Source organism: Sylvia atricapilla, chromosome 17 (genome assembly GCF_009819655.1).
Source record: "Sylvia atricapilla isolate bSylAtr1 chromosome 17, bSylAtr1.pri, whole genome shotgun sequence".
Taxonomy (NCBI): domain Eukaryota; kingdom Metazoa; phylum Chordata; class Aves; order Passeriformes; family Sylviidae; genus Sylvia; species Sylvia atricapilla.
Genome location: NC_089156.1, coordinates 3,405,468 through 3,525,276, shown reverse-complemented (window position 1 = coordinate 3,525,276; position 119,809 = coordinate 3,405,468). Strand labels below are relative to the sequence as shown.

The window sequence follows — 119,809 nt, the reverse complement described above, 5'->3', positions numbered from 1 at the left end:
GAGAGGCAGCAGGGCTGGTGCAGCAGGGAAATATAAGTAATGAGATGCAGAGCTGGTACTGCAGCTGGCAGTGACTGGCAGGAGTGCAGAACCAGTGGGAGCAGTGGTGCTGAGGCAGCATCCCAGCCATCTCCCCCTTGCATGTCCTGAGAAACCTGGACAAAGCTGGGCTACCAGAGCCACCACAGCCACTTGCCACACTGCCCAAGCTCACTGATGTTTTGCTCCTTCCCAGCACCTGCTCTCTCCCATTTGGAGGGCAAATACTTTAAAGGGGGAACTAACTAACAATTTCAAGTCACCTGGCACAGGTTTTATATTCCATAACTGCCCAACCTCGGCGCACTACTAATGCTAATTAAAAACAAGAAAGATGAAAAAAAAAAAGAAACAAGAGCTCAGTGTTGCACTCACTAAAGGATAATATCTCTTGGTTTGCTACCAGTGCATTACTATAATTTTAAACGTGTTATTTTTAAGACAGTACAAGTTGAGCACTCTGAGGGACACTGTTAAAATGCTTCATTGTGTCTTTAAAAAATGTTTATTATTTTATTCACTTTTTCTCTGCCAAAATAATATTGGAGAGGGGAGAACAGGAGCAATGTGAGTTAGCATCTGTGAAGATCAGAGGAAAAAAATTGTGCCTTCAGGAAGATTTGGATGGAGGATGTGGTTGGACTTGCATCACTGGCAATGACATAGTAACCTACCATGTAACTTATTCCGAGGTTGTTTCCAAAACATACACATGATATTTTGTATTTCCACCTTAGGACCCCTAAGTGCTTTGTAAGTATCAATTCATTTATCTCTGTAATGCACAGGACAGTGGGTCCTGAAAAATCTGCTGATTAGTGACAGTAGGAAGCTTTCCTCACAGAGAAGTAAATATATAAAACATTCCAGACCTTATGATTGGAAAGATGATCTGGTGAATATAAAATAATGCAGCATTGTATTCCTGGGGCTGCAGACAGACAGCTGTAGTGTCTCTGTGGCTGCTGCTGAGAGGTTGCCAAACACCACCGAGATTAACAAAACTGCTCAGTTTTCTTGCTGCTATTCAGTGTCTCATGTGTGGTAGAGTGACACTATCAAAATCATGTCCACTTCCTGCTGAGGAGGATGATTGGCAAAGCTCTGCCCAGCACCAGTGGCAGACACTGGAGTTATTCATGGTGAGAGGGAGGTTCCAAAAAGTGGAGGTTAGGGGAGGGTCAGGCAGAGCAGCCGCCTCTTTTCCTCCCTCATCCTATAAAGCTTAAGGAGAGATTGTCTTGGAGACCTGTCTCTAGCTAGGAGGTTTTGGCAGTCAAGAACTATGAAAAGTTTCACTTTTCATTTAGTTTTCACAGTTAATAAACAAATTTGAACTGGAACTCAAGTAATTTTTGTAACACTTGCATTACAATGCTGAAGATGCAAACCTGGCAGGTATTAATTGTGGCTCCATAGGCAGCCTGGGGGCATTGCCTGGCTCTGGCAGTGGCTTCTGGTGGTTCTCACGCCTGCTTTAGGAATGATGCTGACCCTCTGGAAAGGCTGATGGCAAAACCCTCCTAGCCCATGCGTGAGGCAGCCAGGGGTGTCTACCTGAAAGGGAACCCACTTCTCCAGCAACCACCTGCCTGCCAAGAGCTGACTTGGGGCAAGTCAGGCACACAGGCAGAGAGGAGCAATTTAGGGAACTTGAATTATTTAGATTCCACTCAGGGTGGGGGGGAGAAAGAGTCAGCAATGGGAAGAGATGAATGACTGCAAATGCACCAAGGATTTCTTTACTTCATATAAGAAACTTCGGGGAGCAAGATTCATGGGGTAGAAAACTGTTTACGTGGTGCAGAACAGGATGGGTGGGAATACAGAAGAGGAACAGGGTGGCATGCAAGAGACATAGGTGTTAATAAAAAGCTGGAGAAAGGGGATAGGAAGAATAAATCGAGACCACTGGGATACCTTGGAAAAGGAATGAGGGAGGAAAGAAGAGGAGACCACCCCAGTTACCACAAGGCAGCAAGAGGGATTGGAGCCTCACAGGAAAAAAAGGGAAAGAAGTCTGCAGGGGATGAAAAATAAAGGCATCAAGAGAACTTGCAGCGTAGTAAATTCAGTGTAGAGATTCAGCATAAAACAGCAAAACCAGAGAGGTCTCTGAAGGACAGTAGGAGACTGCAGGCTTCCACCCGCTGTCCTGGAAATGATGGCTAAGGGAAAAATCAGAGAGCTCTGCCTGCTATTCTCCCTCTCCACAAACTCTGAAAACTACTACGTGGCGTCTAGTCTCCATGATCCTATCTAAATCAGTCCAGCAAATGAGGGAGGAAGCCCTGGCTGCTGAGCTCTAACACAGGAGCTGTTCTATGCATGGAGTGTGCCCAGCACCAGCCCAGCCCAGGTGCCACCTCTCTGCAGCAGCCTGCAAAGGATTCCCCTTCCCCAAAGAGGAGCTGGAAACATTTTCATTTCCCTTTTTTTTTTTTTTTTTTTCTTTTTTAATACTCCAAAGATTGCATATAAAGTGACAGAAGGCAACAACAGATTTGAAAAATGAGACCTCTCTCCTCAAAAGTGTCCTGAGCTCCACCTTCCCTTTGGCCTCTTAGTTGCCATTTGTCCCTTCCATCAGTCACTGCTTTTTGCTCCATCCTTTCTCCTACCTAACCCCTGTCCAGTCTTCACTTCCTATGGAAAAGGGACCTTTCTTAGAGCATCCACTGTTAAGAGGCTCCTCCCCAGCTGAGAAGCAGAGCATTGCCTCCCGTTCTTCCCCTCCCTGCCTGGAAGCTCAGAGCTTCCCTTGGAGGGGTACAGAGGGACTCATTTCCCCGCCATTAGAAAAGAGAAATGAGGATGGATACAACCAAAAATCCACCAGATGTGCTGTACTCTTTTAAAGAAGATTGATTAGATTGTTTCTTGTGCTCACTGAAGGTAAGGCAATAAGTTTAGTTGACACAGAAAGAGATAAATAGATATCAGGAGAAACTAGCAACTATAAGAATGGCTAAAGATGGGAGAGTGGAGCCAGGAAGGCCAGTGAATTCCCATTCATGAAAATTTTTAAGAATAAATTAAACAAATGTCAGTTGATGATTACATCCTGCTTTGTTCTTGCACATTACATGCATAGATGGAGCCTAGAGAAGAGAGGTAACAGAGAAATTTAAAGGCTTTTGTCCATGGGTTCATATCAGGGCAAGAAACATTGCAGCATTGCAGGCCAGGCTGACCAAATACCACCAAGACTGAGAAGACATCTTGGAAAGAGCTGGATGAAGGGGGGTAACAGAAGAACTTCTGGGTCAGCTTTGAGAGCTGCCAGACACCTTATACAAAAGGGATTTCTGTATTAACATTTTTTAAAAGTATTATAGTTCTGAATTTAAAATAAAATCCTGTGTCCCAGTGGAATAGGCTCAGGGTGAGCCCCAAACACACCACCACAGCCAACACAGCGTTTCCAAAGTCTCCCTGCAGTGACCCTACTGGTGCCTGGCTGCCCAGTGTGCTGGGCCTCCAGCACCAGCTCCTCAGGCAGTGATGCTGCACTATCCGTGGACCTGCACATCCTCTGCAGGTCTGATGCATGTATGAATTATTAATCTGGGGATGAAGTCAGCACCATGTCAGGGACCTCTAAAATCTGCCTTAAAGAAGGTAGAGTCCAAAAGAATAGAAGGACAAGGGGAGAACAGGACTCAGGGGAAGGACTGGATTTCCTGCTGAGATGCTTGCAGGAGGCAGAAATCTGGGTCCTGGCACTGTCCCAGAGCAGCACCAGAAGGAAGCACTCAGAGAAGCAAACAGAGAACTTTTGGCTCAACACATGAACAGGAGCTGAGAAAGCAGAAGCTGTTTCTTCACCCCCTCTCCTTCAGGACATAATCGATTTCCTACCTCTGCTGTAGCACTCACACTGGCTTTCAACTCTCCCATTTCTTCAAGACTTATTTTCTAATCTAAGATGATGGGACCTCTGCTCCACAAATCCCAACAGCACTTCTCAGAGGACAACATTATAGCATTCAGGTACAATGATGGTGTAAAGTAACTGGAGCTAAGTAACTGTTAAACTCAACAGCACAACATTGAGAAGGTTTGCAGACTATTTGGAGGAAAGAACAGAAAAGAGTATCTTTAAAATCCAGGGTGCATGCTGGAGCTCCTCAGATGAGAAAGGTTCAGACCAAGACAAGCATACAGGACAGAAATACACACTGTAAATCTTCCTAAGCAGCTCAGCCTGTCCTGGTTCCTCAAGGTTTTGCCAAGGTATTTTGTTTGTACTTGTCACATGACTTACATCAGGCATCACATCCTAATCAAGACGGACACCAGTGTCTTCCCAGGCAAAGCTCCCATCCTCAGATTGCAGGAGAAGCTTAGCTGCTCTGTACACGTCACTGCTGCCTGAGCCTCCTCCCTGCTGAAGGGGAAAGGAGGCAAGAGGCTGCCAGGGTCCAGGTGCACTTGTGGTCAGCCATCTCTGGTCATTCTGCTGTTTCTGGAGAACAGGCTACAAGGCTGCAAGGCACAACCTCACCCAGGGTGTGTTATACTCAGAACTGTTTTTCTACAGCAATGCACCCAGCACAGACGCTCTGGAGCAGGAGTGTTGTCCACCAGAGAGGGAAGGCTTCCCTCACCCCAGGGTACATCTTCACTCAGGCTTACAGGATATCCTTCCAGGATAGGGAATGTGAAATGAGATGGCTGTTACTAAGTACTCTAGTTTCAGCAACCTTCACCAGCTTTTAAATGTGTTTGGATCTAGAAAAGGCTCAAAATCTGTTCTTTGGTCCCAAGGCAGAGCAATTCCCCTGCCCACACACCCTGTGAGCTGACCTCTAACTGAAGAGACGCTCTCATTCTGCACTGCTCAAAATCTAGTGGGAAATACTTTGCTCATGCTGCTACTTGTCCATTCTTGCCGATCTTTTTCTCACTTTTCACAGCCTTTAAGCATTTATCTTTTCACGCCTTTGCCTGCTGTGGATTTCCCTCAAGGCTGATTTTGCTACCTTAGGGTCCTGATGCCATTTTCTTTTATTTGATTTTTGGGATTGTTTGGGGTGGGTTTTTTGGTTTTTGCGGGTTTATTGTTGGTTTTTGGGTTGGGTTTTTAGTTCCAGGCAGAAATTTCCCCACCTACCTCATGCTCATGCAATTCCAAGAGCTGAAGTAAACTGAGTCATTGACCCTTTTCCCACCAGGAGTAAGTAGTGATTCACAAACTCTACTCCTCACAGCTCCCGACTGGCTGGTGGCCAAGGCACTGCAACAGCGAAGGACCAGCTCCCTATAAAGTAGCTGGCCAAGGCATTATTTAGCCCAAGGCTAAGACAGACAACATGGAGATACTCCTTTAAAAGCAGGGACACAGAGGAGTAGCAGGAAATCTCTCTCACTGTGGAGGTGTGAAATGTAGATTGAAACCAACCCTTTACAGAAAGTATGAATGAAACAGTAACCTCTACAATTCAAAGTTTCTGTCGGATACATAAACCAAAATGGAGAATAGTAACATTAAACATTAAAGTAATATTAGAACAGTAACATTAAAAAACGCCTAAGGCTCAGACAGAAATGTGGTTTTTAGTTCCATGTCTCTGCCATTTTCCCAATTATTCAATGAGCAATCCTACATTCCTTTTTGCAGGAATGATCAGTGCCTTTTTAGAGACATCAGAAGAAAGGACTCTCATGAGTTACACGTGAAATAGAGGGATCATACTCTGGTTTAAGACATCCTGACTCGCTGGACTTGTAATCTGATTATACGGGTGTTTTTGGAATCCCTGTGCTGTATGTCCTGCCCTGCTCCAGCCTTTTTTCCTTCTGGAGGTAACCAGGTTTACTGCTTCACACACCCCCTTGGGGTTTGCAAACTGTCCACTTGTGATGGATGGAAATAGTGAGGCATCTTCCAAAACTGCTCACTGATTTTAAATGTTTGAGTCAAGAAGCTGGAAATGAGTAAACATTCCTCCTCCAAAGAAGGCCTGGGAAAGCTCTCAGCACAGAGCATTTTCTGCATAACAAGCCCGTGGTGTCCCATGATGCACACACAAGGTCTGGGTTTGTTAGTGGCACAGGTGACCAGGTCGAAAGTGTAAGGCTCAGCAATTTATACCTTCTCTATGCTTTTAGCTGCAATGCCTGGCCTCTGTTTACTGGCACTCTGCTGAACACCCAGGAAACCAGTAGGAGTGTTTTGCTCTCTGAAATATTACAATAATATGTTCCTGTAACAGAAAGTGTATTTAAATCACATTTTTAAAGGTGAATTGAAAAGGGCTTCTCTGGTGTTTGAAGAAACCTGGGAATAGAACAATCAGCTGCTAGTGAGCAGCTCTGGAGTCAAACAAGTTTTTGAAGTAGGAAAGCTGCTCTTACACACTCCTGCTGTCAGGCGAAGCATGCTCAAGTGTGTTGGTCATTCTGGAGCCCTGAAAGCAATGCAGTGTCTGGTAAGTTCACTCCCAGATGCCGGGAGAACACGGGATTGTGGGAGACAGTGTAAGATGGGGAGGGATTTACACAGAAAAAGCAAATAAATGGAAGTTTATTCAGCCTTACTGTCCTTTTGGTTTGTTTTCAGTGAGGCTGCAGTAGGAAAAGTTTTAAGATTTTATGCTTGTGTTGCTTTAAGGACAGGAATGCTGGAAACAGAGGTATTTGATACCTTTGCTGCTAATTACAGTGCAAGCTCCCAGTGTCCTGACAATGCCCTTGTCCCTGACCTGGAGGGGCCTCACTGTCTCAGGGTCAGCTGTAATTTAGTTTCAGGTCAGACCTGGGACTCTCCTGCCAAACTAACTGCACTTTGTTTTGAAGCAGAGACCATTTACTAGTAAGTCTGAGACCATCAAACTCATTTCACTAACAAGAAACAGGAACAAAGTGCAGAGCCCCTGAGAGGAAGGTCAGTGTTCGACACAGGGAGAGTTCAGCTGCACCATGAAGGAAGGGGCTGTTCTGCCCACTGAACCTCACAACCACAGGAGCTCGGGTCTTCTGCTCTCTTCAATTAAGCAAGTTTATTGCACACAAGCCTAGGGACCAACTAAGCCCGGCCAGGCCTGAGCAGGCAAGAGCTCTGCTACACAGTTGCTCCATTTCACAGGAGGTTCCACAGGAGTGAGCTCTTCAGTAAAGTCGAAAGTTGTTTGTGCTGCTCCTACCTCTTTCTCACAAATTGGCCAGGTGATTTGGGCCAAGAAAATTCTCTTTTACTACTTGAAAACTAAGGGGTTTTCTCCCTATCTCAAAAAAACCACCAACCAAACAAAACAATCAGAAAACAACAAACAAGCAAAACCCAACAACAAGGTTTCCAGACCTTCATAGGGAACATGTTGCAGAAAATAACTCAAAGCTGTAAAGGCAAATACTTTTTATCTTCCCCTGATAATTAGCCCTCTCTAACTCAAGGGAAAGTAGCATTTTTTCAACAGAAAAACAGATTTTGATTCTGATCTTCTTCCTCTTCATCATATTGATGGGCAGAGATTCTACTGTCATGATACCACATGCCATTGCCTGAAATTAACTTGTCATTTAATGAACAGTTCTTTACAATTTATATGTTAGTCGGAGCACTCCAGATATTTTGCATCTTGTCAGAGTCCCTGTTGTTTTGCATTTATGCAAACATAGGACTGGGTTTGCCAAGGGAAAATCCACCCACAGCAGTTTTGGTGGGTTTTGTTAAACTCTGCACATCACTGTAACAAGAGGCCAACTTAAAGAAAAAAAAAAAAATCTGATGAAAAATTGATGCCGATTTACAAAATAGTAAGAGGCTTTAGACATCAAAGGAAGGATCCATGTCCAAATCTATAAACACACGAGTGAGACAGACAAGTATAGACCCAAACATACTTTTTGGGAACAGTAAAATATATTCGCCTCTAGTTGATGGCCAGAGCTGGGACTGTTGGGAAGATGTGAGAGATCACAGCTATAGTAAGGAAAAGAAACTCTAAGGGATGTTCAAATCTTTCTTCCATAAAAGTTGACTAGAAGACTGCAACACACTCTGAGGGGTGTTAACACTTGTTCCCTGCCATGCTGGACAGCTGCAAAGCAGTGTGGCAGGAAGAATTACCAGCATCACAAACTACAGATGAGTTCAAAATGCACCATTCCTGTTGTCAGACATCACAGCTCCCTAACTGCCTCTACACCCAAACCATTCTTCTAAGCATTGGTGTCTCTAGAAATATGAAACCAGCTTCCAAGAGCTCGTCTCAATTGCCAGAGCTCTTTGTGGGACAGGTCCCAGCTACCCAAGATCTGGGTGTCTCCTTCATGACTCCCTGAGAAAACCACATGTCTCAGGAGCAATGGAATCGCCATACAGCAGAACAAGGCTCTGGAGCAGAGCAGATAGCTTCCTTGGCAGTTAGCCCACAGTGTTGGAGCTCACTCCCAGGAGAGATTAGAGGGAGTAAAAACCTCATTGCGATCACAGCAAAGCGCTCAACCTGCTTCTACTAGAGATTTCTCACAAGAGCAAAAAAAATCCAGAAGTATCTCTACAAATAGGAGGCTGCAGGAACAGAGAAAAGATAACCCAGTTAATGTCATGCACACAGCTTTGCTACCAGCTCAGGCAACACTGATCAGTAAAGGACAGGAAGAAGCTCCAAAGAGAGCCTGTTTTACACCTAGAAGATTACCTGACTAACATCGGGACAAAGAATTGCTTCCCTACTTAAAAGTCACCCAAGCTCCAGATTTGCAGCTGCAAAGCTTTCGAGCGAGGTTTTTAAATTTGGAAGTTGAATAGCATGAAATGTATTCTATCCCCCAGATGACCTTATCCACGCTCATTTTCAGGGCACAATAAAGGACAGAAATTACCCTCAGGTTCCCAGGTAGTGCAATTTATACTCTGAGGAAGATGAAAGTGCAAACTACTTGGACTCACTTAGACTTTGTGTGCTTTTGGACTCCCCTACTACTTCAGGTGTCACTACATCTGCATGACCCCTACAGTGACAGGAAAAGGAGAGGGGTTTCACTCATTTGCAGGAAGGTTGAGCTCTGCCCATAGACAAGGTAATTTTCTGTCTACACACAGAGGACTCTGCACGCAGGAACTGTTTCCCAAGGACACAGCACGAGATCCTTTCCAGACAGCTCCCAGGGCTGGAGCTCCTGCAGGGCACCACGGGCGCTCATCCCCAGCCTAGGAGGCTCCTGGGAACAGGGACACAGGGAGCATGGACTGCCCAGTTAACCATGTGGAGGTCATCTCCCATCCTCTGCTTCACTGTCACCGCAGTAGCACTCTGCAAGGTGGAACATGAAGCTCTGGGCTGGGCTGTGCGGGTGGCAGCCCAGCCTGGGAACTCAGGAGCAGCAAGGAAGGAGAGGATGCTGGAGTGGAAGTGATTTGAATTAGAACAAACTGGCTGCTGAATAGAAGCTTTTATTCCAGCATGGAGAAGGCTTTGTTAGTCAAGCACATGTGATGCACAAAAGCCTCCACTTGAATTCATTGAGTTTTAATTGGTTCTCAGGTGGGGGAGGAGATGGGTGTAAGGAATTAGGGATTCCTTAAAGAGGCAATATCATTAAATCTTAACGCCTCTTCCCTCTCACCCCCAGCTTCGGCTTAGGAGTCTGGCCTCATTCAATTGTCTCATGTTAGAGAATCAGAAAAACTCAGGGAGAGAAAGGGTGGGAGGGAGAGTCACTAATAAAGCCTAAAGGGAGATCAATGAATGAGGAGGGTGAGGGGGAGGAGGAAGACTGAAAAAAGAAAGAGCCTGGTTGGAAGAGGAGGGAGGTCACACGCAGGCAGTGAAGACAGGAGAACCTCAAAGGAAAGAGAATGATGCCATTCGAGTCGGTGCTTGCTTTTCTCCCTGCATTCCTTCTTTTATTGAACACTTAAAACTTCCCTTGGAGATCCTCTGTCTTGGCTCTGTAAGCCTGTGCTCCAAAATAACAGAGTCAATCACCAGAAAGAAGCAAGCAAATCCTGGGACGGGTATGGGGTGCATGGTGCATGTGCAAAGGGAATGACAGCAGTGAGAGAAACCTGCTCGGAAGGACCTCGCAAGAGCTGCTGTTTGTTTTGCCAGACTCTTTCCAAGCAGGAATTTTGTTACTAAGAGCCTGCCACAGACATAGCTGACTCAAGGTCCTTGTGAGTGAAAAAGAAAGGGAGTAATCAGGAGCTAAGGAGATTGCACAGCCAATGTTGCAGGAAGTTCAGCACACTGCCTAGTGCACAGAAGGGACCCCTGGGTACCTGAGAGCCAGACCCGGGCAGACAAAGGCTATGCTGTGATGTGGAACACACATCTCACAAACGTGTAATGATTTCCATCAGTCCAATACATCATAGGAGAATGAATTCATGTTGATTTAACTACTACACTTAGAATTTAGATAGGTAAGTGAATGACAAACCAAATGCACTGCCAGCAAACACCAACTCAAATGCATTTTCTTCTACAGTTCCTGACAGAAGAACACTGTTTCTATATTTAAGCCAGACAGTTTATCCTGTACAAAGCCACACATGAGATATTTTTTGCAGGAAGCACTGCCTACTGTTTTATTATAATTCTTCATTACAAAATTAGACTGCATGATCTCTGCTTGTAGACACCACGGCACTAAAACAGTGGGACTGCAACCAATTACTGTACAAACTCAAATAAGAGATCTCTGACTTCTGTTTGAGGATGGTGTGAGATGCTGAAAACAGCATTCCCATGGTGGCCTCTCTCTGAGAGACTGTCTGATCCAAGTCACTGACTGTGTTGTGAAATCTGAAGAAAACACAAGATCCTCCACTGACATAGCTGAGGTGCAGGGTAACTCTCATACACTTACAGGTTATTCATGTATTTCAGAGCACAGGGGAAAAAAGAGAGATTGGTGAATTCCCCCATTGAAAGCGTCATAGGATTCAATATTCTAAGCCTCCTACCTGAAAGAGAAGCCTAAGTATCATTTAGAAGTGACACAGAAAACAAAGTCTCATTTGGTCCTTAACTCCAGCTAAAAGCAGCCGTGGTCTCCACCTGGCAAAGGCATTTGTGAGCAGTGGGCCACGACAGTGCCTGGCACCAGCTACAGAGAAAGCATTTAACCACACAGGGAGAAGAGCTAACACCACTTGCCTTGATTTTTAATACTCCAAAGTCTACATGCAGACTCTGCCAAGCTGCCTACTGTCACCACTTGACCAGTGACAACCCACAAGAGCCCTGCCCTTCAGCAGCAGCAGGACTCTCCAACAGGGAAGTCTCCTCTGGACAGCTCACATAGGAGAATACAAACAAACAAAAAAAAATCTATTAGAGAGACACTATTTTTCCTTTTCAATAAATGCTTCCTGTGTGCTTCAGCTTGTCTCTTCTCAGAGTGCACCTTCATTATGGGTAACAGATTTATTTCAGTTTTTATCTTAAGGGTTTTAAATACTCCATATAATTCCAGGCATAATTTCAGATTACATCTGACTCACTTGAAGCAACCAGCTGCTCTCAATCAACAACAATAACACGGGTGAGTCCATCTTATTGTGCATAGTTCTGGACATTATCCCTGCCCTGTTGGAAAGCCACATCACTCTACACAGGACTAAGCAATTGTACTGTTTCCTACAACCCTGCATTCCACACTAGAGATAGAACAATTCCTGTTACTATCTTCCCACAGCAAAATGTAGGAAAAGGCTGTTGTAGTAAGGATGGGCTAAGTCATGCCTCCAAGACTGTTCCTTATGTTTATCCTAGACTTGTTTCCCTGGATGCATTTGCCCTCCTCCCAGCAGTTTGCTAGTAACAGCCTTTCCTCTCATTGTTTTCTTCTCTTTCAGATATGTTTAGTTTATACATTAGTGCTGGAGTATTAGTTTTCATGATTTCACCTGGTTTCTCCAGAATTCCCTATTTTGTAGCCTTCAACAGAATCAGACTACTTATGCCTTTTGAAAGAAAAATAACAGGGGGAAAAAAAATCTCCCCGTATTCTCAAATATCTCATTGCTCTCCTATAGCTTTCAGTAGATGCCTTTGGTAGTTGGGATCCTCTTGCAACATATTTCCTAGCAAGTACCATTTCCACAACTTCTTGGTATGCGACAGCAGGCACTTCTGAACTGCTTCACTACACAAGCCACAGATTTGTCTGTCACAAACAGTGTCAGTTATCACAGCATCAAATTTGCTGTGTGCAGCAGGTCTCCAAGACTGCCATGAATTGAAAATTGTTTTGCTACCTCTTCTTGATGCCTGACGGGACAGGTATCTCAGCAATCAGCAGTGGCTTTGGGGCAAAGTGTGACTGACACATCTGTATCAGCTATCCAGTTAATTTTATTCCTGGCCTGTTTCGTTACATTAAGCCTCATGATGCTCACCATATTTCCTCCTTTCCAAGCAGGAGAGATAGCAAAACCATCCTTTCAGCTCCAGAAGCAGTTTAGCTACGGCTGCTCCACTGATCAGATTGGCTTCACCTCACAGGTCCTCCTGCAACCAGGAGATTGCCTCTTTCTTTTTCAGTACTAAAATCTCAGAATGAAGCCAATCCTAACCAAAACTTAGCCTCAACAAGGTATCACTGACAATTTCAACAGGAATATCCTGTGCCAAGCTACTGCTCAGGCACAAACTTTTTTTTTCTGTTATCCTCTGGGAAGGGGCCGATTTGTGTGGCTGCTGACACGGTTTCAAGAATATGAAGGCCACCTACACCACAGGTATTTACAAAGGTGGTCAGAATGTTCAAACAGAAACAAGCCCTGCCATCCTTAGAAATCACTTGTTTCTGCTCCAATGGACAAGCCCTTGGAAGGACGTTGGGAGCACCCATTCTTTGCTCTGTCAACAGCCACATCAGCAACATGTGCTGAGCCCAGGGATTTCCTGCAGATTGCAGCTTCTCATGCTGCTTCATTTCAAGCTCCAGCCCCCAGGCAGGCTCCACACACAGGCTCCTGCTCCCGCCCATGCCAGGGCTGTAGTACCTGACCAACCACCAGAGCACTCACAGCTTCTCTGGGCTCACAGGCCACATCCAAGTTTGTGCAGGAGGAGGCCAGAGCTGCACTGGAGCCAGGCACTCTGTGTTACAGACAGAATGAGGCTAGGATGACTAATGAGAGAAGCCAGCACTGCAGAAGCTTTCCAGCCCAGTGCCCTCACAGGTTTCTGTGTGAGATGATAGCATTTGCACATTTATCAGTGTAACAGTGCACACTTAGTCTTCTTTAAATTTGAGCAAACCTTCACCTCCATTGCTCTGCTGATCAGTGGACCTTGCTTGGAAAGAGCTTTACAAATGCACATCACTACCGATAACAATATCAAGTTCCCACTGGGAACTTCAGGGAAGAGCTCTGCACTTCGGTACATTCACTCATTGTATTTAAACATGTTATTTCCTGAATAATACCAGTGCTCTGTCTCCTGTGTTTTGACAGGTAAGTAGATGAGAGGCACTGTGACTTTAAGAAGGTCATTTCCACTGTCCTGCCGCTGTAATTAGCCTGCTAAAGAAAGGGCAGAGGCTGGAAATTGGATTGAGCAAACCAGGCTTTAGCCGCAGGATGAAGGCAGAGCTCCGGGATTGTTATGTTAATCACCTGAGCTCAGCAGGCCCTGCCCTTCAAACAAGCACAAACCCGGTGCAAACCCAGGACCCCTCTGCAAAGCAGAGCCTGGCTCAGGCTGCATTCAGCTGCCCCAGGATATCTCCCTCCACCTCCTGAGATGCAGGGGTTACCCCTGTGGACAGGCCTGGAGAGGACCCCGTGCCTGGCCACAGCCTCGGCCCGAGGTCATGGAGCTCCTCTGAGCCAGAGCACCGGGACACAACTGCCAGCGGTGGCAACACTGAGCGGGGGTCACAGGTGATGCTGTGAGCTGATGGGCCAGGGCTGCTTTACACCATCAGAGGATCCAACCCCAGCCATGCTGAGTCAAAAGCATGTCTGAAAGCACAGGTTGCTTACTGCTATTTCACCGATGAAAAATACCATTGAGAACAATAGGCCAGATTCGTATTCAGCGTAATAACGGCTGTAGGCAGCAGGACTGCAGGAGGGTGCAGCCCCTCTGCAACAACAGCACAAGGCCTCCATGTCCCTGGGCCACTGGCTAGTGCTCCAGTCCAGTGTCTTCAGCACCAGGACTACCCCAAGTTAATCCCTGGAGCAAGTCGTGGGGGTACAGTCCCCAGCCTAACCCTGAACTCTCCCCAGGAATGCAGCCACGCTGTGTGCCAGAGCTGTCACCTGCACCAGACAGTGGTGTCACCTCAACAAGAGGTGCTGCACAAGCCAGCAGCAGTGACGAGCTTGGCCCAAGGTGCCCTGTGTGCTGTAAGGACATGCTTGTGGCACAGCCAGTGAGAGTTGGCCACGAATTGCTCCCAGCCGGCTGCCTGCTGCCTCCTGTTTTGTCCTCTCCACCTCTCCCCACCACGGGAAACAAGGCTGGGGTTTACCTCACTGCGCTTTGCTAGCTTGTATCCCTGGGAAACGTACCATTTTGTCTCCTCCCTGCTCAAAAACTTTGGGCTAACAGCCCTCACCACCACCACCACCCACCTTCTTTTTAAGGCAGCAACCCAGGCTGGCCATTGTCCCTTCCTTTTGCCCCTATTTTCTTAGGGCAAGCTTGTGCTTCTCCCCGCATGGGGACAGCTGGGGCTCCGCGTTGCCTCCCTTGTTCTTTGGCACATTTTCTCACTGCACCCCTGCGCTGCTGGGGAGGGGGGAGGAGGATGGGAGGGCAGTGTCTGGCTCCGCACCCAGCGCGCCGGATGGCATGGTTTTGGAGAGGCCTGGCTTAGTGAAGTTATTCAAGCCAACGGCAGCCTGGCAACCGGGCGGCCACAATGGGAGTGCAGGAGGAGGAATGTTTCCACATGCCTGATCAATGGGAGCAAGGGAGACAGCAAAGCAAACAGAAGCTGGGAAAGAGACACAAAGAGAAAGCAGCCTTTTCTCTGCTCAGTTCCTTTCATTTGTCACAGCTCTTTGTGCGGCTGATGACAACGGAGGCCCTTCGGAGGCTAGTTTTAGGGAGTTTGGTTTTTCTAATTAAATAAAATGCCGTGTCCTTCTTATTCACTTGTCACCTTCCCGCTCGCCAAAAAGCCCCCAGGAGCAGCCCCATCAGCACTTCAGCCTCCCGCTCCGTGTACCTCCCAGGAGCCCCAAGCATCACTTTCTCCCTGGGAAGGCAGAAAGGCACAACCACCCCCTCACCCACTCCAGAGCAGCTCGGTGCCGGACGCGCTGCCCTGCCCAAGCGCCGCCAGGCCCTGCTCTGGGGCAGCGGCACAGGCCACCCGCGGCCCCCTGCCTGCTCATTACGGGAATAAAGAGTCCAGCAAAGGACAACTTCTCTGGAGGTGACGCGCTCCCGCAGCAGCTGCTGACGAGACTAATGGGAAACTTTCTATGGGAACGTTCAAAACAGGGTGAGGGGACAGTTGCCTTGGAAACTGGGGCCATTTCTGCTGCGGAGCTACAGTTTCTCTCGAAATGTCCCAGACAGGATTTACCTGGGAGCTGACGGTGGGACAGAAACTCCTACAATCTGCAAAGCAGATGCCTAGAGAGGGCATGGAGGCAAAGGAGGGGTGTCAGAACAGAGGCACCAGCGTGCTGGTGCTGGGTTGTGTGGTGACAAACAATCCAGCCCTGTTGTGTAACCAGTGGTGGGAGCCCAAAGTTGTTTCCTCTAATTACTATGCAAGAGTTCACAGCAACAGGCCTCCTCTTGTGCAGGAGTTTGCAGGAAAGGTCCTCCTGGTTCAAAGGCATCACCAAGCAAAGTAATAGGAGAGAGAGTTTGGGGGCAAGCATTCCTGCATTGAGGGCAGAGGAGAGGTTATTCAGTCTCTTTTTTAAAAATAAGTCTAACTGAATGTATGTAGCCCTGAAGAACAGAGAAACCTCATGGTTGCTGAGGAACAGGAGGCAGGACATCTGCCTCCTCCACGCCTCCACCAAAACACATGCTTCCCCCTCCTGTAAACAACTCCATCCCCAAGGAGACAGGGCTGCAGCAGCTCAGCTCCAGTCCCCTGAGCCTCAAGAGTGCAGGAAAAAGACCAGGGATCCTGCATGTGTCTTAGGAGGAGGGAACTTCTTTAATGATCATGGCAACATTTGGGATCTCACCAAGCTTTTGCTCAGTCAGTGTCAAAGTGCAACCAAACCATGAAAAAGAACTTCAACAGTATAAGTCAGTGAATGGCAGCATGAGCTCAAGGAAATAGAATGAATCTCGGTCCTAATCATGGAAGTAGCCTTGATTCAACAGCACAGGAAAATACCTGCCCACTTTCAACATCTGAAGATAAAAATAGCTAAGTACAGACTTCTCAGTCCTCATGGACAGGTGTTCCAGACTGTCCAGGAGAAGAACAAGTTCTTCTGTCAACACTTCTTTCTATTCCCAGGATTTACACTGAGCTCAGGACCTCTTGGGCCCTTAGTAGTCTTGTGTCTCAGTCAATCAGTGGGATCAATATTGGACCAGACATTTTGGCAGTCAGGATCTGAAGCCATTAAGGATAGGATGTGTAGCCTTATCCACTTCCAGCATCACTCCACCTGAATCGCACTTCACACTCTGCTTCTCTACCTAGCCCTCTCCTTTGGGGGTTCAGGCACATCTGTGTAGGCAGGTTAAAGAGCATCCCACAAACCATTTTTTCACAAAAGCTGAATTCAGCAGTGTTAGTCATTCTGGAGGCATTGAGGGGGTGTTATGCCTCAGTTTCACTGTTTTCCCCACCTTCTCACAGCATCACATGTGGTGCTTTGATGGCTAATAATGTTCATGATGTGTTCATTTAACAATGCAATTGCCTCTAAATAATAATAATTGCAATTACTAAAAAAGAGGATTCTACCCTGCCCCTTAACACCAAGTTGTCGGCTGCCATATAATCAGCAAACTTGCATTTGGGAAGCATCTCAATTTCCATATCGACTATGTCACTGTTGTCCCAGTCCTGCCTGGCTCTTCCACTGCCCCCAGACATGTGCTAAGTGCCAATCTGCAGCTGAATAAATAGGATTCTCCCCTCCCCAACTTCAGAGAGAAAACTAACTCCACAGACATTACCTACCCCTTCAAACTTATTCTGGCGTTCCTTGAGCATTTTTGTAAAGAAGGAGAAATCCACCTTCGCTCCTGCTCAAAGGACTGCTTTCCTTAAGGCCTCTGTAGATTTGCAGTGGCAAGTATTTGACCTGCTTCAAAAATATTCACGAGACTCACATGTATTCAGTAAGGGCAGACAAGCAAAATCCTCAGCTCATGTTCTCCTGAGGTCTCAGGGTGCTGATGGCAATAGACATCCTAATTACAATATATAACATATTGAGAATGAGACCTTGTCAGCTTTAGTGATGATTTCTTTGAGTCAAAGAATCTGGAAGTGATTGTGATTATTTCTCAGTAGATCAGAAAAAAGTCTAACCACATGCAAATATTTTCAAGTAATTGCCCTTTTCCCTGGTCGCAGTGAGAGGCTTTCAAGACAGGCCACAGGTAACAGTTGAACTGTACAAGAAAACTTAAGACAAATCCAGAACAGGGGTTGTGGAGAACAGCAAAATGGCCTGCTCCTATGCAGAAAAAAAAAATATCCTCAGATGCAGACTGCCAAAACAGTCCATTATGGCATTCATTAAGCTCTGAAACAGAGATAGCTCTTCTTTACACACAGTGCGTGGTATAATGTTGCATGGACAAAACAAGCAGGAAAAGCAGCATTCATTCCCCACAGAATTCCAAGCAGTTGCCGCAGACTTCCAGAAATATTGCAAAGCAGTGCAAAACACAATGCAAGTGGCCCTTGTGAGGAAGAAAAGAGAAGTCTACTCCCTCTTAAAACGATCACTGCAAGGCAGAGCAGTTCTCACAGGGCTGGTGCTGCTCTTTCACTCCTGCACCTGCTGTGAAGACACCATCCCAGTAAGTAGCAGCACTCTACAGCTCCCTGCTCTGCCTCTCTCAACAAGATCCTTCTGTGCTGCCTATGGATTCATCTCAAGATAACATTCTTTGGTAGAAGGACAACCTGCTGATGGACACATGCAATTAGTAGCCTGCTGACAGGAGCCCTTTCAGCCTGTCTGTGGCCCCTTTTACTCAGGTAAAGCTGGCACAGTGATCCAGCCACTCATCCTTTGTTACAGCTCTATAAAGCGGAGGAAATAATTCAAAAAGTCTTAAAGGGAACCTCAGGGTGGAAAGAGAAAACCTGACAGGCATTCCATAACTGAGGGAGAGGCACCATTTTATCACTGTTGAAACAGCTTCCACTACTGAATCAATAAGTGTTTGAGCTTTTTATGATCCTCCTTAGCACAGGTAATACCACAACAAGGCAAAGAGCTCCCTCCTGCAACCATACAAACAAGTAAACCTCACAGGGGAGAAGGGGTGGGATGGACAGAGAGCATTTCTCTCACCAAATACTGTGTTCATCCCAACTGAAAGGGGAATACTTCCTCTAACAGCCTTTCTCTCAGTTTTGTGACAATGTGACCCTGATGCAGACAGGGCACAGGTGGTGGAGAGAGCACACACAAGACACCTGGGATGGTGGTACTGCCCACCAACCTGCTGGCCTCCTGCAAGTTATGGAGTACACACCATGCCCAGCGACCAGATCTCCCAGCAGCCTAATTACACAACCTTGCCACACGTGTCAACCCCCAGGAAAGGAAATTCCTTCGGGCATATCACATCAGATCCTCTTGAGATCCTTCCCACTTATTTAAGTCTCAGTTCCACTGGCACATATGTGCCACAGCCTTGCATAGTTGTTTTCTGAACAAAACTGGAAGCAAAATTATTCCAACTCATTTTGGTATGGAGTAAGAAAAACAATTTTGCATGGCTATGGGACAAACTGCAAATGTTTTCTATAACACCCTCTTCCACCCACAGCCCCACATCCTGATGAAAATCAGAGAAACCCATGCCTTGGGTACAGCCTGTTCTTGGCCACAGCACATGTGGGTGCCAGAGACAAAGCACAGGCCAGATCCAGCCCTGTTTACTTCACCACTTGAGACCCTGACCTTGATCATTCACTTGGCACAGGTTGTACATGGTGTTCAGAGGCTGCTCTCTGCAGTGTTCAGGCTTTTCTCTTTGCTCACAAATATGTTACACAAAACACAGCCCAAAGTTACCACAGGTTTTCATAGCTGTGAAAACCAGATATCCTCTCTATGAAAATCCACCAGTTTCTCTTTAGCTTACAACAGCCACTCAGACATTTCTACAAACCCAAGGAAAGTGGCTTTTAACCTGTTCTCATTTGCAGGATTTTCACTAGAGATCTGGACCTATACACAGTGACTTCCAGCCTGCTGCAAATACACCACATTTCTGTTGTCAAGCACGTAGCAAAAATCCTTACAAGCTGGAGAAGCAGATATAAAGCTGGGTGAACCAGGACAACAAGAAAATATTACAAGTCATCATCTTTACCTAGGGACGGAATGTTCCTTAGTTCCAGTAAAAAAAGCTGAGTTGCAGAGAGCTTGGGCACACTGATGTGTGTAGCCCATCCCTCATTTTGCAGTGATCAGCCAGGCTGTGCATTTCAAGGGAGAAATCTCTTCTGGCTTGCTCTCTGTCTTAGAATAGGGGACCAATGAGCAATCCATATGTGAGTGCTATCCATAAACTCCACTGAAATTAAAAAGCCATTCATACAAAGCCATCAGTAACCTCCTATAACCTCCCAAGGTCTATGACCAGGCACAGAAGTGCCCTCCTAATGGCTCTGCAAATTCCCTTTCACAGAGGCTCTGACAGCTGATCTCTGTTGCAGCACTTAGCACCTGATGAGCAGCAACCCGGAAGGGGATGCTTTCAGGTGGCCACAGTGATGTGCATCTCAATACTGGGGCCCTGCCAGCGGCAAAGTCCTGCACAGATCTGGGGGGAAGTGGATTTCATCACTCCGAAACTGTGTCAGCGCAGGTCAGTCCTCTTCTGCACTGTCACTCTCCAGTTGTTTACAGACAGTTGGCTTGAACTCCAGGAGCAGAAAAGCCACTGTCTCGTTTCCTCTGTCATCTGTGTTCTTAGCTCTAAAAGCCATATGAACCCACAGAGATAAATCCATCCACCTCTGCAATTCCAGAAGTGTTTGCATCCTTCTATCATACTAAAACTGCCACACTAATGGTGCCTAGCAGCAATTCCCCATCCTGCCTCTTGGCCAATGCGAAAATAGTTCTGTCATGCTAGAAGAGTTTGTCAGCTTGTCTCACACCCAGTTCTGGGGATACTGGTGTATGCAAATGCACCTCTCAACAGCCTATCATAAAAACAACCACCGGGCTGAGTACCGAAACTGGCCACGGGACATCTGCCCACAGCTCTAAGGAGCTAATTTGAACCAGGCCAAGCTGTATGGACTCAATAATTAAAAAAGAATGTACATGAAGTCAGTATATTAAGGGGTGAGAATGCATTTCAGGTCTAGAGAATTAAACCATTGTAATCAGAGAAGAAAAAAATATGAAGTAGAATCCTTGCACAGACCTTGACTATTCCCTCAGCAGGACGAACCTGATGACTAGTTGTTGTTTACAACGATAAGGTCAGAGGAAAGGCCATTTCCTCTCAACAATTGTCAGAAAGGATTAAAACCTGCATTCAGGCTCGCTTTGAACTAGCAGGTACTCCATTCCCCGATGGTATCAGGATCCATTCAGCGAGGTCTGCGGCAGCCTCCGGGGCATGTTTCCATAATGCCCCCATTGTGGAAGTATGCACAGCACCGCTTCCTGCAGTCACTCCATCTTTATGAAGCTTCACCCTTGTGGTCTGATACCCAGGGCAGGAAGCAATCCTGCAATCACTGTTTAATTAGTCATTTCCCAAGTCTGCCTCAGTTGAGAGTTGCTGCTCCTTGTCAGCTTCTAGAGAGGGAGGCTGGGAGTCAGAAACATCACTACCAGATTGTGTAAGAAAGGTTGCTCGCAGAGTTTGAGGCACATTATACTGCACTTCGACAGGCCACATTCTCCATTTCCAGTTTTTTTTTTTTCCTAAGTAGAAGGATTTGAGCAGATGAAGGGGCCATTGCACCTTCTGCAAGTCAAGACAAAAGCTGATTTATAACAAAAGTGGCTTTACTTTTGTTGATTTGTTGTTATGGGCTGGACTTTGGTTGGCTTGGGTTTTGTTTTGTTGTGGTTTATTTTTTCCTTGAGAAATAGCATCTTTGATACAAAGCACATACTTCAAGAGAGGTCTGTTCCAGGAATTCCAGTTGCATACTTTCCTTTGTGGAAGTCAGTATTGAGCCTGAGAGGTTGGATACATGAAAAGCAGCCTCGGCTTTTCTAAGTGAGATCACTGGAAGAGGTACCTCTTACCACACAGTCACCAATTTGAAAAGAATGAGAGTTACATGGTATTAAAATATTTGTCTAGATAATGAGTGTTTGTGTGTGGCTGAATGTTAAAGGAAAAAAATATGTTTGTTGAAGCCCAACTGTTTTGAAAAACTTTATTATTTCTCTATTTAACAAGTTTAACAAGGTATTGAAATAATGTCAAAAAGGCCTATTTTCACCTTCTTTTATGTACTCCACATAGTTGAGAAAAGCTTTCCAAAATAAAAAAGTATGTAAAATTATATTAACAGTTAGATGAAGCTATATAAAATAACTTTTTTTTTTCAGTTTAAAGACACTGAAATCAGAGGAACTGCTCTGATCAAAAGAAGACAATGTTTTCAAAGATAATTTTGTAAGAAAGCTTGATGTAAAATATGATACATCTGGAATGGTTTTGAAATCTCAAAATTTCCCAGTAAAATGAGAACTTCTCTCTTTCTCTAGTCCCAGTTTCCTTTGCTGCAATGAAATAACTGGAAAAGTTGTGTATGCAAAAAAATTTCCTTGTGACAGTGACCCTGCTTTTGATAAATGTGTTGTGAAGCAGGAAAAAGAAAATCAGGAGAAAAACCCCAGATCAGTGAGCCCACTGAGAAATTTACATAAATTTCAAGAAACTGGAATTCTCAGAAGACACTGGAAACTGACTCCAGTGGGGAGCAGAACTGGTGAGGGAATTATGAATTATTGTTGTTATCATATGAAAAGTTCCCAGTCTCTCTGCAGATCTAGCATGTAACTTTTTATAACCTTGTTCAAATCACATCCTGTAATATGCTGGGTCAGTCTCTGTACAGGGCTAATGGACACAGCTTCCAGCAGCTTGGAGTGCAGGCAGAAAAAAATATCTATTTGCTACAAAAAATGGTGCAAGTATGTCCTCTGAAGGGTTTTCCCCCCCTTCTTTTTCCCACTAAGGCTATACTAACCTTGGCAACAAAATCAAGAAGATATGGGGATGAGACAATTTCACATGAGCATCCTCTCTCCTCAGCCACTCAAGGAGACAAGTGGCACCTTCTCCATGCTCCTTTCCTCTGATTCCATGACAGTTTCCCTTTCTGCAGTGATGTTTCTGGGACTTCTGTGCTCCTCTGTAATGTGATGTCCCTCTTAAGCTGAGGTTTCTTGCAAAGTGCCAAAGCACAATAAGAAAAATTATTGTTAAGACTGACACGGATGAGAGAAGGGTGCACAGGAGAGCTGTGAGGGAGCTCAGGAACACGTGTGAGGTTATGGGCTCCATCCCTCACCTGGGGGAACAAAGGCTCAGCATCCAGCATTGCGTAGCACCAGCAGCCATCGATAAATTGCTCTTCTAAGAAAAGAACAGATGTGACAAAGATTGTTCCAGGGTCTGTAGCAGACCACAGCCAAAGCAGAAGAGTGTAAATGCGTTGGGCTGGGATGGCAAGGGAAGTCACAACTGGGTTCAATCTAGGAGGAATTATTCTTAACACTCAATTCATCAATTTATGGGCAAGCAATTCCAGAGGCAACACTGACTTGATTAAACAGAGCCATAATGACAGTGAGTGTAGGGAAGCATCCAGCCAAGTATGCAAACTAGCCTTCTCAGCCTAGAATAAAAGCTTTCCAACCAATAATTTCATGCTTTTATCTATACGATCATTAATACAGATACCAAACAATGCCAGCTCAACGTGGTGTCAAAGGCTCTGACAACCTCTAATTGATAATAAATAATTCAATTTCTGTCCCAGTCCAAAACTGCTGAATCTTGGGACATGTTCCAAATAAATGATTAAAAAGAACTTTGAATGTAATTATATCTAACACAATTGGGGATATTGCCCAGATGAAATTTACAGCAACTATTCAGAGCTACAAAATTTCAATGACACTGACAACTCCTCATGGCCACTAGAAAATGAAATGTTCTTTACCCAGGCAATGGCACAGAGTGCATTTTTTATCAACAGCTTTATGCCAACAACTCACCAGGCCAACAGTGCTTCCCCCACAGCAGTGCAGTCTTTCCCAAAAACAGCAGAGAAAATTTGGGAACAGCGTTTTGACACGGCCAAATCTTCATTGTTCTGTACAAGCAGAACTAGATCTTCTTTCTGATACAGCTGAGTCTTCCCCTCTCCCCAAACTGCTTATGTTACAATTAGCAAGTTTCTTAAGAAATTAACACTTCATTCCTGGAAGGAAACTAGGGCAAGGTGTTTCAGCAAGGAAAGTGACTGTCAGCACAGTCCTGAAGGGATGAATGCAGCATCTCAGAGCCACATCGATTGTTCTCAGCAATTCCAAACTCCAAAGCCAGAAGGATCTCAGAACACTTACTGAAAAGACAGGACACATAGTTACAGAAACATCCTTATATAATATTTGACTCTTATTTTTCTCTCTTATGTATAAAGCCTTGCTGAAATTTTACTTTCTGGATCTGTAAACAAGGGATGGTATTCACTTTGAATTATTTGGATGCAAATCTTTTTGAATGCAAAATTTTAATTTTCTTAGAAAGGTGTATGTAACTCACATGAAGAAGTAGTGGCTCCTAAGAATTTTGTAGGTTCATCATAGATTATAAGTTATGTAAAGTAAATTATATAAAAGTGCATATATACACATATATATATATACACACACATGTAAGATACAAAAAGGAGGGTGACTAACAGAATATTTAAATATCAGAAAAAACAAGGATACTTTCCTTAAGCAATCTCAGTTGCACACACAAACCAGACAAAGATCTCACCCGTCTTCAGAGCCTTGGTGAGGTGGTTGTTATTTTCTAAGATAATGGAACAGTGGAACCCAAGGACAAAATACTGTAATGTCAGAAATCACTCTGGAAGTTGCTGAGAAAACTGGATTGAGCTCTGTGACCCTGTAAGATTTTCACTGCCAGGTCACAGGTACAGAATGTTTGTTCACAAAGTAATTTTTAATACTTTGTGGTTAAGCCATATATCTATAGGAAATGTGTTCCTAGCACTTTGTTATGCAAAGTTCATTAAAAGGGAGTTTGCAGCAGTTCAGAAATTCCACGTGGTCAAGTCCTTTTTGAAAGACCAGAAGCCAGTGGCAATAACAGAGGATTCAAATTAATATTCTAATTTCTCATTGCACACCTGCAGGTTGGAAAGGGCATGGGATGTTACAACAGCGGTGTGCTTCCCCTCTAGAAAACCAGGCAACACATCCTTGCTGGCAACTTTTCTGCTGAACAGAAGGGACAGCACGGGAAGACTTGATCTAATAGCTCTAATGTTAAAAGAATTTCTCTACTAAAAAGCCCATAAAAACAAAACAAGAAGGAAAAGCGTTTCAGAGCTCCAAGAGAGGCCAGAAATGGGATAAGGGAGAAGTAGAAATACAGATGATGTATTAAAAAGATGTCATCACCTCTTTAATGTGTTTTGTCTTGTCAGCTGTTAACATCCATAGCTGCTCCTTTTGCAGTGGTACAGGAGATGGGGAAAGGCTGAGCTTGGAGCAGCAGCTGTACTCTGAGGGCTGGGTAACTGGATCCAGCCTTCTCAAGCAGACACAGGGCGAGTGCTGCTGAGGTGAACTCAGTTTAATAGGTTGCTACTTACAGGCTTAGACCGATTTACAGGTGTTTGCCCTGAAATATGACCATCCATGTCACCACTGCTAATCCTCTCCCCTTCTGAAACACTCCCACTTCAACAGGTAGCTGTTTTTGGAGGAGAAAACCCACATACATACCAAAAAGCACCAGTGCTCTCTAAATCTCCTCTCACAGGCAGGGCAGCCTGACTATCACACATGAGACAAGTTGTCTTTGGTGTACACCACAACACCAAACCCTCGATTGCCTCTGTCACGGTGGGTGTCAGCCCTTGCAAGTGACAGTAATAACAGGGATGTCACAGGGAGAGCACACACAGACCTCACATCCTCCTCCTGGCAGCCTGCTGCAAAACCTCCTGTTGGCAATACAAAGCCTGGGAAGCATAGCTGGCTGCTCCCACTGTGTCCAGGGGAACAGTGTTTTCTTCTTTCTCTGCTGAACACTTCTCTTTTGCCTGCTCTCTCAGGCTTCTGACCTCTTTTCTGCAACTGAGTTTCCATCCAGCCTGCAGCCCAGTTTTGGATCCTGACACACTCCTGGAGACAAACTCTGAGAGATTCAATGGCCAGGGCACTGTGATTCTCTGGACTTGGTGAATCAGTTCCTACTCCCTGCACACACTGCTCCAGCACTGTGGTAATGATTTGCAGACATACATGAGGACAGAGTTCACAGTCTAAGTATACCAAACAAAAATTTATCTTGGGATTGAATGTAAATTTACATAAGTAGATAACCTTTTTTTCCTTAAGTAATATATCATATAGGTACTGACTGTGTTGCATACATCTGTCTCTTAGCTAAGCTTAGAGACTGCTGGGTACAGTTTCTAGGAATCTACCACTCACAGCAAAATGCAGCTTCTAGGAGCTCAAGGCCATGCCAAGTCTCACATACTGAGCACAAGATCTGGTATCCTTGCTGCTGTTCTCTGCTCCATACCCACAGAACCTGCAATTTAGCTATTTCGAAGCATAGCAACTCTCCCTCTCTGTCACTTTGGAATTTTTATGTGGTAGATATTTTGGTTTTGCTGTAGGAGAGGTGCCCCACAGGCACCACAAACAAAACTGCTGCCAGAAGGAATAGCCTGGTGTTGGGGGCCCCCTTGCCCATCACGTGGCCCAACACAGCTGCCAACTGGGAGATACACAAACCTGTCTCAGAGCCCAAAAAATGCCAATCAGAATCTCAGTCAACTCAGGGTATTCCACAGCTTAAAGAATCAGATGCACAGGCACAGGAGCCCAACTTTTTGACCTGAAAAAAGCATCCAGAAAGACACTAGAAATTTTGGCAGACTTTCTAAGCAGAAGCCAAGCAGGAAGCCAAAATTTGCCAAAGTTAGATAGAGGGATAAAACTGGATGAAAGTCCACAGTGAACATGAGTTTCATATCTAAACTAGGAGGGAAAATTAATCTCTGTGCTGCTGTAAAACAGTCACACTGGAGCTCCCAGCACCACAGGAACCATTCTGTCTGGGATTCCCCACTTCTTTTCAGTACTACAGAACAAACACCTCCAGCGAAAGCTCAGGGTGACTGTAAGTGATGAGGGTGCAGGGATCCCATTCCTTGCAACAGGGACCCCTCACATGCTTCACCTCCATCTCTCCCATTCTTGGCCCTAAAAGTACCATAATATTTTGAGGTATCTGAGTGGGTGCCAAGAGACTGACATTGCCCTTCTGTTTCTGTGGATGCCACCAGTCTCCAAAAATTTTCCTTGGGATAGACAATTGCATATGTGCATTTCTACCCTTTCAGTTTTCCCAATGGCTTCCTCTTTCCATTCCAATACAGCTTTTTCCAATACATCCTGCTTCTGTTGTTCCTCTGCTATGTAAGCAGTTCTCTGTCTATTCTTGGGTTTTTTTGTTGTTGTTGTTTTTTTGGTTTTTTTTTTTTTTTTTCTTTCTCTAGCTTTGCACAGCAGCTACTTGCTGGTTACTCAGAATCCCAATAATTTAGGTCAGAAAGCCCAGTGAATCTGATGTGGTTTGTTTCACATAAAAAGAGTGAAATTGAAAACCACCTTATTCTTCTCAACTGAAATGCTGCATCCCTATTAATTCAGGTGTATAAATAACACTCTCTAATGCTGCATCAAGGGCTCTGCTGTGTGATTAAACCTGCCTCCCTGACCTGTAATTAGAAACTTTGGTTTTGAAAGGCAGTTTGCAGAGAGAAAAGGAGAAAGAAAGAAAGGAACCAGCTCTCAGACCCAACAATTTTGTTCTTAATAAATTATTCAGAGTTTTTGAAAGTTGAGCTGGATTTCCATCTGCTAGCATTAGAGACCCAAAGGGAAGAAGAACTGGCAGATTCTCACAGCAGAACACAACAGTACAGAGCATGGGGCTGGAAACCAAAACCCAGCTGAGAAGTTCACTGTGTCCTCTGCCTGTCCCTGCCCAGTTCAGCTGCTGCCTGTGCATGCCTGGACTTCCAGCAGGTCTCAGAGTAATGCAGAGTGACCTTCCACCAGAGTCCCACTGAGCTACTCATGTGTTTGGGACATAACACTAGAAGAAACCCCCCAAATTTCATTGCTGTTTTACAAATGTCAGTGGAATCAGGCAACAAACATGCAAAATAGTGACGGTCATGAGTACAGAAACAACACAGACACCAGATTGCATGGCTGTACATCAGTAATACATGGCCTATTCAAGACAAGTAATTTAAAGATGAATTATAAATGATTGAACTGATTTTTCGCTCCAGGGGCAGTCAGACAGTACAGACCATTGTACTATTAGAGATGCTAATCACTGTTAGTTGCAACCCCAAGGTACACCTGCTGTTACAAGGTGAACTTCTCACTTGGAAGTGGGAAGATGGTAAATATCTTTTTCTCCTGTAGTCATAGTAAAAAAAATTACTATTTCTTCCGTCAAATGTTGACTCATTTTAACGTTTAAGAAAACCAACAAACCAAAAACAAACCGGAAAAAACCACCAAGCACAACCTACAGATAAAACATTCAAATTTTTGCAAAGGATGTCAGTAAGCCCCTTATTATCCACAAATCTGGGCTACAACAAGCTTTTGAGCACTGGATACCACAGGTGATGAACCAGCCCTGGGAGGAGAGGTCTCTGGCCTTGGGTATTTGGCAGCTGTTTCCAGAGCTCTGCTTGACTTCAGATCAGAGAGATTTTGTGATGAATTCCTCCTCTGGTTACACCTATAATCTTTGTGTTGAGGGTGTGACTGACATCAGTTTCAGTCTTTTATGTTTTCAGGCTCAAGTTTGCAAGGCCTCACACCAGGGGAATCAGGAGTCTGATAATTTTCTGCATAACTGTTTTTCTCTAGGAACTTTACCAGGTTGATCCAAAGCTTCAGGGCAGCCTTATGAATTGAGACATCAGGTTTAAGGAGACTTGAGTGAGAGCAGGTCAAAATACCCTTTGGTCAAAATACCAGACCTCACTGAATTCTCCAATACTTTACATCTTCTACTGTGCTCTTTTACACGCACAACTTTAACAAAAAGAACAGGCTAAATCTACCAAAATAATAAATTGTCACTGGTGGAAATGTCTTCATTCCAGTCTGCTTAAATTTGTAAATGTATAAGGTACAGAGCCATTGGGGACCACAGAGTTGGTATGAGGGTGTGGATCCGTGAAACAAAAGAGTCCTTCAAATTCAATAACAACAAGTCTAAGTAATCTTTTGTGTTTGCAGTGTGGTCGAGTCCAAGTTTATCACAGAGCTGCCAGAACATAAATCTGATACAAACTACTTTGGATTAGATAGCACAGCAGAAAGAGCTTTACTAGAGTACTGTGACAAGTTTTATGAACTTTTTAAAGAAACAGGACTTGGAAATACTAGCACTGTTGTTAAGTTATTGTCTTGAGGGCTAGAATACTCAGCACTAAGGAAAGAAGAAAAAAACTAACAAATTCAGAAAAAAAAGAGCAGTACTTGAAACTCGTATTAAGACAATTTGTTTTTCACCTGGAATTTTATGTCAGTTGTACTTAAAGCTGAGTCCTGTGAATCCAGCATGCTCTGCTTTCCTTGGATGCAACGAGGGTCTCCTCCCCCTGTTTTTACAAATCCTCAGTGAGTACCCCCATCACTGTCACTTCTCTACGCTTGCCTTTGAGGGTCTCTCTCATCTCTTAACATTGGTATGCAAGTACACAAGCCAAAAGAGGTAAAAAGAACTAGGAATACATCAGCTTCCAGGGACTACCTGTGTCTGCATGGTACCTTGAGGCACAGGGAGCCCCTGAGATGTACCACCTCTGCACCAGCACAGAGGGGAGCAGCCAGGCGGCACTTCCAGCTCTCTGCAGGGACCACGTTCAGGGTGAGTGACGTGTGTGGCTCTCCTGGGAGCTCTGTCCAGCCCTGGACTCCACTCTGGCCTGCTTGAGTTACTAACCAGTTTCTCTGGTTTTCAGAAAGTCACCCACGGCCAGAAATAACCCACATGGCTTGAAACCTCCTTTCCCATCCGCTGCCACGGCCCCCTCACTCTGCCATCGCAGAGTAGCTCAGGTGAGGTGGCTGCCTGCCCTCTACCTCTCATTTCGTGTGGGCAGTTCACTATCCACAGCCATTCCTTTGAAGATTTTGCTCTCCCATGCAGGGATTTGTTCCATAAGCCTCACAGTCCCCCTGCACAAATGCCTCATATGCCACCTTCCCAAGCTTCTCAGCTCCCCTGGCAATGTCTGGGGCACGTGTATGCCCTCAAGCAGGCTGTGTATGTGTTGCTGTGATCGCAGCATTTTCCTCTTCAGGAATCCCTTATTCTCTCTCACAATAGCATTTTAATGCCCCATCTACCTCCATTCCCTGAGTAAATGGGTTTTCTAAATGTCACTGCCAGGGCTCCTGTGCATGCTTGCACTACTGCTCTAGCAGGGCACCCTTAACTCCCCCCCATCAGAGTTTCTTTTTCCTTCTAACTTCGGATCTCGATTCTCCTCCAATTCTGCAGAGGTTGAGTACAAGCCCTGTATTTATCTGGTGAGAGATCTTTCTGTGTGCTCACATAACTTTTCTAGAGCAATAGACAGAGACGAGATAAAGGTATTGGTATGCGAGAGTTATCACCCAATAGCTTCACACCTTCAAGTGCAGTGGTATCTGAATCACTGCTGCTTCACAATTCCCTCTTTTTGATTTCCTAGTATTTCCACAAATTAGTGGTGCTCTCTCTCACAGTAGTAATAGAAAGTCGCTGAAATTTTTGTAGTTGATCAGATGAAGCATTTAGAAGTCATCCTATACCATGAAGTCAGAGAGAAATAATGACCAGATGAGCACAGAGCCTCACAAGTTTAGCCTCAGACAATGAAAATCAAAGGGAAACTTTCATCATTCAAACATTGAGCTGAATCACGGTGGAGTAACATTCAGTTGGTCTTGGGAAAAAGAGGGTTTATGTGAGGTTTTCTTGGCGACATCCCAAGTGATTTCCAAATCTCAGAATAAAAGGAAAAATGGATCTGATGGTTTGTTTCATTCCCAGCCTCCAGCCTGGAATATACCACACTGAAAATAACTCCCAAAAAAACCCAACCCAACCCAACCCAACCCAAACCAACCAACCAAACCAAACCAAACCAAACCAAACCAAACCAAAACAAACCAAAACAAAACAACAAAAACAAAGGAGGACTGTTCAGCATCTATTAAACTCCAGTGACTCTGAAGAACACTTCCTTGCTCCTCAGTACAAACGTTTTTCTAGCTTTCAGAATGCAGAGATGGTTCTAAAAATCAAGCTGGGTTTCTGAGCATCAACAGAGGTGCCATTTCTACACTGCAGCTTTGAAAATATGATTAAATCCTCAAGCACAATGCTGGTGCTCCATGGGACATATCTGACCCACACGCTGCCTTTTCAACCCTCTGCTTTCTCTAAATCATGTACATTGTGAGTGAATAGGAAGAAAACGTGTAAACAAGAACAGAAAAGGTCATTGAAAGTTCATTAATTCTGATCACTTAATAAGCTGTAAATTGAAGTGCATGAATTCCATTCTCTTGAACACCAGGATAAATTTGAAGAATCTCTATTGACTTAATTTACACTGATATGCATTAGAATAGTTTCTGGCACATTCAGAATCAAAATAATTATTACAGTAACATTCAGGACCAGAAAGCACCCAGTTCCCATTTAGTAGCTAAATGAGGGACAGACTTAGAAAAGTAAAGAATTCACCAGTAAAATAAAACAACTTAATTATTTTTAAAGGTGGTGCAGAGGCACAACCATGTGAGTTGTGAAATTTAGGGCTGCAGGACTGGCCCTAAGAAGCAGAGTGACACTTTTGCACCTAACTAATGAGAGCACTGTGTTGTGCAAAAGAGCTGCTACTGTCCTCTGTGCTCTCCTCTCACAGAAGACAAAGGTGAACTGTATACAAGGAGACAGAACTGTTTGAATAACTTTGTCAAGCCAATAATCAGAGTGGTACTGATACATTTCAGAGCTTTTTTGCTTGCAGGTCCCCTCAGAGGTCATGAGGACTCCAGGAGGATATCTTCCTATGCTAAGACAAACATTGTTTTGGAACTCCTTACTCCGTGGTTAGGATGCTGTCCAAGAAATCTTACACTAGCTTTCTTGGAAAATAAAGCACTTGGCCACTTCTAGGGACTAAAAGGCATCCTCAGTACCTTCCTGAATACCATAAGTACCCAAAATAATGACAGATAAAAGCATCATAGTGGGAGAAACAAGCTGAGAAAAGTTTAAAAAAATTGTTTAAAATAAATCTCTGGGGCTGCTCGGTTGCAATACCACGAAGTTTCCTCTGTCTTTTGCTGCTGGTGGTTTGTGTGCGAGAAAGTCCCAAGAAGGCAGATCTACAGCGATGCCCTTGAAACGCGCGTCTGGGACTGCCTGGGAATGATCCAGCGACGTGTCCAGCGAGCTCCTCCTGCCGGCTGCTCTCCCGGCATCGGGGCTCGCGCCCGTCGACCCCAGTTTCGCTTTGGCTTTCCAGGCAGACGAAGGGAGGCAAAGCCAATGCCACATCTTCCTTATTGTCGTAGCAATAATGTCTCCCATGTCACTGCCCACCCCCTCCAGGAGTCTCAGCACACGGAGTGCTGCGGTCCACGCCAGCAGCTGGGCAGAGCAGCAGCTGCAGAGGAGCTTGAGGAGCCTGAGGAGCAAAGGTGAGCAGGGCTGGCAGTGAGGACAGCAGGGACCTCGGGTAAAGGGGCACACAGACACAGTGACCGAGCAAGAGGAGAGAGCAGGTCTGGTGACAGTGACCATATATAGCCAGGAGATCAGTGAGCACACAGGGATGTGCCAGGAAGTCAAGTCAGGATCAGCCACAGCCAGCTCCACAGTCAGGCACAAACACCTTTACAGCCCACCCCAAAAGAGGACTGAGGACAAGGGCAGCTCTGTGCCATGGCTCCCAACGGAACTGGGGAGGCCTCAGCTGCCTTCTCCCAGCTCTTTGGCAGACAGCTCTTCTCATAGCACTCTGATCCCAGATTACATTCCACTGTATCATGACAGGCCTCAAACACAGGCAGCCAAACCTGTAGGACAGGGGTAGGAGGTTGCAGAATCAGCTGGTGCGCTCTGGACCCTGTCAACACACTGCCTTGCACAGCCAGGGGAGAACATAAAAACTATTCCAAATGCTGACAAAGGAACCTAGGTACAAATGAGCCATAGAGGTTAGCAGTGTGCAAGGCTGACAATCTGTACTTCAGCTGTTTCAGGATCTGGTAAAGAATTTCCTTTGCAGGTCACTGTATGTGCGCTCATGTTTTGCCAGTCTGTTGGGAAACCTTTCTTGGCCAAAATAAAGAAAACTGCCACTGAGATATAAAGACAAAGCCTTCCCACGTTTTTATTTTATAACTTAAAGCAGAAAAAATGCAAATGTAAACTAACCCTGGCTTCCCATAAAAAAAGCCACCCATACCATACATTGCTCTGTGACATTTCAGTTGCTCAGCTCTTTGGTTTAACTGTATCCCAAAAGAAGAACACTGACAAGACAAATGGTGCCCCATTTCCTACCTCCTCACAGGTGATATCTGCCATGGCACTGCACTGGGAAGTCCTGTCTGCATCGGTCCGAGCTCCCAGCCCTGCCTGCGTGGAGAGGTGAAACTTCCTGAGGCCACAAAACCCAGGTGGCAGATAACAACAGTCTTCAAAAAGGGAACTTGCTGAATCAATAAGGAAAGACTAACCCTCTGGAAAAGGGTGTCTGTGATTATCTTATTGAGTTACACCAGGAAAAATCAAAGACAGAGAGGGGAAGGGAAAATAAATGAGGTGAGCATCCTAAAAGTGTTCCCAGCTGCACTGACACTGAGACACTGCTCAGATAAAACCAGTCTGCCCTGCAGAGTTTATGTGGATACAGTAGAGAGCAATGGCCTACTGAAAAAGAACGTATTTTATCAATATTGATTTTAAAACCTTCCAAATTATGTAAAATATTTTTGAAAAAAGCCACATTTATGAAGAGGAACCCATAATTTTGGTGAGGTGGCCAGGGATATATGGTGTCTCCTTTCATATAGAGCACTGGAAGTATGCAGGACTGTTACTAAATGTGGCATCTCTGCCAAGTAATTGTATTCTTGTACTTTATATTTCCAGTGTGAAAACTCTAATGAAACATTTTAAACCAAAGCCGTTTCCTTGGAGCTGCCTTTGACCTTCTTTTTCTTCTCTCTCAGCCAAATCTCCCTGCCAGGATGAATTCAGACCTAATGTCTGCTCCTCCCACCAGGCTTTTGGATATGTGACAATATCCTAGTCACTAGGAGCTGTGCCTGCTGGTGTCCATTGTCTTGTGTCCAGTTTGGGAGAGGGCTTTTAAGGAAAAGCCCAGAATTAAATTTATGAAGAGTCCGATGATTTACAGGAATGACCAACCCTGTAGCTACTTTGTGCACACATCTACCAAAAACTTTTGAGTCCTCACTAGCTAACTCACAAGGCTCCAGCATAGGAATGGTTCAGAAAAACCTCTTGAAAGTTTAAAAACCAAAACAAATAAACAAAAACAAACTTGAAATGAGGGTCCAATCTAAAAATACTACAAGCCTGTGCATCAGCTGGAGGTGTGGTAGTGAGACTGCCTAGCAAGCTGCTGTGCAGAGCCTGTTACATTCCCAACAGGCACCAAAAGGGGTTACACACAGCCCAGACAGAGCTGCTGGCTGTGCTCTGTGGAATGCATCTGTCCCAGCAGTTTGGTGATGGGCACAGCAGAGATGTGCAGCCTGAGCACAGCCAAGGCACTGCACCAGGACTGAGGCCCCAGGGCAGTGACAGGACATAGGGAGGGGGCCAGAAAGGTGCTGCTCAGAAGGGAAATGCCGGGTGCATGACCCAGGCAAAAAAGGAGTGGCTCTGTGGGACAGGGGACACAGATCAGCAGCCAGGTGTAGCAAAGTGTAGCTGATGCAAGGCCCTGGATAATTCACCAATGCTGCTGATGGTATGGTCAGACATTGCCAGAAGGAAATCACATTAGGTGCCTTATTCACAATCAGTCCAAATCTGTAAACATTATATGTATCATCTCTGTCTCACTTTGTGGGCTGTCATCTATACTGCCTGCCCTATATAGTTTTGATACATGAACAAATCCATACTTTGGGGGAAAGTAAAACTGCTTTCTCTATTAAATCTCCTGTAATCACACCACGAACTAAAATACCTTTGTAGATATCTATCCAATTCCCACAATGAATTAGTATGTTGCTTGACAAACATTTTCATTTAAAGACCAAGTACCTGCTAGGAATTCATAACTAGGCTTGAGCCCTTTGTCTACAAACTCTTAACTTTTCTTCTTCAGCCCCCTGTCCCCCCTTCCATCAGTGTTCTGCAATTTGCCAGCCTCCTTTATGTCTCAGTTATGTCTGCACAATGTGAGGCAGGCAGAGCCATGTGCCCACAAACAGAAAAGCTCCTCCAGCTCACAATAACTCAGCAGGCTCCTGCGATTTTCAGAGTCTGCACTACTGTGTGCCCATATCTGCTGTCAAATTACTGCCTGGACACAGGCTCCATAACCAACCTCAGCCTTACCCCAAACGTGAAACCATCTCTGAGTCCTCAGGAACATTCACCTTGTCCTGCAGCTCTTCCTGTACAAAGTGGTGTAAACCTCTCTCCTAGGAAATAAAGAACAAGCTTACTCCTCCAAAGATGTGTTATGATTTTATGGCCCCCTTCTGCAACCTACTGAGAGTGGATGTGTTCCATATCATGAATTTAAAACACATCAACACAGATTTGAAGGGTGTACAGTTCTCCTGAGGTTTCTAAAGGAAAATAAAGATGAAAGCCATAAAAAACAACCCTTCACAGGCAGCAGAGGTTGAGAAGTAAAATTTAAACATAAGTTCATATTTCCCTTTAGTGTAAGTTCTGGCAGTCCCAAGACTGTTCTAACTTCTATCTGCTTGTCATGGCTGTAACATCACAGCAGTGAGGGAAAACCCTGAGTACATTTACTCCAACCTTAGCTGCCTTCCCTTAAAACCTTTACCTTGCCCTATTCTGAGGTTGTGAAAAGACAACGATAATAACAGGAAGCTGCTCCTGGAGCTCCTACAAAGGAGACAGTTATTTTCACGTCCTGCCTCATTGCAAATACCTGCACATAGGAGAGATGACATGCACAGATCACACACAAACCTGTAATCGAGGCAAGTCAGGACGTTATTGACTGTAATTGCTGTTGTCTGTCTCGACCTTCTCCTCGAGGTGTCTCCACCTCCCATTACAATGTCACAGCTAAAGGAGTTCCCCGGTGGTCTGCAAAGAAGCAAAACAGCAAATGGCAAGAGAGAACTGACATTGTTTATACAACATCAAAATTATTTCTAAATCAACAATTCAGAGAAAGTAACGTTGCATAAAAGTAGACTAAAAGAGATTTCACTGACAGAGAGTGCTAACAGCGGTATTTTGTACATATAAAGCATTCTGTACCCCAAATCCTCAAGATGTTACAGAAAAAGAGAAAACACTACTTTTTCTTCAGTGTTTTTCAGAAAGAAAAAGTGAGGCATAGGCACTCATAGGGCTTTGCAGAGTAACTGAGAATTCACCACCAGAATGAAGACTAGAATCCAGGCTTTTTAAACCATTAGTCAGTTATGAGCATTATTTTAAAGCAGACCTCAGATTTAGTCATTTTAGTGTAGACTGGGTAGAAAGGAGCACTAAAGCAGAAATATACATGTGTTCTACATCTTAAACCAAGATTTTCCTCCTCCTTATGGCAATAAGGATACCCTGCAGGCCAAGTTTTTCTATGCAGCCATAAAACCTTTATCCTCTTGAGTGTGCTGGTAGCCAGGATAACCCCCAATCCACATTCTACACCCAGTGCATGCTGCGGGATAGAAAGATGACAAAGGCTGCGACAGAACTTTACCAGGGAAGTCTTTTTGGGCTCCATTTCCTTCAGCTCATAAGAAGAACAGCCTGGACCCACATGCTGGGCTCTGCTAAGGCTGCTCCAAGCTGCAGCTCTTCATTGGCAAAAGAAATGACCCATTCATTTCTCTCTGACCTCTGTTGATACTTCAGACTGCTGACCTCATCTGCCAGTGGCTCCCCCCACTATGAGCCAGCATCCTGAAACAGGGGCTCCCAGACAAACCCCTCCACCTTCCCAGGCAAGCTGAACTAAGACACCTCCAAGACTCCTGAATCAAGGCTCCCAGGAGAGTATTTGTGCATGGGCTGGGAATGTTCAGCCCTCAATGCATTTATTTCCTGTTCAGAAAAGCAGAGGCCATATATGAAAAGGGGGAGGAGATACAGATGAGAAGGTGTAAATTTTGTCAAGTGAAGTTAAAACACGTAAATGCACACTCTCCTGCTTGTATGGGTATGCACTTGACAACACAGATTTCTTCCCTGCAACTACTGACAGCTACACCTTCTGTTAGTGTGTGGTGGCTCGAGCAGGCTCTGAAGTCCCTGTAGACAACTCAGTGACTTGTCACTGGGAGTTCTCGCTTCTGCAGTAGATTTCCAGACTCAGCTTTTGGACCAGAGAGGAAAGGTGACAATGCTACTTCAGCAGAGGAATCCCTGTGCTTGTATTGCATCCCAGGAAAAAGACACATCTCTTCAGACTCGCCCATTTACCTTGGCATTCACAGCCTTATTACCAGGAGTATCACAATACAGATTGACTTTTGTGCTTAACAGCCCCATTCCAGAGAGATTACTCCATTCCACAGCTAAAGATACAAAGGCATTCGGTGGCTGAACTGGGAATTCAGGGCTGGTTTCAAGTTCAAATTCAGAGTCCCGCTCACTGGACTAATCTCTGGACAGCATTTTTCCACTTGGCAGAGAAGTGTGAGTTTTCAGGTCTGAAAGAATACCGAGGTCCTCAGATGGAGTCACAGATATATGCATCACAGACTAATATGTTTGTCAATAAAAGTAGCATAAAAACCAAGCAAGATAGGTCAGCTCTTCTGCTGGCCTCCAAAGAACACCCAGTTACTAGAGTGAGCATAACCATCTTTAATAAGTAAGCTGTTTTGGAAGCTGAACTGTTTGTTCCGAGTGCCACACAGACAGCTCTTGCTACTGGCAGAAGAGGCCTGTGAATCAGAGCCCGAAGTCTGATGCAAGAGAAATTTGGGCGTCTCAAGCTGATTTCCCCAGCAGAGAACAACCCTATTAGTTTGAGAAAGTCCCCTGCCTGCTTTCTCTCTGAGTAATTAAGAGTGAAATCCTCCTCTCAGTGACCCCAATGCTCTCAGCCTAGGCTGATTTACACATGAAAGGAACCCTCTGAGGGGCTTTCTCTCTTTCACATTCACAACTAGGCAGGACCTATAAATAAAACCTTTCTGAAAACAGGAGCTTTCAAAAAGGTCTGTGTATGTGCACAAACGTGTATGAGAGAAAGGGAAAGGCTGTGTGCACTCGAGGATGTGTGTTTGCATGCGTATGTGAGGCGTGGGTGAGAAGAGTATGCATTCACACACCAGCCCTCATGCAAACCCGCGCACTCAGAGAAGCATCTGCAGGGACGCAGGAGCGTGCACAGGTGCTGGGGGCACTTACAGGAGCCAGAGGGCACGTCCAGGCTGGTTTCCAGCCAGCACAATTCCAGGGGTTCACCGCAGTCAGCTGAGTCATTCTAGAGTTACACATGGAAAACCAGAGCAGATTCAGACCCAATTGTGCACGTGAGGCCAAGCTGGTGATGCACTTTCCCTGCAGAAAGCAGCAAAGTACTTGCAGGACAAACACCAGTGATTTACACTGCTTCGGCTTTAACGTGGGAGGTGACACAGAATCAGGCCTCAGGGCCTGAACTTCTGTTCCTACGGTTTGGACAGAAGATGAGATTTTTAAACGGTCACATCTCCTCGGCTGTCCGGGAGAGAGTGAGGAGTGTTGCATTTTCCAGGGCTGCCATTGTTCAAAAGTAAATTTAAGTTTTCTGGAACATTAAACCCTTCAAAGTTTGAAAAATAAACAGCGAGACAGATGACCTGAAAATGAAGGTCAGGAAATTCAAAGGACTATACCTTCACAGTAGTTATAAACCCAAAAATGCCTAGAGACGCATCTGAACTGTCCCTCCCCCACTGTCCTGTCCATCCATGTGGCTACAAAGTCAGGCCAGGATATCTCCCCTTCCATGAGGCCTATGGAGGACCCTACATAACTTCCAGGAAACTTGGCAGTTCGTGTGACCCTGCCCTAATACAAAACAGGTGACAGGGAGCTCGGAGCCAAGCCAGGACAGATCACAGCGTCTCACAAAGCAGGTTCTGCTCTGTGGGTCTCTGTCTCGGGAAGAGGTGGCCTCTTAAGATCTGGCTATAACGTGATAATTTCAGAACTGCAGATTATTCTAATCCACTACTCCCGACCAGCTGAATCATTTGCTTTACTGAATCTGTGTCTGTGCCATGTGCTAGTGCCAGCAATCGGGACGTAGCTGTGTTAAAACCACTGCAGCTGCTCCACTGCTTGGGGGAGACTCCAGGGTGTGAGAGGGGCAGGAGGTGCTGCGCCCTGCACCCTTCTGACTTCATCACTGATCGCAGCTCCTGGGTCTCTCCCCCCCCCCCCCCCCCCCCCCAATTCTTATACGAACATTTAGAAGAAGTAGGCAGAAAAAAAGGCACAAAACAGGAGACATAAAGAGTGCAAAGCCTCACAGGAGCGCACAAAGCACAAAATGTCTCTTCTGCTCGTTCAAAAGACTCTTCCCAGCTCCTTGCACTAGGCAGGAGTGTGTGAGCAGGGATTCAAAGCTCCCCTCCCACTGAGCTCGCAGCTAAAGCCCTCCCCCAGTTCCCAGGGTCTTCAAATGAAGATTTGCATAGTAGTTCCAGATCATTCCCGAGAGAAGGGACAATGGCGCTCTCACCGCCCTCTTCCCCCATCCCTCCCTCCCAAAGCTGATAAAGCCCTGGTGAAAAGGGGAACAAAGGATTTACAGATGTCAGAATATTGATTTCTGCCGCTCCAGGACTACAGGGAGAAGATGAAGAAAACTTTTGCCCCCAGAAACTCTGTGAAGTTTGAGACACAGACGCTATCTCTGCAGCACGAACTCCGCGTTTGTTAAGACAGTATCTGATGGAGGCAATATTGCTATTCGAGAGAGATGAGCAGGGCCCTGAAAACGCGAAAAAATGCACGGGGATGAGATTACAGCCCGCAGTCCCAGAGAAGGCGTTTGTTGTTCCCAGAGCTGTGAACGGAGAGGCAGTTCCCGTGAAAGCAGTTTGCCACCAGGCGGGCCGCGCCGGCATTGCCCCGAGCTCATCGGGCCTCACGCTGCTGTCCTGCCCTCGCTCTGCCTCCCGCCGCTGCAGCTGCCAGCAGGAACACAAAGGAAGGTGAAAGAGAGTCTTTGCCAAGTGCCTTTGATTCAGGATCAGAGCGGAATGCAGCTTCTCAAAACTCACTAAATGTAGGGCCGTTACCTGAAAGCCAAAGGTTCCTGCTCCCGCAGGCATTTCTGTGCACGGTCCGTGTAACCCCGAGCTTGCTTTTGCACTGCAAACATTCCTTTTCACTGCAGTGCATCAGCTCTCCTGAGCTCCGGGTCTGCCAGCTCGCTGCGATCGTTCAGATCGTGCTGAACAGAACAGCCAAATGGTCCAAAGTGTCACCTGTCCCTGCTGCACGCCCAGCAGGAGCCTGGCACTGGGCAGCCAAGTGAGGTTACAGGAGTTGTGGCCTGTCCCATCAGCCTGAAACAGTCACTTTCTCTCAGTGACTGCCTGCTACCACTTTACAGACATACATATATATTTATATTTCCTTTCCCCTCCCTTTTCAGAGCTAACTGCAGCATTTCTGCACTCAGAAAGTTCCCGGGATGCTGGATCCTTTGTTAAAATGTACCTGTGAAAGTTCCTCAAAATGCTGGATTTAGGTCTGGATTTTTAGAGGTGAAAAGGTATTTTCTGAATCAAGCTCTAGGCCCTCAGATAGGTCAGCTGGGGGAAAACCCACCTGAAACCCTTTCTGCAAGGCACAGCAGTGAGTACAAGAGGAGGTGCCCATGGCATGGGTTAGTAATTCAGACAGAGCTGCAGAGCCAGAGCTGGCTGTTCCCTCATTTCCCACACACTTGTCAGGAGGGCTGCAATCGTCACAGGGATAATAACCATCACATATTGTAGAGTTAAACACATTTCATACAACTACATCAAAACATTATTCACAATACTCTTAAAAATACCTAGGTTTCTTTCGATAGCTGCCTGTCTTCCTTCAGCTAAAAATAAATTATTCTTATGGAATCTTTTGTGTCTCCCCCAGCAGTCACTGCTGGTTTACATCTGAAGATGTGAATCAGACTCCTGATACACCTCATACAGAGATTGATCACAGCTGTTGGGAGGATGAAGACTAAGACAGACCCATTTAAAACCAGTGTAACTCAGTGTAATGAACCTGCTGCCACACTCAGGTTCAGGACAGACTCAAACCCCATTTTCAGTTGCTCTCCACAAGCCCTTGGAGCCACATGGGTGACACAAGGTGCACTTGGGGCAGCTGTGCTGAGAGCTGCCACTGCTGCCTTCTCCAAGGAGCATTTTCCAGACTCTCAGAGGAGTAAAGGTGTCAGGGAGAGCTCAGGAGAAGCAAACCTTTGCTGCTCTCACCTTCTGCTGAACACTTGCATGTTGTGTATTGAGGCTGAAGCAGCAGCAGCACAGTTCACAAATCTGTTTTATTTCTGAGAGATTTTTTCCTCATCCTAGACAGATGTTTGCTTGTTTTACTGCTTCTTTGTTTTCTCTCATTCATAAACATTAATGTCTGTGGCTTACTTAAATTCCTTTTTGCTACAAATAAGAGTAGTTTTGTTTATGTAGCTCCCGCTACAAATTTGCTTCAGGATATAGAACTTAATCTTTGCTTCATCACTGAAATATTGTACCAAACAATTCTCAGATCTTCTGTTTTCTCCCCCAAAAAAACCACATGCAAATTCCTTTTAAATTAAAACTCTGATATGTTAGACATCTCTAAAAGCCTGAATCCAAAGGATGAAGGTGTGGAATGGCAAATCTACCTCCAAAGTGGATTTGGCAAAGCAAGTGTGTGCACATGGCGAGCTCCAGTGGTTTGAGGGCTGTTTTGTACAAAATGTATCATGTCCATGATGACAGAACACTTCTGCAGGTACACACAGCAGCACCTGGGAATAACTTCTTTCAGTATGGAAGCAAAGCTGTCCTTAAAATTATTTATTAAATAAAATAATGCAAAAGCAAAGTACTGGAAGAGGTAATTGTCATTTAAAAAAAAAAAAAAAAAGAAAAAAAAAAAAAGAAAAAAAAAAAAGAGAAGAACAAAGAAACCAAAGCACTTTTAACAGTTCACAGTGCCCAGATAAACTAAATAACTGAGCAATATTTTTATGTCAAGGTGTGTTTCACAACAGCCTTCCAAGTTTCTGGCATCTTACCATTCCTTTATGCTACACAGTAAACTGGACACAAGCCCTGCTCCAAGTGAAAATGGGGAAAGGAATCCTGCTCCCCAGCAGCAAGGACCTCTCCTCACAGCCATGCCACATTCCATGCCTTGGTTTTGGCAACAGAGAAGTGACCAATTCCATGGGACCAAGGTGTGCAAATGACCAACAAACCTCCTCCTTCCAACAACCACCTTGTTTGGAGTAAAACACAATTCCTTCATGTCATTCCTCTCAGACCAGCCCCTACCACTGTCCTTCCCAAAAGCTCAGTTTCTTTGCTTTTTTACTGTTACAGTTTCTACATGCACCACGGGAATCTTCTCATTTTGCCGTGGGGTTTTAAGTGCTGAAAAATGTACTGTCCACCTACACAGCTTCTGCCAAAAGTCAAACAGCCCACCACCAGGCTCCAATAAAGAACTAAAAGAGAACCTTGATATTTGTAATTTTTGTTTTCTGGAGATCTTTTGTTCATTCGAGTGATGTTATTATTTCAGTAGAATCATCCCAGGAATTAATGTAATTAAAAACGTTAGTGGTAACAGAACTGCACCATTTGAAGGGCCCTTTGATGGCCTCATGCCTGGGACGTCCCCAGCGCTCTCCCTGACCCCACAGCCCCAGAACTTTTCACTGTCTTAACTACTTATCACTCTCTACCTGACAGGAGCTTGTAGGCAGGTGAGGATCGGCCTCTTCTCGCAGGCAATAGCAACAGAACAAGAGGAAACGGCCTCCAGCTGCACCAGGGGGGGTTAAGGTTGGACATCAGGAGTAACTTCTCCACAGAAAGTGTGATCAGACATTGGAATGGGAGGATCAGACACTGGACTTTCACCCGCTCAGGGAGGTGGTGGAATCACCGTCCCTGGAGCCGTTTAAGGAAAGACTAGGCACGGCACTGAGTGCCATGGTCTGGTTGACACGGTAATGCTCACAGGATGGACACGATGCTCCCCGAGGTCACCTCCAACCCGAGCGAGTCTGTACGTCCGTCACCCTCAGGCTGTTCCTCCGCCCCCAGCGGACCCCCCGCCCCCGGCCGGCCGCTCCGCCCTCAGCACAAGATGGCGCCGGGCCGCCCCTCAGGCCGCTGCTGACGTCACTGCCCGCCCTCCCGCGAGGGCGCATGCGCGCGGGGCGGCCCCGCTCAAGGTCAGCGCGGCCGGTTCCGCCCGCCGTGTTCCGGTTCCGCTCCCGGTTCCGGCCCCCCCTGCGGACAGGAGGACATGGCGGCGCTCGGACGGGTGTCCCGCCTGCTGCTCGGCGCCGCCGCCCCGCGCTCCCCGCAGGCGCGCGGCATAGCGGCGGCCGCGGCACACGAGGAGGGCGGAGGTAACGGGGCTCTGCGGGGCGAGGGCGGAGCCGGGGCCGGCGCTGCCCTTGAGGGCCGGTGCCCTTCGCTGTGGGAACGGGGCATGGCAGGCGCTCGGTGTGAGCCCCCGCCGGGGCACGGGGGCTGGAACCGTGAGCCCGGATCCCTGTTGCATACGGGAGGGGAGCCGCCCTCGAGCGTGGGGTTCGTTAGTGCCGTTAGTTAATGCCGGCCCAGGAGGGCTGAGGAAAGCGGGGCCTGTTCTGATCGCTGTCCCGCTGCCCCCGCGCAGCCCGCACCTGGAAGATGTTGACGTTCGTGGTGGCGCTGCCCGGCGTGGCCGTGTGCATGCTGAACTGCTACCTGAAGGCGCAGCACGAGCACGAGCGGCCCGAGTTCGTGCCCTACCCGCACCTCCGCATCAGGACCAAGGTACTTCACCGGCCCTCCTTTCCTCCTCCGGGGCTGCAGAGCCTCCCCCCCGGATGGCCACGGCGTCTTTTCCTTTCTCCATTGCTACGTGAGATGGCTGTGATATCAGCTCTGTTTCTGAGGCACTAAGTGTTTGTCACAGCTCTGATGAAGTAACCATGATATTCACAGGCCTTCCCACCCCAAAGTGATCATCCTAATGTCTTCCTGAAAAATGTTTCAGTCCTAGAGCTGCTGTACCTAAACTAATACAGATCTAAGAGGTAGCAGTGGAGATCCCAAATACTCAAAATTGGGGTTCTCATAGTACAGCACAGTGGGTGTTTAAGTAAGAGCAAAGATTGTGCTGTCTAGAGACTGCAGCTCTCAGCTAAGGGAGAGTTTTCCTGCATCCTGGGAGCCAGCTTGCTTAATTCTGTCCAGCTGTGTGATCATAGAATCATTCAGGTTGGGGAAGTCTTCTGAGATGGAGTCCTACCTTTGACTCATCTCCACCCTGTCACAGCCAGATCATGGCACTAATACATCCAGTCTATACCTAAACACCTCCAGGGATGGTGACCCCAGCAGCCTGGGCAGTTTATCCCAATGTTTAGCAACCATTTTTGGTAAGAAATTCCTCCTGATGTCCAGCCTGAACCTTCCCTGGCACAGCCTGAGGCTGTTTCCTCTTGTCCTGTCACTGATTGCCTGGGAGAACTGATGTTTGAGTCTTTACTGTCCTTGGTTTCAGGTGTTGTAGGGATAGTTTGGGAGCTGCCGCTGGCTTATTTTCTTTTTTCTTTCAACAGCGTTTCCCGTGGGGTGATGGGAATAAAACTCTGTTCCACAACCCCCACGTTAACGCTCTCCCAACTGGTTATGAAGATTAAAACCAAGATCCTGACAGCAGCCAGAACTTTGGCTCTCCCCATCCTGAACCAGAGTGTTGAGTGGGAACCATCGTTTCTGGGGTCATAGTTTCAGAAACTCTGTGTTTCTTCTGCAGTGAAGCTGAGTGGTGTTGTGGCCCTGTGTGTACACGTGATGGGGTCCTTTAAATAAACAACTCTGAACCTGAATTTGGGGTTTGACTTGTTTACCTCAATCCTTAGGAATTCTTTAGTTCAGTGTTTGCATAAAGCATTAAGGTTTCCCACAGGGCAGAGTGCAGGAGCAAAGGGGTTTGCCTGCCTGAGTGGGAACACGTGTTCCTGTGACTGATAACACAAACAACAGGAATGCATTTGGCATAGGACACAAATCTATTTCATATTCTTCATGTCTGGTTTAACTGATGACTCTAAACTCACAGCCAGAAGAACAGATAGAACAGATACATAATTAAAATTCAGTATATTCTGAAGCACATTCTCCATTATCAGCTTTTCCAATATTTATTCATATTAGTAGTCATGAAGGTGATTTTATCTTGGTCCCTTCTGGCAGAGGGAGTGGCAGCAAAGATGTTGAGCAAAGCTCTGCCTTCACACTGTTCACTTCCAGCTCTCAGGTGTCAAATTTTCAGGTACATCAGCACATATCTTGCTCACTGCTCTGCTTTCCATAAAGCTGCAGTCTGTACAAAGTCTCTCACACAGGTGTTGCAGAAGAAAACACAATTTTAGCTCTGCTGCTTATGTCTGTATAATGTGTACTGTGTCATGCAGAAGCTGCTTGAAGTAGAACAGCCTAAGCCAGTACAAGCTTCAAGTTTTTGCTCACTACAAATCAACCATTTTCCAGTTCTTACTGTAATTTCTATATTTTTTGCACAATGTGAAACTGAGCTTTATCTCAGCTAAGATAATGTGGTTTTTCCCAAAAGGTAGAACACAGCAGCTGCTTTGGCATCTTGATGGATGGCAAGAGAATCTCAAAGTGAGATTCACTTCCATGTGATTTTTGTCTGCTTATCAGTAAGATTGTGTTGAAATTACAAGGCACTGATGGGCACAGTTGTTTTAAAGCTGACACGGTCACATTAGATTCAGCCCTACATGAAGATGTTAGAAAAGCAAACTGGTTTTGTGTGTTACTCCTTAAAAAAGAAAAGCTACAACAACCAACTGTCTCCAAAATGCTATTTCTAGGTCCTTCCCTTTGACCTGTTTTTATTTATACCTGAGTGACACTTTGCCAAGAGCCTGGTTTTTCAGTGCTCTATTTAACCCCTGTGCTGACACTGGAGGAGCTCTCTGCACCTGAGAACAAGAGTGTGGCCCACCTGGGTATGTGACTGGCACAGGAACAACAGCCTCAGGCTGCAGCAGATCCTTTGCCCAAGGCCACAGGACTCAGTGGACAGGCACACCACTGTGCACCTTGAGAACTGCACCTTCTTAGTTTGTTTGTTTGTTTTTAAAGTAAAACTTTTGAATAATTAGTAGTAATTACAAGCAGAGAGTGAAGGTGCCTTTTTTCCTCACTATAATTCTAGAACTATTAAGTTATCTTTTGTCCCCAGGCCATAATCTACTCTTTCACCTGTGTTGGTGTAAGGAAAGGGGCAAGTTTTGCCCCATCCCTGTGTGAGGATCAAACCACAGAAATGTGTAATTGCTAAAGGAGAGAGAATTCAAGTTCAAGGATGTGTTGGTACCTCAGAAAAGGCTGGAAGTAAACTCTGCATTAGAAGTCTTCAGCTGCTGAGCAGGCCACTTCCCTCCTGAGGATCACAGACTCTACTGCACAATTACCTACTTGAACAAAATATAACCTGGTTATATTTATTTTAGCCAAGCTGTTGCAGGTCCACTAGTGCTTTTAAACCACCTCTGTAGCTGACACAAAACAGTGCTTAAAGCCCTTCAGCATTCAGCATGACATGAAATTTAACTTCTTCACCAAAATTCAGCAGCATAGAGATGATAGAAAGTACATCAACCCCTTCATATTCTTTTTAAACACTTCCAAGTGTTATATAAATAAGAAAAAGAAATTAGTCAGAAAGAAACCATCTCAGCCCACTCCAACCAGCATTCCCCCATTACAGAGTACATTCAGTGGGAAGTTAGTTCACATGGATTTTTAAGCTGTTACATGTTGAACCACCACCAACTTTCACTGAAAAAGAGTCAGCAGTTGCCACATGACCCAGTCTTTCTTTTTTTTTTTTGGCTGGTTTTTTTTCACAAGCAGAGAACATTTGTCCCTTCCTAGAAAGCAGGTAACAAAGGTCTTATCCAGGTGGCATCTGTGGTACACCTGCTGATGGTGCTTAGTCCAAAGGTTGCTATTAGTGACTCCACCCATGCAGCCATCATCAAGAGGAGTTTTCAGTTTTTCCTTTACTTGGGCCCATGAACTCCAGGCCCTCAATGGGTATGTCCTTTTCCTTGATTGCTTTCTGAAAAGAAGAAAAAGGAAACCAAAGAATTAAACTCTGCACTTCTTTATAGGGCTACACTATATTATCTTTGGTGCAAAACACAGAACCATGGAATCAGGTTGTAAAACACCTCTGAGATCATCGAGGCCAACCTATGACCCAACAGCACCATGGCAACCAGACCATGGCCATGGCCAGGCCCTCCTTAAACACGGACAACACCTCCCTGGGCAGCCCATTCCAACGTCTGATCACCCTTTTTGTGAAAAAATTCCTCCTGATGTCCAACCTAAACCTCCCTGGTGCAGCTTAAGCCTATAACCTCTTGTCCTGTCACTTGTTGCCTGAATAGAAATCATCTAAAAAAACCCAACAAAAGGTGATCTAGAAAAAGTAGGCTTAAAGGCTGGTTTGAATAAAGCTTCGACGTTGGAGCTGCTGAAGGACGTACAGAAAACTCACTGACCTGCAGCCCATCTGACACAAACGTCCTGCACCCTTTACAGAGCAGCCTTAAGAAGTCGCGTACAATAAAAATAGGAGACGCCTGTAAAATATTCTATGTAATGACCGACAGACGCAGGGCGAGACAAACGCAGAGCTGCGTGTCGGGGTCCCTGCCGAGGCGGCTGCTGGGTACCGGGAGGGCCAGCGCGGGGGAAGGCCGCTCGGGGCCGCACGCACCTGCACGCAGAGCTGGTAGCGCTTAAAGAGCTGCCCGCAGGGGTCACCGGCGCTGTCGCCCTTGAGGAACTTCTCGGCGAACCAGCGGTTGAAGCACTGGTCGTACTCGCGCTTCAGCTCCGTGCACGCCTCGCCCACGCTGTTCATCGCGGCGGCCGCGCCGGAACGGAACGGAACTGGGGGCGCCGCTCAATGACGCACATCCGGCGCGCGGGTGGCGTCACGCGCGAGGGGCTGTGACGTCAGGCGGCGGGGGCGCCATGCGCGCGCTGTCACTCGTACGGTGGCTCCGCGCCGGGCGGGTCCCGGAGAGCCGGTACAGCGGGAACAGCGGGAACAGCCGGTACAGCGGGAACAGCCGGTACAGCGGGTACAGCGGGAACAGCCGGTACAGCGGGTACAGCGGGAACAGCGAGTACAGCGAGTACAGCGAGTACAGCGAGCACCGGCCGCAGGGCCCGCCGCAGGTACCGCCCCGCAGCCGCTCCGCCCCACGCGAGGCGGGACAGCGGGAACACGCTAAAAAATAAAACACCAGTTAATTTCCCGAGAAAGTCACAGCAATCAGCGCGTCTCTACCAGCCTGGCTTGGATTCGGTGATCTTAAAGGTCGTTTTCAGCCTTAATGATTTTAGGATTCTTTGTAAACTCCAGGTTTGATGTGTAACAGGTTTTTAATTAAAAGAAAGTGGAGCTGTTAAACTTGTTAATTTTTGACTTATTTTGTCCGTATTGATGCTTTTGTACAGCAGAAATTGTCGGTGGACGTGCTGGACCACTTGGAGCACCTGGCCCTGGTGGATTTCCGGGATTCGGAGGGCGTGGAGCGGCTGCAGAAAGCGATCCAGTTCGCTGAGCAGCTTCAGGAAGTGAACACCGATGGCGTGGAACCGATGGATTCAGTGCTGGAGGACAGGTCGTAAATCACAGCAGCCTCCTTTTAGCTGTTAGTGCATCAAACTTGTTGGCTTCTGTGACCTTTTTCCCTGGGAATCACGATGCGTGTGGCCCCTTGGCTCAAAATGTCTTCCTGTGGTTTTGTGTGAGAGAAAGTTGTCATTGGCACGTGTAATTTTTATGTGTGAGCAAAGCAAAGGTGAGCCTCAGTTCTTTAATCTGTCTTAATTGTCACGCTGCTCCCCAAATGCCTGCCAGTGGCATTCTTGGGTGCTTCAAAATATTTCCAGTACTTCTCTCAGTGTTTATTTAAGAGACTAAAACAAGATTTAGAGATAAGCCACCCTTCCTACTTCATATTCACAGAATAGCTTAAAGACCCTCAGTAATCTTTGTCCTTCAGGTGTCTGTATCTCAGAGAAGATGATGTGACAGAAGGCAACTGCACCAAAGAGCTGCTGGAAAATGCCAGAGAGAAAGTAGAGGAGTATTTTGTAGCTCCACCAGGTATTGACTTGCTTACAAAAATCTCTTAATCTCTCCTGAATTAACCTGAAGAAAATAACCTGCCATGGCTGCATTTACTTTCAGAAATACTAGTCAATAATAGAGAGTACTAAAAGAGATTACTGTAGCCAAACAGTGTGCAAATTATGGGTCCAGAAGCAGTACAGGGGCTGCCCTGACTCTGAAGTTAGTGCACATGTTGAGAAATTCCTTACAGGAAGTCAGGCAGGACTTACTTTCCTGACTTTCTCAGGATATTTAGGCAGCCTGTACATGGAGTAAACTGGAGAAACACTTCCCTGCCAGGGTGTCCTGCCCAATAGGTAACTTACAGCTGGTCTCACACAACTTGGTTTTTGTTTTCTCTCAGGTAACATCCCTTTACCAAAGCTGGAAGAACGAGAGACTTTTCTGCAGGGCTCTTAGTGACAGCCTAGAGCACAAATACCCTTCCAGTATTTTATCTGGGAAAACAAAGTTTTGTGCAGTCACAGCTGAAACACCCTGGCACGTACTTTGGTCAAAAGAAGAGCACTTGCAAGACAGAAGAAATAAGGTGTAAAAGTTTAGTAATGCTGCTGAAATATTCAATGTCTCTGAAGCTGGACAGCAGCAGGGCAGATGACCTTGGTGCTTTGATTTGGCAAAGTGAATTTGCTGTCTGGAGGTGAGAGCAAACTCTTGTCCCACTCTTAACTGTGCAATTACTTCATTATTTGTTTAAGCATCCATAATATACTCACTTAGATGCATAAAGCATGTAATTACTATGACACTTGAATTCTTTCAAGTGTATTGAAATAAAAAGCCTATATTTAACACCACTAATCCAATCCTCTGCAAAGCTGGAACACTGTATTATTGTTTTAGTCTCAGAGTTGTCAAGATTCAGACCCTGCAAATGCTGAAGTTTTACAAATATAAAAGCTCAGCCCATAAGTAATTTATGATGTGTATATAAATCATAACAAGGAAAGACTTCAAAGTGTCAATCAATCAATGTGATTAATACCACGGTCATATTATTGAGTAGTTCCCACTTTGAGAAGTCCCCTCTTGATCTATCCATTTTGACCATCAGAGAGAATGGGGACAGTACACAGAAAAAGGAAGAGGAATTTGAGAGGGGACTGCATGGCTGCAAGAGCTTTTAATCCAAAATAGCATCAAGTAACTATTTAAAGGCAACAACTAAACCAACAATTTGAACAAGATGATCCCACACTGCCAATGCAGCACAGGCTAAACTTAAAACTGCCAGTTCAGTGTTGCTCCCACACACTCCAGTGAGAGAACAGACTGCCTGATGCTTGTGCCCTGCAGCCCAGACTGCATTTAAAGTGAAAAACACACATCTCCCTAATGAAGGGGTTTGATGCAACTTCACCACAAATAAGGGAATTACAGCCTTGGCTCAGAGACCTGCAACCACCAAAAAGAAAAGCTCCCAGAGGGCAGGTGAGCTGCCTGTGGGGCAGGGCATGTCGGTGCCTCAGTGGGTCTAACTCTGGTGCTGCTGAGCCCCACTGGGCCCTGGCTGCACTTGGACAGAGGGAGAGAGACTCCTCGTGTGCTGGTTCAGCTGCATTCACTGCAGGACTCAGGAAATGGATCCAGATACCCTGGAGACCGTGGAGATAATCTCAGTTAGACCTGCTGACATTTTTCCACCACCATAAACCTATAGATGTAAAATTAGATTGGAATTGCATGTAAATCCCAGGTTTGCAGGGAAAATTTCAATGTGGAGATTTCTTCACTTTTCTGGAAAGAAAAAGAAAACGGGAGTTGTTTTATTGCTAATAATGATTATTTTATGTTTTGGTATTAACTAGGAGCCCCAGGAAAGATCTCTATTAATACAGTGATACGTTGTGCAACACAGAGTAGAAAACCACCTCATGAAAAGTGCTTACAGCCTAAGCTCCATCTGGGAGAGGAATCTCATGAGATGCCTTATCCCTTACCCAGTTTTCTTCAGCACCTCCTCTACCCCAGCTATTATCTCCTGTGTTTATTTGTTCTGCCTTTCCCCGCAGCTCTGTCTTGAGGGAAAAGGTATTTTTATATTCTGGATTAACAAGTAGGACTCTAATGTATCTCAGGCTTTCATGTTTCTCGTTAATGACGTGTATCTCACCCACACTGACATTTCCTGCAGTCGTCATCACAATTGTTCCTTCAGCAAACCATTTCTTAATAGATGCAGAGAAATTTGCCTGCAGCTACCAAACACAGCCTCCTCCTCAGAGATCCATGGGTGTTTTTGAAGTTCAGTGGAAACATGAAGATCGTTAAATGGTTCCCTTCTGTCAGCACAAAACTGTCCAGTACTCAAAGAACTACTGCAAATGCTGCAGATACTGAACACAGTTCTTGAAATTAATTACTTACTGTGGCCCAAAGACCACTCAAAACTTCTTCATGTTTCTAGCACACAAGCAAAGCTGTGACCTGTATCACTGTTTGGAATGCTAAAACCTGGAGTTATTCCTGAGATATTCTAGAGAGACAAAAGTATTACATTATGCAGTTTCAGTATTTCTGGGGGCAGTATATTCTTCTGAGGTTGCCTTAGAGTTTGCAAAAGCAAAGAGTTGCTTGCAGTTACACTGCTTTTGCTCTGACTGACACTGAACAGGTAACTACACTGTATGAATAAGCAAAATATTTACATTTCAGGTGAGGTGAATGACTCTTGAGCTGTGTTTTTCTTTTTTTTTTTTCTTTTTTTTTTTTTTTTTTTATCAATTTCAACAAGGAAATGAGAGTTCTATGAACCAGTATTAAAAAACCTCTTTTAAGTCATCCTGTGCTGTTTGCTGTAGACATGGTTCAGAGTCCTGTTATTAACAGATCACCAACTGTGGAAGACTCAACAGCAGCTTTCTATCTGCTGACAAGAGTGTAAGCAGAAAGTGCCCCAGGGAGAGTGAAACTAAGAAAACAGAGCACTGAGGATCTACCAAAACATCTTGCTTCCTTTAAACAAAAAAAACCAAAACCCTAAACAAACCCAACCCAACTTAACCAACCAAAATAACCCCCAAACCAAACACAAATAAAAAAAGGCAAGAGTTACAGAAAAAGTGAGGTTTGCAAAAGATGGCATAAAATTTTGGTAGATTTGATTCACTAAAGGAACAAAGTTTGCAGCTGATTTGATCATACCCAGTAAATATGGGTGAGAGATTTCTATCAGAGGTCACTTGATGTGACTTGAAAAGACACATCTGAGAACAGACAGGTTCTCAGGACAAGGGATTAAGTGCCATTCACAAGCTATGGAACTCCTTCCTTTGACATGGGTGAGCTTCACTCTCAGTGAAGGGCATATTACTGCAACAGCTGCCCCAGATAAAATCCCAGTATTCTTCAGTAATATCACATACTATGGAAAGGGCTATTCCCAACAAGAGTTTGTTCCAAAGAGAAACAAAGGCTTTTGCAGAGATTATTGCTTAAACTCAGCATCTATGTGATCCAGGCTGGGACAAGTAATTAAATGGCTTTTGGGGCCCTTTTTATCAACTATGGAAAGGTGTTTTACAGAACTGGTGGATACATTACAATGCCTTGGACACTGAACATACTTTAAGGAACAGTTTTTTACCCAGGATCACCTGATAATGCCGCACAGAATCACAGAATTACATTAGAAAAGACCTCTGAGATCATCGAGTCCAATCGGTGACTGAACACCACCATGTCAACCAGACCAGGGAACTCAGTGTCAGTCCAGTCTTTCCTTAAACACCTCCGGGGACAGTGACATCACCCCTCCCTGGGCAGCCCCTTCCAATCTCTAATCACGCTTTCTGTGAAGAAATTCCTCCTCGTGTCCAACCTACACCTCCCTGCAGAGGAGCAGCAGGCCAGTAACACGGGAGTCGGGACTGGGAGCTCTCCTTGCACAGCCAAATCTCCGTGGTCATCCCCAAACCTGGCCCTGCGCTCCCGTTACCGCCCCGCAGCCCGCCGGTCGCCATGGGAACGGACGCGGCGCGGGGCATCCCGGGCCGCAACACAACGCTGCAGTAAAACCCGGCCGGACGCCAGGCCGCAGCCAATGGGCGTTCGGGGGCCGGCAGCGCTGGCCAATGGGGGCCCGGGAGGCGGGGCGAGTGGCCAGAGGGATGTGTCCGGCGCGCAGGGGGCGGGGCAGAGGCGCTGCGAGGCGCGCACGGACCGGAACGCAGCGCTGTCCGCTCTGCACCGCGCCGGTCCCGCAGCGCCCGAACGGTGAGGGACGGGCGGCTCCAGGGGAGACTCGGCCATCCCGATACCCGGGGACCCCGCGCGTCCCGCCGGCTTCCCCGTGCCTGGGCTCTTGGCCGGCCGCCGCCTCCGGTTTTCCCTCGTCCCCGGCAGCTGCAGCCGGGCGGGGCTCCGAGCCCTCGGCCGGCCTCTCTCGGCCTCCCCGGGAGAGGAACGGGCGGTGGGGCCGGGCCGTGGAGCGGCCGCGCTCTCTGGCGGAGCTCCCGGGCGGTGGGGCCGGAGCGGGGCTGGGGAGCGCCGGGCGGTGTCGGTGCGGCCGGCGGCAGAGCGGAGAGCGGGCGCTGAACGGGAGCGGCCGTGGAGCCGCCGCCGCTCGGGCCGTGCCCGGGGCCGGGCCCGGGGCGGGGGCACCGCGCGGCGCCCGGGAGCCGGGAACGGCGAGAGCGGGTGGTTCCGCCAGGTGCTCCTGCAACTTGGAGTTTGCTTCGTGTTTTTCTCCAAGCAGGCAATCATGAGTGATCGAAAGGCAGTGATCAAAAATGCGGACATGTCAGAAGAGATGCAGCAAGACTCGGTGGAATGTGCAACTCAAGCTTTGGAGAAATACAACATTGAGAAGGACATCGCTGCGCACATAAAGAAGGTAAATGTTGGCTTGTAATGTGCTCATGAAAAATCAATTGGGGAGAACGCTGCTAGGCACGTAGCTCTAGAGAAACGAGTTCCAGAGGCACTAGATTATCAAGTTAGCCTTTCTCTCTTTCTGTTCCTTTCCCCACACTTTATGTGGACCTTTCTGGGTCGTTCTGATTTTCTCTTGTAGTTCCTCACACCTTTTCTGCCACTGTGGCTTTGTCCAGCTGAGCAGAGTGGCACCTGGCTGTCCCTGTGACTGATGAGCTGGTACAAGACACGGGCTCTGTGCAGCCTATTTAAAGAGTGGTGGTTTGCCATGTAATAGGTGGGTTTGGTTTTTTTCCCTTTCCCACCACATGTAAGACAAGCTGTTCATGCTAATGCTGCACGAACAGATGGTTCATAGCTTACAGTTCGTCACATTTTCTTTCTTGACTCCTACTGGGAGTCTGACTGAGCTGCAAGGAGCTGAAGGGTTTGGTTGAGCAGAACAGAAATTTCCATGTCCTCACAAAAATCTCTTCAGCTGACAGCTGTTAGGTGCTGCAGTATAAATCCACTCACTGCATGGGTTTGCTCATGTACACGGGAGTTTATTTGTAGCAGGCTCCTGACAGCAGCGTGTCACAACACCCTCTCATGACCAGCTGTCAGGGATGTGGCAGAGAATTTTCCATCGCGTGTCCTTTCAGCATCCTTATTGGAAAAACAATACGAAGTCAAAATAGCAGGTTTTTTTGAGATTCAGAACAAGCAAATTCTTACAAGTTACAGTTTGAGATCATGGCATGACTTCAGGGGAGAAGTTACCTCCTCAAACATATGTTTTAAGCTTATTCCTGCCCAGCTTGGAAGCTTTTTTTTTTTTTTTTTATGACTAAGCAGTAGATGAGTTATAAAGTGACAGATGATCCTTGTGCTTAAGAGCATATGCTGCTCCTTAATTGCTTTCTTCCAAAAGTGATACTTGTTAACAAGTGACAAATCATTGCCAAAAAAAACCCTCCCCAACTGTTAGACAATATTAGTATAATTACCATGAAAATGCTGACTTTCTAATTCTCTGTTCTGTAGGAATTTGACAAGAAATACAATCCCACGTGGCACTGCATTGTGGGAAGGAATTTTGGCAGCTATGTGACTCATGAGACCAAGCACTTCATCTACTTCTACCTCGGCCAAGTCGCTATTCTTCTTTTCAAGTCTGGCTAGAGCCTTGGACTGTTACTGAAACTTGCATCCAGTTACAGGACTGCACAGTTTCCCACCTTCAGCCTTCCTGGGGAAACACATCTTGATCTTCAGGTCTTTTGTTGTATTGTTAATGGTCAGGGATTTTGCTGTAGCGCCTGGTATTTTCATTGTGGCTATATAGAAAAGCAGAAATGTCTTCCTTGTATTTATTTTCTTTCAAAAAATGGCTTCTTTGCTAATAAAACCGTTGGAACAAGTTTATCCCTTTGCCCTCTTGCATTACCCTCTTTATTGCCATGTGAATGAAGGATGAACAACCCCAGCTCTATTCCCACACCCCAAAACCATCCTTTCTTATGAAACCTTCTTACAAGACTGATTTAAGTGGAAAAAAGTTGTTGCAGAGCCCTTTTATTTCATAAGCCTTCCATCTGCCTTTGAAAGAAGCAAAGGAGTCATGGGAAAAATCCTTAAACTCCACATGACAAAGATAGTAACAGCTTCATTAAAGTCCATAGTTACTTCAAAAATCCAAGTTACTTCTCACAAGTTAATATCCTCCTTAAGGCTTAGTGAAAAGAAAGGCATCTCATTTGGAGACTGATCAGTCTGTTTCTGTATCCACACCCACTGTCAACTTGTTCCACTTGTTAGCATTCCTCAGTTTTGGCCATATCCTTTACATTGCACTTGAAGGGAAATGCAAGTGTAAGAAACACCCCTGGAGTCACTCCTCAGGTTTCTTGGTGTGGAGAGTAACTTGTGTTTCTTCTGAGTCTGGCTGCTGAGCAAGTATCTGCTGCGCAAGTTCTTAGAACTCCTCTTGATATCGTTAAAATTCCACAGCTTTCATATCCCTCATGAAAATTGTATTTTTGGTGTTTTGCTACAGAGATTCACAGTTTGAAACCTGAGTGAATGGCAACAATGCCAAAGTTTAAATTCTCATAATCCACTTTGAAGAAGCCTGCATCTTCTATCATTGCCTTCAGCTCCTCCTGAAAAATAAGTGCCATAATTATTAATTACCTGAAGGCCTGTAAGCCAGCTGGCCACAAGATGATGCTGGAATTGTGTTTGTGTGTTATTGAATGTGGAGAAATCCTGCCTTACCTGAGGGGGGAACTGTCGGATGCTCTCCACAAGATACTGGTAAGACCTCCAGTCTCCAGCAATAACCTCACCCAGAACAGGGATAACCTGGAAACTGTAGAGATCATAGAGCCTGCACAGAGAGACAGTAAATACAGATTAACAAACAAATTTAAACCCTCTCCAACACGAGCTGTTCTCCGTGCCACTCTGCTGTGCAGTCTGACTATAAAACTGTACCAAGATATGGTCTCAAAGTGTCTCCACCTCCTCCTCTGAATACCAACAAGAGAGCTTTGTGACATGGCACAAATGAACACGTCACCATGTGCCTACCTGGAGAGAAGAGGGTTGCTGACATGACTAAATTCAAGGCAGAGAAATCTTCCTCCTGGTTTCAGCACACGATAGGCCTCTTGAAGTGCCTGAGACAAAGCAGATGTGTTTGCTTCTGTAGAACAACACCTGCCTATTATCATGCCATTGTGATATCATCATGCAACTCTGATGAACTGAGGGGAATGAAGAGTATTCTGACTGGCCATCTGCAATATTTACTGTAGAGAAGCATCCCAAGACAAGTAAAAAAAAAAACAAAACCAAATGTGCCTCAAACCCAAAGCACAAATACTCCTGCTGTTACATAAATAGATTTTTACAAGGCTTTGTATCAAAACTGTGATCTCGGGTTTGCAATTTTCTTTTCTTGTCCTACTCGCAGGTGATGAAAGTTTGTTGGCAGAGCTCTTGTAATTACAGACCAAACACAAAAGGGAGAAGGTGACTCAGCTACAAGAAACTGAAAATCAAAAACGAGCATGATAATTTTTTTTTTTTTTAATCAAAAGAAAAGACTTTACTGTGAGGCACACCCAAAGGTTCAAAGAAGGAAGGATACTGGGTATTGGCTGAGCAGTGTGTAAGAACAGGAAGGAAAGAGAAAGAAGAAAATCTTTGGCTGCTTTGAAAAATTCCATCCTACATCAAAGTAGAATACCTAACAAGAATCTAGACAAAATCCTGTTTAAAACTGTATGTTCTTTCATACAAGAGCAGAGTTCTATTCCAAAACCTCTGAAGGCTGTACATCTGCTTGACTTCAACTGTCCTGTTCCTATGGGATAAAATACAAACACTACACAGGAGCTCTGCAATAGAGTTGGCAGTTTGGGTGTGTTTTGTATCAGGTCTCCAGGGAGCTCTGCTACCAGACTGCTGTATGCATGAAGGCAAAGATCCTGTGCTTTGGAAGGGTGCAGACAAAGCACCAGGAAAACCCATGCACATTAAGTTCAAAGGCATGTGGTTCAAGGTGGTTTGGATCCAAAAGCTTCACCTTCCGCAGGAGATCTGCCAAGGTGGTAACACACTCCTCCAAAACAGACAACTCGTGCATCCAGACAGGTGCCACCCCCTCAACAGTCCTTCTCAAAGGACAGAGATAGTGTAGAACAAAGAGTACTACTTATCCTAATTTAGATCATACCTGTTCTTTATAGGGAGCCCTGCCTCCAGCCAGTGTAAAGACACTGCACAGAAGTGGGTGAACAGGCTGGTTCCACAGCAGTGGGGGCAGCAGCTCGGGCAGTTCTGTTGGCTCAGGCAGGGAAACACAAGAGGACAGGAAGCACTGGACCCACTGTTGGGGGGATATAGATCAGGTGCTGCAGGAAGATTGGAGATATGCAGCCAGACTGCACTGTGCACGTGTGTATCCAGCCATGCCATGGGTCAGGAGAAGGTGGGGAATGACTGTAGCAGCCAGGCCTTTGCCTCAGGAGGAGACAGTGTGGCTCGACAAGCTGGAAGGATTGGGTGCAACTGGTATAAATCTATCTTTTTATGACAAAGGTGGGGCACTTAACTGCATTTTCCATTCAAACAAGTTGCATACTTATTTTAAATGTTTCAGGAGTAGACTAGGATCTTTCTTTATCCAAAGGAGTTCTTACTTTGCTTCCTTTATAGAACAAAAAATCATAAGGACCCCACGTCAGGTTACACTATAGTAACTTACCAAATCAATACGAGTTACATTTCGGATTCCAAAGGCAATAGTGTAAACATCAAACTTATCATCATCAAAGGGCAACTCTTCAGCATTCCCAAGTACCCAGGACAAGCCTGTAGTGAAAGACAAGCCACAGAACTGAACCCAGACTGCTCCAGAAAGGCAAGAACTTACCCATTCTAGAAGGAATTTATTATTTTTAAATGATTTGAAAACAAATGTTTCCATTTTGCAGTTTTGTTGGAGGAAAGACACCTTGGTCTATATTCACGAATCTTTCAAGAGTAGTTGATTTTCCACATCAACCAAAACACTGCTCTGCACATACACACGGTGTATATGTTCCACAAAAAACTTATCCAAAACTTGCATCATAGTGGAAAGCACTGTTGGCTGCCATTTGTTTGTGGCAAAGTTATAAAAAGAGAATCCCTGCTCAAAGTGTAGCTATAGACAGTTACAAACATCTTGCCGTGCAACAATGGCCAGCACAACACATTTTGCTAGAAAGCTTGCACAGGCTGAGGAGCATGAAAAGCCACACTGCCTCCACCAGGACTATCAGTATGTGGTGCACTTGCAGCTGTGCTGCTTCCAGGTCCCCAAAGGATCATGACCATGTCTATCTGTGGAGCATGGATGTCCAGGTTATGGGCAAGCAGACCAAATGCACAGTGACTGTGCAACTCACATTCCTTTTCCCCATGCACAGCTCACACTCTTGGTGAATGTACACAAGGAAACATCAAAAACACCTCTGCCCCTCTGCCACGGTACAATGCATTATTTACCTTCAGAGTAGCCAAGATGCTGTGCTTTCTGCTTCCCAACTTTTAACATTTCTCTGTTGATGTCACAGACCACCACCTGGGAATCCCCTAGTGAGTTAAATTGGTCTTTCTGGTAACTGTCAAAAATTTCCTGCCATGACAAATTCTGATGGTGCTTGAGCTTCCTCTGGAGCTGGCGTTGCCGTACAGAGCGAACATAATTAAGGAATCGAAAGGCAATGTCACCTGCAGTTGTTTTAAAGGAAAGACACACATTTTGGAATGTTTTCTGACTCCAGGAAGTGGAAACATAAGGCTTTGAACATCCAATTGACTTAGTATTTTTCTTAGTCATAAATATTTACAGAAACATCCCCTCAGACACACTGTATGGACACAGAGTGTGTGTGTGTACATGTATATACACAAAAAGGGAACTTATTAAAATCAAAGAATCCATGAAATTCTACAAATTCACACAGTTTTCCATAATATATCATGGCAGGGCTGTAACACTTTCAGACCCTTAAAGCAAGATATTACAAAACACGAATTAGTTCTCAGCCTTTCTCTTACAAAGTCAAGCAGATGATTCACTAGTTTAAAAGACAAGGAGCTAAGAGTGAGAAAAAAAACCCATCAGGCAACGTAATTCTGAGCAGACTCAAATAGCTGAAAAACAGTGTGCCATTGTCATGTGGGACTGACCAAAATTATTTACCTGTTCCCCCAGCAACATCAAGGAGGAGTGTTCCTGGGCAAGGGTTCATTTTATGCATGAGGATATCCTTCCACACCCGATGAATTCCTAGAGTCATTGAATCATTCATTACATCGTATTTCTTGGCCACATTTTCAAAGACCTGATAAACTGCAAAGAAAGGACACGGGAATGAGATGCAATTTAGTTTAAAATGCTCACGTTTAAGTAAAACGTGTTCTTTATTGCCCTGTGGAAGTTTGCCACTGTGTGGAGCTGAACAATCACACGAAAACTCATTCAAAAGAGAAAAGGAAAAGAAAAAGAACACAACCGAAATCCACTGAGCTTGCTGCCCGACAAAGGTTTCTGGAGAAACACAGGCTTCCCGAGCTGAGGGAAGTAACCGTGATACTATTCCCCGAGACTCCCGGAGACGCCTCAAACAAGGGCCCAGCCCCCGACGCGTCCCCAGCACTCTGGAGAACGATCAGCGGCTGCCGGGAGCCCAGCCCGGGCCCGGGCCCGGCCCGCCCTCTCCCGCCGCCGCCGCCGCCCTCACTTTTCTCCCTCCTCTCCTCCTCCGTCACGGTCTGGAAGCCGAAATGCATCTCCGGCCCCGCGGCCAAACCGCGGCGTGGCCGCCCAGCCCCGGCGGGCCGGGAGAGCAGCGCCCGGCACCGCCACAGCCCCCGCCACAGCGCCGCCGCCATCTTCGGGCACCGCGGCGCGGGGGCGGGCGGGGGCGGCGCAACGCCGGCCTCTGCTCACACCGGGACCGGGCCGCGCTCCGCCGGCCTCTGCTCGGCTCACACCGGGACCGGCCCGGGAGCCGAGCTCTGCTGGCCTCTGCTCGGCTGATACCGGGACCGAGCCGAGCTCCGCCGGCTTCTGCTCGGCTCACACCGGGACCGGGCCGAGCTCCGCCGGCCTCTGCTCTGCTGATACCGGGACCGGGCCGGGAGCCGAGCTCCGCCGGCCTCTGCTCGGCTGATACCGGGACCGGGCCGAGCTCCGCCGGCCTCTGCTCGGCTCACACCGGGACCGGGCCGAGCTCCGCCGGCCTCTGCTCGGCTCACACCGGGACCGGGCCGAGCTCCGCCGGCCTCTGCTCGGCTCACACCGGCACCGGAGCCGCGCTCCGCCGGCCTCTGCTCTGCTGATACCGGGACCGGGCCGGGAGCCGCGCTCCGCCGGCCTCTGCTCTGCTGATACCGGGACCGGGCCGGGACCGAGCTCCGCCGGCCTCTGCTCGGCTGATACCGGGACCGGGCCGGGAGCCGCGCTCCGCCGGCCTCTGCTCTGCTGATACCGGGACCGGGCCGGGACCGAGCTCCGCCGGCTTCTGCTCTGCTGATACCGGGACCGGAGCCGAGCTCCGCCGGCCTCTGCTCACACCGGGACCGGGCCGGGAGCCGAGCTCCGGCGGGTGTCTGCTCACACCGGGACCGGGCCGGGAGCCGCCAGTTCTCCGCAGCCCGTGCGGGCGCCGCTTCTGCCGGACACGGTGACCGAACCGCCCCCGGTGTCACCGCTGCTCCGCGGCCCAACGGCACCTGTGCTGCGGGGACAAACGTGGCCCAAAAACACAAACCCAACACAACCCTCGCGGTGTACTTGAGTCATTTTGCAAGCACTTTTCTTCAAGTTTTCTTTATTTTAACTTTATTTAGGGTTTTTTTTAAGATTTCTAATGTTACAGTTTTCTTCACTTAAAGTGATGCCTCGTGGGAAACGGGAGAGAGGGTTTGTGCCTTGATTCCAGTCAGGAGCATTAGGACACATTAGAAACATTTTTTCCCCCCAAAACCTGCCTTGCTTATCACATTATTTGAATAATCCAGGAGTTCTGCCAGTTTGTAGATCCAAAGAAATTACTTAACCCATTCTCAGGAGAGATGACATCATGCTGTTAACATCAGCCCAGGGACTGCATTCCCAGGGCATGAGCTGGGCTCCCTCACCCGGGACCTTCCTGCCATATTGGGACTTTTAGCACCACCATCACATCACACCATGATTTTCTCCTATTTTTTTCTTATACTATTTTCTAAACTCTATGTTCTTTGCAGCAGGATGCCCCCCAAAGCATCATGCTTGGTTTTGTTGGGTGTTTTTCTCAGCCTCAGCTATAGTGACAGATGATCTTTGCCTACCAGAGCAGTGACTGGAAGAGACTCTCTCATGCTGTAGTCATGGACACTGCACAGACACCAGAGACCAGCTGCATTCACAGAGTCACAGAGCAGGTCATGCTGGGACCACCGTGGGTAATACAGTCCAATCTTCCTGCTCCAGCAGGGTCAGCCCAGAGCACATGGTACAGGATTGTGTCCAAATGGTTCGGGAATATCTCCACTGAGGGAGACTCCACAGCCTCTGAGGGCAACCTGTACCAGTGCACAGTCACCTGCAGAGTGAAGAAGTTTTTCTTCATGCTCAGGTGGAACTTCCTGTGCATCAGTTTCTGCCTGTTTTCTGCCTCTTGTCCTATTTCTCAGCACCTGCGAGAAGAGCGTGGTCCATGCTCTGACAGCCACCCTTTAGATAATTACACACATTAATGAGGTCCCCTGTCAGCCATCTTTTCTCGAGGCAGAATGGGCCCAGCTCCCTCAGCCTTCCCTCACAGCAGAGATACTCCGGTCCTTTAACCATCCATGCTGCCCTCCACTGGACCCGCTCCAGGAGCTCCATGTTCCTCTTGTCCTGAGGAGCCCAGGACTGGACAAAGCACTCCAGATGTCACGGGGGCTGAGCACAGGGGCAGGATCACCTCCCTGACCTGCTGGCAATGCTCTCCCTAATGCTCCCCAGGATTCCATTGGCTTTCTTGGCCCCCAAGGCACAGTGCTGGCCCAGGGACAGCTTGTTGTCCATGAGGACCCCAAGTTCCATCTCCACAGAGCTTCTATCCATCCGGTCAGCCCCCGACCTGTACCGGTGTTCGGGGTTATTCCTTCCCCTCCTTCCTTCCTGCATTCAAGCAGTTCAGCCGTGAAATAAAAAACAAAACGATGGAGAAGGGCTAGGCACGGCTTGAGAGCCACCAGCCCTGGCCCGGCCGGCGGGGCCCCGGGGCCGCCCCAAGGCCGTGTCCCGCCGCGCATCACCGCGGCCGCCGGTCGCCATGGGAACGCCGCACGGCATGCCGGGCTGAAAGAAATTGCTGCGGCAAAACCCTGCAAGAGCGCCGGATCAGGACCAATAAGATCTCGGGGTGATGGTGGCGGTGGCCAATGGCTGACGGCCGGGTCTGAGGGGGCGGGGCTGGGGGCGCTCGGAGGCGCCGGCGGCGCGCGCGGGTCGGTTAAACAGCCGCGGCGGCGGAGCCGAGTGCGTGCTTCAGTCCGCGCCGTCCCGCAGCCTCATCGGCTCCGCATCCGCATCGCGCTGACATCGCGGCGCCCGCTCGACGGTGAGGGCAAGGCGTGCCGGCCTTGGGCGTTGGACAGGAACAACTGCTGAGACGGGCCAGGGCCGGCTTGGGAAGTCTGGGACTGGGCAGCCGCGGTGCCTGGGCTCTTGGCCGGCCGCCGCCTCCGGTTTTCCCTCGTCCCCGGCAGCTGCAGCCGGGCGGGGCTCCGAGCCCTCGGCCGGCCTCTCTCGGCCTCCCCCGGGAGAGGAACGGGCGGTGGGGCCGGGCCGTGGAGCGGCCGCGCTCTCTGGCGGAGCTCCCGGGCGGTGGGGCCGGAGCGGGGCTGGGGAGCGCCGGGCGGTGTCGGTGCGGCCGGCGGCAGAGCGGAGAGCGGGCGCTGAACGGGAGCGGCCGTGGAGCCGCCGCCGCTCGGGCCGTGCCCGGGGCCGGGCCCGGGGCGGGGGCACCGCGCGGCGCCCGGGAGCCGGGAACGGCGAGAGCGGGTGGTTCCGCCAGGTGCTCCTGCAACTTGGAGTTTGCTTCGTGTTTTTCTCCAAGCAGGCAATCATGAGTGATCGAAAGGCAGTGATCAAAAATGCGGACATGTCAGAAGAGATGCAGCAAGACGCTGTGGAATGTGCAACTCAAGCTTTGGAGAAATACAACATTGAGAAGGACATCGCTGCGCACATAAAGAAGGTAGATGTTGGCTTGTAATGTGCTCATGATATCTCTATGCATATGAAAAATCAATTGGGGAGAATGCTGCTAGGCAAGTAGTGCTAGAAAAACAAGTTTTAGAGACGCTAGATAATCAAGCTGGACTTTCTCTTTAGGCTGATGTCCATGTGTTCCCTTACCCACCCTTTACGTCGACCTTTCTAGGTGTTGGGTTTTTTCTTACCGTACTTTCTGCTTACGGCTTTTTTTTTTTTTTTTTTTTTTTTTTGCCACTGTCCCGTTGTCCACCTGAGGGTAGAGTGGCACCTGACTGTCCCTGTGACTGATGAGCGGGTACAAAACACAGGGGCTCTATTGAGCTCTCCTGTGGTTTTCCTCTGAGAAGAAGCTTGTTCTTCTTGGTTTCAACTGTATTTAACTTAATCTTAAGGATCTCTTTACAATTCTTGCCAGCTGGATCAAAAATAGCAGGGTAAAAGTAATTTTCTGCAGTTCTGTAATCATACCTCTCCTTATGTAGTGATACAAGCACAAAAGAAAAACAAAATCCTGGTGGCACTGATTATCCGTTGTTTGCAACATCTGTGTTGTCCTTTATGTGGGATTAACAATACATGAGAAAGATCTAGTTCAGATTTTATTTCCTGCTTCGTCAGCTCAGGGGAACAGAGAAATCCAAGTGCGTCAGTAGAAGTTAAAGTGATCTGAGTGGAAGAACTGTTGAATTGTTAAGGCCGATTGGACTGAAACTGTCTGGAGTTAACTGCTTGGCATGAGCAGCTAAATTTGATAGAGGTTTAGGCCACAAGCTGTGAATTTTCACATAGATATGTTAACTTTTACCTATCGCTGTAAAAAAGGGCCTCAAGAGCCGCTTCAAGCTGGAAAACAAGGAAGTTATGATTGTCAGCAGAAATCACAACATCAGAAATAAAAAAGACTGTCTAGAGACAATGAAAAGATGCAATAAAGAACAAGAAGTCCCCAGATCCTAACGTTATTATTGGTCTGACCTGTGAAGGGTGGGGAACTGAGATAGGAAGGGTGTAATTGCCTGACAATTTCTTTCTTTGGGGTCCTTCTGAAGGCACCAGCTGGAGCTGCTCTGCCGCTGTGCCGCTCAAAGCCTGAGGCTTTGCTCTGCCTGGGGTGGAGGTAACTTTAAAATACTGGATACCTGGGGTGGAGAAGCTTCTCTAATGTGAGGAGTAATTGATCCGTGCAGAACGATTGCTTTTGCTAAAGAAATACTTGTTTGCTATGACCAGAATACAGAAAGGCTTTTATTCTCTAGATGCAGAAAGTACCTATGAAAATTAAAAAGAAAGTTTAGTACTTTACAGATATCCTTTGTAGCAACTACTAGGAATTAATAGAGGATTTGTTTGAAAACATATAAAGCACAACTGCTTAGATTTATTGATCATTCTGTTGTTACAGAGCGTGTGGCAGACAATTTACTGTTTAGCAGCTGTGCTGCTGATAAACAATGAAGTCCAAATTACAGCTTTGTCTCTGTAGGTACAAAATTAATGGTGAATCTTTTACTTGAGAATTGTAGATGCAATCATGTTATGAATTATGAGGGAATAGAAGACTACTTCAACAAAAATAATGTTTTAAACTTACTGCTGCTCGGTTAGGAAGCGCTGTGGGGTTTTTGTGTGTCTGACTAAGCAGCAGGTGAATAATAAGATGTAAATAAAATAATCCTGGTAATTAAAAGCATCTGTTCTTCCTCTGATTGCCTTGCTCAGATAGTGAATACCTATTAGAAGAGTTCTTAATTTGTAGTGATCTGTTTTGCAGGAGTTTGACAAGAAATACAATCCCACTTGGCACTGTATCGTGGGAAGGAATTTTGGCAGCTATGTGACTCATGAGACCAAGCACTTCATCTACTTCTACCTCGGCCAAGTTGCTATTCTTCTTTTCAAGTCTGGCTAGAGCCTTGGACTGTTACTGAAACTTGCATCCAGTTACAGGACTCTCTGACTAGTCACTGCAGCCTTCCTGAGGACACAGGCCTTGATTTTCAAGGGCAATGGCAGGGATTATGTTGTAACAGATGACATTACATCGTGGATATAAAAAGGAGAAGTACCAAAAAAGTCTTCCTTGTATTTATTTTTTTTTCCAGAAGGCTCCTCCTTTGCTACTAGAGCTGTTGGAGCAGTTTGCTTTTGCAAATTTTATAGCCATCTACTGTATTTCCGGATTACTGCTAGTGCTATGCAAGTACTGACAGTGTTTAGCTCTTTATGTTCCAAATTTCTGTTATTCTTCTGATTTTACTTTTATAAAATAATTTTTCCCCCCTCTTGTTTGCTGGATGTGCTGTCCCAAAACCTGAGCTGTTTCTTTTTTTTTTTCTGCTATCTCTGGAGAAGTGTGCTGGAGAATAAAAGCCAAGTTCTACCCCAGCCAGGTTGTTATTTCTGGCTGATTTGTGATGTTGTGGTGACAGTGGATGACGCTGGGCAAGCCATGGGGCGTGCTGCCTGAGGGGGTGTGTGGGGCTGTGTGTGAGGCCCGGGGTGTTCCCTGGGCTCAGTCCAGATCCTGCCACGGCTGTGGGTGACTCATGGCCATTACGGCATCGGGGTGATCCCGGTGTGGCGTGGAGCCACCCCTGCGGGCCTGCAGCAAAGGGCAGCAGCTCTGCTCTGCCTGCGCTGGTGAGTGGAGCCCCAGGGCACTGAGAGCCCGGTGCTGGTGTCACTCCAGCCACTGGACGTGTGCTGAACGTGAGAGCTGTGCCCCTACCTGGCACACCCAGCCAGGGCTGCCCAGGGACTGTGGTGGCACTGACAATAGCTGTGGGGGCTGCTTTGTTGCAATAGGACATGACATAAAGATGCTTGACTAGAAGAAATCAGAAGGCTTTATTTAAAACTCATTCAGCCCTTTTATCACACGCTGTGCTATAGAAGTCACATTATTGGTCCACAGGGCTGACACCTCTCCCCTTGGCTCAGTAACAAATAGCAAACAACACCTGTTGTTATGGGAAAGGAATGTTGTTTACACAAGGTTGTTTTGGGAAAAAGAAAACTGTTGAAAAGTTTGCAGAAAGAGCTTGCAATTCTCAGGCTCAGAAAATACTGGGTCCACAGTGCTTGGCAGGTGGGTCTGGCAGGGGCTTGCTCCTGCAGCTAAACCCTCTTTACTGCTTGATACAGACATCCATGTGTGATCAGGCAGCTGTGGGAGAGGATACAGGCACGCACAAAGAAATGCAGCAGCAGCTGCTGCAGCATCCATTCGGGCTGTGGAGAAATGGGAAGTTGAAAGAAAGCGTAGTCATTATAAAGAGGATAAATGTTTGATTGTAAATAGCCTTTCGTGGAGCACTAGCCACACCAGACATCAAGGGCGAACACCACCTTGGAAAAGTGAAATACTGGGGTCATGCGATTCTTTAGAGTTTTCCTGGGGTCTGGTGTCACCTCTCAAAGAAATCTCTTCCAAAATCCAGGATACCTGAATGCTGAGCTAAATCCATAAGTCACCAAGGAGCGCTGTGGTTAGACAGGCCTGTGCTCTGTCAGGGACAAGGACTAGCCCGTGGCCGGGGTCGAAGGCCATCTGTCTGTCCCATGCCCTCCTCCTAGGGACGTGTCATAGGGAAGGAAAATATGTGGTGCCTTGAAGATTAGCCCAGTGTCCTCTGTGTTTTTTCAGTAATCACAGACTCTGCTGATAGCAGCGATCATACTGAGAAAAAACTCAAACTCTTCCCAGGGGGGGCTCAAAGCTCCTTGACCAACTGGAGGTAATGGCCGGGCAGGCCAACGGAACGATCCAGGCTCTTGCTCTTGTACAGCAAACAGCTCAGGAGCAGCGGGAGCCTTTTAGCCGAATGCCTTCCCTGTCCATTACAGCGTGCACAGAATTACAATTGTTTCAGGCGGAGTCAGGCCGCAGCCGCTCTCCCTGGTGTCCCCGGTTTACCGGGGCCGCACCGACCGCGGAACCGGCGGCGTTCCCGTCGCCATGGAAACGGGAGAGGACGCGCGGCACGCTGGGTGGAGAACGCCCCGCCCACTATCCCGCGTCTGGCCAATGAGCTCCTGGAGAGCTGCTGGCAGTGACCAATGGGTGGCGGCCGGCGGCGGGGGGCGGGGCCGGGGCGCTCCGGGGCCATGGCGGCGGAGGCGCCGGGCCCGCGGGACCGGGATGGCGGAGCGCGGCCGGGCCGAGGGGAGCTGCCGGTCCCTCCGCAGCTCCCGCCCCTCCTGTGCCCCGCACTGCCGGCCAGCCCTGCCCGGCCACGGCCGTAGCTCCGAGCGGCAACCGAGAGCGCGCTGGAAATGACGATACTAGTGGGGCCGCTTGAGGGGTGGTTTTGGCAGGGAGCCGCACCTGCAACTTTGAATTCTTTTTTGTTGTATGACCATGTGTGATCTGACGGTTGTGATCAAGGACACGGACCTGTCTGAAGCGGTGCTCTGCCGAGTGCCAGCCAGTCTCTGGAGGAATGCAGTGTTGAGTGTGGCACTGCAGCTCAAGTAACGAGGGCAAGTTTTACTACTAATATATTCCTCTTGAACAATATTTGAACTGTATAATTACTTTTATTTGGGAGAAGACTTCCTTGTATTTATTTTCTTTCCACAGCCAGCTAATTTGCTAATAAAAATGTTGTGTTTTGCTTTTGTATTTCTATACTCTCTTCCTGGTACTGCTTGTGCTATTTCTTTTTTGTTGTTGTTTTTCAAATGTGGAAGAACAACTTTGTTAGATAGTTGAGGGTTTTTTCCCCCCCTCAAATCCAGAAGATCTAAACACTATGGTAACTACACTCAGAGCTTGGTTAGTAATTCTAAGAATAATAGATCTAATTAGGGAACAATCAGGTATTAAAATACGGCCTCATAGTATGAGGTTTTTCTTAAAATAATATTTATAGAGGATTTGTTTGAAATGTGTTTAAACCCAAATTCTTGGATTTGTTGATCATATTGGTGTCGAGCATACAAAACTCGTAGTGAAGCTTTTTCTTGAGGGGCTGTAGATTCAGATCATGGTGTGAATTATGGGCGTCAAGATGCCCTTACATGCTCCAGCCATACGGTTTTTTAAGAAGCTTGGGGTTGCTCTCCTACAGAACTTGAAGATCTCACCCCTAAAATAATGGAAAAGGCATCAGGAGATGCATTCAAGAACGCATTTTAAAGGTTAAAAGAAATGGCTTTAGGATCTGAGTTGTCTTGTGGGGTTTTTTTCCCCCTTTTGAGGGAAAAGTAAAATAATACTACTTCAAGTAGGCCTGATAAGGTACTTTTTTTTCTTTTTTTTTTTTTTTTTTTTTTTTTTTTTAAACTTTTTCGGTTATTTGCTACAAATCGGTGGCAATGGTTTTGTCCCAAATGATTGTCCGTCCTGTGGGGCGCTGCCGAGGTGGGGCGATCCCGCGGCTGCCGGGCGGGGAGCTCGGCGCTCGGGACTCGGCGCTCGGGGCGGACCCGTCCCGCAGCTCCCGGCGTGCCCCGCGCGGCCCCAGGACTACAAATCCCGTCATGCCCAGGGGCCCGCCGGACCGGCTGCATCCGGGTCCGGCCACTGCTGCGGGCGACTCGTCGCCATTACGGGGCAGCGGCGGCCGAGCCGGGGCCGGTGCGGCGCCGAGCAGCCGGTGGGTGCCGGGGTGGTGCCGACCCCCTCGGGCGGCAGCAGCGCCGGGCCCCGCGGGGCTCCGTGAGCAGCTCTTCTCTCTCCCGCGCCCGGAGCCCCGCAGGCCCGGCCCGGCCTCCCGCGGCCTTCCCCGGTTCGAGCGGAGCAGCGAGAAGATGTCGCCATGAAGGAGGCCGAGTCCGCGCTGCGCCGCCCCCGCCGGTCGCCCCCGCGGGCCATGAGCCTGGGCCCCCGCCGGCTCCGCCAGCGCCCGTCGTGCCCCCCCGCCCAGGGCCGCCGCTCGCCCGGGGCCCCCGTTGATGCTGCAGAGCCCGCCCGGCGCGACCCCCGCAGCCCCCGCCATGGACAAGAGCAGCCCCTGCGGCTCCGGTGCCCCCGGCTCCTCGGCCGGCAGCAAAGCGCAGCAGCCGCGCTCCGCCTCGGCCGGGCCCGCCGCGGGGGAGTCTAAGCCCAAAGGCGGTAAGCGCTGGGGGGCTGAGGGGACACGCCGCCCCGGGGCTTGTGGGGAAGCCGAACGCGGCCTTGTCGGGGTGTTTGTGTCTCAGCCGCGTTTAATAGGCGGCGTTTCAGGTCACTGCCTGTTTTTGGTTTCTTTTGCCATCCTCTTCCGGCTTTGCTCGCTGTTTGGTGGGCTGGGATTCCTACTCTCCTCTTCCTTTAAGGATTAATGCTTTATCTTCATTAGTATTGGAGTAATCCTCTTGAGAGCTAAAGTAGGTGCTATTAGTAGGAACACCAGTGGCTGTGACTAGAGCCCATAAGTTTGTCTTGTACGGTGTTGTTACACCTCACCGAGGGGGTCTGGTGTCAGCATTCCTCTTTGAACGCGGTGTTTGAGTGACCTGCTCTGGGGAGCTCAGAGTTGGCTGGCTGTTGTTTGCTCCTCTGGCATTCAACCCCAAGTGTCACACCTGGAATGGCAAACAGCTGCTTCTGCTGACAGAGCAGTTTGTCAGGAGCTGGTGTGGTTCCTGTCATTTCAAGGTAAGCCCTAAGCCCACTTAGCTCTGTAAACTTGTTTAGGAGGAGAGTGTTCCTGGCAACCTTTTTTTTTTTTTTTAATCTAGAAATAGGGCAGTAACAATTAAAATCGATGATTTTAGTCCTTGAAGCTTATGAGAGAGTGTCAACAGGTTGCTACACCACCATTGCTGTACTAATTTCCTTCCTCCTCTGGTTTGTTTCAGCTGTATTACTTGAGGCCTTAGAGAAAGCAGCAGTGCACTCCAGAGGGTTAACAAAATAAATATCTTGGAGGTGTTTCTTGCCTCCTCTTTGGACCTTCTAAGCATGATCCTGTCCTGGGTAACCAAGTATTACCTGCTCTTTACCTGTATTAATTGACCTTCCACAGGGCTGACAGAAGTGGGGTGTGGGAGGTGATTCACCCACAGCTCACCAGGTTGTGGTGTAACTGTGCAATTACAGTAAAATTTTAACTTAGAATTCAAACACTTGGAAGTCTTTATAAGAACTTTTTCTGTCCCTGACTTGCCAAGAGACACCTCCTCACTCCAGCTTCTTTTATCGTGGTGCGTGATGCCCTGTGGAGGATTACTGACAGAGTACAAACATCCTTCAGGAAGGGGTTAAGATGATTTGTGCTGTGGCTGGTATCCCTTCATGTAGAAGACAAAGTATCTGGACTGAGGAAGGACATAAAAGGCCTGTTGTTTTATCCCAGATTAAAAATGTTAAGTGATTTTTGTGGAATGACACCTTTCACAGGCTTGAAAATGGCACTGGTAGCACAGGACTGTACTCTTCTACTCCAAAACTTTTAATTAAATAAATGCTAAAACTTTTTAAGACTTTTTATTTTTTTAAATGCAACAGAGGAAATTTTTGTCATGGCATAATTCCACTTCAGTGATAGTTGTTTCTGAGCTGCAGAGGGGAGAGTTGCTTCCTTTACAGGGCATCAAAGGGACCTGGACAAATTAGAATCTCTTTTCATAGAAGTAGATGTTTATTTAGGAACATCTTAACTGGTGGGTACTGAAGACTAAAATGAAAATATTCCCTTGGTGAAATTAGAGCAAACAGCTACACAGGATGCAGCTGGGGAAAACTGTGGCTGTGTTTTCTTGGCTGTTGTGTGTAGGACACTGGCACGTCACCATGTGGAGTCTTTTTGAGTTCCTCATCACTGTCCCTGTAGCTGATGTGGTTGGTGCACTCCTTTAAGGACAGGTTTAGGATGTACTCTGGAAATCTTACATCTCTTCTGAACTGGAAGGTAATTTTATGGACCACAGCTGTTGCTCAGATGGTCACTGGGTTAAATTCAGTCAGGTACTTGCCATTTGATGCTTTCCAAAGTTACCTACTGTCCAGCTGAGGAAATGAAGAAGTGGATATTCCTGCATCCGTATGGTAGCTTCTCTTTCACTGGAAATTGGCTAAAGAGAGTACTGTATTCCCTTGTGTTTGTGGAAGTTTGATTCCTTCTGTCAAATTTGGCCTCAGAGACCAAATTAAATTAAAAGTTTCCAGCAGAAAAGTTTCTTTATGTTGATTAGTGTGCCAACAGGAGTCACATCCAGTTAGAGTGGAATAAAGTAGCTAAGGCAAGACAGGCTTGTGTTGGGGTTGTGTGCAGTCCTCAGGAGCTGATGGACAGTTTTAGTTGTCAGAAGTGTTCCTGGGCCTTATCACAGCCCGTGGGAGCCTGCTTGGCTGGGCTGAGAGAGCTGGGTCACCTCCTGCTCACTGGGATGTTTGCCTTGGCAGCAGCAGCAGCGGCCTCTGTGTGTTTTCATGAAACCACCCTGTGGCTTTAGTGTGATCCAGACCCCTTATGCAATGCTGCTGGCTTCAGCACGGCTCAGCAGAAAAGGGGAAAAGAGGTGGAAGGAAAGAGCAGTTCTCACCCTAATAGCAAACCAGTATTGCAGCTCCAGTGCCAGTGTTGTCACCCACAGCTGCTTCTGATGTTGTGAACTTCATCTCCTCTCTCTGGATCTTTGGAGATACAGGTCCTCTAGGAACAGGAGAAACCACACACAGGTCTCAGGGCTTGCTCCAAAATGCCAGAACAGTTTTATTGCTACTGTTTTTAAATTATACTGACAGTGTTTTTTATAAGTTTCTTGGAGTGTGAATGGATAGATAAAGCCACGTAATCTGTGTATATATAGGTTAGATGCCATGAAAACAGCAAAAGGACTAACTTAGGACCTGAGTGAAGACTAAATACCTCACCAGAACCCTGTCTGTTGCTAACCCCTAATTTACCAAGAAAAGAAGCAAAAAGAAAACTACCAAATCCAAACTTACTCTTCTTAAAACTAAGATCTCACAAGAGAGGATGGCAGTGAGAATCTTCCCCTTTTCTCTGTGCCTGCATGCAGCCTGTCCTGTCCTGTCCTGCCCTGCTCACTGTGGGAGTGCTGGCATGGATGACAGCAGGCAGGGAGCTCCCTGACATGTGGCATGCTGGAAAGGCTGGATGGAAGGACATTGCTTTGTGGGGGAAAGCTGTTCCAATTTACAGATACATTCTCCAAGCTCCTGGTTGTCTGCTGACCAATTTCATTATTACTCTGGTGCACCAGGCTTCTGCTGAGGTCGCTTTTTCTCATGGTGATGGGGGTGAAACTACTGATCTGTAAAATCAGGTTTGAGGCGTTGTTAGGCTGTTGTAGGGTCCTTTTAAAAAGGAGTTCTTTCCTATAAAATGTGAGAGTCACTAAAGTGACTCCCAAAGGCTCTAGGAGCTGCCTTAAAAGGACCTCTAGTATGACAGGAATGTGAATAAACCATCTGACTGACAAAGCTGATGGTGAGTAACTCGATTAAAACTTTAAGTGGTAGAAAATTCTTCTGTCAGTTCCAAGGGTGAGCTGTTCCTTGTCCAGGGCCTTGTAAACACCACTTTAGACTGACTTCTTCTGAGTTGTTTCTTTTCCCTATTTGAAGATGGCAGAGAAACTGCAAAGTGGTACAGACACAACAGTTGTGTGCCCCTCTAGTGCATTTGCTGAAATTACAGATTTAAGGGGGTAGTTGAGCTCTAAACTGACAGTTCTGCTCCTGAGTAACTAGTCCAAACCTCTTCAAAACAACTTATTTTTTTACCAGAGACTCTGAGATGTTGGTTAATCCTTCTTCCCTACAAACATTCTCAAAAAAGGTCTGTCTAATCATTCAGCCAGACCTGGTCACACCCTCAGTCCTTGGCAGCTTCTGGTGTGTTTTTTCCTGATAACACTCAAGCCATGTCTTTTTAGCCTGATGTGCATTAAAGCACTGCCAGCTCTGCAGGCATGTGTTTGAGTTACACAGCTGTGGTTCTGACAGAGTTGGTTTAATTCTGAATTAAAGGATCAGCCTTTTGAATAGCAGAGTAAATTACCAGTTCTGATGATGAAGTTTCTCTGCAGTATGGGCCTGTCACATCGTGTGAAAGTCATGATAGTGTCCTGTTTTAGCTGTAGTTGCAGCCAAATAAGTCTGACAACTGCAAGAAACAGCACAGAACCTGGTCCAGCCACTTTTATTAATTTATTCTTAAGAAGTTGGATCCTCAGTAATATACAATAACACACAGACCATTTCTGTTTTCAGCTCACCTTTTCTGGGGGACACAGGTGGAAGAAAAAACTTAAAATAACAACAAAAGACAGTTTTTGTGGATGATGCCATTCCAGCTGTTTTAAATGCTTGGGTAGATGGGAAGTGGTGCTGGGAAAGGGAGAAACTGGAAGCACTGGCAATGAAATTGCCCACATGAGAAACGTGATCCTGAATCACAGGGATGTGTTTATAAGATTTATGTTAAAGGGTGGTGAGGAAGACTACAAAGTGGGAAAAGAGAAACTAATACGCTTTTATAAAATGCAACTAGATATTGTGTGAGAGCTTGCTGTGTGTGTAATGTTTACTGAGTATCCAGAGTGACTTTGGGGCTGGCTGATGTGGATAGATGTCTTGTGGAGCCTGAGGAGTTTTGTTTCTGAGCTTATCACCATACCTCTGCTACAAATAAAACTGGAGACAGGTGGTGGAAGTGCCAGGTTAAACACCCAGTCCAAAGCCTGTTGTGTCCTTGGGCAACTCTGGTCTTGTGTTATGACTACTAGAAACATCTTCATAGTATTAACTCTGTTCTGGCAGTTTGATTTAGCAGCTGTTGAGGCACGGAAAACCCCTCTCAAGAGCTGGACTGGTTTTTCTGCACTTGATTCCTGCAGTTTTTTTGCTTTGTGCTTTACCACTGTGTCCTGTGTTAGGGTCAGTGATGTGCTAAGTAGTTTTTGGCAAACAGTTCTTGTTGCATAGGTTGGTGGACTTAGTACTTAGGTCTTAGGTATGTGCCCTGCAAGGCCACAAAGTGTTTGGTTTGTGCTTCAAGATCAATTAGCATTTGTTGGCCTGGTGACATAAAAGTATTTTTTAAACAGAATTAGATCTGCTGGGATCTTTTAAGCATAGAGTGCAGAAGTGAGTGAAGACAGGCAATGGAACCCTTCAAGAAAAAGGCAAAGAAAGCCTTCAAGGCGGCAGTGTGTTTATCAAGTGTATTTTATAATATAAAATAATAAATATGATAAATAATGATGAATTGTGTGGTTTAGGCAAATTAAATTAAAAAAAAACAACCCAGTTGTTGTCAGTTCTTGTAATGCAGCATAAGGATGTGGTATGTGATGTTAGTACTTATAACTTGATGTACCAGGCAACACAAATATCTGGTGGTGGCAATTCCAAATCTGGAATAAAGAAGTTCAACTCTTTATGAAAGATAGAGCACAGCAAATATATTCTGTTAAACTCTTTGATCAGCTCTTTGGGCAGTGATAGGAATGAAGTTGTTTGGGTTGCTGGGGGGGTTTAATGTCCTGTTAAGCACTGCCCTTAAGTTAGTGGCTGAGGTGAGCTCATCTCCAGGTGAATTAACTGAGGTGCAGTACATGGGGCCAGCTCCTGCTGATCTGATTCCTTTTCTATTTCCCTTTCAGATGGAAAGAATGCGAGTGGATCCAAACAGCGTTATAATCGTAAAAGAGAAACTTCATATTCCAAAAATGAGAACTTTTCCAGTCAGTCCCGTCGCTCCTATTCACAGAAAAGCAAAGCTTTTAACAAGATGCCCCCTCAGAGGGGAGGCAGCGTCGGGAGTGGCAAACCTTTTAGCTCTTCTAATGGTGGAAGACGAGATGAGGTGAGAAGTGTAATGCCATGACTCCAAGACCTCCTTTCTTGGGATGAGAGCATCACCCTGACCTGCCTAGACAGGTCTGCTGTGTTCAGTTCCTGGGCTGGGAAGGGAGAGTCATAAGAGGTGCTGACATCGTTGGGATGCCAGAGGGAGTGTGAGCAGAGCAACTTGGCAGCTGCAGAGGAGGAGTGCTCTTTGCTCTGCTCCAAGAAAAAATGCCATCTGAGGAGTGGGTGCCAAGACAGGCCCTGTACACATCTCATGACACGAGTCCTTTGTGAAGATATGGAGTGACACAATTTCACTGCCCTGTTCCTGGAGGCCACACTATTTTTAGCACAGCCCAGGTGCCATTGGTGCCTTGCCCATCTGGGCACACCTGGTTCACGTTCAGCTGCTGTTTACCAAGAACAGACCCCTAGGTCTTCTCCTGATGGGCAACTTCCCAGCTGCTCTTTCCCAGGCCTGGAGCATTCCAAGGGGCCGTTGTGACCCAGGTGTAGGACCTGGCACTTGGTGTTGTTGAACCTCAGGCCACTGGCCTTGGCCCATCAGTCCAGGTTGTCCAGGTCCCTCTGCAGAGCCCTCCTATCCTCCAGCAGATCTGCATTCCCACCCAACTTGGTGCCATCTGTGAACTTGCATAGGATGCCCTCAATCCCCATGTCCAGATCACTGATAAAGACATTAAACAGGAGTGGCCCAAATACTGAGCTCTGGGGAACCCCACTAGTGGGAGCCCAGCTGGATGTCACCCCATGTCCCTCCCCTCCCTGGGCCCAGCATCCAGACAGGGTTTTTACTTGGTGTGATACGCTTATCCAAGCCATGGGCAGCCAGTTTCCTCAGGAGAATGCTATGAGGAACTGTGCCACAGGCTTTTCTGAGATCTAGGGAGAAACCATCCACAGCTTTTCTCTCATGCACTGTGTCACCTTGTCATGGGAGGAGATCAGGTTAGTCAGGTAAAACCTGCCTTTCATAAACCCACGGTGGCTGGGCCTGATCCCCTGGTTGTCCTGTATGTGTGATGGCTTGAAGGAAGATCTCCTCCATAACTTTGCCCATCGTGGAGGTCAGATTGACAGGCCTGTAATTCCCCAGATGCTCCTTCCAGCCCTCTTTGTAGCTGTGTGTCACATTTGCTGAGTTCCAGTCAGCTGGGACCTCCCAGTTTGCCAGGACTGCTGGTAAATGGTGACTGCTGCTGCTGGCTGCCTCAGTCACTGTGGTGGATCCCATCCTGTCCCATGGGCCTGGGGTTGTCTGAGTGACACAGCAGGTCACAGTTTCTCTGGAGTGTGGTGCTTCCTTCTGCTCCTTGTCCCAGTCTTCCTGCTCAGGGGGCTGGGTACCTTGAGGACAACTGGTCTTACTATTAAAGGCTGAGGGAAAGAAAGCAGTAAGAACCTCAGCATTTTCCTCACGCTTTGCCACTGTGTTTACTTCTGCATCCCATAAAGCACGGGGATTTTATTTAGCTCTCTTTTTGTAGCTGATGTATTTATGGAAACATCTTTTTTGTCTTTTACAGCAGTGGCCAGATTAAGTTCTAGTCAGGCTTTGGCCATTCACTTCTTTCCCTGCATAACCTCATAGCATCCTTGTCATCCTACTGAGTTCCCATCCCTTCTTCCTCAGGTCATAAATTCTTTTTTTTCCTGAGTTCCATTTAAAACCCTCTGTTGAGCCAGGCTGGTCTTCCTCTCATATTTGGCTTATTTTTTGGCACAAGGGGACAGCATGTTCCTGTGCCTTTAAGTTTTCTTGAAGAATGTCCAGTCTTTTGGACTCCTTTGCCCTTCAGCACTGCCTCCCAAGGGACTCTGCCAACCCATCTTCTAAACAGGCCAAAGTTTGCCCTCTGAAGATTGATTGTGTCCAACCACTTCAGGGGCACAAATTTACAGGTGATAGTGGTATTGTGGAATTGTATTGGCCTCGTTGATACCAAGGTAAAACCAGACTGAGGCTTTTATGCTGATATGGATCTAAATGCTATAGAATGTTTGTGGCCTTTAACTGATATCTGGTTTTTTGGTGTTGATGGATGAGCAGCCCTTTCACCTAGAACACTGGCTGAAAATTCACCTGCTGCCTCTGTTAAATTTGGATTCATTGCTTCATTATATGAAAACTAACCAAAACAAGTACAGCCTGTGCAAATAGTAATCAAACTTGTATTACTGTCTTAAAGAGTATTGTCAGGATTTGAACAACTTCTTCTTGACTATGTTTTGCCAGCTTCTACTTGTCTTTGTGGTTGTTTTAACTCTCTCCTCCTTTTGCCCAGTGTGGGGTAAGACCACTGAGTTCTGACTTTGAGGTTCTCATGCGTTTCTAACGCTGCACTACTTGATTTGCAGAACAGGGATGGGAGAAGGTGGGTGAGTAGGTGATGCATGTTCTGTGTGCTGTCACTGATGGAGCCTGGATGTCCACTGTACTGATGCCTTTGCTGTAAACTGCAGCAATTCTGACAAATGCTCTTGTCTCTTAGGTAGCAGAGGCTCAACGGGCAGAGTTCAGCCCTGCCCAGTTCTCTGGTCCCAAGAAGATTAATCTGAACCACTTACTGAACTTCACCTTTGAACCCCGTGGCCAAGCAGGACATTTTGATGGGAATGGACATGGCAACTGGGGGAAAAGGAACAAGTGGGGACATAAACCGTTTAACAAGGAGCTCTTCCTGCAGGCCAAGTGAGTGAGAGATCATGGGGCTCTGAGACATGGAGCTGTAAGGGGTGACCAGCCAGGGAATTGTATTTGGGCTTGACTAACTCTATCAGTCTTTTCCAGGGTGAAATTACCTTGCTGTAGTGTTCTTAGTGTTAATGACTGTATTTTAAAGGGATGTTGTCATCACCTGTTTGCAAGGTATCTGATGGAGTGAGTCCTTTCGATACAAACAAAAATCTTCTTAAATTTTCAAGCATGGCTTTGGGACATGACACTCTTATTTGGGAAAATCTGTATAGTTCCTTATAGAAGATGGTTGATTTTTCCATAAACTGGTTTGTTGAGATGGAAGGGATAGTAGTTTCTAGATGGAAGCTAATCTGAATTTTCAAGTCCCAAAGGCAGTTACTTTTATGAGTCTTAGTTCTTTAAATGATGATTATTTTGTGGGCCCTAAAGTATGTAGTATAACCCAAATGATGATCAATACAGTAACCTAGCAGCAGAATTCCTTTTTGACTGGAAATTTCCCCAGAACTTGAAGTGTGTTCAGAATGTCCTATCTCTGATAATATTAAAGTTATAAAGTATTTTCAGCATTGATGCTTCTGATTTCTCCATAATGATTGTGGCTTATTGTAGTGAAGTCTATTTGCAGGAACCCCAGTAGCTGTAGTTTTTGTGACAGTGTTTTTCCCCTGTTTTTTAATAGATCCCCATTGCAGCTGACTGTTTCTTACACATTTCTGGAAAACCAGTCTGCCTGGCTCGTTCTGTACTTTGTGTTGTTGTGCCTAACTGAAATCAGACACACCTGTATCCTGAAAATCTGCTTGTGAACTGAACTCGTGATTTCTTGTTGATAGAAGTTACTGACTGCATCCAGCAGTTTTCTGCTGGACAAAGAAGAAGCTCAGAGAATCCTGTAGGATAGTTCTTAAAAAGTTTTTAGAAACAACTGAGTGGATCATGTGTCTCTTTGCCTTTCCCCAGCTGCCAGTTTGTTGTCTCTGAAGAACAGGACTACACAGTCCACTTTGCTGATCCAGATACCTTGGTCAACTGGGACTTTGTGGAGCAAGTGGTCAGTTGTGATGGGCTAGATTTTTTTTTTTTTTTTCCTTTTTAAGAACCTCAACCTGTCTTTAAGTACCTCTTTCCCTCTGTGATGTTACATAAAACTCAGCTGTTTTTGAGTTGAGGCCTTTTTTGTCACTCCCACAATACTGGGAAAGATCTGTCATGGAATATATTATGAAATCCTTTCATGACAGGAAAAGAGAAGTGCTAAAATCTATTAGGAAAATTAGCAGCTTCTTCTTGCTTTCGCAGATGGGAGCTCATCAAAAATAGTATCTGACATTCTGTAGACAGAGTCCTTGTGATCGAGATATTAACAGAAAACTTGGGCATGAGTCCATGGAAGAGGACTAGAGTGTAGAATTTTGAAGAATTATTCTGTGCATAGGTGGCCTATCTTGCCTAGCAACAAAATGGAAAATCTCTTGAGAATTGTGGTCAGAAGTTTTGGGTTGCCTCAAGCAGAAATTTATATCTGCCAAGACAGTCTGGTGCACAGTGTAGGTGGAGCAGGAGGTAGGCTTACTGTTACCTGTCACTACAAGAGAGCTGAAAAAATCTAGGTGCTTGCTTGGCAGTTATGTCTCTGCCACACAGAGATGCTACCAAAGTGTCTGGCTAGACCTAGCATGTTCATGGAGGTGGGTAAGTTCAGTCTCACAGTTCTGCAGCGCTGCACAAGTCTGCCTGTGGGAGAGGCCACAGAGCTCGCTTGCCATCTTCTCACTGTCTGAATACCCATGATGAAGATGCTGCTGACTCTTAGAGATGATGAATACATGAGGGGAAGCATGAGAAGACTCACTTTTTAATGTCATTAGAGTAGAAATAAGATATAAGCTATAAGATGGGCTGTTTAGAAGGTTATTCTGTGTGCGGTCTGAAGATGTTAGTTCACAGTGCACTAATTTCTTGGTAAATAGAGCCTAAAGAGCTAGAAGATGATAAGTTAGAGTAGATCTTACAGGTGGCTTATTCTGGATGCCAGGAGCTGATGTCTGAGTCTAAAGCTTGTCCTGTTGTGGTGTGCCATTTCAGCGAATCTGCAGCCATGAGGTGCCCTCTTGCCCCATATGTCTGTACCCACCGACCGCCGCCAAGATCACCCGCTGTGGGCACATCTTCTGCTGGGCATGTATCCTTCACTACCTCTCCCTGAGTGAGAAGACCTGGAGTAAGTGTCCTATTTGTTATGGCTCTGTTCATAAGAAGGATCTCAAGAGGTGAGACAATGTTTATTATATCCTGCATATTTTTGGGCTGTTATTTTTACACCGCTAACCTCCTCCATACCTTGCAGTGTTGTTGCTATGGAAACTCGTCAGTATGCAATTGGTGATACCATTACGATGCAACTTATGAGGAGAGAGAAAGGTGTTCTGGTGGCACTGCCCAAATCCCAGTGGATGAATGTGGTTCAGCCTGTTTACATCAGAGGTGAGTGTATCTGAATCCTGTTCCTGGCTGTGACCAGGATTTGTGTAGAGACAATTGTCCCTGGCAATGCCATGCTGTCATCCTAAAACACCAGACTGCAAACCGTGGAGCTTAGCAGCAGAAAAGCTTAATGACCACATATTAATAGTAAATTTTCTACTCACACTTCTTCTCTAAAGCCTTGTGTGCTGTGTCCCTTCAAGTGACTGAACTGCAGAGTCCTGCCTTCACAGTCACTGCTTATAATTTGATGTGTCCTTTTTATCCTGCAGTCATTGATGTGAGTCTGACTGCTTTTACTGGCTCTTCAGTGTCCTTAATTTTTTTCCTCCTGACTCATTATACAGCTTCACAAAAATAACTGTCTCTGTGTCTAAACTATTTCAAGGCTGTAATCTTCAACAAGGTTTTCATCATCCTCACTTATCAACTGAAGTCAGTGAATGCTATGGGGAAATAATCAAAATTATTGCAAACCTATTCCAAACATCTGTTGCCTGACATCTTCAGTTTTCTCCAGTCAAGAGTGTGACTAACTCATCATCATCTTATCTGTTAGTATCGCAAAAATTTTGTGACTAAAGAAATAATTTTACTGAACATTGCTGCTTTGTGGGCTGTCTTGGCTCACTTCATTTTGCAGTCACATTTAGGAAAGGCTGCATGCATTTAAACTCTCTGGAAAAAGTCAAGTCTTCCAACATGTGATGGATATCCAAGCATGCAGGCTGTGGTCTTTCATGTTTCTCAGTATTTGAAACCAGGGGGCTTTAAGTCCTTTCATAAAACAAATAAAACAAATACAAGATTTGAGAACACTCTAAAGCCAGGAAATTGACCATTAACTTGGTGTCTGTAGACAAGGTTGGACCCTTGGGGAGCAGTGAATACAGGGACTGTGTTAATGTGGGATGCTGTGGTTGCTGTAAAGTAACAGCGATGGTCACCTTTGGCTAAACTGCAATTCTTTAGCTTGCTGTTTCTGCTGGGCTTCTTGTAAAAACCTCATCATAATGTTTTGTATGGATTTTTAATACCTATGGGCTTATGAACTAGTTTGAGCCAAACCAGGGTGGGTGGCTTTGCAGGAATTTCCAACAGCAGTATTTTAAGGAAAGAGCAAGAAGCTGCAGACTGCATTGTTTCAGGAAGCTTTGACGTCCTCAAGGCTTCTCAAAGGTGATGCTCCTACAGTGTAGAAGTTTAGGCTTGATTTTTCCTGATGTGTAGCAACTCAGTGGTGAAGTGGCAGATGAGCTGCTGTGTGGGGGAGATGGGTGTCAGAACAGCTATGTGACACCAGCTTGTGATACAATGGTAATTTGTGGAGTCTGTATCAGACTCCTGCTGAGTGTTGTCTGCCCTGGGGAATTAACTCACAAAAGTGAGCTGTAACAAAACTTGAGAAGAAGCAGCAGTCCAAACTGGTGGCTCTGTGTGCAGATATTAATGGTTTGGTGCTCCTGTGCAGATGACCAGCACAGTCAGTATTCAAAGCTGCTTCTGGCATCCAGGGAGCAAGTCTTGCAGCTGGTGATCCTGGAGGAGAAAGCAGCATTACTGAAACAGTATGAGGAAGAAAAACACACCCCAGAAGCCTGTTTCATTGAGGCAGCTATCCAGGAGCTGAAGGTAACAACTTCTTGGGAGGCTTTTAGTAGCTTTATTTTTATGAGTGTGCTGAGTGCTGAGCATCCTTGTTCTGCTGCATGGATGGTTGTGTGCAATTATTCTGTCTCCAGCAAGTTGCTGGTGTTTGGTGCTGGAACAGCATTTTACACCTTGGAGGAGACTAGCCTTGGGGCCCCAGGTGTCTGATATGGTGTTCAGGATAACACAGCAGAATGGTTTTTATGGGATGGTATTCCAGTAAAGGAATGCCAGGGCAAGGCTAAAAATAACCGTGGGGGTGGTCTCTTGGCCTCAGTGGCAAATTGAAACTTGATCCCTTTGGATGATCTGCAGGAGCGAGAAACAGCACTCTCTGCTGACCAGGATAAAAACAATGGGATTGCTGGAATCACTGCAGCTGTGGAAGAATTGGTCTTAGAAAGCCCCAAAGCTGTAGAACCTGCTGTTTCCCAAGAGAAAAAGGTGGGTGACAAATCTGCTCTGGCAGATCCTGTTAACACTTAATTCTGCCACTTCATGCTGCAGTGTGTGGTGAACTCGTGCCAAAGATTTTTGCAGAGATGATAATGTTTGAAGTAGGTGGCGTGGTACTAACTCTGTCCTCTCTGCTGTGGTAGTGTGATGTGGAATATCTCTCTGCATTCGATGAGGAGCTTGTGGAGCCTTCCTCTGACCTGGCAAGTTCCTTTTCACCTCCTGTGGAAGTAGAAGAGGCAGTGCTGGATGAGGAGGAAATACCTGAGGTGGACGCTGTAGGAGAACCTGTTATAAACACTGTAGAGGAACCAAATCCGGCTGAAACAAGCTGCCAAGAATCTAAAGATACAGTTAGCAGTGGACATCTTGGCAGCTCTCCTTTTTACTATTTCTATCAAGGTCAGTGCAATGAAATCCTGTAAACACAGGGGCAGAGATGCCTCCTTTGAGACCCTCCTTGAGGAATGTGTTTGTCAGTTCATTAGATGCAGCTAACCCCTGTGAAATAAAAGCCTCACAGGAACTCAGAAAGGACCTTTAATTTTATTAGTGGAGGGTGTCCTGAGGTGGGGAGAAGGGTGCTGGGAATGAGCAGGCAGAGAAGGAGTGATGGTGTGTTGCCTTTCAGCGGAGGATGGGCAGTGCATGTACCTTCACCCTGTGAACGTTCGGTGCCTCGTGCGGGAATATGGCAGCTTGGAGAAGAGCCCGGAGAAGATAACTGCAGCTGTGGTGGAGATAACTGGCTACTCCATGACAGAGGTACTTATTTTATCTTATTAATTGAGGGCCTTGTGTAGCAGGTTGGGCATTGTAGAGGAGACTTGATTCTCTTCAGTAGTAAGAAATAATAAATATGAATGGGTAGGGATGCTGATATATGAAGGGCATTTGTGAAAGGTGCTGGGCCTTATGTTGCTTTTGATAAGTAGGCCACACTATAGGTTTTTTTTCTCCTAGACGGTCCAGTACAGAAATAATTGTGTTACAAGTCTGGTATTGCAGAATTTTATTCCAGTGATGTGAGTGAGAAGGGAGGAAGAACATGAAAATCAGTAAGCAAGCTGAAGTACCTACATCCAAGTCTGATTATGGTGTAGCTGATGGAGATCTTGGAACATTTGATTCTGACTCAGGGCATTTGTCATGTGTTTGTAGTTTTTAAAGTAACTATTGTGTCAGTGGTGCTATTTTTTTCCATTTAATTTGATGAATGTTGTGCATTCTATTTCCATTCATCACCATGGCTGCTTCTAGTCCTTGTGGTGACATATGACTCTCTTTATCAGGATATAAGACAGCGTCATCGCTACCTCTGTCACTTGCCCCTCACCTGTGAGTTCAGCATTTGTGAACTGGCTCTGAAGCCTCCTGTCATCTCTAAGGAGACTTTAGAGTTGTTTTCAGGTTTGTACCACCTTTCTAGTGCCTTCTGCCATGAAGGGGAAGTTGCTCTTACCTCTTTAGTGGTAGAAAAAAGAACACACATTAGAGCTTTACTCCTCTTGCACCAACTGTCTGATAACTGCTAGACAGAACAGACCCAACTCGCTGTTTCATAGACAACAGTTACAAAAAGAATAAAAAAGTCACAACTGCTTGGAAGAGCAGATGTTGTTTGTAAGCCTATTTTGTTACTTGTGTTATAAGGTAGTTCTCAGAGGTGGAGGAAACCTTGCCAGAGCGTTGGTGTGGGGTTTTTGATAATGCAAGTGTTGTGCATTGCCCCTAGATGACCTTGAGAAGAGGAAACGTCTGCGGCAGAAGAAAGCTCGCGATGAACGACGGCGTGAACGCAGGATTGAGATGGAAGAAAACAAGAAACAGGGCAAATGTAAGTTATGATGGCACATAATTGGTGGCTTTTCAGTCATACTTGGTTGCTGAGCTGATTTCTTGAGCTGTAGGATGAACTCTGAGGGCTGTAGTTTGTAGTGTGTACTTAGAACAAGATTATAAAGTATTAGGAACGATGTCTGTATAATGAAAAACATAAGCTGTTTCAGTCAGGATGTTCAGTGATGTTATGCAATTGCTGCATGCTTGTGCCTTTTGGGAGAGATGGAGGGCATTCAAGGGCACAGCTATCTCCATGGTGTGCATAGCTCTCTTACCGTTTTTATAGTAATCACGATGTAAAGTGGAAAGTGAGGAAGGCAAAAAAAAAGGCCTAGAAATTGCTTCCATCCAGCAGCAGGGCTTGTACTGGTCTCCAAATAGAGGGTGGAAAGAAATGAGCTGGCACCTCCCAGACTCCTGAAATGACTTGCATATTGACAGTCCTCCCCCACACTGTGTAGTGTTTTAATTTAAAATCTCTTTCTAGATCCAGAGGTCCATATTGCTCTAGAGAATCTGCAGCAGTTCCCTGCTTTTACCTCTTGCCCTGGAGAACCTGCCAGCACTGATCAGCAGGGCTTCTCTCAGTCTCCTCTTGGCAGAAGCCCTGTGTTTCGGACAGGTGAGCATCTGGAAAAACACGTCACATTTAGCTCTTGGTCATTCTTTTGGGGTCTAGTGCTCAGGTCATCATGCTAAACTTTCTCAATTCTGATAAAAGACAGCCTCTTTTCAGAGAAGCTCTGGCTGCCCTGCCCCTCAAAAGTGTTCAAGGCAAAGTTGGATTAGGGCTTGAGCAGCCTGGTGTAGTGAAGGGTGTGCCTGCCCATGTCAGGGGAGTGGATCAAGATGGTCTTCAAGTCCTTTCCAACCCAAACCATTCTGTGATTCTTTCCTGGGCTGCCTATGAGATGATAAACAAAAGGCATAACATGGTTAAGAAACATTCTGTTCCTTTGTCTGCTTTTTACTGCCTCTACTTTGACAATATGAGATCTGCACTGTAATAACCCCATCTTTTACATGAGGCAGAAGAAAGGAAACAATTGCCCCAAAAAGGGAGGAAAATTGTGCTTGACAGAAAACACTACTGGCATTTTTCCTTTCTATCATCTCCATCTTCTCCAACAGGTTACTCTAAAATAAACCAAACAAAAAGCCCCACCCCCCCCAGCTTCCCAAAATAAATAAACAAAACCCTACAAACAAACAAAAAAAACCCAAAAGAAAACCACACACAAACTTAAATTTCCCTTAAATAAAAAGGTTGAGGAAATTTGAGAAATCCACTGTGTGACTGATGGATAGAACCAATGAGATCGAATTGATTAATTACACAGGATAATAAAACTTTATTTCTGTTACATCCTGATAAGCAGCATAATGACTGCCTTGGCCAAATGCAACTGGCTTTAATTCTCAGTTCCTTTCTCTGTAGAGTCTATTCCAACTCCAATGTCACCTGCTGCCAGCCAGGTCAGCCCGTTGCTCTGTGGAAGCTTGGAAGAAGAGTCTCCCTTCCCTTCCTTTGCCCAGGTAAACCATGTGGAAGAGTGAATCTTGTCAGAATTACCTGTGTCTTAGTTGGGGATTAGGCTGAGACTACAATTGCTTCCCCTACAAAAACAATGTGGGATAAATCTTTGGGAGACATCATAAGGTTTGAGTGCTTGAAGGGGTTTCTAGATTTTCTTGCCACTTGGGAGGTCTGCAGGATTTGTTCAAGTATGTGGAATTTAATCATATCCTACAATTTTTTTGATAGATGTTGAGAGTTGGAAAGGCAAAACCAGAAACATGGCCTAAACCTGCTCCAAAGACAAGAGGTAAGAAAATTTGGTATTAGTACTTGAGGTTCTTTACCATGCCTCTAAATGTGAGAAATCTTGTAACTTCAAAAGAAAGATCTGGAGTGTGAAGGGATATTTGTGTGGTGAAAGTTTTTATGATCCTTGCCTCTTCCAGATGAGAACACTCTGGCACTGCCAGTGCCTGGAGATAGTGATGGAGAAAGTGACAGCTCTGACCGGATACCTGTGCCCAGCTTCCAGAATTCCTTCAGCCAAGCTATTGAGGCAGCCCTCCTGAAACTGGACAAACCGTCCACAGCTGATCATTTATCAGGTAAAAAGCAGGGGGAAAGGCAGGAAAGCTTTCTGAAGTGAAAAAATTGAGTATTTCCCCTTCTTCCTCTGGGAGAAATGAAAGCAACAATTTTGAGGACCAGAAATGGCCAGTGAACAGTTCTGAAAGTTGTCAGGTTGTGGTTTCTGAACAGCTTGACTGGGGCTTCTGTCAGCTTAAAGCAGCCTCTTAGTGGGAGCTGAGATCTCCAGCTAGCAAAGAATCCTGTTAGGACAAAGATGGTTTTGGACAATTGTGTTGGCCATGTCTCTGCTGGAACCTGAATTAAGCTTTATCTTAATCAGGTTATACATTTCTAAACCCTGAGCTGCTGAACTACCACTACAGTTTGACCAAAATGTCGAGGTTAACTGATAGTTCAACTGAGGGAATGTGAAACAAATTGAGGTGAACTTAAACCTGATGCTGCCTGGTGAAATTTATTTTTAATGCTTAGTTCTGATGTTTAGCTTTGGCTCTGTTTGGAGACTGTGCTGGATGATGGAGAGAGTTGGATGGGAGGGCCTGGGAATTTCAGTGGAATGTCTGCTCCAGTTCTGGTTTTTTGGGACATGTATGAAAGTGATACTTGTTGGAAAGGCAAACTGCTGGATGCTGCACTCCTAGGATGTGCTGTTAAAACAGCAACTTTACAATCATTTAGCCATGTTTATAATTGTTTCAGGTGTGATGGAGTCTCCTTTAGTTCATTTGCAGTAATTTTTTTGTTTAACTACCTGGTGTTCAGTGAATTGATAGGAAGTGTTGTGGATCTGTAGAAGCCACTTAAGCCAGGGAAGACCATTTATCTTTGTGTGTGATGTTCCTGTTCCATGACAAGAATGACAGTATCATTTTAATTCTTCACAGAGGAAAAGGGAGGCAAGAAAAGAAAGAAACAGAAGCAGAAGCTGTTGTTCAGCACCTCTGTTGTTCACACAAAGTGATTCTGCTATTCAAGAGAAGTTTCCTCTCCTGGTTTTCTTTTAATTTTGCTTTGTTTTGCTGCTATAGTTTAAGTATTTAAATTTGAACAGCCTAAACTTGTGTTTCCAGGACTTCTAGGGGCTTCAGGAGGAAACCATGACAGTATATGTTGAAGTAACATGTTTTGATTCCAACTGCTTAATGAGTTTGTACTGAAACAGACTTTTGGAAGTAACAACCCAGAGACAAATCTGCCAAGCTTCTAGTTGCTGAATCAGTCCTTTGGGCATGATAAGCAGTTTGAAAGTCCTCACAGCTGTGTGGCACTGCCAAAGTACTGCAATATTACCCAAGAGGAAAGGCAGAGAGCCTTTACTTTCCTGTAATTATTCATGGGCAGAAGTCCATCTGACTGACAGTAGTGCTGTTGCAGTAAAGCTGTCAAACTGCTCTCGTGAAACTGGTTTTGGCTGCACTGGAAACAGGCAAAAGAGCTTACTGGCTTTAGATTGTTAGCTGCTATATCTGTTCTTTTTCTAAAGAGCAAGAATTCCTCCTGTTCTCCTGGCTTGGAAAGATATAAAGCTGAGGTGAGTGTAAAGCAGAACTTGGCTACTTGGTTTTAAAGTGGCTTGATGATTTGTGTATTTCAAAATGGCACTAGTTGGTAGAAGGAACCTCCTGACTTCTCTCAGTTGTTCAGGTCTGTTTTAATGTGGGTGAGTGAGGCTGCTAATTTTTGTTTGGTTTTTTTTTGCCAGCCATGGGCTACACATTCTTTTTAACCTGGTCATCTAGAATAAACACTCCCCTCTAGGGCTCCTGGTAAGCATCTGAATGATGGTTTGACACTGGCTGCTCTTGAGTTGGAAGAACAATTGATAGCTGAAGTCTGTAGATAACTTTTTATACCCCAGCAAGAAACTGGGTTTCTCTTGTACTGGGAGAAGAGCCTGTATCTGCTTGGTTCTGGGATTTAAGTTGATCTGTGCTACAAACATGTCTCTTCTGGGCCCCTCCCTGCTCTTTCTTTGGGTGGTCACAAACACTGCTTGTGGTTTGATTTGAGCTAATGAGTTAAGTGGTGTGGATTTTGTTGAATAAAATGAATTTTAGGTGTAACGTACCAGTCAAGGCCAACAGTTGCAATAAATCATACACACTTGCACTTACAGTACTGCACCCTTCCTCAGCTGTAGCTGAACTGTCATAGCAGTGTGGAGCCCTAGAACACTGCAGAGATTCAAATGTTACCTTCCTGCTGGCAGAATTAATTGCAGGGTGCTGGTACAAAGTACCACTGAACTTAGGGAGGGAGACTGACAGTGTATTCTGTTGTCTTCAGCCCCAGTGGCACAGGCTTCAGTGTGCTCTGTCCCTGTGACACTGATCTGAGCAAGGAAGTGTCTGAGGCACCTGGAGTTAGGTATTCCAACACCGCTGGCAGTCAGTGGCAGTATCCCTGTTTAAAAAGCTGATGTCAGTACATGGGTGCTTGATTTCAGAGCAACAGGCTCCACATGTGTCCCTCATGGGAAACTGGTACCAAAGAGTCCATCACCTGTGGCTGTAAGCCAGAAAGAACAGGAGAGGGGGCAGGTAAAGAATACTTCCAACTGCTACAGGAGGACAGAGGAAACACCTGCAAAACATTCTTTGAAAGCAGCTTGACTTCACGCTTGGTCACAACTAACCCCACTCAATGGAAAGACAGTACAGCTTGTGAGGGGACTGCAAAGAAACTAAAGATGCCTGGAAGTGGTAAACTCTTGTCAATACTTTAAATGCTTATGGGAAAACAAATTGTGAGGGCAGAGAAAGCAACTAAGAGAGATTCAAGTATGCAGTGAACTGTGTTTACAGCAAGTCATTTTAAGCTGTGGAACAGGAGTATCTACTTAAGTGTCCAACCAGTATCTGTTGTGTTCTATTATCTCTGCACATTTATAGTCAACTTTTCTTTGCATTGGGAAGAGAGAATAGCTGGAGCTGGTGTAACTCACCTCCACATGTCACAGGCACTAGGATAAGGGAAGTGATGTGGGCACGGCAGGCTGTCCCTGCTGCAGGGGCAGTCCCCACAGGGACAGCATCTTCAATTGTATCTTGTTTTCCAATGGATTCGAGATAATACCAGCAATGCTACTTTCCTGTAACTGATTGGTGTAAACTTAATAAATATCTAAGCAGTACTTGTACCTATGAGTTTTGTACTGGGGGGATGGAGTTGAGCCTTGCAGCTCTGCCATACATTCCATGTACTCTCTGCTCCTTCAGACACAACTGGTGCTTTTCTCACTCAAAGCAGAGGCGATAGCCCTGTGGCTAACAGTGCACTTAAAGATAAGGTAAAAAGCAGATGTTAATGCTTTTTGTATGCTGAGGGAGAATAACTACATTCCTTGTCTGTGCCAACTGCCTAAAGCTCCCTTCTACCTCAGCATGAAGAACACATTGAGCTGCTACACTCCTGAGGAGTGCAGGTGGCTTTGACTCCTGGAGTGAAATAGGCAAGTAGCCTACTTAAGTGAAACCATGTTTTATTAAAATTTAAGAACATTTGGAATGGGGAATGAAGTCTAAATATGAACAAATGCTTTTCCTGTCCCCTGCACTGCTTTTAACACTGAAGATAATCAGTCACATCTTGATTAAACAAGTACAGAATGGAGGTGAATAGTAACAAGTGACATTCAGTCTGTCTCTGTGCCATCATCCTCTTCCTCATCTCCACTTTGAGCCTGCTCTTCTGTAAGGGAACAGCTCAACAAGGACTTCTGTATACACTGTCTTTCCTCTGCAATAAAGAAAGCAACAGCGCGTTACTACTTCATGACTTCACACTGGACTATCCTCTACTTCTAAAGACAGAAACATTTCTCAGACAAGAATTCAGAAGTAGCCCAGCATACCCTACAAAAACCCCAGGAACTGAGGCTCCATTTTAGGAAAGTGGCTGGAGAAACTCACCTTCATTTGTACAGTTTTGCAGCAACTTCAGCAGCTGTGTCCTGTTATACTGAATCAAAAATTTCTGACAAGTTCTTATGGTACCTGTGGAAGTCACAAGAACAGCATCTACCAATCTACACAGCCAAATGTTTCAGAGCTGCTCCTGTATTTCCCAAAGAGCATTGTACCAAGTGCCAAATGCCCCAGGAAACAAGGTTGTTAATGTAAATGCTACACAGGGGCTGTAGACTTCATTTCTGCACTGCTGAAGTTAAGTGGTGGAGTAATAATTTCTAACATGCAGTGCCTATTAGTTCCCCTAGGGGTTAATTTTCACAATAGAGAAGATGCTATACTTTGAAAACATATTTTAAAATAATGTAACATTGTATTTGCTGCTCCGGTTTTGTGATAAATGTAATGAAGCCTCAAGCCAAATTAACGAGGGTTTCAAAAAAGAACTGGTGCCTGTTTCTTATTTAGACCTGCCGGAAGCCTTTGCTGTTAGTACCGCACGAGGAATGCGTGTCGCACCCAGAGCAGCAGTACGGGGTCGCGGCAGGTCTGATTAAAGCCCCATCCTCCCCCCAGGCGCGGGGCGCCGCTGACCTCCGACGTGCAGGGTGTTGAGGCAGCAGGGGTAGCGCTGGGCGCGGCTCTCCAGGTGCCGCACGAAGGGCAGCGCGGAGCACAGCAGCCGGTACGAGTCCTTGCGGCACCGCAGCAGCACCGTCCCGGTGTAGGCGTTCAGGTACTTCACTGCGGGGGACACGCACGGCTGAGCGGACCCGGAGGGACCCCGCACCCCCGGGGCCGCCCGTCTCGCCCGCACCTGTGAAGGAGATGGAGCAGCACGCCAGGCCGTAGTCCCCGTGCACCCGTGCGATGGCGTCTCTGACGGCGAGGCCCAGCGCGCGATCCTCGATGCACTGGCGGCACCGCGGGTCCTCCGAGACCACCTCGCAGAGCACGTACCTGCGGGACAGCGCGGGGTGAGCGGAGCGGGAGCGGCCCGTACACCGCAGCGGCGCCTCCCGCCCGCCTCACCTGTTCTTGAACCGCACCATGGCGGCATCGGCGCGCGGCCCGGACGGACAGCACTCCCGGCCAATGGGCGAGCGCCTCCGCCGTTGTAGCCAATGGGCTGCGTGCAGGGGCGGGGACAAGGGGAGGAGAGCGCGGCCCCGCCTCCTTCCACGGGCCGCGCCTGCGCAGTGCTACCACGGGCTGCCAGCGGGTCACGGAGTCAGCATGGCTTCGGCTGGGAGTGACCTGAGGTCATTGTGCCCATCCTGTGACCGCTTACCACCATGTCAGCCAGACCGCGTACGGTGTTTCCTTAACCTCCTCCAGGGACCGTGACTCCGTCACCCTGGGTAGTCTATTCCAATGTCTGATCACCCTTTCTGTGAAGAAATTCCTCCTCGTGACCAACCTAAACTTCCCTTGGCGCAGCTTAACACTGTGTCCTCTTGTTCCATCGCTCGTTGCCTGGGAGAAAACCCGATTCCCACCTGACTCCAGTTCCCTTTCAGGTGATTGTAGAGAGCGATAAGGTCCCTCCTCAGCCTCCTCCAGGCTAAACACCCCAAATCCCCTCAGCCGCTCTTCACAAGGACGTTCGCTCCAGACCCTTTCCCAGCTCCGCTGCCCTCCCCTGGCCCCACTGCGCTGTTAGCGGAGGATATCCTGGCACCTTCTGGCTGGGGTATATTACACCTCATACCCTTCCCGAGCTGGGGGCCCAGAAGTGGGCACAGCCCTTGCGGCGCTGCCTCAGCGGTGCCGAGTGCCGGTGCACAGTGACGCCGCCGGTCCCGCTGTCCGTGTGGCCGCCCGGCAGGGGGCGCGCGCGGGCCGGCCTGAGGGGGCGGCTGAGGGGCGGCGGGAGCGGGGTCTGCCCCGGGCCGGGCCTTCGCCTTTGCTCCTTTCGCTGCCTCCCACCGACCCACCCCGGCCGAGCCCGCCGTGTCTTGTGCCTAAAAAGCCTAAATGAGGGAGACGGGACGTCTCCTTGTGGTGGGAGCCGCGGGAGGTCCGGAGGAGAGGGCGAGGCTGCCCCTCGAAGGCTTCAGCAGAGCGTCAGGAGCCTCCCCGGCGCTCCTGGAAGGGCTCTGTCTTTGTGCCTCACAAAACATCTCCAGCATTTGTAGCTCCTCAGGCCCAGGTATCGGGGGTTTGGGGATACGTGCTAATTAATGACAACAACTAAGGAAATTGTGGAACAGAGATACTTCCTATAATAATTTCGGTAGTGGTGTCCCAAACTGAGATGTGTGACAAGGTCGAGGAAGCAGGGAGGGCTCTTTGAAAAGATCTGGTAAGAGTATAAACTGAGGAGAGGGGAATGAGGGAAGTAAGGGAAAAGATGTGAGGTAGATATCTGAATGTGAGATAGGAGAAAGAGTTTCACCGGGGTTCTTGGAGCAAAGTCACATAGGAGTGCTGAGACACTGTAGATTAAGTGGGAACTCATTGCTAATTCACAGTGGAAACATCTTTAATGACCTTCATTCTATACACAGAAAACAATGATAAACCCAGTGGAAATCCTGTCCTGGATGATAAACTTCTGCCCTCTGAAAGAGATGCCTGTTCTCTCCCTTTGGCTATTAACGCCTCTTCTTCACCTGTGGTCACGTTTTTGAGTAGTGTTTTTTAATAAGAACCTCACAATATGAGTTGCCGGGGGAGAAAAAAAGCATGAAGCCCAGTATGGACTTCTAAGAGACCTTTTCTCTTGGGCCACGATCAAAGGGACTGGGGGCAGTTTTGAGGCTAATGCAGATAGAAGCATTTTCTCAATGAGAGGACTGCATGGCATTGATCTTTACCGTATTGCTCTGTGGTTTGGTATCCAAATGGGGATGTGACTGTCATCTGTTCCACTCGTCAATACAGTGAGCTCCTAGGTGATAAGCTAGTCTCACATTTTTGGACAATATCAAAGTCCGCGAAGATTCCCATTGATTTTCTTTGTGAAGTAGATTCCAGCTTAGGCTTACAGTGTCCCAGCCAGGTACTTTTCCCTGCTGTCCCTGTGTTTGTGGTGGCATCCCCCATCCTGCCTTCTGACAGGGCTCGGGTTGCCCTGTGCTGCTCAGGTTGCTTTTATCCATCCTCTCCTTTGTTTCTTTCTCGCAGAGGCACGCTGGGCTCTGACAAGCAGAGCATGTGAGTGCACTCTGCCCTGTAATCCAATAGGACGTGTGCACTGTGCATGCTACAGGCTGGGCCCTGTGTACAGCACAGCCTCTGTTTTCGGTGCAGGAGGCTGATGAGGAGAGACACGGTGCAGAGAGCAGGGGTGTGAGATAGCCCCGTGCTGCTTCATTTCCTGCAGGGTGTTGCCTTAGTTCCCTACAGTTGGTCTGGAGGACGCGCAGAGCAGACCTGAGTCACCACAGCTCCCTGCACAGTCACTGTCTGTGTTAGTACAAGGTGTGTGAGTCCAGTCAGGCGTCCTGTGTGCTGAGCTGACAGCACAGCACTAAAAGGCTACAACATCTTCACCTCTGTTTTCCCACCTCCTCACCCTCATTCTCTGCCAACTCTGCTGTATTGATTCCAGTGTCAGGGATACAAGAAACTATTGCAGGTGACGGTGAGTTACACACTCAAGGTGGGAGAGAACTGTCTCATAAGAAAAGATCTGAGAGAGAAAAAAAAAGAAAATGCCATTTAAATGGGAGAATGGGTCAAGAGACCTGCCAAGAGAGGATAGATGTCTCTCCCACAGGCTGGGAGGGACAGTGTGGCCTTGGGAAATCTTATCAAATAGAGGTTATGGGGGACACAGCATGCAAGGACAGGGGAAATAACATGCACTGTCTATACACATTAGAGACAATTTGTAAAGCAGTTTGAGAACCTTCGATAGAAGATTCTCCATCAGTGTAAATGTTCATCAGTGACTGTCCAATAAAGTGCTGGTGCTAGGGAGGTGCAGGAGGAATACTGAGGTCTTGTTTCCCTACTGCTGTTTGTTATTTGTGGTAGTGACCCTGCAGAGGGGCTAGTACAAATTAGTCTGGGTTGGTTTAATTACCACTTTAGTTCATTATTTGACATTTTACTACAGGCTTGAAGGTCTAGACCCTCACTTTGGATTTACATGCCATCTGTATCTTCAGGTTGCAGGTCAGATTGCCTTTGTTTTGTATGAGATTAATTGTGATAATGATCTGCAATAGGCAGTGATGAATGCATGTTTTCTTGTGTGCAGCCAGCTCCTAGAGTTTGTATGTATTTGCTAATTTGTAATTGCTAGTAATTAAAAATGCTTCAATGTATTGCATACATTTACTAGTAATTTTAATTACTAAAATTAAAATTAATAGCAAATGTATTCAATAACACACACACATTTTAGTAAATCCTTGCACTCTTTTTAGGTAGAATGCTTCAGTTTTATAGATGAGGAAACTGAGGTACAGGGGGGAGTAAACAGGTTTTTCATGGCAAGTAGCTGTCAGTCTGGAGATAGAGAGCAAGGACATAAAGTGAGTAGAAAGAGCTGGCCTATCAGCACATACTGTGTTGGAGTATAGGTCTGGTATGCTGCTCATGCATGAAGTAGTCCACTAATTACATTCTGGAATAAAATTAGGGTGCATTGGTACTCCATCCTTGTGATACCACAATTATGTCTTCTCTGTGTAGCCAAAATAATGATTTTTGTTTCTCCCTGGAAGCACAGAACTGAATTTGCCATCAGGTGTGGTAGCAGAGTTGGGGGAGACAGCTACATTTTGTTCCACTGCATGCACATTGCATCCCCAGATAACCTCAGAGCTGAAAATACAAAACAATCTGGCTAAAATTAAAACTGCTTCTTAAATCCTGTCTGATGTTGCCTGAAGCTTTTTGTTCAGTTTATCTTCACAAGGTCACTGAGACAGAAGAGTGCATTCTCTGGGCATGCTGGCCTGGAGCTTTTCATGCAGATGCTTTCATTTGACATTTGGGACATTCTCCTCCTCCCTTTGGTCTCTTCCTTTGTACTCTCCCTCAATTTCTGTCTCTCTACTCCTCCCTTTTGAGTTCAGGTTCCCTCAGATCAATACACATAAGACTAAAAGCTATCCTTTTTTTTTTTTTTTTTATCACCCTAACATGTAATCATTAATCATAAGCTTTCTGTAGACCCAAGCTGTCATGAGTCAGTGACTGCTGGTCTGTCAGAGCTGCCACTTGAGCTGCCCTGTGTGCTGCCTGCAGCACTGCCCTCATCTTTGCTGTCATCCTGCCACGTGGAGGAATTGTACTGCAAAACCATGCATTTGAAGCAAATTCTATTGCAGCCTCTTTCAGTGCTGGCAGTGTGATCTTGGACTACTTGCCTAAGTTCAAAATAGCAAATTCACATTTCTTTGACTTTTTTTTAAGAGTCAAGAACAGGATGTGCTCTGAGAGACATCCTGTGTGTTTATAAGGTGAGCTTCCATTGAGATATCAGAAATTGGAAGCCACTTTGGAAGATTGAAGCCAAATATTAAGATCTGACAAAGGGCATTAAGTGTCTGTGAGTTCAGCTGTCTAGCATGAACACAGAATCAGGAGTCTCCCTGTGCAGCAAACACCAGTGTGAGAGAAGAGCAGTATAAAAAGGTGATGTGCCAAGTGAGGAGCTGGACCTTTAATTCTGGGTTTCATTTTCTCCAGCTCTGCAGTGGGGATCATTGCAAATACCTTATTCATAGGTATCTGTTAAAAATTAGTAAACTATCTGTTAAAATCTGTTAAAAATTAGTGCACTTGAATGCTGCTATTTATCAGATATGGTAAACCTGCTGCTCTATAGGAGAGATGTGTAGGCAGCACACTTCATTTGCAGCTAGCTGTTGCAAGAAGCTAACGGCTGCTTCCAAACTGGTTAATTAAATTAAGGCAAGAGCTAGAATATTAGTTCAGATAGTTCAGGATGCTTTTCTCTTTCCTTTCTGTATTAGGGAGCACAGACTCAGCTGTAAACCACATAACTTACTATATAATCTGCTGTGTAAAACCCCCATATTTAATACCTCCTTAACGGGGACATTAAGATGGATTAATTACTCTTTGTTCTGGTCTCTGAGGGTAATTACTATTAATTATGTGTAATTGAAAAATTGCTCCTTCACAGAGAATTCAGTAGCATTAGCAGGATTTTAACTTATTGCTGTCTATAGGGAGTCTTACAACATTCCACAATGTTGTGGCAAAGACTGCCATAAGCTTCAGAATGGTCTCAGTGAGTCTTACTCACTTCACAGCCCACACCTGAGACCAGGATTTTCAGACACAGCCGATCTCAGAGCAGCCTGAAATCTGCAAGACAGGACTCGTGTATTGTTCTGTGCTGAATGCACTGAAACAGGAGGTGCCATTTGAAGGGATGGTTGTTTTTGAGGATGCTGTAAGACTTTTCCTCAGTAATCTGTGACTTTTCCAAGAAATCTGTGGAATAACCACCAAAGGGAAAGTATTAGAAAGCAACAACCAACCACAACAAAATGAGAGATTGCCTGTCTGGGGAGGAAGCTTATAAAACAAGACAAAAAACCCACCCATGACTCTTTAGTAACCAGTACGTCTTTTGTGGGTAAGCACAGACAGCAGAGATGTCTGACAGAGTGGAGAATGTGTTGATATACTTTAATTTAGCTGAAAAAGAAAAGAAAAATTAGAATTTTTACAAGAGCAGAGTGCTTTCAATTATATAAAATTAGTGGACAGGTTTGCCTGCAACCTGAAATTCTAAACAGCCCCATGATTTCTGTTATCAAAATACGTAGGTACATAACTTCCTTTAATTGCAGTAGGAGCAATAGGGCACCTTCCTCTGCATAAAATCCCACCTTTAAGCTCTCCAGGCCTGAGTTTCACATTGGCAAAATGAGGATAATGAATTTATCTACTTCAAGGAGTGCTACAAATAAATTATTGAGTTATTGTGCACTTAGATAATATAATAAATGAGATAACAGAAACTCGTATGGCATAAACAGCCTACCCTGAGTGAGCTGGTTCACATATGAGTTGGTGTAGGGGCCAGTCTGAAACAAAAATGGTCTGTCGTCTTGCAGATCTTTACTCTCTGCTTCTCCTTTCCCCTGAATTCCCATGAGCAGATTAAGCCAAGGCCCTATTTTACAGTAAGATGTATCTGCTTATGTTGCTGCATATTGAATAATCCTTTCTTTACGTGGCTTTATGTTTAACTCCAGCAGCCTAGGAGCAGCGTAGGATCAGAGCCTTCCGCAGAGCACTGGTCTCCGTGATGAGGCAGGCAAAGAAAAACGTTTCCCAGCACATCCATCACTCGGTGCTGAGGCGAGAGGACAAGGTATCCTGGAACAACCTTACATAACGCGTGCCTGCTGCCTGGCTGTGGCTGGGCACAGCAGCACGTGCAGGGGAGAAGGGAGGCTGTGCTGGAGCTGCTCAGGGGTACAGCCAGGGCACCCCTTGGCAGCTGCAGGGCCTCGGCTTGTACTGGTGTCAGCTTGGTGCAGGGAGTGTGTCAGTCACTGCCTGGCTGGGGCACGCGGGGGCTCGGCTCTTTGCCTGACCCGCTCTGACACAGACCTCCCCACCCGTCTGTTCTTGCCCAGATCCAATTTTAGCTGCAGCGTCTCACAGCCCAGCACGGCAAGTGAAAGCCCCTCAAAAGCAGAGTAGGGTGTAGTGTGTGGTGTGATTTGGGCGGGGAGAATCAAGAGTGACTTTGTTTCTGCTGCGCTGACTGGGGGTGCTCACAAAGACCAGTAAATGCAAACAGATTTCCAGAGGCAATCGCTGTTACAGATCAGAGAAGACAAAAAGTACTGGGAGCATCTGGCCTATTTTGGGAAGCTTGCTAGGGCTTTTTATTTTTATTTTGTTCAATTTTTTAAAAAAATATGTGCTTGTACCTGAGTCAGAGTGTCAATATTTCCCACTTTTTGAGCTATGTGCACTGTGAAGGCCAAAGGAAACAAAAAACAAAAAAAAATCTTGCTGGATTTTCAAAGCTATCACCACCAGTTGCCTTGAGGGCACAGGGGTTTGAACTACACTTGAGATGCCTTCTGCCTGCTACTGGTTGTTTCCAAGCTAAAGCTCCTGGTGATGCACATAAGAACCTTTTTGAAGTGCTAGATAGCATCTGCCACAGTGAGATGATTGGGGGGAACTGACCCAGGGCACATCCCTCAGGCCTCCTCAGTAAAATTCCACAGTGTTCATGCTGGAACTCAAGGAGTTGTTTCTATGTGACCTTCTGTGTTCCTGTTTCATACCTGTGATGCTTAAAAGATCATGTTTATCCCCCTGTAACATTAGTGACTTAATTAGAGCTGAATTTGGTCCTACTGTCTCTGAACATGAGCAGCTTCCATCAAGTCATCTAAAGGATCAGATCTGGTTTCTTCTCTCTGTCAGTATTGGTGGCATCTGGTTTCATTTTCCATCTTTCCTAAGGGAGCTCACTTTTCCCCACATTTCAGCATATGCCTGTTGAATGTCAGCACCCTGAGCTGCCTGTGTGTCCGTGCCTAGCCAAGTACCACTCTTCCAGCCAGCAAGGCACAAGGTGGTGTAGAGACAGAATAGAATGTGAGACACATCAGGAATTGTTGTGGACTGTGTGTGGCTTAAAACCAGAACCTGCTTGCAGGCCAAGAAACTAAGCTGGAACCAGTTATGTGTGAGGGTTTTTTCCTCTGTGTGGGATGTGTAGAGGTAGCAAGATTTTGATCCTGTAGAAGGCAGTGGTTTTGCAGTGTGGCTTCTCTTTGTCAATATCAACACAGGCACTGAAGGGACACCATTTTCAGGGTAAGTGCCAAGGAGGGACCCTGCTGATGCAATGGCAGCACACTCACAGCACTGCAGGTCTAATGCAATGCACTGTCTGCAGGACATCCCCATTTATTTCTGAAGGTCTTGGCATGGGAAATTTTCTAGATGTGACAGTTTGTATCCAGAAGATGGACTGGTTCTTTTCACTCCTTCTATCTCTTCTACTTCCCTGTCGCCACCCCAACCACTTGGTGAAACATAAAATTTTCTTACCTTTGTTTGTGGCACACAGAGGGACAGCTATTCAATCAATAAATAATAAGTTCTTGTTTTATAACATGTAGGATTTTTAAAAAGCATAAAATGATGATTTTGAGTATTTATAAGATTCCTCTAAAATGTATGTTCAACCTCAGTTCTCAACATTTTTATGTATGTTAGTACATTGATGAACCTATTCCTTGAAAAAGAATATACAGTCTCTTTTATTTCTCTATTATTATAATGTTACCCAGAACTGTAAGATCAGCACCTGTGAGTCAGATCACAGACAGTAACAAAATAATTTTAGAATGATTTTATTTAATTAATTTACTTAAATTATATATACTAAGCTCTTTTATTTTTGGGACTTGCAGGGTGCAGGTCTTTCTAAGTGTGGGGGCAAGCAACTTCATTAGTCTTTTAATAGTCTCTTAGTATCAGAGACGGATGGTGTCATCTCATATTGAAGCTCATTTTTAAATGAAATTGCAACAATTTATAACATGGATACAGAGCTCCTGCTCTCGTTAATGTTCCCTCCTACTCCATCCCATATTCTCCAACAGAAAGCTTCCACGGTGACAAAGACAGGAAATTGAAGGACAGGTACTAAATCTCGAGTTCAGTTCTTTGGTGCCTTTCACACATTATAGCTTTATAGAGGAGGTGATGTTTTGAGGACAGGATATAAGTACCTTTAGATTAAGTAATGGACTTAAGAACTTCCCTCTGCTGGAGTGTCTCTGTGCTGTCAGTGCCGAGGAGCTGTGTCCCCGATGCAGCCTGCAGTTCTCGGTGTCATTATTCATAAGCTCCCATGCCCAACAGCAATCAAACTCCTCGGGCTGTGCCGGCTCGGGGATTATCACACTCGCGGGGCGGGTAAAGTCACTCTGCCTCGAGTCTTCTGCCTTTGAAAAGTGCCCAAGGCTAATCACTGTGAAATGTGACGCCTGTCATGTCTTCTTGTTCAAGTATGTGCAGCAGGCCTGTCATTCACTAAAAGCCTTAACATCTGTTATTACATGGTAATCCTCATGCATCAGGCTTCCAAATAAGAAACTGGTGGAGTCCAACAAGGTATGGCTCAGCCTTGGTTTGCATAATTCCCAGAATGCAAGGCAACTTGCTCTCCCTTCTGAAATCATTAATAAGCAATAAGAATATTATATAAGCTGGCATCTTTTTTTAAACCATGATAATTTCAAATGCTATTATAATTAGGATGAAGATGAGAGTTTGAGCTGGGGGTGGGAACAGAGAAAGGATTAAGCTGATCTCCACCATGACGTTAGAAGGTGGCTTTGTCTGCTGTATCCTAGTTTGGACAATAATGGATACACTTTAGAAACATGAAGAGGCAAATAGACAATTTATTTAAAAGTATTAATCCTTTTCATCCTGAAATGTTATCTCTTACCATAAATAGGATCACAGCTCTCCAGTCCACTTTTATTCTGACTAATTGACCCCGTAGAAAAGCCTGAAGAGCAGTATGTGTTTGTGTTGTACCCTGGTGACTAGCCACTATCCATAGTGGGTCTCATGAAGTGTACAAAAATATTCCGTGGCCAAGAATATCTTTGCTGAAGCCAGAGTGATTACTTGCTGATTGGGACTGCAGTGCTCTCACATCACAAGATGTGGTATCTTGGGTGGCAGGTCCCAAGCCTGACTGATCAGATGTGATATTTTAATGAATAAAAGTTTAGTGTCTTAATTGAGGAGGTGGGACTTGCTGGAGGAGGAAAACCAGGTGCGAATACAGTTCCTAGATGTAACTAATAGGGCCGCTTCTCTTGGAATGGGGAAGATTTAAATAGGCACTTGTCAAAATCATTTCCCTCTAATGCTGCAGCAGCCCTTGGATCTGAGCATGTTCCTGATGTTCCCCCTCACTCACATGCACAAACACGGGGAGGCAGGCGGGAGGAGGCAGCTGCACTGACACACTATGGGGTTTGCAAGAACACGATGGCAATTTAGAAGAGCGATTAAAAGATTGCAAACATTTATTAATAGCTTTGCTGCTGCAGCAGCTCTGTCAGAGAAGCCTTGCTTCCTCTGGGATGCTCTTACCTCCTGTCTGTTCCCTTCCAGAGCTTTAGAAATGGTGAAGTCAGGTTTGGTCTAGGTTTCAGTTTAAGCCATCATACTGCAGACCAGATTAACCCACTGCCCAGGTGAGGGGACGTGGGGGACTCAGATGTGGGAAAGAGTAGGTATGTGGAGCAAAAGAAAGATTTTTTTTCCCCCCCAACTATTTCTTGGTCTTTCTTTTCTTCCCTGTGCTGTGTTCTCTTTCTCACATTGTTCCTCTTTACCCATTCCTTCTCTTCTCCCTTGGGACAGAGTGACCTTTTGTTCAGTGCATTGGCACTGGATTCAGATGGAGACTTACAGTGCCCTTTTGATACTGTATAACAAAATCAATGAGAGATGGGCATAAAAGCAGTATTGGAGAGCATCTGCTGAAAATTCTGCAGAGCGATCTAATTTCCTAACCCTAGCATAATCAGTTCCTTTGTGAATCTCATGACTTTGTTGATGTCTCTTCAGAGTTTTGACACTGGGGATGGGGAGGAGGTGAACATTCAATTAAAAAAAAATAAAAGAAAGGAAAAGCAATTGGCAAAAGAGCAAGAAATCACCCTTATCTTCTTGGCTGATCCTGCTGAACAGCAGTAAGCACTGTAAATTAGATGGGCAATTCTGATGTTTGAGTGCACAGTGTCTGAGGCATTTTTATCCCACATAGCAGATGATGCTGACTGACTGATACAAGTTGGCAATAGGAGGATATTTGTCCTACATATGGTGACCTCCTCCATGTTCCTATCCACAGTGCAAGAATCAGTTCCTTTTGCTTTTTATTTTTCTTAAACTGCATCCCAAGAGAAACCGAAATGTCCAGACAGGCAAAAAGGAAAATATTTCTCTGTTAAACAACAACAGCAAATACAGGTGCTGCATCCTGGTCATCACCTGAAGTCCTGCTGTAGCTGAGTTGGATGACAGTGCACTTCAGCTGTGAAGTTTCCTGTACAGTATGGCCAAGCAACTGGATGTGCATTGGGCAGCAGCACCCTTCGACCTGTGCTTTTTAATTCCATAAGGAGACTTTTTTTTCTGTTCATACACAAAATTTAATCATTCCACCTTGCAATTTAAGAAAAATCTTGTTGCATAATTACTACATCTCTGCTCAATGCAGTAGAATAGGCAGAGGGGAAAGCAAAGTGGATTAAGCAGATCAGAAAGGACAAGAAAATATGATGGTGAAAGAATGCAGGAATAATATTAGAGTTGAATTATGAGTCCTGCATTACGCTTACCTGAACCTGATGAGGGTTGAGTTGGGATTTTTTAACTGGTTTCCCTGTTCCTTGAAGTTTTCAGTTTAAATATTTCCTTGGTCCATTTTCAAGTGTAATGTTTAATTTGGAACTTGATGAGCATTTTTGTCTATTGCAAGGGAATGTTTCTTATGAAAAATTCCTGGTTATCTGTGTTCACCTTGTATACCATGCTTTTGTGGGAAACTGCACAAGCCAAGAGATAGCAGAAAACATCCTCCCATGGGATGTTTAAGGAAAGTCTGTATAAATGTCTGGAGATTTTGGCAAACAGCCTCTAGGTCTTAAAAAGGTTTGCTTTTCTAGGAAATATGTGTAATACTTTGAATAATCCTAGTCTAAAATACAGAGAACCCACTGATATATTTGAGCTAATTGCTTGTTCCCTTTTTTGTCTTTAGGAGCTTGAATTCCTCCCCTTGTTCAGAGTAGCCAAAGAATGAGATTGATGAGGATGAAAGAGATCTGGAGGTTAGAGAGGTACCTGGCCTCAGGTAAGAAAGAATATGGATAGGATCCTGCAAGCACCAGTTCAACCAAAGGAACTACATTTCTTGTTTCAGTAGCAGCTATATTGCTCAGCTGCCCTATCAAAATTCTCATCCCTCTCCAGCAGTTGCTATTTCATTCCTGATGATTTCAGTACCTTTAATTTCCAAGTTTGCTCTGTGTGACAAGAGGATGGCTCACAGTCCTGGGGCAATTAGGCCACGTGTTGGTGGAATTGTTTTGTTGGGATTTTTTTAATGTCCTACAGGGTATTTTGGGATGTGTTGGCCTTTACAAATATTTAAAGCAAGAAACTATTTCATTAGCATTTCCCTCCTCCACCAGGATCTTGGCCCTTAATAAGGCTCTTACCTCCCATATTCCTAATTTTCTATTTATTACCTTTTTTTTTTTTTTCTCATTAATAAAACTATGTATTGTGCTTCTTAAGTAAAATTAGAATTACCATTCTCTTAGCCATAAAACTGCCACTCTAGCCTTTGCCATTGACATTCCCAGATGCTGTTAGGACAGATGCTCCCACTGGATACACTGGTCATATCTCTGGAAGTAACTGGAATTGTGCTTTGCAAATGAGCAAAGAATTTGCTCTCTTATGTATTGAGATACATCCTGTATCTTGTACTGGCTGCTATCTCTGCATCCAAGTGCAAGTAACAGGACTACAGCTATGGATGAAATACCTTACTCTGAGATTCAAATACAGCAAAGGACCAAAGCATGGAGTTCCTGAAAAGCAGGGAGGTGAGGCTCTTGTGTTATTGCTCCCTGATATGGGAACACTGGAAAAGAAAACAGGTATCATTCTCTGTATCCTTGTTAGGAGACAGGGAAAAGGTAATTATGAGGAAAGGGAAGACAGGTTAGAGGTAGTAGCAGAAAGAAGAATTGTCCTTTTATGAGAGCCAGGTACCAGTAAGTAACTTTTAAGTGCTAAGAAGGTGGTAGAAGGCAGGACTGGGATCATTTCAAGGTTTGGATTCTTCCATGGGGTAAATCATTTCTGTTTAGGAAAAAAAAAAATCACCAAAGATAAAATATTCCCTGACGTGAATATAAAAATGATGAAGCTGCACATGATGAACCTATAAAATTCTGGAATAGGTCTGTTTTTAAGGTCTATCAGAACAAAGTCATTAACTTTTAACAGAATGTACCTTGTTGGTTTGATGATGAATTATAAACTGGAGGGAAAATGAAGAGGCTGCTCATGTAAAGCTGCATCATCCCCTGCCTCTGTTGAGACAACACTGTATCACCTCAGCTGGTAGCAAAAAGTCTGCCAAGCTCTGTCATTGTTTGCATCACAGCATGAGCTGAAAGCAGACTCACCTTCTGCCACCACACAGGGCAGGGCTGGGGACCACTGGCAGGGGCCACAGGGCTGGGGAATACTGCTCTTGTCAGCACCACTGAACCCTGGCAAATGGAGAGAAATACATTGCTCTGTTGATTCTGTTTGCGTGGATTTTCATCACCCTTACTTATTTTCAGGTCAAATAACAGCTATTTGTGAGTTTTATTTTCCAAGATTCTGCTTGCAAAGGTTTGGCTTTAACTGAAGGGTTCAATTATGTTGATTGTGTGTGCGGTTGTCCAGAGCTTGCTTTCTCACAGAATGCTTGAGTGAGCAACAGGATGGAGCCATTAAACTTAGTTTGTGGAAAACATATCAGAATCATTTTGATCACATTGTCTGTCTTAAACTCTCCATGTGAAAGAAATGTAGCAGATTTCCTCATGTTCTGTCTCCAAATCCTGCTTTCTGTTTTTGTTTGATTTGGGGTCATTTTTTTGTTAGTTTTTGAGGGGTTTTTTGGTGGGTTTTTGTTTGCTTGTTTGGGTGTTTTGTTTTTTCTGTGGGTTTTTTTGTGGGTTTTTGTGGGGTTTTTTTGTTTTGTTTTTTGTTTGTTTGTTTGCTTGCTTTTGGTGTGGTTTGATTTGTTGGTGTTTTTTGGTGTTTTTTTTAGAACGATTATACTGGCTTCAGGACCCTGCTTGTGTTCTTTAGCATTGACTTTGTATTTTCCTCCCTTCCTGATATTCTTTTCCTTCCTTTTAACCCAATATTGGTTTAAATTATTTCCCCCACTGTTAAGTATTCATGCCTAACCCCCTCAACCTCTGCTAATTAGTGTGATTTTCTTGGCTAGGACTTGTGCTTTACTTGCTTACATAGGTGTTTATCCTAAAATTCATGAAACATCTATCTTTATTGTCTTAGGTTTGAGAAAGGGCATGTTTCAGGAGAAGTCCATCTGTCTCTGAATAAAATCAACATGAACAAACAAATAATCATTAGAATTTCTTTACTCTGGGCACCTGGTGTCTATGCAAGGTCCAGAAATCCCACCAATCACACTGTTTTCCTGCAACAGAACTAAAAGAGATACAACTGTCTATCAGCTGGGTTAATTTCTCTTACAATGAAATAAGCATATCTGTCTTTTCTTGTTAAAATTCTCATATTATTTTATCATAGGAAATACTGAGATGTGCCTAATAGCACACCTCACCTAGAGGTGAGGGTTTGTCAGCTCACTTGTTTGTTGCTGAGCCCAATTTCTGAGCAATGTCACCAGATCTTAGTCAGAAAAAAGTTCTTTGTAAGCAGGATGGAAGCTTCACTCTCAGAGATCTGCTCCGTCCTTTCCATAACAAACCAATTACTGGGTGAGAAGCTCCAGTTGAAAACCAGAGTGGTGTGGATAATGGAGTGGACAAAGGGGGTTGAAGTGCCACTGTAGGTTTCTAAGCCCTCTTGACAGATGTAACATTATTCACAAAGCGATGTGGCTTTTGGGTGCTTGTGAGTAATGAGGAGATGTGGATTGTTTAGTGTCGCTGTCCCCCAAGGCCAGTGCCCTTTGAGAGGGAACAGTGTGTACCACCGTGTTTGGCAGCCACGCTCCCAACCTGACGCAGCCGTTCTGGGGGGGCACGGAGCTGGCAGAGATGACTCATTCCGCCTCAGTGGCTCATTGAGGAGCTGCAGGGAGAAGCTATTTATAACCAGACCTTTCAGGTTCAGCGCAGCAGCATCTTCAGCAGGAAGGGGACAAGAATGGGGATGGCACATAAGACTTCTGGGATACAGTTCAACCCTCACCCCAATATTGTCCCTAGAGCCGCACAGCCACTAGCTGACTTCAGCCAGCATCTTTTCCAAGTCTTTTGCTCAGCTGTCTGGCTGCTGTGGTCCTGATGCAAGATTCTAGTGATAACTCATCGCTTCTCAAAGAGCAGGGAGACAACTGTGAATGTCATTGGTGTGAACAAAACACGAACTCTTTCTCCCGTGGCTTCAAAGCTGACACTTGTTAATTCTTTCTGACTCATGGCCTCGGCATTATCACCTTTATCTTTTCTTCATCCATGTTTGTCCCTGGCTCACCATTAAGATGAACTCTTGCCACGGGTGTTTTCCAACAGGCTTTATGCTGCCAGCAAATCCCAGTTAAATCTCCTGAGGTTTCTCTTCTATACAACCTAACACTATAATACTGCAGTTGGTTTTGTGATCTTGCTGTGGACTCATTTCATCTTTAGGTGCTTCCATGACTCCACATGTAAAACAGAGATAATGATACCTCCTGGGTTAAGCACAGTGGGATATATAGTGATGAAACACCACCTAAGTGGTAGTGTTATTATCAGAGTCACAGTACAATAGAAAAGCATTTTACACAACAGTAGAGGACAGCATGTGTTAAAGAAAATATTTACTACAAACACATAAGTCTTTGTATCTAGGTAACCATGGACTTTATCTTGAAGCCTATTAGCACACATAAAATTTTTATGTCAAATTAAACTTCTTTGAATTGTCTTTTCTCTTAACTGGCTTTTGAATTCAAAGCACCAGGGATCCTGTTGTATAAATGCTTACCTTGTTCTTTTTCTACCTCTGTCCTATTCTTAAACCAATTTGCATGCTTGTCTGGAACTGGGCTGGGGTTAGATGGCTCCTTGTCTCCAGTTGTTTCTTCCCATAGTTTAAACTGTGTATCTGCTGCATATCTGTTTAAACTGCCTATCTGCTGCATATCTGGCCCTTCATCTTCTCTTTTTTCCTTCTCTACTTCTTTCTTCCTCTCTGTTCTTCATTCAGCAGACAATTGGCTCAGCAGTATGCAGCTGTTGCACAGTTTGATCAGTGTAAACACTCTGTGTTAAGGCCATTTGGTAGATCCATGTGGGTTTCCTTGGTGGTCTCTCTTTTGGCTGCCCTACATCCCTGTGCTGTGGTACAGTAACTTTTTACAGTGGGTTGTGTTTATCTTCATACAGAATCTTTGCTGTAAATAGTTCTTGCCTTCAGCTTTGGCAACCAGCGAAAGGAGAAGTCTGCCTTGCATAAACCAAACAGCGCTGCAATGATAATTTATTTCTCATAGTCAAGCTATAAGACTGCAGAGATATGTGAATGTGACATGCACCTCGTGACCCGGGCTGGTGGTTCCTCTGCACAGTGGTCCAAACTCTTCCTAGCTGCCACATCATTTTCTGTAACGTCTGTTTCATTTTGGGAAAAGAAGACATTTGGCTTTTACACTTGCAAATAAACCTCTGAAACATCGACAAAATGTAACCTGTGCAGAGATATTTGTACCAGTCTCGAGAAAAAGAGACCATATTTCAGTGACAAGAGGTGCAGGTTTTGAGGTTTTTTTGAGGGGTAAACGGAGGTGCTTATAACTCATAAGCGATTACAACTAGAATGTCAACTTTGCTCCATGTCTTCAGCAAATTTTACACAGTAGATGAAATGGTTCTTAGGGCTGTTGGTTTATCTTTTTAGCAGCTGCCCTGTCTTCCCTTTGGCATGTAGGTAGCCATGAGTACATGAGAATGGAAGTGCACCTGGCTCCCCTGGGTGTCTCATCACTCCACTTGGCCTGAGGCTTGCAACCTTCTTGAGCAGACCCCTGGAAGGGCATCCCAAGGATGGTCAATTTGACCAGAGAGTGCACAAGGAGATGTGTCCAGGTTTGACTTCATGAACCCAGAACCAAGAGGACTGGGAGGGGAAACCAAGAGTGTGCATACATGTCAGAGCCTGAAAGGATTTACTTCCCTGCATTTCCAATTTCTTGTTTTCTATCTGGGGAAAATCCCTTTTGACAGCCCAGGCGGTGAGCTTCTAATTCCTGTCTCCGGCTCATTTTTCACTTCAATCCCTCAGCGAACGGATTTTAATGCTTGATGGATTCAAACAAAATTATTTCCGTTCCTGTGGCTTTGCAAAAGCCTCTAGGGTGTGTGTATGTGCGCACAGGGGAGGAGGGATGGGGCTTGTTTTCGTTACACTCCACTAAGCCTCCTCTCCAAGGGAGACCTATTTCATTTCTTCATTAAGGGCTTTCTTGCTGACGGCTCCTCCCATGCTGTCCTCCTGGCTCTTGGGTCACAGGAGGACCTGTAAAACATTTGCTGTTCCAAGGGGTACAGGATGCAATGTTCCAGATCAGTGTTTCTGCACCAAGTGGGGATTCAGATAATATGACCATACTGTGCTTCCAGGAATAGCACTGGGCTGGGGGGAATAACTGTGGGAAAACTTTCATACTCCCCAGCTCTCACTGGGAGTGAGACAACACCACAGGCTGAGGGATGGGGTTAGTGACTGAAGCTTTATCTGGGTAATCAGTAGTGTTTAGCGTTGACATCTTGTTTGAACATGTGTACAATTCACCCTGCTGCCATTGTAATGGACAAGTGTTGCTTTTTATTACAATTTCCAGGGTCTCTTGCCAGCAGAAATCACTGCAGGGAGCTGTGCAGGGGCTCTGCTTGCATAACATTCAGTAATCAGCCAGAATTTCAGCTGCTCAACCCCCATGTGTTTCTGCTGGGCTTCTTCCACAGAGTTCCTGTGTCGGGGAGGCTAAACTATTTAAATGCTTAGTATCTCACCCTTCTATTCAAACCAGATCATCATCATCATCAAAATGTACAAAACAATCGCTCTGTGATACACAGCTCTAATGAGGATTTATAACTAATAAAAGCTAAATATCCTCATTATTCTCTGAAGAATTTAGAGTGTGGCATGAAGTTGAGGATGTCTGCCAATGTATAAAACTACTGTTGTTAGGGTGTGCTGAGCCCACTTGGTGATACCATATCTAGATTAAGTTGTTTCAACTTATTATAACTGCTCCCAAGCTGTCACTTTGTCAGTCAAGGCAAAAATCTTGTTTCTGGAGCTGGAAATCTATTCTGTGTTTCTCTACAGCATATGCCTATCTTCTAGGACAGCCTCCTCTGTTCACAGGCTCCTGTGAGTATTTGTTTAGAGTTACAGATCATCATAAATGATGACACATGTTGTGTCATGTTTGTAAAGCTGGTGGATCTGGGCACTACAAGGTGTAACTTGTGAGTTTGTTCCTTTTCATCTATCTCTTTATATTATTTCAAACCCCCAGTTCCTCTAACTTCAGTTCTTTTCAGTATAAGTGTTCTAATTCTGATGTTTTATTTTGTTAAAAACATTGTCTACAGGTAAGAATCCCTATTAGTGTAGTTTTCTAATATGTTGCATCAGAGATTTTATTTTGCATTATAGATACTCAAAATTATACATAAAGTATGTGTTGAAGTTTTAGTTGTAAACACAGTAATAGTACTTCAAGAATTATTTATCTAGTTAATATAGTCTTGCCTGTAACTGTATTTTTATTTCAACTTTGTCGATAATCCTCAATATTTCAGGCCAAGGATAATAAATTGAAGTGGTAATGAACTTTGGAACTTCATTAATAAAATCATGCAAAGTCTGTTAGGTAGAAGAGGACACTAATTTATGAACCAATAGACACTACTGGCCTGAAAGCTTCAGCTAATTGTTACAGCAATGGTACAGGCAAGTCTCATTTTGCAAATCTTTAGATTGCAAAAAAGAAATAAATCTAACTGACAGTTTCCTAAGGATCAATTAGAATTTGAATTCATTGTGAGTAATTTGGTTTTACTTCCCTCACATCAAATTATCTGATATTAAATACGTATTAGCATCTGTCTGCAACAGTCTTATCAACAGGATTTGCCAATAAATGATAACTTATTTTAATACTGAATCCACATCATTGAAGTGAGGGTAACGGAGGCTGGAAGTTACCCATAGTGACAGAGTACAGTGTCAGTACCACTGAGAAAGCAGCATGTTGCGTTTTCTCTGCCACTTGTCTTTTTAACTTAGTTAGTGACTGAGACCAATAAACCTTTCCATCACTGGAAAGTCTGAGAGGTACAACTGCTGTCTTTCAGCTGGAAAATCAGTATCAAGCTTTTCTTTGCATTCCATGTTGTACCAGCTTTCCTACCTGTGGTGCCACTGGCTCAAGCCTCGGGCTCGCTGTGCCTCTGGCACACTAAACAATACTCTTGCCACTACCCTCAAATGTTTTTCAGTCTCCTATTTACTCATGTATCAAGTCTCTATAACTCTTTAATAGTGAATGGCTTAGCAGGGTAAGCTCTGAGTTTTACCTGTCTATCCCTTGCTCTATTTGTTGTTTTATTTTTTAATTGCATGTAAGACTGCATCTAGTGCTCGTGTGCCATTGCCCAGTGTAATAAATGTTTTATTTCCTTTAAAGCTGATAGCATGTTCATTCCCCCCTGCAACACTGAGCTTTCCCCTATGAACAGGTCACTGGAGGTGGCACTGCAGAGATCTTATCCATGTTGTGCAAGCTCTGCTGCTGCTGGCAAAATGTGCAAAGCTGATCCATGACATTTCTGGTTTCTTCTTCTTCTGCATGCCAAATACTTTCTCAGTTCATCCCAGTAATCGTAGACCATGTGTGGTTCTCCATGATTTTATCTTTGAGCTTACATCTCTCAGATCTCTTGAATGGCTTACTTTGTGTTTTCATGGAGTTTAGATCTGACTTGCACTTAATTCTGGACTGGATGACTGCCAGAGGCTGGTTCTTTGACCTTCTATCAGCTTTGAAAATTTTGAAGGTGAATCAATTCCCTATTAAGAGGACAGACCTTAATTTGAATTTTCTGAAAAACTTTTGGGAGAGACACCCCTTAGTAATCTTTGAAAAGGTAAGAATCAGCCAGACACGTGCATTTCTTCAGCTTCACTTTCTTTTTTTTTTTTTTTTTTTTTTATATTTGCCTAAAGAAAATAAATCTTAACATTTCATTTTTATGTGAAGTGCACTATCTCATTGTGTATATGGATTTCTAAGGAGTTTTCACTGCCAGAATTGACTGGAACCTCTTAAACATTTCAAATGCATCAAAATTGAGTATTAAGAAAAATAAAGCTTCTGATTGTCTTCCTTTTTACTGCTATATATGGCGTTTAAATAAACATGGATTCATAGCACATACACATGCAATTTATGTTTTCCCAATTGCCTTCTGTATTTCCAAACTTTCAGCTCCTCTGGACATTTTGGTAGCTTCTTCTTTTCCATGGAAGTTACACTGCTTGACATCTTTTTATTCCTGATACCATATGGCATTCCTTAATCCCTCTGCACCCAAACTGCTTTCAAAGTTATTCCTTATTAGTGACGCATTTCCAGCTGTCTCTACTTAACCCAACAAAGGCTTTTGCTGTGTCCCTGCTCCTGAGCCTGGCCAACTGAACCACTTACAGTTACAGTGGCCAAGGCTGTCCCTTTCAGGGAACAAGCTATAGGCAGTCCCTGCAGTAGAAGTCATGGTGTGGGAATGACACACAGAGGGGGTCAGTCTCCAGGCTCTTCCAAGAGGAGGATACCTTGTAAGAAATATATTCAAAATACAGCCAATGCTATTTGCCTGATTACAGTGTACTACAACCTGATATTTCAGTAGAACACAATGAAACTATTAGAGCAATTGTTCCCATGAGATTCACAGAGAAATGGCCCAGGCTCTCAAAATAAATACCCTTTAGGAGACTTCCTTGAGATATTGTTTTTGGAAAATATTATCAATCTCCAGAAAATAAATCTAATAAACCTCAGTTTGTTTATGTAGCATTGAGCCCTGTAAACATCCATGTCATTTCTCTTGGCCACTGCTCTGGTGTGAGGAGCTGACATCACTACTGAGTGACAAAAGTACCGAGTGGGAATTCTGTTCTCACGTGCTCTTCTCAGGACAGCCAGGGGTGTAAATGAGCAGGTGATTTTCCCTTCTGTCAGAGGGCACATTGCTGAGAGTCTCTAGGCTCCACTCCCAAGTTTTGTCTTTTTTCTTCTGCACAAGTAGTTGCTGCTGCTGTTATTATTGTTATTATTAATCATCAGTATTGTTATGTGATGCTGCAGCTCTATTCCCCTTCTTCTAAGATGTTGTTTCTGCCACAGCCTTTTCTGCCTTTGATCACAACCAAGAAAATGGCTTTGACATTGTATGTATTCCCCTAGCCCACTGCAAAGTCCTAATCCTTCTAATAGCTGGAGGTTTTCAGTTTAAGTCTTTTATTAATATTCAATCTTAATTGTAAAGTACTTCAGTGATATCCAAAAGCCTGTCTTACATAACAGTCTTATCCACATTTGAGTTCTTCAGAGCTGGAGTGTCAGAAAAAGCCTCTGTTTGATCTGCCTCGTCTGTCATTAGTCCTCATGCCTTTAATGCACAAACCCATTAACAATACATTTCAACTGTCTAAGCTCAGACAATGTATATTTTTAAATATTTGATATTATTAGAAAGAGTATGACTTGCTGTCATGTATATATTTAAGTGGTGTCGTGAGCAGAGTCTCTATAAAGTCTTCTGGGAGCCTTGTTTGCAGTTCTAAATCATCTGGAAAGTGAAAGAAGCTATAGGAAATTGAGGTAATTAAGACATTACATAAAGTGCCAGTGTCGATAAGATCCTACTGTGGCTTAGGTTTTCCTCAGCTGGGTAAACAGAGAAGAGCACCTGGAAACTGGGAATTACATGTTTCCTGACAGTGGGTATCCCATAAAGTCACTGAAAAGTCAGAAAAGACAGACGTTTTTGCTATCAGTAATAAATTTTGAATTATGGTTTTTAAGATTTTAATTCATTGTAAATCATAATTCACTTTCCTCTTACACTGATTCATTTATTTTAGGCAATTGTCAGCTCTTCCCAATGTTTATGTATTTTAGTAAAGTTTAGGAGTGACCTTTAACACTAAAACTGGCATATTTAGAATATGAACCCTTCATGTTTACTTAAGGAGATGTTTTCCAGCGGATTAATTCAGCTCAGACATATATTGTTCAGCTTGAACAAAGCTCAAAGTGGAAAGATAGCCCAAAGTGAGAGCTTTTCCAGTAAACTAACGCAGGAAATACACTTTCAAAACAGTTTGGTGTTATTAATAAGCAGATAGAAAAGAGATGTAAACTTGTGCTTCAGACAGCAAATATTAACATCTCCTTAAAACCCACCTCAAAAGACAAAGGACATAACAGCACATGTCCACAGTTTGCATTTAGAAGTCATACCCAGAGGCAGATTTCTGTTTCCTCCAGCGTCATGCTATGTTGAAAGATTTTTAGAAGCCTGCAACACTTGCTCCTTTGCATCTGAACAGAGAATCTTAAATCCAAAAGCCTGAGAATCCCTTTGGGCAGCAGATGTTACTGCCTTTGCTTCACATAGAAAGGAACTAAACCACAGTGCAGTAAAGTTGAAATTCCTGTAGAAGGTCTTCACTGGTGAGGAAATAGCAGGATTTATCATTTGTGATTCAAGCAAAGTCATGGGCAGTCAGGATGGGCATTAACTCACCATATGACAGTGGTTCCCTGCTTACACACTGATGTATGTTGACTGCCTGAACACTGCAATGCTGACTTTTGCCACTGCACAGATAAAACTACTTATTCTGTAGGAGTTAATTTGATCCTTTAATAATTGCAAAATAGAAATAGTTCTCTAGATCTTTAAAGGAATAGTTTGAAATTACTAAAAACTTATATTATTCAATATAACTTGATAATTGTCCTAATGAGATGTTGTTAGATCCACTACCAAAACATAGCACCTCTCTGAAATGAGGAATACAAAGCATTTTGCAACAAACTTATTTATTTATAGTTGACAAAATACTTTATCTGAAATTGAAAGGAAATTTAGGCAGGGTGATACTACCCAAGCTGTAATTTTGTTCAGGACATCAGGTCTTCTATTTAATTATTGAAAAATACCATAGATGCTTAAAGATAAGGAATTCTCAGTGCCTTTGTCTAGTTTCCTGTGCCAGTGACAGTGGTAGCAGCATCTTGCCCCTCTCCCTCCACGAGGCTGCTGGCTCAGCAGGGAGGTGGGCATGTGTGCACAGGAGCAAGCAAGGTGTCCTTCCTCCACCACCATCCGAGGGCTGTTTGTCACCTGAAAGGACCTACAGGCTGCTAACAAACCTGACCACATTTTGTAACTCAGCTTCCTTTGTAACAGCTTTTCTTTCTGGTTGTAAACCAGATGTGCCAAACCCTGTCTCTCCCTGGAGCTGTATTCTACTTATAACCGTGCTGGTTATGTACCAGTATCAATGTTCATTAAATAAAAAATTTGAGGGAGAGCAGCTTTATGGAGAGAGAACAGCTGCCCTGGAGATAATGAGTGATTCACTCCAGTTGATCCCAAATGAATTTCAACTCACTATAGTTATTTCATACTCTTGCCTGTTCATTGTATAACTGAGTTTATGTTGTATAATGGAGATGTTCCGTGACACATTGAGTTGTTCAGCTCATATTTTAGTTGTTGGTGTTGAAAGAGTAAAGGGATGAAAGCAGTCCCCACTTTTATTCTGATTTCCCAGGTGCATCAAAAGTGGCAGAATAAAATATGAAGACTGATGTATGAGTGTCTCGACACACCTTAATACTCTACCCACTGGAAAATATCCCTCTCCCAAAATAAATACAAGAGGTCTTCTTTGCCAGGAGACTGGCCTGAGATCAGGCTGCCAGGCAATGAGCAAACAATAGCAGTTTATTCAGGTTTGTCCCTAAACCATTTCCAACCCAAGCTGCAAGTGTTTGGCCTTCAGTGCTGCTCTCTTTCCATTCCCTGAACTAATTCTTTAGGCATTTGATAAAACCCCTTTTCTCTCTCTCTCTCTTTTTTTTTTTTTTTTTTTTTTTTTTTTTTTTTTTTTTTTTTTTAACTGGCAAAGATTAAATGTTCCTAGTTGGACAAAGTGCAGCTGTAGACTTCACCTCTCACTCTGAAAAGCATAATCCTGTAGTCCAGATCACATTTCAGAACGAGATGACTCCATCACATACATAGTTTATTGTGCTTGTAAAACATCTGCACGAGCTTGTGAAACACTTTGCTCTTACCAAAGAGCTTTGCTCAGGTCTTCTGAAAAGTGGAAAATTATGAAGTAATTTAATTTTCTCCCTCCTAAATTAATTGTAGCTCTCAGTGTAAACCAAAGACAAGCTGACCAATTGAGCATCCCTTTGTCATTTACTTTTTGTCACATCATAATTTTATGCCTCGAGACTGTGTCAAATGGAGAGGAAGAGCACTGCCACTGTTAAAACCACACCAGTTTTGCTTCAGTGATTTTCAGAGGTTTGGGGGTTTTTTTCCTGGAACCTGTACTCAGACCTCTTCTCCTTAAATGTGCTTCCTGCCTGCCTTGTGGCTCACTTCCACTTGCACAGCAGTGCTTTCTGCAGAGATGTGACTGTGAAGTTGACTCTAGTTTGGCAACAGAGATGTCTGATATGAAAGAGGTGACATTTGCCAGCCGTGGGCTCTACAGCTGCAAAGCTGAGCCAGCTATATCAGCTTAATTAATTGCATTCCTAGCTGTGTGAACTGAGACTGAGACTCTAAAAGGTGTGTAGGAAGGAGGTAGGGTGAGGAGTAATTCCAGGAAAATTATTTACTTTTGTTACATTCCTGGAGTAGGGAAAATTGGATCCCTTTATAGGAGTCTGGCTAAAGTTAGGCCACACATGATAGCTCAGGGAGCCCGGTTGTATCAGTCCCACTGTAAAGCAGAATTTCTTTTACATCTTCTTTCATCTTATTTGTTTTTACAAGCTAAGAAAGGGTTGAGGCATGTCTCTGTGTGAAATGACTTCTCTGATTGGTCTCTCATCCAATCTATCTGCCACTGTCCTGACAAATACAAAGGGAAGTTCTCTCTTTGCAATCAGGATGCAAGTAACCTGAAGGATGGATTTGAGCACAGGGATTACAGCTGGAACAATAATGCCTTTGTAATACTGTCAGGATTATTCCCCTCCTGTGGAGGAAAACTTGAAGAGCAATACTGAGTCTTCAAGCAAACAGAATCTCCAGCTGTCAGTGCTTTTGCTTCCTCTGGAGGAGGAGACACAAGCCTGTCCAAATACAATATGCCTGAAGACCAACACTTGGCATCTATATGACTATTGAAACATGATGTGTTTCTTAAATCCTCTAAAAGAAACGGAGGGGAAAGGGAAAGGCCATAAATGAAGGCCAGGCAGTTCATCTTCTGTTACAGGACAGATTCCTAATTAGTATCCTGATTCTCAGCCCAAACCAGCTTAGAATTTAATTTGCTTTAGCAAATTGTATGATATCATACTTACACTAGATGATTATGTTCTTGAAAATGCAGGTGTGAGAAATAATAAAGACTAAAAAACTAGAAACAAGAGAACTGCTGCAAAACATCACATTTTGTGCCTTCCCATCAACAGCTTGCTGGAGAGGTTTTTTTTATGGGCAGTGCTCACACATTTTACTCTTCAACTCCGTTTCTAGGCCTTTATCTGAAATGGAATTCAGGGCAGTTAATGCAGCCCTTGTTTGTTTTAGCAGCATTCCCATTTTTTGTTAAAAATTTGCTCTATGCACAACTGAAGCTGAAAAGAATTGACCAAACCCTTCCCCAGAAACGTTCATGCATTTGCTCACAGGCATGCTTTTTGATAAGCACTCTTACAGAAAGGCACGATTTTACACTTGCAGGCAGTGCTGTTTGTCACTGCACGCTGGAATTGGATCTACCTTCCCCCGCCAGCCTCAGGCTGCTCATTTGCTCCAGAACCCCCCAGGTTCGGGAGGGAAGTGCAGCTCCTCTCTGGCTTGGCCTTGGACTGAATCACACGGATAGTTTAACTTAGCTCTGTCTCAGGAAGCAGTGAGCGTGCATGTTACATAATATAATCTTCATGTCTTGAGGATTCAGGCCTGTCCTCTTTTGTGCTGCCAGATGGAAGAGGAGCCACGGTCTCTCTGGAGAGATGTCCCTGCACATCTCGCTGCTCAGCTGTGCTGGAATTAATGTGCTTCTCTCTGCAGCGGGGCACTGTTGTTCACTGGCATTTGGCTCCAGAATAACTAGCTCTTTAGTATGCAGTAGATGCTATGCAGCCACTGGGATCCCAAGATTAATTTGTCTAGAAAAAGAGATACACGAAGAACCTCCAAAAGGAATTTGTGGGAGGATGTACTCCAGATTCTCTCCACAGCTGGGATTTGTTCCCAGCTGAAACCCAGATACAGGTGTTGTGGACAGCCAGGTTTCTGCTTTGTGCTCTCACTCTGTCCCATTACACAGTTTTCCCAGCTGCTGCTGCTGTTTTGTTTCTCAGTTCTGTAACATGGCCCCTGCCTGCATTGTTACTGCCTCTGTTAGTCAAACCATTTCATGCCCTGATCCCTGACGTGCTCTCCAAAGTGATGAATCACACCTGCACTAGTGAGTCCCTTCTCACTAATGAGGCATATGCTCCAAATTCTGCAGTGCTCAGTTGATTGAGGCAAGGAGCTACAACCCACCTGTAGACAGAAATGGCACTACAATCCTCAGGAATAGCTCAAAGGACCCCAAGGAGGGTGAGGACAGTGTTAGTCAGACTGGCGAGAAATCTTATCTGTGGGACTTCCTCACAATAATGCCTCATCAGCACCAGCTGTAATTCCAAAAATGACAGCTTCTCTAGCAGCAATGTTACATCCTGATGGGATTAACTTCCCAAGACATGGGGCTATTTGAGAAATATTCATTTCAGCCTCCTGCAACCTCTGAGATTGCTGGCAGAAGGACCCCTGTAGCAGCCATGGCTCCAGCAATGCAAGGGCAGTTGGGAAAGCCAGGAGTCATGTTCATCCCGCCATGCGTATGATTATGCACTGCTGACAACAAACAGGAGCAGCCTGTTCTGAAATAAAAACCAGCCCACAACAAAACCCCAAAAGGTACCTTGACTATAAATAGGAGCTGAAATGATGCTGCAGGTTTGAGTGGAAAGTTGGTGCTTGACAAACATGCCTGCCATGAACCCCTTCAACAGCCCATTTAGCCACCACAACAGCTGCTGCCAAGCATCCTAAGCAGGAAAGGGGCAGAGCTCCCTGCCATCCACAGGATGGATGGAGGGCACCTTGGGCAGGAATTGCACATGGCTGCTGCGCATCTGGTGCTGATAGCACAGCTGAGGAGATGAAGCAACGCTGAACTAGGGCTGCAGCATCTTCCTCTTTCCATGGCAGCTTTGCCCTGACCAGCACATGTTTCTGTGGTGGTGGGGGCACGGCAGCACGGCTGCAATGGGACCCCAGACTGCAGAGAAGTTGCACTTGGATTGTTGCAGGGAAGACTGTCATCACATAGTAACTGCTGTGCATGTGCCAGCAAGAGCAGAGTGAGCATGAGTAAGCTTATTATGCGATAATCACACCTTCATCTTTCTGGGTAGATAAACTGCTGAGGTATCCAAGTCTGGCAGTGAGGCACAATCACTGTCTGAGGATGAGCAAGAAGCAACTGGGACCTTTCCCCATTGGAAACATGTGTCTGATTTGATGCCATTATCTCTTTCTGTTTTTAAACAGAACATCGTTATTGAACCACCTGTTGCCACTTAATTGTTACCTGTGTTTGATTACAAAGATGTTAAGTAATCGGCATTTTAGATACAAACTCCTTCATTTTTATATCCTTGCATGATGTCCCCTAGCAAAGCTTTTATGTACATTTCAAAGGCTGCATCAAAACTCCTGTGAGCTATGTCAGGGACACAGCAGCCCAGCCTCCGCTCCTGAACTTTGTGAAATCTGGATCAAGACTTTGAATCCTCTCTGTTATAGTGATCAGACCTATAGGTGCCAGCCTATGGGGCAGCGTCCATCGCGGCCCCGCATCGGTAGGCTGAGCACACAGGCGGAGCACTCAGGTGGGCCACGACCCCCCACACCGCGCTGGCTCCTGGTTGCTGC

The 119,809-nt window shown here is 45.6% G+C and overlaps 7 protein-coding genes, 1 long non-coding RNA gene and 1 pseudogene across 20 annotated transcripts; 5 read left to right on the top strand and 4 right to left on the bottom strand.

Moving 5' to 3' along the window:
* Positions 1-30,961: 30,961 nt before the first annotated feature.
* On the bottom strand, positions 30,962-43,010 carry LOC136368864 (uncharacterized). Of its 2 annotated transcripts, none has more exons than XR_010744918.1 (3): positions 42,649-43,010; positions 35,691-35,810; positions 30,962-32,163 (listed from the first exon to the last, which is right to left on the bottom strand). It is a non-coding gene; the product is annotated as an uncharacterized lncRNA (long non-coding RNA). The 2 variants fall into 2 exon arrangements; XR_010744919.1 differs by lacking the exon at positions 30,962-32,163 and adding an exon at positions 32,179-33,119.
* Positions 43,011-43,151: 141 nt separating this feature from the next.
* On the top strand, positions 43,152-44,796 carry COX6A1 (cytochrome c oxidase subunit 6A1). Its single transcript, XM_066331308.1, has 3 exons — positions 43,152-43,323; positions 43,596-43,735; positions 44,527-44,796. The coding sequence occupies exons 1-3, from the start codon at positions 43,218-43,220 to the stop codon at positions 44,605-44,607; spliced, it is 327 nt and encodes a 108-aa protein (XP_066187405.1). The 5' UTR covers positions 43,152-43,217; the 3' UTR covers positions 44,608-44,796.
* Positions 44,797-46,409: 1,613 nt separating this feature from the next.
* TRIAP1 (TP53 regulated inhibitor of apoptosis 1) lies at positions 46,410-47,919 on the bottom strand. The gene is made up of 2 exons (XM_066331309.1): positions 47,730-47,919; positions 46,410-47,063 (listed from the first exon to the last, which is right to left on the bottom strand). The coding sequence occupies exons 1-2, from the start codon at positions 47,874-47,876 to the stop codon at positions 46,980-46,982; spliced, it is 231 nt and encodes a 76-aa protein (XP_066187406.1). The 5' UTR covers positions 47,877-47,919; the 3' UTR covers positions 46,410-46,979.
* Positions 47,920-47,942: 23 nt separating this feature from the next.
* On the top strand, positions 47,943-53,090 carry GATC (glutamyl-tRNA amidotransferase subunit C). Of its 3 annotated transcripts, XR_010744917.1 has the most exons (5): positions 47,944-48,196; positions 48,479-48,645; positions 49,030-49,133; positions 49,504-49,800; positions 52,751-53,090. XR_010744917.1 is itself a non-coding variant. In XM_066331306.1 (4 exons), exons 1-4 carry the CDS (start codon positions 47,990-47,992, stop codon positions 49,557-49,559), a joined length of 531 nt encoding a protein of 176 aa, XP_066187403.1. In that variant the 5' UTR covers positions 47,943-47,989; the 3' UTR covers positions 49,560-49,961. The 3 variants fall into 3 exon arrangements, 2 of the variants coding, with proteins under 2 accessions (XP_066187403.1, XP_066187402.1); XM_066331306.1 differs by lacking the exon at positions 52,751-53,090 and having other exon boundaries at positions 47,943-48,196; positions 48,482-48,645; positions 49,504-49,961; XM_066331305.1 differs by lacking the exon at positions 52,751-53,090 and having other exon boundaries at positions 49,504-49,961.
* A 128-nt stretch (positions 53,091-53,218) lies between these two features.
* LOC136368860 (dynein light chain 1, cytoplasmic-like) lies at positions 53,219-55,442 on the top strand (annotated as a pseudogene).
* A 134-nt stretch (positions 55,443-55,576) lies between these two features.
* Positions 55,577-60,487, bottom strand: COQ5 (coenzyme Q5, methyltransferase). The gene is made up of 7 exons (XM_066331304.1): positions 60,317-60,487; positions 59,776-59,925; positions 59,076-59,300; positions 58,291-58,397; positions 56,610-56,698; positions 56,295-56,406; positions 55,577-56,179 (listed from the first exon to the last, which is right to left on the bottom strand). The coding sequence occupies exons 1-7, from the start codon at positions 60,465-60,467 to the stop codon at positions 56,078-56,080; spliced, it is 936 nt and encodes a 311-aa protein (XP_066187401.1). The 5' UTR covers positions 60,468-60,487; the 3' UTR covers positions 55,577-56,077.
* A 2,524-nt stretch (positions 60,488-63,011) lies between these two features.
* Positions 63,012-66,216, top strand: LOC136368857 (dynein light chain 1, cytoplasmic). Of its 2 annotated transcripts, none has more exons than XM_066331303.1 (3): positions 63,012-63,172; positions 63,671-63,811; positions 65,603-66,216. In XM_066331303.1, the coding sequence occupies exons 2-3, from the start codon at positions 63,680-63,682 to the stop codon at positions 65,738-65,740; spliced, it is 270 nt and encodes an 89-aa protein (XP_066187400.1). In that variant the 5' UTR covers positions 63,012-63,172; positions 63,671-63,679; the 3' UTR covers positions 65,741-66,216. The 2 variants fall into 2 exon arrangements, with proteins under 2 accessions (XP_066187400.1, XP_066187399.1); XM_066331302.1 differs by having other exon boundaries at positions 63,015-63,172; positions 63,674-63,811.
* A 3,118-nt stretch (positions 66,217-69,334) lies between these two features.
* On the top strand, positions 69,335-108,219 carry RNF10 (ring finger protein 10). Of its 5 annotated transcripts, none has more exons than XR_010744915.1 (18): positions 69,335-69,889; positions 75,394-75,596; positions 78,094-78,293; positions 79,266-79,356; positions 80,391-80,575; positions 80,653-80,789; positions 82,261-82,421; positions 82,755-82,883; positions 83,039-83,297; positions 83,527-83,660; positions 84,188-84,305; positions 84,631-84,732; positions 85,225-85,359; positions 86,176-86,273; positions 86,503-86,563; positions 86,703-86,861; positions 103,528-103,617; positions 107,924-108,219. XR_010744915.1 is itself a non-coding variant. In XM_066331295.1 (17 exons), exons 1-17 carry the CDS (start codon positions 69,730-69,732, stop codon positions 103,530-103,532), a joined length of 2,337 nt encoding a protein of 778 aa, XP_066187392.1. In that variant the 5' UTR covers positions 69,335-69,729; the 3' UTR covers positions 103,533-105,303. The 5 variants fall into 5 exon arrangements, 2 of the variants coding, with proteins under 2 accessions (XP_066187392.1, XP_066187391.1); XR_010744914.1 differs by lacking the exon at positions 107,924-108,219 and adding an exon at positions 105,858-106,079; XR_010744916.1 differs by lacking the exon at positions 107,924-108,219 and adding an exon at positions 105,128-105,303.
* POP5 (POP5 homolog, ribonuclease P/MRP subunit) lies at positions 90,312-92,021 on the bottom strand. Of its 5 annotated transcripts, XM_066331299.1 has the most exons (5): positions 91,788-92,005; positions 91,573-91,715; positions 91,350-91,499; positions 90,759-90,842; positions 90,312-90,585 (listed from the first exon to the last, which is right to left on the bottom strand). In XM_066331299.1, the coding sequence occupies exons 1-5, from the start codon at positions 91,805-91,807 to the stop codon at positions 90,482-90,484; spliced, it is 501 nt and encodes a 166-aa protein (XP_066187396.1). In that variant the 5' UTR covers positions 91,808-92,005; the 3' UTR covers positions 90,312-90,481. The 5 variants fall into 5 exon arrangements, with proteins under 5 accessions (XP_066187396.1, XP_066187398.1, XP_066187394.1 ...); XM_066331301.1 differs by lacking the exon at positions 91,573-91,715 and having other exon boundaries at positions 91,716-92,012; XM_066331297.1 differs by having other exon boundaries at positions 91,350-91,715; positions 91,788-92,012.
* Positions 108,220-119,809: the final 11,590 nt, after the last annotated feature.

Coding starts and splice junctions, on each gene's coding strand:
- COX6A1 (XM_066331308.1), top strand. CDS start 43,218: ATGGCGGCGCTCGGACGGGTGTCCCGCCTGCTGCTCGGCGCCGCCGCC. Junction 43,324..43,595: donor GGCACACGAGGAGGGCGGAG/GTAACGGGGCTC, acceptor GCCCCCGCGCAG/CCCGCACCTGGAAGATGTTG. Junction 43,736..44,526: donor ACCTCCGCATCAGGACCAAG/GTACTTCACCGG, acceptor TTCTTTCAACAG/CGTTTCCCGTGGGGTGATGG.
- TRIAP1 (XM_066331309.1), bottom strand. CDS start 47,876: ATGAACAGCGTGGGCGAGGCGTGCACGGAGCTGAAGCGCGAGTACGAC. Junction 47,064..47,729: donor GCTACCAGCTCTGCGTGCAG/GTGCGTGCGGCC, acceptor TCTTCTTTTCAG/AAAGCAATCAAGGAAAAGGA.
- GATC (XM_066331305.1), top strand. CDS start 47,990: ATGCGCGCGCTGTCACTCGTACGGTGGCTCCGCGCCGGGCGGGTCCCG. Junction 48,197..48,478: donor GGCCGCAGGGCCCGCCGCAG/GTACCGCCCCGC, acceptor GCTTTTGTACAG/CAGAAATTGTCGGTGGACGT. Junction 49,134..49,503: donor GTATTTTGTAGCTCCACCAG/GTATTGACTTGC, acceptor GTTTTCTCTCAG/GTAACATCCCTTTACCAAAG.
- COQ5 (XM_066331304.1), bottom strand. CDS start 60,467: ATGGCGGCGGCGCTGTGGCGGGGGCTGTGGCGGTGCCGGGCGCTGCTC. Junction 58,398..59,075: donor GCATCTTGGCTACTCTGAAG/GTAAATAATGCA, acceptor CTTTCACTACAG/GCTTGTCCTGGGTACTTGGG. Junction 56,699..58,290: donor ATGTAACTCGTATTGATTTG/GTAAGTTACTAT, acceptor GCTTTGTCTCAG/GCACTTCAAGAGGCCTATCG.
- LOC136368857 (XM_066331303.1), top strand. CDS start 63,680: ATGAGTGATCGAAAGGCAGTGATCAAAAATGCGGACATGTCAGAAGAG. Junction 63,812..65,602: donor TCGCTGCGCACATAAAGAAG/GTAGATGTTGGC, acceptor TCTGTTTTGCAG/GAGTTTGACAAGAAATACAA.
- RNF10 (XM_066331294.1), top strand. CDS start 69,730: ATGCTGCAGAGCCCGCCCGGCGCGACCCCCGCAGCCCCCGCCATGGAC. Junction 69,890..75,393: donor GGAGTCTAAGCCCAAAGGCG/GTAAGCGCTGGG, acceptor TTTCCCTTTCAG/ATGGAAAGAATGCGAGTGGA. Junction 86,274..86,502: donor CCTTCCCTTCCTTTGCCCAG/GTAAACCATGTG, acceptor TTTTTTTGATAG/ATGTTGAGAGTTGGAAAGGC.
- POP5 (XM_066331296.1), bottom strand. CDS start 91,815: ATGCCGCCATGGTGCGGTTCAAGAACAGGTGAGGCGGGCGGGAGGCGC. Junction 90,843..91,349: donor CAACACCCTGCACGTCGGAG/GTCAGCGGCGCC, acceptor TGACTTCCACAG/GTACCATAAGAACTTGTCAG. Junction 90,586..90,758: donor GCAAAACTGTACAAATGAAG/GTGAGTTTCTCC, acceptor TCTTTATTGCAG/AGGAAAGACAGTGTATACAG.